The sequence below is a fragment of the Sebastes umbrosus genome, chromosome 1 (assembly GCF_015220745.1).
Source record: "Sebastes umbrosus isolate fSebUmb1 chromosome 1, fSebUmb1.pri, whole genome shotgun sequence".
In the NCBI taxonomy this organism is placed as follows: domain Eukaryota; kingdom Metazoa; phylum Chordata; class Actinopteri; order Perciformes; family Sebastidae; genus Sebastes; species Sebastes umbrosus.
In genome coordinates, this window is record NC_051269.1 from 16055369 (window position 1) to 16196327 (window position 140959).

Consider the following 140959-nt stretch of genomic DNA (forward strand, 5'->3'; position numbering starts at 1 on the left):
TATTAGTCAGACCAATAAACCCACCAAGGTACCTCAGACATGGTAGGTACCGTGGAACTTCAGCGGGTACCATGGTAGGTAGTATAGTGCTATGTGTACAATGGTAAATTTTCTTATGGGGAACGTCTCTTAAACGACTGCAGTGAAAGACAGACTCTGTCAGAAGTTTAAGGTAATTCAGGCCCCTTGTTAGTGTCATGGCCTTGTTTCCCAGTGTGCCTTGTGTTGTCCCTTGTGTTCCAACCCTGGCTTTCCTCCTATATTCTTTGCAGATCATTGTCTTAGTTATCATTGTAGTTCATGCTTCAGGCCTCGGTAGTTTCTTAACTGATTTTTCCTCCGTGTCTGAGGATTTACTGCCTGCCTGCAAACAGCACTCACCAGGGCATCAATTACCAAGTCTTTGTCACAGCCATCGGCCTTTGATACCGCCGCACAAGGCACCCCTTAGCTACTACAATGTACTACACTGTAAACCAATCCGCGGCAACAATAAATGCTCCGAGAAAGTGCGGCAGGAGTGTGGTGACGTAGTTCAAAGAGCGAAAAGACACACCGGTTGGGCAGAAGGGGAGGTGGACGGGCCCAACAAACACAAGCCTTTCATCCAGGAGACCGCTGTGCATTAAATTTCCCTTTCATGTTAACGATCAGCTGTTCATTGTTGTCCCGTGTTCAAAACTTTCTGTTTCATTTTCATTGTACAAATGTAGTAGTTTTAAGCCCAACCATGTAGTTCTTTCCTAAACCTAGTTTGTAGGTATAGTGGTTTTGTTGCCTAATCCTAAAGTGACACCAAGGGCAACTATAGTGGTTTTGATGCAGTACGGCAGTACGTGACGAGTTGGGATGAGAACGTGTTGGTGTGTGCGTCTCTTTCTGTCCTGTCATCAACCTGGGCTAAGGCTACGCCTGCCATCAAACAGCTTGTCACCTCTACCTGCTCCCTGCTCGGCACACACCTGTCAGCAATCTACTCATCTCAATTCCACAGTATTTTAATCCTGGCTTTCCTCCCAGTCCTTGCCACATCGTTGTCTCAGTCACCATGGTATTTCATGCTTCAGGCCTCAGTGGTTTCTGTGTTTTCCGTGAGTTCATTCCCATGTTGTTGTTGAAGCCTATGATTAACAGCTTTTTCCCCCGTGTCCCAGGATCATCTGCCTGCCACTCACCAGTTTATCCTCCACCATCATCACCCCTCTGCCTCAGCCAGCCAAGACCATGTCACTCCCACCTCTCTTACTTGAGGTTTCACAATAAAATTCTCTACAACTTCACCAACCTCTTGTCATTGTCCTGCGTTTGGGTCAACCACACTATCTGATCACAACAGTTAGCTTACTAAATCTGATTTGAATAACAACAGAGCATGCACACTGTCAGAAGCTCACAACTAAAATTAGAGTTTGTTGAATAAGCCAAATTCGAACTCCCTTAAGTCTACAAGGCAAAAAAGTTATAGTTCCTACTTGTCACTGAATTGGTAAGATAGTTTAAAAATGCAGGCACACACGCACAACTGGCATATTTGCTCACTCTCTACACACACACATGCCCTTTAATCCGCTGCACGCAGCCTTGACATTGTCGCACGAGGACACCGTGACTTCTGCCTCGGAACATAAGTGTGGGAGTTCACTTGGAGCTGGTTTTTCTGTTGACATTTAGACTTGCTTTATAGCTTTATTGCGCAAATCATGTTCAAGTGGTATGGCACGCATCTGTTTATAATGAAAGGTATCTACATACCTTTTATACAGCTCCTACAGCTCACTGGGTGGGAGGCATTTTTGGACAATGAATATTGACTTGAAGTCACGAGAGGGATTGTTGCTTTATTTCTCTAGCTGGTGTCTCCATATTACTGAGTAAAATGTAATACTTCATAACATCTTGTAAAGACCAAACTTAAAGAAATGTGAGAACTTTGGTTTTAGCCTGCAAGCGGCTAAATGGACAATTTTAGGATTTTGAGCCGCTGGCTGTGTGGCTCTATGGAAGACAATATGAGTTTGGTCCAGACTGAAATATTACAACTATTGGATGGATTGCGATGAAATTTTATACAGACAATCATTGTTCCTAGAGGATGAATCCTAATGACTTCCCTGAATGTTCCTTTAGCGCCAACACAAGTTTGACATTTGTGGTTTCGAGGGAAAAATCTCCTCAATTATTAGATTGGTTTTCATGAAATTTGGTACTTAAACTTTATTTCTATCGTCACATATACATACATGGAATTTGACCTCTGCATTGCACCCATCCGAAGCATTTAGGAGCAGTGGGCTGCTGTTAAGTGCCCCGGGGAGCAACTCGGGATTCAAGGACACTTTAGCATAAAATGAAAATACTTAAGTAAAGAAAAAGTACTTAAAAACTGTCCTTAAGTACAGACCTTGATATTCCCCTATAAGGCATTATGCCATAGTTGACTAAATCATTTATAGACAATTGCAAAACTGATGAGTAAGCCTTTGACTCAGGACAGGATTTCATTCAGTCTTCAGTAAATAATATATAATTATGGCACACCTTCGGCTTTTAAACAAACCTAAACATTAGTACAGTAACACTGTAACCTCTACACGCACATCCTGTATTTCTTGTGCATGTGCTGCGGAGAGGAGCTCAGCGTCTTACAGACGTATCCAGCAGTGCGTCACGCCATTAGTAATATCACACTAATGAGTGAGTCACAGCGCTTCATTACAACACAGAATACTCCATATTTCCGGTAGTCATCAATATAACCTGCACACTGCTTTGCAGAAAAAGACGCTCGGTAGTGCCACACTTGAACAACTCTTGTTTTAACAAAAAAAATTCGCAGCTGCCATTTTTTAAATGTCATTATTTTTCTTTTTATTAATTGTGTGTAAAAGAAGTTTCATAACAGACAACAGCATTTCAGCCTGTTTTTTTGTTGTGTGGCAGCTGTATTTGGTGATATATGGAAATTAAAATTAGACAATAGTGCAATCACCCAAAATATTAGCAGAAAACAATCATACAAGGAAGATACAGATATTGCTATTTAAAGTAGATTTTGTCTAATACTGTCACAATGGTATGTAAATATACTGGTCTGTCTCTTTAGCTGGAGATTTGGTGTGAGCTGACCCACGAGACATACATATGTCAATGTATCAAACGTTAACAAATAAACAAAACATAATTAAAAAAAGGCAACAATTATCAATCATATTTGGAGTATTAATAATTACAAAAAATTATAATGCAATTTATGTATTGTATAGAACTGGTCCGTACTGAAAACAAGTAAAACCCCTAAGCAGCAGTCCTTGGCTTATTATAAACAAGAAAGTCTGATATGTCATGCCACACATTGCTGTCATGGTAGAGGTAGTTCATTGAGGACTGCAGTGAGGGCTGGAGGGTGTGAGGGTAATATTCAAACAGCCACAAGACAACACCCCACACCAGCGTGGCGAAGAGTGGGAAAGGGTCGTGTTTAGGCGGGGGGATGAATCCTTTCTCCACAGCCAGCCGAGACAGGGCGAACAGAATCCTGGACAGCAGGTACATGTTGATCTACAGAAGAGCAAACCGTTTTAACGGATTGAACACATTTACTCGAGCAATTACAGTCTTGAGTTTGTGATGATCTGCTTGTTGTTGTATGAACAGGATCAAAGAAAGAGCAAATGTGACAACATGGGATTTTTGGACTACAGAGCGTATCATACCTGGCTATTGATGTTGTTGTTATCTCCAAACACTAACCATCCTCCAACGCAGGCGGCCAGGAATGAGTGAGATTGCAAACTCTTTCCCTGACACTTCTCCTGCAGGGCTTGCAGTCCTTTGTATGTAAACACAAAGCACGCCAGGTTGCGGGAGTGGGTGTATGTGGCCTTCAAAATGGCTCTGAGCTTGTCCTTCAAACTATCAGGGAGAAGAAAGACATGTTTAAACTTAAAGGGGAACTACGCCCATTTTCAAAATTCATACATGTTATTCCTATGGACTAAGACAGTCCAAAAATATATTAGTAAACATGAACAAGTCTCTCCCAAATCAAAAAGCTAGAGCGTTAAAACTCAAACTTGTGATGTCATCAAGTCTGAAGCTGCTCCACTGACTTGGGAGAGATGTTCTAGATGACACTCAGAGCACCCAGGGGAATGATCTGAGTATATGGGGACATTTTCTGTTTCACAACTGACAACACTACAATAGAATAAAGCTCATTTGGGTATAAAAAAGAAAACAAACATTGTGCAGGTCTACAAAATCAGTCTCCCATTCATTGTCTATGGAGCAGCTCCAGACTTGATACCCTATGACATCACAAGTGTGAGACTTACTTCTTAGGTTTCTGGCTTTGAGAGAGAGCATCTCATGTTCACTAATACTGATTGAACCGATTAATTTAGGTGGTGTTCCCCTTTAAAGGGACTATTTGTAACTTTTTAAGCGTATAAATGTAGCGGGTCGCCACACATGCGCGTTCGCATATGCGCGCTCGCGTGTGGCTGGAGCCTCGTCTCCGCTGCATGCTCTCCTTCACTCAGAATGCGCGCGCGTCCTCGCTGTCTCGCTCCACCTCTAGACGTGAACGTGCGCTCACTCCACACTGCAGAAGAGTTTAGCTCTGAGAATATCTAGTGAATGCACAGGGGACGTTTGTGCAGAAATAACTGCTGCAGTTCCTCCAGACCAACAGAGGTTTTCCGTGTCTTGTGAAGTGACGGAGCTCTTCAGAGAGTTACGTTGTCTTCTCGTTACCGACTGGGTGCCGGTGTCTCCTCTGCTCTCTCCGGCTGCGGGCGGAGAGAGCAGGGAGACACGCTGCAGAGCCCCGCTGCCTCAGCCTGCACTTAGGCAGGAAAAGCCAACACTAGGATCAGATCTAAATCATGTTCATGGAGAGACCTTTGTCTGGTCAGCTAACATTACTGCCAAGCAGGTGAAATATAGAGTGATATTGTGGTTTTAGCTGACGTGTGTCGCCTCACTGTTTTGAGCGATGCTCGTTCAGGTATATTGAGAGCGAGCAAGCGTGAGCCCGACGCTGACTTTCGTTGATTTCATGGCCACAGGTGTCGCTGTTAAAGCTGCAGTGCGTAGAAATCCGGAAAACGCAAAATCCTGCATCCCCTCGAGCTGCTCTCTCCTCTCTCTCCTCTCTCCGCTCTCCCCTCTCTGTCCGAAGCCCCTCCCCCCACACGAGAACGGGCATATGCACGCGCTTCATACGTGCTCGCTACATCTGAGGAGGCTACCGCAGCGAGCTACACATTACCTTCTAACGACATCAACAGTTTGGACTGTCTTTTTGAAAGTCTGTCTTTCTTTTTTTGGGTTGCTTTGAGGTGTAGGCAGTTGCTGCCAATGCTGGAATAGCAAGCTTTTCAGTAGGTTGTTCCGCCATTGACCGAGGCTTTCACTATCTGCAGAGACCAGACGTGAACGCGCATCTCCTTTTGTGGAACAGCCAATAGGAACGCTCTCTCTCTGAAACGCCCTGTGATTGGTCAAAGTCTGCCGTCACGGGCAAGATTTTCTAAAGCCTGTAAACAGAGCCATGAGGAGGTGCAGAGGTGTAGTTTTCTCTCAGATCACTTGAATTACAATATGCTGAAAGGTTATTATGGACATTTTTGCCAAATTATGCCAAAATATTGTTGCCTACTGCCACTTTAAAAAGCATTTCTGAAAGTTACAAATAGTCCCTTTAAGAGACGTGCATTGCACACTAATAACAAGAAGTTACTGTTTCTTATAGAAATGCATTACAGCTCAAATCCTTACCTGCCACTCCTGAACAGAAAGGTCATCACCAGAGCATGTGGTGCTCTGATTTTGGCTCCATAGCTGAGGACAAAAGAAACACACCATGATGTCAGAGCTGTGTGGAAACACAACTAGCTACAAAACAAGGTGAAACATCCTCAGGGCTTTTAGTAAAGTCAATAACATCTATCTGTTAAGTTGCCACAGTGGCAGCAGGCAGCTAGCCACCACCTGTCATACACAGCTGATGAGAGCTTTAGCACCAGAGAGCAGACTGTGGTGAGTTAGCTCAGCCTGCTGGCTACTTCACTGTCTCTTCACTCACACTGCTCCGTTTCTGAATCCTTTCAACACCGCCAACGCCGCTTTGTACTTCTCCTGCTGCAGCAGATTGTTGACAGTGTACAGAAGAGTTTGTATCAGATCAGGACCTGCCATGACTTTCACCTGGAGGAGCCGACCGGACACTAAATCAGGTTGCACACACACGTTCCAGTACGATGTGTCACAGCGAAAACCCGCCGTAGTGCAGCATTACAACATAGGTTCCTATGTAGTGGACTAGTCTTGATGGAACTAGTGCGTTGTTTGTGTTTTTGTGAATGAACAAACATAATCTTCCTGAACTTTATTTGTTGCAAAGATTATTTGTAAGATTGTCAACTTTGTCAAACTCTAAGAAGGCCTCTGCTCCTCTGTTCAGGAAACTGATCATTCTTTCAGTTTATGACATAAATATCCATCAGATATGTGTTTATATGTATAAATATATGTTCTTCTTTACCATCATCGTTTAGCAACAAACAATACATCTGTGCAATATTAATACACTTAATGTGAAATACATGTGTCTGTGCAATATATCCTTGATGCAATATACACCTCAAGTACAACTACCTTTGTTTACATTTTATTCATCACATCTACCCTACCTATTTTACAAGTGCAATTACCTCTGTTTACATTACATCTATTTTTTATATTTTATACTTCTAGTGTAACACTTCTCTTTATATTTATTTATTACATCTCCTTTACCTGTTTTATTTGTTTTATAACTGGGTGTGTTTTTACCTGTTATATGTTTTATCTGCCACGTTAAGTCTTGTCATGTATTTGTTTTAAAGCACTGACCAGAAGTGGCAACTGTGAATCTCGTTGTATTTAATACGATGACATTAAAGCTTTCTATTCTATTGTATTCTATAACTTCTTTAAATCTAATTCTCAAATTCATTCACATAATACTAGACAGGTTAATCATCTTCACCTGCCTTTTTACAAAACAAAACATGGCCAGTAGTCCCTCAGATATCGTGGTGTACAAATATGGAACACCAAAATACACGTTATCAGGAGCTCGTTCTCCTTAGAACATTTTAAAAAGAAATTATCATCACATTTAATTCATGATGTCTAATTATCTTTTGATATGTTTAGATATATTTTCTTTTTTTTCTTCTGTACTGTTTTTTGTATGTATTTCATTGTTTTTATTGGATTGTTTTCCACTGTTTGGTTATGGTTTTTCTGCACATTTTGTGTACTTCTTGTTGTTGTTTAACTTTTGTTGTATTTTTAAAATTATGTTAGTTTAGATCTTTCTTCCTTTTTTGTTGTTGTTTTTTTCTCCTGGGGTTGGGGGGAGGTCCTTTGTATAAGCCTGTAAGGCTTCTTGACCTCTCCTGACACATTTTTTATTTGTTTTTTTCATTGACTGGATTTTGTGCAGTTTTATATATGTGCAAATAAATAAATGTTTGAATGTATATAATGTGTATATTGTTATTATTATTTAAAAGCGCTCCTTCATTCTCTGTGTGAACGTATTGAATAATGTAGGCTGCTTTGCAGTGGTGGAAGAAGTATTCAGACCCTTTAAAAGTAAAAGTATACCACACTCTGTAAATACTACAAGTAAAAGTCCTGCATTCAAAACTTAACTTAAGTACAAGTCTATGATCATATAAATTACTTAAAGTATGACAAGTAAAATAACTCATCATGCAGTAAAAATGTTCCCTGTCAGTGTTTTACTGATGGTTTTGGATTAATATCACTGCTGCATTGATGTGTATGTTGAATATTGCTACTGTGGATGTTTAAGGTTGTGCTAATTTCAACTCCTTTATATACTGTTGGCTAGTTTAATCTACAGCAATGCATTATATTCTGTAATATTATCATATGTTTGTAGCGTCACTGTCCTGTGAGAACCACTTATCTCTAAAAAAAAATCTAATTTTCATCAGCTCAGAAAAACAGCCCTGTTTTCAGCTTTGTGACAATGCATTTTCCAGCTGATCCAAGTTTTTTAATAGCTTATTTAGGTTGAGAAGTAGGAACATTTTCTCAACACATAAAGGAAAAGTAACTAAACTCACAGACAAATGGGCGAGTGGAGTAAAAAGTACAATATTTGCCTCTGAGATGTAGCGGAGTAGAAGTAAAGCTGCGTCAAATGGAAATACTCAAGTAAAGTACAAGTATCTCGAACATGTACAGTACTCGGTTAAATGTAGTTCCACCAGTGCTGTTGCGTCACTGTATTTTCTGTGACTGCAGTAAAGCTACATACCAGACCCGGTGAGTAACTTTGGTATTCGCATTAGTCATTTGTATATTACATAAGGTGAGAGTGAGGTTTAGGAATTTTAAAATGAGAGCCACAGAGGCCATAATTAGATGAGGAAAGCTAGTCCACACCCAGGCTCATTGCAACACATTAACACATCAAAACAGTACTTTGTGCTTTCTTCTTTTTCATAGGAGAAAGCATTAGTGACTACAATAACCATTAATACCACAAAGTTAAAGTAATGCATTCAAAATGTTATTGTATTATTTTATAATAAACTTACAATATCAAAAGTAAAAACACTTATGCCCCTTTCAGAGTGTTAGGTTATTGTACTCTTAGATTATTACTACTGTTGGATTAATGTGTAAGCAGCATTCTAATGTTGTGGATGCTCAAGGAAATGTAGCTACTAAGAGGTGCATAGTACTATTTTCATTTGGGGACGTGTATGTATTTTTCAAATTTTAAAAGGACAATATGAAAAACAATTGTTGCCTTATTTTTATTTAAAAGAAATACACTAACAAAAGTACTGAATTGTGTGTAGGGTATTGTAAACAAAGGTGAAAACTGTTGCTGTGATAATAATCAACACGTCACAAGTGTCCTGAAGGAGCCCAGTGTTTAAATCACTTTATTACTGTTTTTTTTTTCTCTCTCTCAATCAATCCAGTCCATAGTTACAGGAAACCCATCCTCCAAATAAATAGTTTTCAACCATCGACTTCCACTTATCAAAAAGGTTAGAGCTTCAAAAAACAGTGATTACACTATCAACATGATTTACAATGCAATCAGTACAACTAAAACACTATTTTGCATATTTCTATACATTTAACTGCTCCATGATCTGGAACATAGCAGTGATTAAACAGTGAAGTGGTTAATTCAACCAGTTTGGAGTGTCAAGGTGCTAAATTATTAGTTGTAATCTGTTAAAATATTCAACAGTAAACGTTTTAATCACAAACCTTTTTTTTTTTTTTTTTGTTAAAATCAAGGTATGTTTTTTTTGTTGTTTTTTTTTACAAATAATCTCTTGTCTGCACACCAGCGGGTCCACACAGAGTTTTTTTTGTAGGTGTATGTGTGTGTATTACTGCCAGTAACGGGAAAAATGTGAGATAATGTGAAACATCTGACACAATAAAGTATAAAGTGAGCAGTAACTGGTGTTGACTGAGGGTCAATACACCTGTCAGTTCAGTGAGGGAGAGCTGAGGCCTTTTTTATGTAATACCAGCATATTCATGAGCAAAACATCCTTTTACATTTTATTGGGAACTTGAAATGAATTTGCTGAAACTGAATTTGTAGTCAAGAGTTTTCAAATGATCTGAGATACACATTGAAATTAAACCACAGAATTTACACCACGCTGCCTGCATACACTCTACACAGCTTGGACAGTTACAAGTTGTTAAAAAATATCACTTTACAGATTGAAAATTTGTTTTTTAAGATTGAAGTAGCGGAGCTATGTTTTCTGTACCTCACAGTGTTACCCACTAATATTATAAAGGACACAAGTGACACAACTGATGTGAGATGTGTAATCATTTAGGGGGTGTTAAGAACTGATTACACCTGGTTAAGTCAAGTTTTACAAAAAAATATTAAATAAAATCCTTTGGTAGATTCATTCCATAGTCATTTTCTTAAAGTGATACTCTACCCAGTACTAAAAAGAAACTAAGTTTGACATTAGCGGAGCTATTTTTTGGAAAAGACATGAAATACACTAATATACTACTGTACAAATCTGAATACCTAAAACCCTATAAAACTAGGGCCACTTATATCACATTTATTCAAATCTTAATTATCAACTTATACCTGCAACCCAAAGGGGTCCACTGCTTGGGTGAACTAAATGTATTAAGATATTAAACACGTTTTCTACTTTGTCAGCATATTTACATAAACTGCATTAGTCACTTAACACATTAGACAGTTAGGAGTCAGTATCTTCATTATTGATCTAGGATAATACTTAATTCTGGACGTCTAACAGAGAATTGGCTACCTTTCAGTGGGAAAAAGTAATTATTCAACAAATCGTTGTTCTCTATTACTTGATACATCCTAAAGCTCCCACTTCATTAGTAGCAGCTCATAATTACCAAGAAAAGGCTTCACTCTTTTCAGTCTCCCTGACTGGTAAAGGAAATGACAATTCATGGTCAAACAGGCTGATATTCTATACAGGACAGATCATTTGGGGAAGGCAAAGTTATCAAATCAAATCACAACCAAACCAGTTTCACCACTTGCAAATATGCAAATGTTCTCTATTTCATATTGAGAATTTAAATCAACAGTAAAGGCTGAAACTTACCAAAGTGTTATAAAACGATCAAACAAATCACTGTTTGGCTCTATTATTGGCAAAATTGTTTTTTCTACAAAACTATTGCACATAAAAATACAACCTCTCTTAAGAACAATCACAACCGTCTTCCTGCTCTCATAACTATGTGCAAACTAGTTCAAAGTTTCAACTCAACGTTATAAAGTTAAAGAAATCAACCTGTCAAAATAAATGAAATTAGCGTTACAATTAGCATTTATCAAAGTTATTAAAGAAACTGCGTGTGTGTGCTACGGGAGTCAGTCCAGTCAGTCAGCTGTTCAAAAAAAAAAATAAAATCATCCATCCATTCAAATACAGAAAAGTTGAGTCTGAAAGACCCAAAACCATATATGTGCCTTTGATGTTACTTTCAGATATGAATCTTTTTATTTTCAGTCAAAATGCACAAATATGGTTCTTTCCTCTAAAATGATTAATTCTAGTGCATAGACCCAACAATCTGGCTCTTAACAAGTTACAACTGCACAGATTCACAGATGTACGTGTAGAAACTGCACTTGCGCAACGTACGGCGAGTGCTGACATGACGGGGTGAGAAAGGCGTCTCTTCTGCCTCCATCGTCTGATAGTGGGCCGACCGGGGCTAGGTGAGATCAGGGTGGAACTGATCATGTAGGTGGGAAGTGAAACAGAGGGAGGAGAGGAGGATTCACAGGTCCTCTTGTGTGGGATAGATGAATTTGTGACGAAAGCCGCTTAGAAACTGTTACTGCGTAAGATAATGAGATAGAAAATGAAGATTTGTACGTCCATCTACCAGTTTAAAAGCAGCTCCTGGCTGCGAGGAGAATCTGAGAATCCATTTCTCTCGTCTGAAATGGATATGGCTCCTCCATCCCATCATACAGCTCCTGCGCTTGTTGCATTACTCCTGCCCGAATCCTTCTGTCTCCTCTATGGCGAACATGAGCTTCTCCTTCAGCTGCTCGTAGCTCTTGTAAGGAGGGAGGTCCAGACGATTAAAGCTACACGGAGAAAAAGAGAAATATGAGTGTTATTCATGAAATTCTGACTTCAGTGGTGAGGAAATATTTCACTGCTGAACTTATTTCAAATGACGCAGCATAAGAGCATCTGCTAAATAAACACTGTGTAAACTGTATTACTCAATGTACAACAACAATGCATTCCCACACAGTACTATATACACCTTCAAATGCCAAACAATAAAAGAAAGGCTGGTGACTGGATGAATCAGAATTGACTAAGAGGGTTTGGTCGTAAAGGTTTAATCCTGCATCAGTTTGGATATCTGGTCACATGCCTGAAATCTGAGGAATTCTATGAATGCAGAATGACCGGCCACTTACCATGTGTGGCTTCGTGGAAGCCAGTTCTCTTTGCCCACTTTCTCGATGCAGAACTTTTGAGCGCCGTTGCTTCCTGTATTGATCAATAACAAGCATAAAGACAGTTAAATCAAGAAGTCAATTCTGATGTGATGTACAGTGTGTGAGTGTGTATGTGTCTATTTTGCGTACCCATCAGGTCAGCGAAGCCGCCCACAGGAAGGCGACAGGTTCCTGTGACAAACTGCAGCAGCCTCATCCTCTTCTCATTGTCCATCTCCTTCACAAACTGTCAACACATCATTCTGTTTTAACAACACTGAGCAAATCCACTATGACAAACTATTTTTTTTTTTAAATCATATATAATTCTCCTAAATTCCCAAGTTTTTCTTTGCTTTATTAAGAGTTTGGAAATTCTTTGGACCCAGTAAAGACTCACAGTCTCTGAAGTGACAGCAAAAAGTGATCCAATCCCAAAAAGGTTTGGGATTTGGTTATGAGTTCAAAGAAAAATGTTATCTTAAAACAACATCAAACTGCAGTTTTGTGCAGTATTAAGCTACTGTAGTCAAAGTAGAGCAAAGTGAGAAAGGGAGAATGAGTAATGGTGTTTTGATCTTTCAGTTTGACTGAACAGTACCGTCTGAGTGTGCAACTGTGTGTACCAACCTGCCAGAACCAGAGGATCTGTTTGCTGCTCCGGGCGTAATGCCTGTAAATTGTGCTTCTCTGCCAGTCCACCAGGTCGATCTCCTGCATCCCGCACAGCATCACCTACAGGCAAAAAGGAACGCAAGATCTTTATTGTGAGGTCCAACAGAATCAAAAACTTTTTGAAGGACCAACAACCAAATATCAAACTTTCCTGCTCTGGTAAACGTTGTAGAGAATATGCCTAGTTTCTTTCATTACCTCTAATTCCTTAGCATCAAAGTATTGAAGGTATTGCTGGGGCAAAACTTCATTGAAGCCCTCAAAGAATGCTTGAGTCTGCTCCTCCACACCTCTGGACAGCCTCCACTCTGCCACCAACCTGCGTACAGAAATATGAAGATAAACATAACAAAATCAAATATAATGAAGAAATTAAGATTCACTGTTGCTTAAAAATGAGAAAGATACCTTCTCTAAGTGTTGTGATCAAATAAAAAGTGTAATACCTCCTTTCAAATTTGAAGTAGTAATGTACATTTACTCTCCTTTAAATGCTGCCATTCTACTGATGTGCTTATACAAAGCACTTAGTTTATTAATGACCATTACCTCTCCATTACACATTATAGGAAAATGGGAATACATTGTCAGAGTTTCACTGTAGGAAATATCAATGTGTTATACTGTTGCAGGTCAGCCTGGATGAAGCTATCAGTGTTATATGTAACGTATAATAGATATCAAATATAATATAGATATATTGATAGATATATAGACAGACATCTATCTCTATCTATCCATATCTATATCTATCTATTTGGGCTGTACAATTTTGAAAAAATATCTAACTGTGATTATTTTGACTGATATTGCAATTGCGATATGATTTGTGATCATTTTTACATCATTATTCTCATTAACAATCATATTAAAATGGTTATGGTTTGATTTTTTGCAGGGATCTGTACTAAACAAAGATGTTTTTAAGTCTGTAGAATATGATGTGTAGGCCCGGACATCTATGCAGCACGACAATATTTATTTTAAAATGGTATTTTAACACACATTTCGCCTCTAACAAATATTGCAATTTTAACAAATACTGCATTTGAAAATTGCAATAGGCCATATTGCAATTTCGATAAAATTTCGATTAATTGTGCTGCCCTACCATCTATAGATCGATAGAAAAGGGAATGTAAATGCGATAGTTGAAGAAAGACGGTGGATGAGAAGCAGCGGAGGCATCTGTACCTGATGTATTCCTCCTTATTTTCCTCCGTTACTTGGACGTTCCCTCCGTCTGCTTTCAGCTCGTGGGTGGTGACCTCCCCCAGGATCTCCTTGTCAACGGAGAAAAACATCTCCAGTCCACACTCCTCTATGTTATTATCCCTGCAGGCCAGAGAGTCATTATCATTATTAACAGTAACAAAAACATCTTCCAGTACCTCCAAATACATTAAAATGTTACATCTCATTGTTTAAAAAAAAGTATAAAAATGACTATTCGCCGTTTTACAGTACATGTGGGATTATGTGCCAGACTATTTCCTGCCTGACACCAGTAATTTCTTGGAGCTTGTTACCTAGGCGCTGGTCCAGGCTAAGGAATAGACTGGCACATATCCCAGGTATCCATTTTTAATCTAACTCCTGGCAAGAAAGCAAATACATGCATTTCCCAAAATGTATAACCTTTCCTTTAAAACACAAGCTCTACTAATCGCAAAAATAAACGTGGCACAAGTACAAGTGTTACAGGGGCCCAGATGATATTGGTATAAACCCAAATATGTTGGAATTGTGGTAACTGGGAAACAAATTGATCTTATTTGTAAAGAATATGGTGCTTACATTATTATCATTCATTATATATTCAACAATGAGTGTCTTTAATATGAAAACAGTTTAGGGTTCACTACAGTGTGCATGTTTACATGACATCAACATGCTAGCCTGTCCATCCGCTCATGCAAATCCTCCCTACTATCACCATATTCTCTACATGTCCATCAGCTACCTCTCGTATCCCCAGACCTACTTGATCCAGATGAGTGAGTTGTAAAACTCTGGATCGATTGACTCCAGGTCTTTGAGAGCCAGAGGTTTGTTCAGAATACGCTTGTAGAAGGGCAGAGAGAAACCGGTGTCGATGAATTTGCCGTGGAACAGGGCCTAGAGGGGAACAATGCAGGACAGGTGTACATGTATTTAAAAACAACAGCCAGATATAACACAGAATGCAATTCAGTTTAAATACTGATGGCATACTAAGTGATTGTGTAGACAAATGTACCATGGCGATAAAGCGTCCTATGAACTTGAAGTACTTGAGGTGATCAGGGTTGATGTATGAGGCAGGGTTGATCTGCAAACAGTAGTTGTCCTTGCCAGCATACTCGAACAAACAGTACATGGGGTTCAGTACTTCATGAGACAGCAAGAAGAACCATTCCCTGGAAATGAAAACCACAGAGGACAAATAAAAGACGTAAGTGGAAGTGGTCAAACTGGTTGAGGTGGTGTGCAAAATCTTGTGCATCAGGACTAAAATGAGATGTATTGTACATTAGAACAGGTTTTATGAGGTACGGGTGGCGTCATAAAAAGCCATAAAAATGAGAACAAAACTTGCCTTAGGAGTCACACAGATTGTACAAAACAAGAATTCAGTTGACAGTACCTGGCCACACCTCCGTAATCCAAGCCTTCCTCTCCAGGGAAAATGATCCACAGCCTCCGCCTCAGATCTTGCGGGTGAAAGCTCATGATCTTTGAATACAGACAAGGAATTACAAACACCTCAAACATTAACAGGACAAGACTGTTAAACAGAGAACTGAAGAACAGTATATTAAAATGACTACCTGTTGAAATGAATCCTCAAACAAGGTTTTCCGGGAGACGTTAATCTTAATGTGCTGAGGCATCGACAATTGCTGAGAAGTAAAAAAAAAAAAAATTAAAAAAAAGAACTAAACAAATGCTTTAATTTTAGACAATTTGAATTCTTTAACACCAGTGAACATTAACTTTTATCCTCTCATATCATTCATGTACTAGAGACACGAGTGCTCACAAAGGAGCAGCATGAAGATAAAGAGAGATACAACAATCATAGGAGATAACAAGGCACCTGTCGTGCAGCACATACCTGACACCAGAACCTGAAGTATTGCACTTTGGCTTTGAAGTCCCTGACATAGGTTATCTGGGGCCCATTCTCACTGTGGAAAAGAGCAAAATAACCATTTTCAATGTTCATTAACCAAGAACATTTAGTTCATGTGTGCACATGTTGTGTGTGTGTCACTGTTCATTCACATCCATGACTTGACAAATTGATGACGGTGTGATGATCATCTGATGTGATATCACTGATTTAAATGTATGTAAACCTTTTTTTATATCAACATTAAATCGAATTACTCTGTGTATGTAATATGAAAGGCGTTGCTTTTAGGGACAATTATGGTCCGTCGCAATGAAATTAATCTGAATCTTCAGGCTAAAGCTCCTGGACAGGTATTCAACTTGAGCACGTTAACGCCAAAATTTAAACAAGAGCTTACAGTGAGGATTTCCCCGTGCGAGGGTCAATGTAGGTTGTGGTTCGCCTGTTGTGGTCTACAAAGTAGGGAATACCATCCACAGTGAACCTCATCTCCCAACCCTCTGGCAGGGGCTTGTCATTCAGCAGCCTGAACAAATACACAAGAATATAGAAATCAAATACATCAAATGTTAAAAAGATAAATAGCTACACACAACATTTACATTGCCGGTGAAATTGGAGAAATCAAATTACAAAAGAAAATATGCACTGATAACCAAAAACCGGAGCATACATTATTTCTAACCACATAAAAACAGTACAATAGATGCTACGTTTGTGCATTCCTCAAAATATTAAATGGTTGTCATGAAGCAGAATTTCTAAACATTGACGTTTTCTTCATATAAACAGGATCACGTGATATTTGACTGCTATTTAGATATATCTCTTCAGATTGACATTAATATTAAATATATTTATTAAAATAATTCAAGAGCTTGGAAATATTATAATTTCACTCAATGAAAGTCTATTTCTCCTTTAGAAAACAGAACACAGAAGTATGCCATACTCAATATATAAATATAAACAAAAAAACAAACGCACATGTCCTTAATATATAAAAAGCAGAGCGTCCTCCATACTGCTTCACAGTCTTTAACTAGTGACACTAAACAGTGTTTAGTTAGATGCTCTTTCCTTTGTGGACAAATAACTTCCTCATTAGATTATTAAGAATTCACAATTTAGAACAATTATCCCTTACAAAAACAATCATGTTTGAATCCAATCAATATATTTGATTTTTTTTTAAGTTATGTTAAACTTTCTGCATTCTATATTTCTACACCTCCAGGATTGTTTGCATGTGTTTGTCCTGTCATTATCCACCTGCTGGTAACTCGTTACAGGTTATGACAGCTCTGTAGCTCTACTACGTCCTGCAGCACATACAAGTCATTTCCTATTTTAAGATGGTAATAATTCCATTTATTCCTAAACCTAAAAAGAAGGACCACATAAGTGTCACTCCATTCTCCATACTTCACTCCCTAATGTCACAGTTAGCACTGAGTTCTGTGTTTCAGAAATACTGGAGCTGAGCGAGTTGCTGAGACATTAGCGCCTCTTACAGACAACAACACAAAACTACAGCTAAGTTTCGGCAGACTTATTTATAGTCAGCATAATAAACTGTATGACACTATCAGGATACGCATTACATAACACACACAGGCACACACTCACCCTTGGGTCCTGGGATCCTCCCACTGCGTCGCCCGAGTCGGGTGATGAACAAAATACACTCTGCCGTTGGTGTCTGTTCTCTTCTCTGAAATAAAAAAAACATGTTTACTTATATATATATATATATATATATATATATATATATATATATATATATTTAATTAAGTATCAATTCATTGCCATGCATTTCTACTAACATCACAGTCCTGTGTTTTTCTATCATTTCAGTAATTACAGCTAAAACAAATGCTCAGTGATATTTACCCCAACCATGTGGCAGAGGTCCCAGCGGGTCAAACTCTTTGTTGGCTGTCGCTGCCAACTGGTCTTGGAGCTGAGCCAGAGAGAGAATGGGACACAGGTTGATAAAGTCTAAAAGAAACTTAAAAACTGCCTTTGTCACAGCCTGTTAAAGCAAACAGAACTGTAGTATAGTTTAAATGTGTCATGAAGCAAGTGTAATTGATCTCATAGCATTCTTATCTCAGTTCCCACTGGGGGTTAACATTTTAACGTTCCAACTGAAATCAAATTAATTCCAGATATAAAGTCCTTTGCAATAAAGGTTAAGTGCTGGCTAAAAGCAAACCAGAACTGTATCCATTTTTTAGAAAATTGTACTGTAAATTACCACGATGTATTGGTGTGTTGTGGTATGTGTATTGCGTGATGTGTAATTTATTGTATTTCCATAGTTGTAGTGTTTTGTGGTCTTATGATAAAGAAAGCTGTATAATTTAACTATACTGTGCATGTAAAAGCCCAACTGGGGACAAGAGTTGAAAATTATCAATAGCTATAATCTCTCAGGATAGCAGTTTCATGCCCTGTATTGGAACGATGTTAAACTGCATCGTCCATATCAAATAAAATAAAAATAAAATCCAATTAGATCTACCATGTGAGCGTGTAGGAAAACTACAATTTGCAGCAATGCTGTAATAATAATAATAATAATAATAATAATAATAATAATTATAATAGGTGTGGTGTTTGTAATGCACGCGCAGCCTATAAAATAAATGATTCATTGTCTGTTTACGTTGGATAGCGAGCCAAAAATGTTACGAACCAAAACTTTCCAGTGTTTTACACCAGAAATAATGTGTTCTGCTTATTGTTACTTCACTTTGATGTTTGAGCTTCACTGTGCAGAATGATGTATTTGCAGAGTTTATCACTGAAATGCTCTCAGTTTAACATGTACAAACATAATTTTGTGAACATGAAATGAACAATATTTGCATATTTATCAACACTGGATCTTTCTTATGGGCGTAGATGTAATTATAAGACATTTTAACAAGGTAAGTGAACTTCCAGACACAAATTATCATCCAAAGCAGGGTATTTTTTATGGGTCATAAATCATGTCAGGATGGGATCTTTAAGTAAATCACAACCAATAAATGTTCAAACTGTGCTTCATGTGCAGTGAATGTAACAAATCCATTAACTAATCCAGTGACTGCTCTCACCCCGTAAATGAACCTCTGGTTAAACTGCTGCATGGCTCCCTGCAGCTGGCTGCGCTGGTGCTGCCACTCTTCGTAATTACGCACTGACTCCTGCGTGGGGCGTTGCCACGTGGTAGTTCGGGTTATGTGGTCGACGTAGTACACCCTACCCATCGGGTCCACCCTGCGCTCCCATCTACAGGAAAGGGAAAGTAAAAAAGAAAGCAGTGCTGAGTTGACAATGTCAGCAAAGTGGCAGATGTGTCCAAGGGCTCCACCTGACATCCATATGAATACAAGACACTAATTGTTTTAACTACATCACTGACATTAAATCTAAAAACATAATGGGAACAAAAAAAGAATGCAGCTCTACAGTAACGGTAAAAGTGGTTATAAAATATTGAAGGGAATGATTGATTTGCAGCCTTTAATTGTACAAACAAAATAAATATATATATATATATATAATATACATCTGTACTAATCGGAGATCATTTTTATGGTTTGCGGCTGCACATTCCAACAGAGCGGAGCAAGAACCATGTTAGTATTTGTAGGAGCTATTTATTTGTTGTTAGTTGTTGTTCTATTAATAATAAGTAGTAGTATTGTTTGATTGATTATTCTAGATGTTTGCTTTGTTTAGATTCGCTTTTTAATAATTTCCTTATTTATTTTTTTGCGTAATTAGTATTTTGTTTTGTTTTGTTTTGTTTGCCAAGTGGGTAACACTGTGCATATGTGGTTATATATGTAGGCAGGCAGGTATAAGACCAGCATGCACCTGGATGGGCCTGTGGGTTTTTACTTTATGTAGTGGCCATTTGTCAGAAAAATCCAAATCAATCACCATGGGTATGTGGTACACACAGAACGAGAGGCAAATAAATCATAAGTAGCACAGAGACTTTGCATAGACAATGGATTCTTTTGCCTGTGTATAACACTTACCCATGGTGCATCAGTGGCCATTTGATTTAAATTTGATTTGACAAATGGCCACTACAGTATTCATAGTATAAAAGATGAATCAAGTGTGTTAGTACCCTGAAGGCAGAGGATCAGGCCTTTCCCAGGTTGTCCTTTTCTCAATGTGATCCACGAAATACACCCGTCCATTCTGGTCCGCCCTTTGCTCCCACCTGCAGAGAAGATACAAAAACAAGTGAGCAAAGACAAAGCACAGGAAACAGGATTCAGATGGGGGTCAACTGCAGAGCAAACTGATTGATTATATCACTGAAACACTACAATTCTTTAAAATATCTCAAACTTTGCTACGTAATACAATAACAACACACATAATGTTAACAGTGGCTACAGTGAAGACTTGCTCTTTTACCCGGGAGGTAAGGGGCCGTTGCTCATGGGTGTGATTCTGGGAGTTGTTGTGGCCAAAGCTGCTGAGGCTGAGGTCCCTGGTTTGGGGCCACTTGCTGTCTGAGAACCTGCTGCTGCTGTTGCTGTTGCTGTTGCTGTTGCTGCTGCTGTTGCTGCTGCTGTTGTTGCTGCTGCTGTTGCTGCTGCTGCCCCTGCGCCTGAGTCATCCTGTTGATTTGAACACCCACTAGCAGACGCCTGAGAGGAGCCATCGGAAGGTGGACCTTCACTCAGCTCACTAGGAGAGGAGCTGCTAGAAGAGGCTGGGGACAGGAGTGGGAGGATGGTAGAGAAGAAAGTAAGAGGTGTATTTACTTTGATTGCAGTCATTAAACACAGAGCACACACTATTTCGGTACATGAAAGGAAATTGACGGTATGTGAGAATGTGAAATGACTGGTATTCCAAATTGTAATAGCCGAGTAATGTAGCTAATGTTATATTGTAATATCTTGTGATTTTCCTACTTGGTGAGGGGGCTGGTCGGCGAGGCGTAGGAGGAGGAGGGCGGGCTGGTCTGGGAGGACGCGAGGCGTTTGAGCCCCCTGGAGATAGGGAAGGAGAACCCTGACCATTGACGGCGTGACCATTAGGTACGATAACCCACTCCTCTGAGTCACTGGAGGGAGATGTGTCTCTGCTTGACCTGGGGATCAAGAAATTTTCTTGAGTTATTCTTAAAGTATAATTAATAAGAGATATGCTTTTGTTTTTACCAAATTCCTAACCTAAGATTTGCACACAAAAAAAAGCATGTATAGGCCTATAAATAAAAGTTTACTGAACCTGTTGCCGGTGTCTCCATTTTGTTTTGCGTTTCCGTTTGGAAGAGTGGCTGGAAAAACAGAGAACAAGATGACAAGTGACATTTATATAAAAATAACTTGGGATTTTAATGTTGGGCTGGGTGATACTTCTTTCTTCGTCTTTCAGTGGATTCATATCTTGATGAAATCATATCGAGATATCGCGATGCATGATTACGTCGTCTAAATTGATAATAACAAGCACATTTTTTATTCATTTTGCACTTAAGTCCTTAATTAAATGAGAAAATACTCAGCACTTTTCATTTGTCAAGCATTTCATACAGGAGTATACAAAAATAGGTTTTACCATGTGGTTATTTCATATAGACAAAACATGCTATATCGTGATATATATATCGTTATGGAGATATGAGATGAACTTTATCGTAATAGAAGATTTTGGCCATATCGCCCAGCTCTATTTTACTGCAACAGTTGGTTATTTATGAATTAAGACCAATACATGTATGAAGAGGGACATTTTACAATTGAAAAATAAAGTTAAGTATGTAAAGTCCAATTACTTAAAAAATATTTTTGGTATTTCTGCACTACAGTGTCACATACAGTACGCTGATCTCTATATATTTGTGACAAGCTAAGTTGGCTAATGTATCAGTTAGCTTCTACAAACATCTGATCAGGAACCAAAATATATAATATATTATAAATATATAAAAAATAAATTGAAGCCCTTCCTAATTCACACTGATGACGGACAAACTACGAAGAGAAAGGAAGGGAGAATCTGTTAATAAGAACTAAATTATTAGAATTCTGCCCATCTATGTATAGATATCAATTTGTTCCTGTGGTCAGCCTCGTATAGTGGATTTCTTCCTGTGTGTGGCTCCTTACCATGTTCCCTCTCTGCTGTGGCGAAGGTCTCTGGGTCTACCTGCATGCCATCCAGACAGACTGACAGGTCACCTATAACATCCCGAGGGTCTCTGTCAGAGCACAGCTGCAGTGTCTGCACCACTTCACATACTGCGGGGGGGGGTGGGGGGGGACACAGAATATAGTGTTAAACAGGTGCTGATAAATTTGCAAGACTGACATCACACCTCATCACAACCAAATGAAAACAGACGGTAATAAAGATGCATTGAGGTAGTAGTAGTTACCACTGAATCTATGTACTTTTCCCAATGAAAAATCTGAGATTAAAATTAAGAGACATTTTCCTTAGGAGGGCCCCCCTCACTGGTATTTGGTTACCGTTTTCAGCCCTGCTGGTGAGAGGACAGGGCTCTAAAGATGGCAGTCACTCTGTCAGCTCAAACCACTTTAATCACAACAAGCTGCATGGCCTCAAGGGGCTACTAGCGAGGGTTTTAGAATCATGTATAACTATTGGCAAATGAAAAGCAAGCAGCTATAAAGAATATGGACCATACTTTTAAGTCACATGCTGTGCGCATGCCGCTGTATTAGGCTGTAAACACACTCAAAGCGAGCAGGCGGTCACAAGCTTAGGTCAGGCCTGTATCACAGGGAAAAGGGAAACTAGTGAGAGTACTGTGTGCATGAGGGTTGTTAAGCTTATCAAAGCCCAATAAAACGTTCTCATAACAAACACAGGCAGATATGCACTCTTACACAAAGTGTGCAGTGTCTACAGTGTGTGCAGACTCTGCCAAATATAATATGCTGCTGATAGACACAGACATAATGAATACTGAAAGTGAGATTACAAGGGATACAGCATTTTATTATCCTGAAATAAAGAAGCCATGTGGTGGGAGTTTTGTCCTGAATATATCATAATATTCTGTGGGAATCAACTCCAAGAGCCTAGAAATATTAGCTCCAATTAGACATTAAATTGCTCTTTTTGTAGCTCCATACTCGGCTCCTGGACAACACATATTTCCAGTATAGTATAACAGTATAAATGAGCAAAACTCTACAAAATAGCCTTGTACTATAACAACATTTATAGCACAAAGTTGTTTGTTTGATTTTAAGGCCCAATCCAAATGTCCCACCTAAGGCCTTAAGCCCTGAACCCTCAGGGACTTAACTGACGTCACCTGGTAAATGGTTGAGTGTGAGAGACTGCAAAGGAATTGGTATAAATATGAATGGGACAGCACTTTGCATATCACGTCACCTTGACGACATCAATTGTGAGGTTTTTATTTAACTTTTTTACTGCAAGATTTGAATATCTTCAAGGCGTTTGCCTTAGGAGAGGAAAGGTAATGAAATACTCAAATAATCAAATAATCAATTTACTCATTTTTGTCAAAACAGCATCATTAAGCAAAATTAAAATAAATAGTAAACCAGGTGTGTAATATAGTCTAACGCCTGCATTGCAGTGATTTCATGTGTTTTTTATGTACCATCTTAAATCCTTAATGTTAATGTTTCTGTGTAAATTTAATATACCAGGCTGAACACCCATGTGCCGTCCTCTATGTTTACCTTTTTCTCTTTAACCCCACTGGGCGTCCCCTGTTCAACGTCAAAAGCTATGAATTGTGGGTAATTCCCTCAGGCAAAGTCCGCAGAAATGTGGATTTATGGAAAGTGTGCAAAAAGTGCGTCTCAAAGTCGGTGAGTCGGTGAGTGTAGACATTGAGATCGGGCCAAAGAAAACACAAGATTACCACTTAGGGGAAAGAAAGTAGTGTGAACTCACGTTTCAGGTCGTTAGCCTTAAGGGTCTCACTGATCTCCAGGTTGGCCATTCCCAACAGGATGTCTGCTTTCAGTGTCTGGTGGCTCCAAACGCGAAAGATCAACTTGCTGACTGGAGTCACAATTCTGTAGATAAGTGAGAAAATGACGAGAAACAAGTCAACACCAGAGAAAAAGATGAAGGATGACTTGCACTAATGCTGAAAGGATTCATAGCTGACTATGAATGGCTGTGAAGAAGTGAATCAATGTCAATTTTGGTATTCAATTTTTTTTCTTAAGTTGGGGGGAGGTCCACTGTATAAAGCTATGGCTTCTTAACACATCTGTTTTATTTCAGATATATATCCTAACAAAGGCTGGTAAACACCTCAATGTGAGGTTTGATTGCTTTTCTATGTTTGACATCTCTACAGGGTTTGGTAAGACCAAAAAGCAAGAAATCACCTCTGGGATTTAGGGTGGTATAAATAGACACATTTTAAGATTTGATGCAATCTATGATTTGGAGATACTGTGTTCTAACTATTTATGCTGCAGAGCTTTACTAATAAAATGCCCTTGAGGTGGGTTATTAGTTTTTAGTTGGCACAGCAACCATGTACAGCAGTAGGTGTTGGGCACATGGACTTTGTGAACTCATTCAGATACATCAGATATCCATTCAGAATATACCCTCCAAGTATTTAGTTCACCCTTATTGACACAATTCCCAACTCAGTAACCTTACACCAAAAACAATATAGACATCAAACGTAGACTCTACACTTACAACATGCAACTAAAATATAGATGTTAATAACACCCACAGTGTTGTACAGTATGTAGACTAAATTTAGTTTCAAATGAATAACATTTATATTACCAACTCGAACATCCTCCATTAAATAACCAGCTATTTGTTAAACTGATTCCTCTCCAATGACAACCAAACAGTCATACTCACACTGTGACAGCCTGCTTCCATTTGGGGCTGTGTGTGTTGTTGCACTTCTCAGTCCTCTTTGACTGGCCGTCCACGGTTACCTCAACATACGGGCTGGGACCAAACCAGTTCTTTTTGTTTTCCTTCAGCTTGGCTGAAAGCACTAGATAGGAGAAAACACCATAGTGAAATTGAAGGTAATATAACTTTCACTAGATTTGATTTTTCACTACAGGAAGTGAACGACCCATAGGCTGAAGCTTCCTATAGCCAAAATCAAACAACACTGAACACTACAACTTCATCAATTTGTCAAATTTGTGTCTAATTTTTGTTGATTAGATAACTGATAACTGACCTGTGACTTGTAATTGGGCCTTCATGGTTCATCCATAACACTGCAGCCTGGTTTGGCTACACCGAAAGGACCTGCAACAACTGCAACCAGTGACATCAGATGTAAACAAACATGGGACACTCTGTGCAGGTAACCTACTTAACAGGGTGATTAGGCTATTAGGTTGCTACAGTACAGTCAGTGGAAAATAGAGCCTGGCTTTACACACAATAGCGAGTATGGGTTGATGAGGCTATCTAACTAAAACAAAGGGGTATGTATGACTGGTTTAGGCATCTAGAGACATTATAATAGCATGTTTTTAGTAATGCCAAATCAAAGATATAACCTTTAAGTCAGAACTAAACATGCAGAAGCAGTGTTCAGTTTGTATGCACCAAATATTTGGAACAAGCTCCCAGAAATCTGCAGGACCAGCTCCAACTCTGAGTTCTTTTAAATCAAAGCTGAAAACTTTCCTGTTTGCTGCTGACTTTTAAACCAGATAATGATCATATATACTGAACTAGAGCTTTTACCTTTGTGTGTTATATTCTATTTTAGCTTCTATCCTAGCTTTTATTTTGAGCTTGTTTTTATTTTCTAATCTTTAATGTTTTTATAACTGTTTTAATTGTGTCTTAATGTTCTTTTGCACTTTGTCGCAATGTGTATGTAAAGCACTTTGAATTGCCCTGCTGCTGAAATGTGCTATATTTTGATAACTTTTGGATCTCCATAATAAAAGCAAAGCTAAACATTTCAGGTGAATTTGCCTTATAGTATGAATTTTAACTGTACACATTTAAGATCATTTTTATGTGTTCAGACATACAAGCTGCACTAACATGCATGTTACCCAGTGACTTGATTAGCTTAGCTATTTCTAGAAACCACCGTGTAACTTCCATAATAGAAAAAAAATCCCACCCTTAATTTAGCAAAATGAAGTCTCACTAAACCCTCCCTTTGCTAATCTTTGACAATATCCTGTTGTCAGGACATGAAGTTAGTTAACTAGACAGTTGGGATTTGTTAAAATGTAACAGAAAGATGTTGAGTATATCAAACAGTAGCATAAAGTTGTCGACGTGCTCCCTGCTATCTGCAACATGAAGTAACTGTGGGCTGATGAGGCTATCTCACTAAAACAAAAGGGGTATGAATGACTGGTTCAGGTATCTAGAGACATTATAATAGCATGTTTTTAGTGATGCCAAATCAAAGATATAACCTTTGATAACTTTTGGATCTCCACAATAAAAGCAAAGCTAAACATTTCAGGTGAATAGTATGCATTTTAACTAAACTGTGCACACATTTAAGATCATCAAACTGCACTAAAATGCATGTTACCCAGTGACTTGGTTAGCTTAGCTATTTCTAGAAACCATCGTGTAGCTCATCCCATCCTTTAACTTAAGCTAAATTAAGTCTCACTAAACCTCCCTGGCTAATCTGTGACAATATCCTTTTGTCAGGAAAAGAAGTGAGTTTACTAGACAGTTGGGGTTTGATAAAAGGAAACAGAAAGGTGTTGAGTAGATCAGACAGGAGCACAAAGTTGTCAGAGGCCAGTACAGCTGTAGCTTAGTAGCTTTATCAGGTTAGCAGGCTAGCCAGCAGATGTGTTGTCAAGACAACCTGAAACACCAGCCGTTTGAAAGGTAACTAAACATGTAGTATTGTCTATAATGTGTATGTCATTTAGTGAATACGTGAGAGAGAGGGAGAGTTTCCACCTCCTGGGGTAACTTTAGTTCGCCTCCGTGCTGAGCACCGAGGAGGCTTCAGTTAGCTAGCCGTGTGTTGACTGACGCTAGTGGTGCTAACACCAGCCGGCTCCTACAGCTGCTTCAGATGGGTTCAGTCGAGGATATCTCTCTCTCTTCAGTGACAGACTGACGCTAAGATGACTATACCTGAGAGAAGCAGATGAAGGGCCCAGCAGACTTGAGTCTCAGCTAAGCCTGGGTTGTTGTTGACAGGTAGCAGCAGCCTGCCATCAGCGCAGCCTGCTGTTTCCACTAGCCAGGACAAGAGCAGTGTTTCCGGTTCCAGGTTTTCACAATAAAATAGCTAAATAACCTCCGGAAGAAAAAATAAATTAGTGGTGTTAAAACGATTTTGCGTTAACGCGTTATTATCTCATTAATTTTGACAGCCCTAATACATATATGTATTTTATTAAACATTCTTGTTTTAATAATTCTACTTCATCATTTAGTTATAATAATAATAATAATAATAATAATAATAATAATAATAATAATAATAACAACAACACCTATTATTATTATTATCATTATTATTATTATTATTATTATTATTATTATTATTATTATTATTATTATTAGTGGTAGTAGTAGTAACAGTGTTATTAACATTATTGTTAACATTCTTGTTTTAATATTTCTACTTCACAATTTAGTTATAATAATAATAATAATAATAATAATAATAATAACAACAACAATTGTTATTATAATAATAATAATAATGATAATAACAACAACAATTATTATTGTTGTTATTATTATTATTATTATTATTATTGTTGTTGTTAATATTATTATTATTATTATTATTATTATTATTGTTGTTGTTAATATTATTATTATTATTATTATTATTATTATTATTGTTGTTGTTAATATTATTACTATTATTATTATTATTATTGTTGTTGTTAATATTATTATTATTATTATTATTATTGTTGTTGTTAATATTATTACTAGTGGTAGTAGTAGTAGTAACAGCGTTATTTTTAATTATTGGCACTTTTATTTTGAAGGCTGAAACGCCATGACGTCAAAACTGGTATTGACGTCACCATAAAACTAATTTTCCTAATTAAATGATAAAATAAAGAGCTATTACATGCGTTTAAATTCTGTTACCATTCAATATACTAGCTGTTCTGATTCCTACACTGTCTGTTGCGTTATTTTAATAACTGAAACATAATAACAACATTACATTTTAATGTGATAGATGGCGACATGAGAGATAACACGACATTTGTTGGGCACGCCCACTGCTGCGCATGAGCTTGGTCTCATGACAGCGGCTATATGCTAACGTTAGTCAGCTGATCGATTCTCCATCGTCCCAGTTTATAAAACACATGTTGTTCAACCAACGTTAGTTCAAAGAAAGACCTCCATCGAGTTGTGAAGATGTTGTCTCGTCTGCTGAAGGAGCACCAGGCGAAGCAGAGCGAGAGGAAGGAGCAGCAGGGTGAGAGACTGGCTAGCTAGTGGGTTAGCTACAAGATGCTAAAAACAAAGCTGATGTTGAGTGTGTGAGAAGTAACGTTATCAGGTCCTCCAGAGTACTGACTGGTTTACTTGTTCATGTGTTTTACCTGCACAGAGAGACGCAGGCGTGAAGCTATTTCTGCAGCCACCTGTCTGACAGAAGCCCTGGTGGATCACCTCAATGTTGGGTATGAACAGTCTGCTCCTATACCCCCCTGCTGTATCTGTCTTTATTAACTAAAGTCTGCTCCTATACCCCCCTGCTGTATCTGTCTTTATTTACTAAAGTCTGCTCCTATACCCCCCTGCTGTATCTGTCTTTATTTACTAAAGTCTGCTCCTATACCCCCCTGCTGTATCTGTCTTTATTTACTAAAGTCTGCTCCTATACCCCCCTGCTGTATCTGTCTTTATTTACTTAAGTCTGCTCCTATACCCCCCTGCTGTATCTGGTTTTATTTACTAAAGTCTGCTCCTATACCCCCCTGCTGTATCTGTCTTTATTTACTTAAGTCTGCTCCTATACCCCCCTGCTGTATCTGTCTTTATTTACTTAAGTCTGCTCCTATACCCCCCTGCTGTATCTGTCTTTATTTACTAAAGTCTGCTCCTATACCCCCCTGCTGTATCTGGTTTTATTTACTTAAGTCTGCTCCTATACCCCCCTGCTGTATCTGGTTTTATTTACTTAAGTCTGCTCCTATACCCCCCTGCTGTATCTGGTTTTATTTACTAAAGTCTGCTCCTATACCCCCCTGCTGTATCTGGTTTTATTTACTAAAGTCTGCTCCTATACCCCCCTGCTGTATCTGTCTTTATTTACTAAAGTCTGCTCCTATACCCCCCTGCTGTATCTGGTTTTATTTACTTAAGTCTGCTCCTATACCCCCCTGCTGTATCTGGTTTTATTTACTAAAGTCTGCTCCTATACCCCCCTGCTGTATCTGGTTTTATTTACTTAAGTCTGCTCCTATACCCCCCTGCTGTATCTGTCTTTATTTACTAAAGTCTGCTCCTATACCCCCCTGCTGTATCTGGTTTTATTTACTTAAGTCTGCTCCTATACCCCCCTGTACTGACATCCTGTTATATTTCATAGTTGTAGAGTAATGGTAGTGGTGGTGGTTGTTGAGGATTTGGGATGTGATGACATCCTGACACCTTCATAACTGGAGTTACCCTGCACTATACTCATTTTTAACAGTCTCTTCTGCACTATATTCACTTTTTTTAATAGTCCTGTATCACAGCTTTTACCCTGCACTATATTCAGTTTTAACAGTTTTCTTATGTATAATAAATATACAGTATATTGATACATAATGCTACACTGAACAAAAATATCAACGCAACACTTTTGTTTTTGCTCCCATTTTTCACAAGCTGAAATAAAAGACTTTTTCTATCCACACAAAACACTTATTTCTCTCCAATTTTGGTCACAATTTTTTTAAAATCCATGTTAGTGAGCACTTCTCCTTTACCAAGATATTCCAACCACTTGACAGGTGTGGTATATCAAGATGCTGATTAAACAGCATGAGTATTACACAGGTGTGCCTTGGGCTGATCACAATAAAGACGTTGTCCTCAGCAGGGTCGTGACCTGACTGCAGTCTGTCGTCGTTACTGACTTTAGTTGGCAAATGCTCACCATCAATGGCGTCTGGCACTTTGGAGAAGTGTTCTCTTCATGGATGAATCCCATGTGGCCAAAATATGCATATCTGTAGCCCTAGTCTTTTTTTTTTTGTTTTGTTTTTTAAGCTAAAACTGCACATTTTGTGGTCTTTCATGGTGACCAGCCCAAGGCACACCTGAGGAATAATCCTTCTGTTTAATCAGCATCTTGATATCCCACATCTGTCACGTGCATGGATTATCTTGGCAAAGGAGAAGTGCTGACTAACATGAATTTTAACAAAGTTGTGACCAAAATTTGAGAGAAATAAGTCTTTTGTGTGCATTGAAAGTCTTATTTAAAATCGTGAAAAATGTTTCTGTTCAGTATATATTTTCATGTGTTAATGATACTGTAGCACCTTCTTATTGTCTCCTGTTTTACCTTAGAGTTGCCCAGGCGTACATAAACCAGCGTAAGCTCGACCACGAGGTGAAGACTCTCCAAGTGCAGGCGAGCCAGTTCTCCAAACAGACTGCTCAGTGGATCAGCATGGTGGAGGGTTTCAATCAGGCCCTAAAGGTTTGTAAGATACACTGTGTGTGCAAGAAATAAATCCATAAACAAGGCTTTTTCTGTCATGTCATCTGCTTTTATACAATAACAACTTTGTTTAACCTTTTACATTTTATAATCCTAAAGCTGTCAGATGAATAAGTGCCCTTACCTTTTATTGCTATTTGCGAAATGTTGGATTCTGTAAAGGATATGAGGTCCTGAATATATGATATACCTAATGGCAGCACTTGCAGACAGTATAACATTTAATTTAGTTGAATGTTGATGTGTTATGAGTTGCTTCAACACTGTGTGACCATCTTACATTATACTAATGAGTACTCATTTTTAATATCAGAAGTGCTGCTTAATGCAGATTTAATCACATCTATTGTCTTGTTGCAAACAGCGACTCATCAAAACTTACAATTGCTCTGTCAGATTTACTAAAAGCAGATTAGTTTCATTGACACAGGTCCTAGATCTGAGCGGATTTGACAGGTGGTAAAAGCAATTCATGAATGAGTTTCCACTCCCTCTGCAGTTATCCAGCTTATATCATCCTCTCAGGGGAGACGGGGCGAAAGGGTGCCTGGAAATGTTTAAAGCTTGCCTTTCGCTGGTCCTGATAATAGGTTAGACTGGTAGATGTACTCATAAGTGATACTAATTCTGTTTTTTGAACAGGAAATTGGGGATGTGGAGAACTGGGCCCGCAGTATTGAGATGGACATGAGGACCATCGCCACAGCTCTGGAGTACGTACACAAGGGTCAACTTCAGTCTGCTTCCTCATAGGCTTCACGGTGGGACGTTTACAGCTGAAACTAAACACACTGGAACGAAACAGGAATCCAGTTGACTCCTCAAAGATGCAAGCAGCGGTGACTTTGCTCGGCTGCCTGCCCCTCTGAGTGGACTAATGCTGATGGTTACGTTGTTCAGAGAAATGTTGAAAGTCTGAAATAGGTCTAACATCTATTTAGTAGTGACTTCAATTAAACATTTTGGCGATCGGTTATTGAATACTTTGCCAGTAAAAGCAAGTATATGTCATGAAGGTGTCGCATGTATAAACTTGTTATAGGTTTAAGAGGCCACAGACAAAATTGTCTTCTTTTCAGCACCTGATACCTAAACTATGTATGTCTGTGTTTATGTTTTATATGTCTATGCACAGTGATGACTTCACTGTTTTGGCAAACAAATTAACTTTAGCTTTTGTAACCATTTAGTGATGTAACATTATTTTTAATAAAGCTAAACAATGCATTAAACTGATGTTTTTTTTCATATGAAACAAGGCTAAATAGGTTTAATCTACCACTACAGTGTGTGTATATATGTGTGTATATATATATATATACAGTGTATATGTATATATATATATACATACACATACATATATATGTATATACATATACATAAGGCTTCACAACAGCTGTTATACAGAAATTAAGCAGGACAAGGAGACATTAGCATGAAGATCCTCATTTGAAAAAGGGAAGTTTGAGCAGGCCGCTCAATAAGGATCCTCTAGTGAGGATGTTCATACACACAATCGGTGTCAGCAGTGGTCAGGAAAAGATTAAATGTTAACTAAACAAGTGTAAAAGAACTGAGAGTTCAGGCTGGGTGATGTACACTTGAATAAGGATTGTCAGACAAATGTGTGTGTTATAGTTGTAAAGGACTTCTAGGCCAAGGATTGGAGTTTGGCTGATGGTTTAGTTATGACCGTTACAAAAGCAAAAGGCAGAAGGAAGTTATAACCTTAGACGTTCAAGGTTTTTAAAGTTTGGGTACAAAGTTTTTGAACTACTAGCCTACTACTGGTACTGGTATACCACTAAATACAATAACTGGATAAATATTTGCCTGGCTAGGGTGATTGGACAATTCATGGAATGTGTGACGTGAAGGGATGTTGTGCCATGACACACGTTGCTGTTGAGTTTGCTCATGTAATTACAGGCATGTTTGGTAACCAATTTCACCAATTCACTGCGTACTATCAGGACAGAAAATCAGTGTCAAGAACCAGCTGGTAACACACGTGATCCTTCAGTTTGCTCTTCAGATGGCATAGAAATATGACTTTTTTCTGTTAAAAAAAATAAGTCTTGTTTCACGCTCTTAGTCTCATTATAAAAATATAGATTTATCTAAACCAACATTTTGCAGAAATGTCCATAGAGCAAGTTTAAAGTTAAAGTTGTTTTTTTTATGAAGGGGGCAATTGTGAAGCAAGTCATGTTCATACTAAATACTTTCCCTTGACTTAATACATTGATAAGCCGCAATACAATATACTTTACAAATGTCGCTTTACCGCCAACATATCTGCAGTACTAACCAACCGGTCTCCAAACATGCATCAGTTACAGAGTATACTACATATATTGTTTAAGCTTTAAAGCTGATATATAACAGGTCAGTGAACTGACAGAGCCAATGAGGTTAAACACATGTTTTTGAGCGTGCACAAGGCTTTCACATGTGGGATTATTATAAGTTTTGCTGATATCCAGGTTCACATTGTGTACAGAAAGTTCTGGTGTATTCTGTAATTCCCACCACTCTTACGGTTACGGATTGGGGATTACCAATTGCGGACTTGCCTTAAGGGATAAACCAGAGGGATAAAGCCTTTCTCTGACCAGCCTCTCTGAGTTAAGACAGAAGAATAACCTGAAAGGGAAAGGGAAGAGGACGGATAACTTGTGGACATCCATCACTTCTCAAAAAGAGGAAAAGGTATGATAATATATATCTATCTCTTGCCAATGAATTACAAAGTACTTCCTCTTCTTCATGTTCCGATTTTTTTTTTCTACTGATTAAGCTCTGTAATATTGTTAATGATCACAATTTCCTGTTGCGAATGCATTACAGTATAATTAAATCCATGAAATAATTAGTTTTAATGTTTATAACGAAAGCTTACAGCAAACAGTAATTGAGGTTTTAAGTTTGAGTAGTTTTACCTGATCAAATTATATTGATTTATATTCTGGTACATTTCTCCTTTAATTTAATTTGCTTAACCTGAGATGTAATTTTACAGGATCAATTATATTTTAATTAATGCTCTCATGCCAACATAAAGAGTATGGGTACTGTATCTTTATTTAAGTCTGATTTAATTTCTGTCTTAATTATGATATCATGGATAACACAACCCATAGAAGTATCTTTTTCTCACTAATATGCCGGAAAACTAATTGGTTTTCTGCAATGAGCAGCTTAAGCAGCTCCGTCACGGGCATTACATTTATGCTTCAAAAACAAAGCACCTCTTCCTCCTCGGGTCCCCCTCCTTCACAAATGCCTTTCTTTCTTCCATAAGAGTATTAGCCAAAGATTTCTCATGTGCCCAAAGCAGTTCTGTATTACGAGCACCTCTTCTAAGGCCCTCAGTGAACAAACTCATTGTATCCTGTAGCTATCAAAAAGGTTCAATAAACCCTAAAATATTATGAAATAGAGTAGGGATTTGGTTATAAGTCTGTGTATTTCTACTTTCCATTCCTGAAAAATCAGATTTGGCAGTTTGCCATGTCAATACCTCCTAACATTTGCTCAACATGTTTTTTGTTTTAGCAAGCACTAAGTCCTCCGGGTGACCAAGAACCCAGCTCTAATCCTGGAAGCAGCATGGATACGCAGTTTGTCTACGACATTTTAGGGTAAGAATTACCAATGCTACACTACGTTTTAGGGCAGTAATTTGGCAGCCGTAGCCTCCCCTTCGAATCTCTAAGCTTACGCATCCAGAAAATCTTCTCAAAGTCAAATCCCTCCAAACTTGTCTCTGTTCTCTTTCAGGGAAAATGCCTGGTCATACATCAGTGCTACCTTCGTGGTGGTGTGGATTATCGTGTGGCTGTACAGAGACAGCCTGGAGATCGAGGACATCACTGACAAGTATGTCTTTGTGACCGGCTGCGACTCTGGGTTTGGGAACCTGCTGTGCAAGAAGCTCGATCGTAAAGGTTTCCGCGTGCTGGCCGGCTGTCTCACAGAAAAGGGAGCTGATGACCTGAAGAGATCGGCGGGGCCTTATTTGAAAACTGTCACGCTGGATGTCACCAGTCAGGACAGCATCCAGAGAGCCATGGAGTGGACCAAGAAGGAGGTTGGCGATAAGGGTGAGAAATGATGCTGCATTATGACCGAGTTAAATTTTACAAGGCAAATTTGTAACACATTTCCTTTTTCTCGTAGGACTTTGGGGTATCGTGAACAACGCCGGACGCTCGTTACCCATGGGTCCTTCAGAGTGGATGAAATTGGAGGATTACCACTGCACACTGAAAGTCAACATGAACGGAGTGATTGCCATGACGATGACCTTCCTGCCCCTCATCAAAAAGGCTCGAGGCCGTATTGTAAACGTAGCGTCGGTGCTGGGCAGGGTGGCTGCCAACGGTGGCGGATACTGCATCTCCAAGTTTGCAGTGGAGTCTTTCTCTGACTGCCTCAGGTAAAGACTTACCTCATTACATAAGAGCGTACTGTACAGTAACAACCTGCTTTATTAAACACAAAGTATTTAGTGGAGCCAGTTAGCCTTTAATGTTATTGACTGAGAGAAGCAGAAACTCCCCCAAATCCTCAATAATCCTCTTATTCTCTCACTTTTTGAAAGATCTATGTTCTAATTATAGGAACAAATAGTCATTCAAGTTATAATCTTCACATCGTCTTTGCCCCATGAGGGAGATTTGGTTTGCAGACAGGGTTTTATATTTAAGATATTCTGTTATATAAAAGACAAACAACTGTTACTGAGCAATGGAACACATTCCATCTAAGATATTGCAGTAATAGAAAAAACAAACTGCCTTAGTATGTGCCAAGCAGACAAGTATTGGCTTATGAGACCAGACAGGATTACTGCATTTATTTACTATATTGTGTTTTTATTTCTTCCACGACTAAGCCCATTTATAATATAAAAGGTTCATGCAAAAGGTCGCAGGCGGTGTCACAAACTTGTTTCAAGCTCGGCTGTTTATTATATAATATTATGAACTGTCATGTACGATGCTATTCTACGTGACGTTTCTGTTTTTAGGAGAGATATAAACTACTTTGGAATCAACGTGTGCATCATTGAACCCGGGTTTTTCAAGACCGCGGTTACGAGCCTGGACCCCCTCGAGAGGGAGCTGCACCGCCTGTGGGACCAGCTCAGCCCTGAAGTACAAGCCAGCTATGGAGACAAGTACCTGGATAAATGTAAGTAAGCTGCTAATCGTTACTCATAATGCAAACCAAGAGTAAGCACCACTTCACTGGTTTATTTTGAAATGTGACACAAACTTTCTTTATCTGTATCTGTTTTTATGCTTCTGATTTTGATCACAATCAAAAGACCCATTTTAATATCTCATTCCGATACTGGAAGTTATGGTGTTTTTAAAATTATAGTATGAACTTTAAATCTGCGGGTGGTAACTTTGAGCAAATATGATAAAAAGGAAGGAAAACAACCAATCAGAGCCGAGCAGTCTCTGGGCAGCGCTGATCAAATATGAATCAAGATTCTGTTACTGTAATGCCTCAAATGTTTTCAGAAACATATTTTTAGTGTACTGTAAAATGAGAAAGTGTGCTCCGGCCGGTGGGCGGTGCTTGGTTTTGGCTCAACTGATCTCAACATGTTGGCTGGGTCACAAACTTTCTCATTTTACAGCTAAACAATACACAACAAGATGTTTCAGAAAACATTTGAGGCGAGAAATAGGCATTACAGTAACAGAATATTTAATCATATTCAGATATAATCAGCGCTGCCTGGTTTGACCGTTTGATCGAAGTTTGCGAGTTTTGCGAGCAGTGATTGACAGCTGCATTAGAGACTCTTCGGCTCTGATTGGTTGTTTTTGTTCTGGCGTGGTGAAATCTTGCAAATGACATTAGGTTGCACAGATTTTCTCAGATTTCACAGATTATCTGTCTCATGCACTACTGTCAGGAGGATATAGTGACAGTTTAATAAAAATAACTTACTATCATATTTGCTCAAAATTACCGACTGCAGCTTTAAAGTCAAAATGAAATGTGATTGTCATAAATTTGTCCCCCATTTAGCAAGGAATGTCAAAATATGAAAAGCATTCTTATTTGTCTGTATGTATATATAAATGTCATATTGAATTTATTTCCTGCTATGCTGCAGGGAACATAAACATTTCAATCAAACATACATTTTAGTAAAGAAAAATGCACTTAAGTTAAATCATTATTTATGCACAAACTTGATCTTTTCACTCATTCTCATTTTCAGACATCAAGGTGCAGCGTTTGATCATGAACGCCATCTGCGACACAGACCTCACCAAGGTGACCAGCTGCATGGAGCACGCTCTGACGGCTGCCTACCCACGCACCAGATACAGCCCTGGCTGGGATGCCAAGCTTATCTGGATCCCCCTCTCTTACATGCCTTCCTGTGTAGTTGACATTGGACTGAAGCTGGTGCTGCCTCGCCCGTTAAAGAGCGTGTAACTCATGATGACTTTAAAGAAATGTCTTCAAAGTTATCAGCCGTTTTATGTCACATCGTGTCATTTTGATGCAGTGATGAGGTTGGCTTAAAGAAAAAAAATATTTTGCCTTTTAAAATACCCATATTCCTTATCTACATTGGCCAAGGAATGATCCAATGTTGCTGTTATTATATTTATATGTGCATCATCTTCCATGTAAAACATTTTTTTTTCTTTTTTTGAGACATTTAGAAATTATGAAAGAAAATAATTAAACTGTATTGTATAATGGACTGTTGACTGTTATTGCTTTGTTTGTTTGTTAACACTATGGTTTGCCTTTTGACACTGTTAATTACGTTTAAAATCAGAAACATTAGAGCAAGCAAAGCTTTACCAGCATTAGGATCAGTCTTCCTGCTTATAATTAATATCGATTTATACTCTGCAACATTTAACTTGTACCAGGCGGTGCTAAAAAGTCACAGATGGTTGTGTAAAAACACTAAAAGTTGTGTACTGTATATAAATATCACAGTCTTCATCCCACACTGATATTATATAAGAATTTAAATCACCTTTGTAATAACTAGATTTTTCGGGTTAATACATTATTTGTGTAGTTTTAATATATTTAGTGAGATCTTCAAAAATAACCTGTTGCACATTTTTGTTTAGTCATATTTAATTTACTTTTATTTGTCTTGATAACATGTGTTGTTGCAGACGGTTCAGTGAAGCTATCAGTTCAGTTAGTTATTATCAGTTAAGCCACTTGACAGAATGTACTGAACCGTTCAGCTGCTGATGATCATCATAATAAACTGAGGTGGCTTGTTGGCTGACCATGTGTAGTTACACAACAGCTCAAAGGCTTTACTTAAATGTCCCTCAATCGGCTAGTTAGTCACAGGTGTGAGGTTATGTTGTGATTCCATCATAGCTAAAGAAGGCTACTGCTTACTACTCTGATATTGTTGGTCTGTTTCATTCATAACACTGAATTATGTGGTTTAAAGGTCCCATATTATGCTCATTTTCAGATTCAAACTTGTATTTTGTGTTTCTACTAGAACATGTTTACATGCTGTAAAGTTAAAAAAAGCCTTTATTTTCCTCATACTGTCTGCCTGAATATGCCTGTATTTACTCTCTGTCTGAAAAGCTCTGTTTTAGCGCATTTCGATGGAATTGCAACAGAATTGCGTTGCTAGGCAACAGCTTGGGTCCATGTGTACTTCCTGTCAGCTGATGACATTCACATACACTGCAACCAGGAATAAACTGTGACACATTTAGAATGTTTACGTTTAAAATTGTGTCAAGGGTCTAAATATTATATATTCGTGACATCACAAATGGGCAGAAATCCTGACAGCTTGTTTCAAATGCAGAGTTTCTGAATACGGGCTGTGTGTATTTCCCTGTGGATTGAGTGTTTCGATACTTTCACAGTATTTCTTTAGGACTTAAGCCTGCTTTATAATAGGAAAAAAAAAACATGAAAATCTCACTTTTTTATAATATGGGTCCTTTAAAAAAAAAAAAAAAGTTAAATTGATCTTGGTATCCTGACACCCACAGTCCGCATGGCAGACCTCTGCTCTCCAAAATACACTTCCAGCCCCTGATTGGCTACTATGGCCACATGGGGTGTTGTGTTTGTAATGTATCATTCAGACCGCCTGCTGCTTTCAAGTGGCCCTCGGAAAAAAAAGGTTCTCTTTTAACATTATGGCGCATGTTTGGTGATTAATAACGAATGTTTCTTGTAGCCAAAGTTGTATTTATTTAAGTTAAGTTTTTAGTCGTACGTTTTTTAAATATTGCAGAGCTAATTTATGTCTATTGAAGTGCATACATGTGTTAAATATCAGGCATATATTTGATTATTTTAACCAGTGGTGGAAGAGATACTCTTTCTACTACAATATAGAAATACTCTACATTACACCAAAAGGCATGCATTTTAAATTTGAGTTAAAACTAATATTTCTTATTTTTTAAATTTAATCTACCAACGGTGAAAGTACTCATTCTGGCTCATTTCTGAAGAATAGGCTATATTATATTATTGAATTATAGTTATTGACCCAATAATGTGTGCATAACTTTAATGTTGCAGCTGGTAAAGGTGGAGCTTAGTTTTTTCTATATATACTGCCAGATAGCTTGTGAATTTTACCAAGGGATGATGATAATAATTATAATAATAATAATCTACTTTATTTGTCTCCTTAGGAAAATTCGTAAATTAAGTAAATAAAATAGTTTTCTATAATAATACATAATTTATTTGTTGATAACATTTTGTATTATTAATCTAAATCTGGAAAGTAACTAGTAATTAAAAGTATTAAATAAATGTAGTGGAGTAAACAGTACAATAATTTGCAATGTTGCCTATAGTGGAGAAGGAGTAGCATATAAAAGAAAATTGAAATACTCAAGTACAATTAGGCCTATCTCAAAAAGGTACCTTAAAGGTCCCATATTATAAAAAAAGTGAGATTTTCATGTTTTTTTTTTATTATAAAGCAGGCTTAAGTCCTATATAAATACTGTGAAAGTATCGAAACGCTCAATATACGGAGAAATACACACAGCCTGTATTCAGAAACTCTGCGTTTGAACAAGCCGTGAGGATTTCTGTCCATTTGTGATGTCACAAATATACAATATTTAGACCATTACACGGTTTTAAACATAAACATTCTAAATGTGTCCCGGTTTTATTTCCTGGTTGCAGTGTATGTTAATGTCATCAGCTGACAGGGAGTACACATGGACCCAAGCTGTTGCCTAGCAACGCAATTCTGTTGCAATTCCGTTGAAATGTACTAAAACGGAGCGTTTCAGACAGAGGGTAAATACAGGCACATTCAGACAGACAGTATGAGGAAAATAACGTTTTATTTTTACATTACAGCATGTAAACATGTTCTAGTACAAACACAAAATACAAGTATGAACCTGAAAATGAGCACGATATGGGACCTTTAAGTAGCCAACAGCACTTATTGAGTAAATGTTAGTTACTTTCCACCACTGATTTTAACAATACAAGAAAAAAAGTTCATGAGTTGAAAAGGCAAGATTCCCGACGACACTTGAAAGCAGCCAAACTTCAGCCTGTCATATGAAAGTCAGTGACCTCGCAGGAACTGCTTGGGAACAGCTCTAGTAATAACCCACCTACTACCAATCTACTGTAATCTGTCCAGCCATGCACTGTCTGAGAGCGCTGCGTCCGTCCAGCGCGCTCCAGCTGATCGTCAAACACACAGACGCGGTGAGGAAGGTCTTCATCCTCCAGCAGCAGCCGGCAGCAGCATGTTGTTGTCTGAGCACCAGATCAACAACCACGTCCCAGAGACCACCGCCGACACACTTGGACCACTTCCACATCAAAATGTGAGTGTCTCTGTGAGATAAACAGCTCAGTGTCAACACTTCAGTGTCCTGCTGGGGGTGGACCTCTCACACAGTTGTAACATGAGCTCTACCTGATGGGCCTGATGTTATATTTGTTTTAAGAGGCATTTAAAAATATAGAAATAGTTATTATAGGATACTGTATATTAACAGTGACTAGGTGGTCATATCAGGCCAAGTGTAGTTATCAGCATGTGTCTTTTTGTATTTATTAATTCTATTCTTTTTTTAAATTATTATTATTATTATTGTTATTATTATTATTATTATTATTATTATTATTATTATTATTATTATTTCTTTTCTTAATTTTATTTCAATTTTGAATGTTGAAGTTGTTTTCTCTAGTGTACTTAATGAGTTTGTCTATAAGCGCATCTACTTACAAATTGGTTTATAAACTATTGTAATTACGAACTTGAAATTGCATATATGAAAACAACCTTGAAAAAAGGGAATAAATAAATTATAAAATAAAAAAAAGAAGAAGTTATCAGCATGTGTAAGCTATAAATTAGGGAATCAGCTCTTTGATGTGAGTTTAAGTATAAAGTGAGTCTGTAATGTATCTTAAGGTCACATAATAGTGACATTAGCCGTTTACTTGCCGGTCATTGTGCATTTGTTAATGACCCAGCTAGGTAACAGTTGGTTTAACTAAATTAATTAATATTTTTTAGAAGAAATCATTAACTCAGCTATGTCAATGATGTTCGCTTTCCTCTTTTTTATTTTTAACTTCATCAGGAATGTTCCTTCAAAGTCCCCCAGCTCCTCAGGAGTGGAAGACCTGCTGTTCTACACCATCACACAGGGAAAAGAGCAAGTCCCCATTTCATACTTTACCTCAGTAAGTAGCCAAATAAACACCCACCCACCAAACCCCAGAAACCAAGCATCCATCCATCTTATCATTATTGTGTTTTCATCTTGTTGTTTGCAGGCCCTGAAGAAAACGGGCCTCCACCCATCAGACCCTCGTCTAAAGGACTGCATGGAGAAGCTTCGACAGGCAGTGAAGGACTCTGTTGGTGAGGTGATGATGGACAGAGACCTTTTCCACAGGTGAGACAACTGGTTAGGACTCGATCATATAACTCACGACAACAGCAGTAAACTTAGTACATAGATGCAGATTTACCGTTTTTCTCAATTGCTTTGGCTCATTTCTTATAAAAACTGTAAGTGTAATTGTCACAACTGTTTCATGGGACATCACAACTCTTATGTCTGCAAAAGGTAACTCACTCAAAACACTTCATTCATGCTTCAAAACCATGGCAGTTAATCCTGGAAATGTTTTCTTATATACAAGTCTCTGTTTTGCTTCCTGTACTAAACCAGAATGTCAGTTTTGTCCAGCTGAATGCTGTTGTTTATCCCACTGAGCTGTTTAGAGCAGGTAAACGTTTACTGGGAGAAGTCAATACTGTACAGCACTGTACTGTAGTACACAGAAAATATGCACATTGTATGTATACAGTACATGTTTGTGTGTAACAACAATATGTCACATGTACTGTAAACAGAACATTTACCTTTGAGCTTTCATGTAAAGTCATATACAGTGAACTGAAACTTTCCCACAAAATGACATCCATAGCAAAGAAAACCCTGCGGTAGTTCAGTAAAAAACAAAACAAATTGTACCTCCTTACAGTACGTAACACCATGTCATAGATATTTATGAAATATGCAAGTATGTCTGACAGATTTGATTTTGAAAAATAATTAATAACATTAATAATTATGGCCCTGATCCATTTAGGTGGGTCCTGGTATTGTGCATGCTGGCTCACTGGAATGGCTGTGACACTAAATATAGAATGGGACCATAATTCTGTGTTTATCCTCACACACTGCTAAAGCTTCTCACTTTTTTCCTTTTTTTCTGGGAGTGTTGCTCTTCTTAAGCCTCCCAAAATGGACTTGTGTCTCATCGCCGACTGTCTCCTGGTGTTATGTTTTCCATTCACTACCCGGTGCAGGCATTTAGACAAACTATTTTTAGTCTGACCTTCCCAAAACAATCCATTCTAATGAAGCAGTTGTTGAATGTGACCTGCTACAGGATCATCTCTCTGCTTCTGTCTTTCTTCCTACGTCTCCAACATGTACATCACGTTACTCATTATAAGTGATTATTGACAAATTTAAGAACAATGTGGAGGAAGTCAGAACTACAGGAGGTTGACACAACACCATGAACACATTTATATTTAATTTAATTAATGCATTTATGAATGTTAAATGTGCTGTTGAGACTGACTGAAAGGTCTTGATTCTTGGTAGTTTTTAAGGGTGTGTGTGTTTGTGGTGGGCTTTAATTAAAATACTACTAATACTGCAGAGTGGTACCCCCAACCCCATCCTTCATGTACAGTGTATATGAGGGGTGGGAAATATGTTGTATAATATAATACAAGGTCAATACAGAAATTGCTTAAGATATTTGTGTTTTGCATACAGTATTAAATCATTTCACCAGAATGATGTCATGGAAATCCAATATTTCAGATAATGTGTTAACAGTGATTTTATTTTACCTGCAATCAATGGAATATATCATGTAACCTTAATCCCTGACCATTATTCATTTTATTTAATTTTATTATTTAATTTAAAAAACCTATGTGGTGGCAGGTGACCTGACATTTTTTTTTTTTTAGTTATTTTTTTGGGGGCATTTTCCATTTTTATGACAGGACAGTGGATAGAGTCTTGAAAGGGGGGAGAGAGAGAGTGGATGCGGAAAGGGCCACAGGCCAGATTCGAACCTGAGCCGCCGCGGTCAGGACCCAGCCTTAATACATGTACGCCCGCTCTACCAACTGAGCTAACCCAGGCGCCCGGTGACCTGACATTTTTACCTGCCACAGCCAACATTTACCCATTTGGCATGTGGCAGGTGCTAATTTCATCCCCTGATCTCCAGTATTTACAAAAAAGATGGTAATTTCTAACAAAAAACTCTGTTGTCTCTGCTTATTAATATAAAGCTAGCCCAAACAAGTCAGTAAACTTTCATTTAAACTTCAGTAAAAGCTTACATGTGTGCATATAGACAGTCAGACATTGGACTACATGTGGAGAAATATTCCTTTAACTCGATTAGCCAAAACCTGGAGGTGTGAAAGTCAGTTGTTGCGTAGTTGGTGTGTGTCAGGACATGTCAGCTTCATTAACTGTCATGTTGATCAGAGCAAAGGCCTGTCGCTGAGACTGATAGCTGACAGCTGCTGCTCTCACATCAGCGAATGCACACACACACACACACACACACACACACCATGTACTATGTTACAGTATTATAAATAGAAAGTATTTAATTTTCAGTATGTGCTCCTGAGTGCCTCTGCATTATGTTGTTTTGTTTCTGTCAGGTGTGTTGGTGGGAACATTGTCCTGCTGATCCAGGCCTTCAGAAAGAAATTTATCATCCCAGAGTTTGACGTGTTTGCACAAAAAATTGATGACATCTACAACACAGTGGAAAACCAGGGTGATGGGAAGGTAAGCATGTGTTGTTTGTTCGCTCCGTATTGTATAGAAATGGAAAATCAATTTTATAATTTCTAGGTTCTTGTGAAGTTTTAAGCCTTGCACACATGTGGTTACATACCGTACTGTAAATGGTATTGTTTTTCTTTAAATTCATACCACCTTCTTAATATCTGCATGCATCACAATTAATACTGAAGATGTTTGGAATATATTGTATACAAAATAATTTCCTATTAACGCCTCCTCTGCTGCAGTGCTTTTAGTTGTGACACTTTGTTCCAAATCTTAAACTGTGTGATGTAACTGTTATTGTGTTTGTCTTCATGTTTTCTGGCTTTAGGTGGCAGACTACATCCCCCAACTCGCCAAGTTCAGCCCAGATCTGTGGGGTGTGTCTTTGTGTACAGTGGATGGCCAGAGGTACGAATTACAGATTTGTACTTGACAAAAACAGTCTCACCGAAAGGTCCATTTAGTAGCTTTTGTTCAGCTTTCGATTCTATCGCAAGATCTTCCTCGATAGAGTTTTCCCTGTCGTGATTGAATTCTAGAAATTATATTTTTCTGAGCGTTATAAAGACGTCTCATCCTCGTTGGCTTAAAAGATGAGATGATTTAATTTGACTGATGCTGAGGAAGACCGTGTGATGTGATCGCAAGCTCCAGAACAACTACTGAATGGACCTTGCGGTGAGTTTGTTATATATTATTATTGTTTCCAAGATTAAAGGGCCAGTGTTTAACATTTCGGGGGATCTATTAGCAGAAATGGAATATAAAATTCATAATTATGTTTTCATTAGCGTATAATCACCTGAAACTAAGATTCATTGTGTTGTTGTTATCTTAGAATGAGCCCTTCATATCTACATAGGGAGTGGGGGCCTCTTCACGAAGTCCGCCATGTTGCTCCGCCATGTTTCTACAGTAGCCCAGAACGGACAAACCAAACACTGGCTCTAGAGAGAGCCTTTCATGTTTTTACATTACCTGAAGGCCACCGTAGTTCTCCGACACGCTTGTTAAACTGCTGTAACATGAGCCGCAGAGTTTAAAACTGTGGTACTGCCAGCCGCGTCTGAGTAGTGTTATTATGGTAAGGATGGCCTCTGAGCGAACGGCGTAACCGCGGTTTTGTACTCGGCCGCTTGGGAAGGGAGGAGTGAGCGGAGGGGTACTCAGTTGGTTGCAATCTGCAACCACACCACTAGATGTCGCCAAATCGTACACACTGTACCTTTAAGAACGAACTTTCAATCTCAACAGATTTGTAATTTCAATTAAATAACAAACAAACAAACAAATTTATATTTCCTCTGTGAGACTGTTTTTTTGATATTGACGCAATTTGTTATAATTTTTTTAAATTTTCAATCATTACAGTTTTTACGCTTCAGTCTGTTAAACCTAAGTTTGCAACAGAGTCAGAAACGGAGGATAAATCTGGATGAGAAAGTTATAAGTAGTGCTCGCCCTCTTCCTCATTGAAATGCCCTTGAGCAACACACCGAATAATCAAACTGCCCCGAAGTTTCGTAGTGCATCTTCCAGGTGTGAGTCTGTTTTCTGTTCAGTGAGACTTTAAACACTGCGTCTCCTTCTTCCAGGCACTCAGTAGGCGACACCAAGCTGCCGTTCTGCCTGCAGTCCTGTGTGAAGCCGCTGCAGTACGCCATCGCCGTCCACGAGGCGGGAACAGAGGGGGTTCACCGTTACGTCGGCATGGAGCCCAGCGGATTCAAGTTCAACATGCTGTCGCTTGATGACGAAGGTGTGTGAGTCCTGGTAGATTGTATATCATTACCTCTTTGACTCTCAGTGAATAATAAACTTCATTATGATACATTTTTTGTTTTAGTGTAGAACTCCTGATTAACACTGTCTTATCTCGTTGTCCTTTCTCCCAGATAAGCCCCACAACCCCATGGTGAACGCTGGAGCCATAGTGATCAGCTCTCTTATCAAGGTATGATATGGACTTGGACAGATGGACATGGACGGTGTGTGATAGTTGAGTCAGCATATAACAGTAAATCCCTCTCCATTTAGTAACAGAACATTTTAAAAACTGTTACTTGTAATTAGAGTCACACAAGTGTTACATTTTGGTACCATTTCCATTTTTATATTTACAAAACGACAGGAGTCCCACTGGACATGAAGTTTGTGGGATATCAACAAAGTTTGCTGTACTCCACACATGAAAGTCAGCAAAAATCACCGATTATAAAAAAGTCACATAATTTTAACACACTAAAATGCTTTGCTGATTAATGTACAGTATACACATTTATTACACGGCTGTGTCGAATACTCGATTCTGATTGGTCAATCATGGCAATCTGAGGTCTGTAATTTCTCTATAACACACCGTTGCTATGTATAGCAGACTGTTGCTATGGGCGCAGCTCTGATGTCGGACTATGGCGGACCGTTTTGTGTCAAATTATTGATTTCTTCAGTAAGTAGCTGTGTAATAAGCATGATAATGTACAGCTAGCGGGTCATTGTTGTGATGAGGACGATGAGAGACCCCTCTGTATCGCGTCGGGGTGCAGCATCGACCTGTCGGGGATTCTTTCACAACAATGACCGGCTGTACATTATCCCTTACTTATTGCATAAATGGCAGTGGGTTATAGAGTGCTGCAGGGATGACGTATTTTTGTAGGCCAACCAGGAAGTTAGCATCGCCCTGGGTTCCTTCCACAAAAAGCCAATGGGATTTTTCCATTGGGTTTTGGATTATTGCAGAAATAAGCTCTGTGGCAAACAAACATTTATGATGCTTATATGTTTTGTTCAGCAAAATAATCTCCACAAAGAAACACCCCATTGATGATTTTTGAAGTGTGAATGCAATCGCCAGAAGTAAAAAGATAACGTTAGGCTATAAACTAACTACACCACGGTCGCATGAGTGGCATGAGTGTGAGTATAAACAACGAGGCTGTAAAGGAGGACGAGTCGGCGTGATGACGATTAGTGGTCTCATTTAGCCACTTTTAGCAACCGCCTTTTTTAAGACACGTAAGAGCTTCAAAATTCACGAGTGGGATTTTATATCGTAGAACAAAACGTTAAAATCTCTGAAGCTTGTGTTAACCACAGACCTTATTTCAGGCATCTAACTGAAAACCCATTAAAAAAAAAAATATTTTGACTTTGAGACGAGGGAACCGGAAGTGCTAAAATGCTAACTCATTTCCGGGTTTTAGGACTCATTCCTGCAGCACTCTACTGTCATAATTTTTTACTTTTATTGCCACATTTCTCATTACATTAGAATGTAATCTAATTCTGGAAAAATGCTCATCTTATTTTTGTTTTATAGAAAAATCAGGGCCTTTTTTTACATAATGAACGAGTCCCACCGCACCATTTGGCCCTTTAATGTGCAGTATGTTCTAGTTCAGAGCCTGCAGTCTGTTGATGTGATGATGAGTTTCATTACAAAGCTTCGGGGAAATGTCATAAAGCAGGAGTAACAAGTTAGCAATGTAAATAATGTAAATATCAATGCCTCTTATCAACTGAATATGACTGCTTTTCTTAGGCATATTCAAAGCTTGTCTTGCAGATTCAAGTTGTCTGTAATCGTGTTTTGTGAAATATTCCTGAACTCTCCCTGAGCTCTGGATTATGACCGCTGCCTATCTTTCCTCTTGTACTGTGCCAGCTGATAATAGGGCACTAAATTATGCAATCAGAGATACATTCATGTATTGTTTCACACTGTGGTGTTATGAGACAGTCAAGTTCAGTGTTAATGAATGTGGCAGTTAACACGAGCAAATGACTCTCGCTCTGTTTCAGCCTCGCTCCAATAAGGCAGAGAAGTTTGACTATGTGAGTAATGCATCTCTTCTCTGTTAACACCATGAATATGAAACTGATTATGTCAGTGGTCAGAGATGATGTAAATGTTGTCTTTATTCATCTAGGTTATGGAGTTTGTGAAAAAGATGGCAGGCCAGGAGTATGTGGGATTCAGCAACGCCATGTGAGTGTACTGTCCAGATGTTTGAAGTTATAATATATCTGCGTTCGGCACACCTAAGTTCAAAGACAGTGTTGTTGGGCAAATTGCCTGTCCACTGCTCTATTGCATTATTGATGTTTCAGTATTGACCCCTTCTGCCTCTCCGTCTCAGGTTCCAATCAGAAAAAGAAACAGGCGACAGAAATTTTGCCATCGGATACTACATGAAGGAGAAGAAGGTCAGTGACAGAAGGCTGAAATATAGATGGATTAGAGATGCTTTTTATTTCCTGTTGTATCTGTTTGCTTCTATGTACAACTGACATGTTTCTTTAAAGAGACAAATTATACTGTATTTTCATTACAGATTAATGTTCCAATCATTTTCTTGATTAATTGACTTATCACTATGAAACATCGGAAACTGTGAACATTTTACTTTTAAAGTGTAGACATTTTAAATCTCTTTACATTGATATAAAAACCAGCAAGTCCTCTCACTGACTACATTCACATGTACCAAATATTACATTTTTTTGCCGTAACTCCGAAAAAGATAATATTCCTACCAAGCTGTTTACGTGGCTAATGAACATTAATATTCCACTAATATATCCGTTTACATGCAGCTGTTCATATTCAGATTAACATAAAATGTCCCTATGGTGTACGTCATGCTGACCTACCTACAACCCGTTTAGCTAAACCAGTCAGCTGGCTACCTAATTGTCTTTTTCCCTATTCTTACCATCATCATCATCATCATCTGGTCCATTTGAGGAACTCTGGGCATCCTCATCACCGTAGCCGGTGAATCCCACGTCAACGCCATTCTTGGCTGTGTTTGCCAGGGGTCGATGCTCTAACATGTTGTTTATCACGTCAAAATATGGAAAAGTGGAACAGCATGAGCCGCTTGTGCCATTTTGCTTCTTTGAGTCAAAAATATATTTTTTCCACCGGTGGCGGACTTGTTCAACCCCAGCCTTCCTCTTTCATTCCTTCAACCATCTTCTTGAAAAGGTCGATGTTGTGATATTTGCACATATCCAAAAACCTGTTGATATCCACAATGTTTAAGAGTAGCTGTGTTTCTCCTTCTTTTCTTTTGGGTATGCATCTCTGCAAACTGTCGGCTAGTTGCTTTGTGTAAAACGCACAGAGCTGACTGTAACCAGACAAGAGGCCGTGTGTCACAAACTGCCGTAAAAACCTCAACTGAGACGCATATTCTGAATGTGTTGTATACATGTCCATAGAATGCTCCTAAAACCTGAATAATATCGGCATATCCCACATGTCTCAATCTGAAAATGCTCCATTCGGAATTGACTCAATTCAGAATATCCAAACGTAAAAATGACCTGTATCAAAATCTGAATATTGTCATATTCGGAATAATAATGGAATATTAATGTTTATGTAAACGTAGTCAATGAAAAAGCTGAAACCAGAGAATGTTTGGCTCTGACTAATCGATTGATTGTTTCAGGTCTACATATGAAGGGTTTTCACAATGGAACGGATTAGTTAATATTTTGAAGACCTAGATATCATTGTTGTCCGGTAAAAACACATTTTCAAAATATAACTTTTTTAGGATGTAAGAAAAGCATGCTTGACCACTATATAATGTTTTTTCATATTTTTTTTTTTTTTTAAAGGGTATCGTGAGCTCAATATTCCTACAATTATCTCTAGCCACTGAATGCAATTACTTTTTTTTTTTTTTTTTAGGTTCCTCATTACAAAAAAATTACCCTCCATCCATTTTTGCTACTGTCGTCAATTTGCTTGACCAATGATCTTTGAGGTCAACTGAAATTCATTCTCAATGGCCTCTCATACATCTCCCACTCCCCTCTGTGTCACCATGTCAGAGGGGTTATTCATGACCTTTTGCCCCTATTTGAGGAGCGAGACTATGAGAGAGCTTTATGACCGGACCAAGATATTCTTGATTTTCTGGTTGAGAAATCATCCTCTATCTGAACAGTGCTAGGCCAGCATACTTCATATAATCACGATGATCATATTTCATTCACCAGTGTTTTCCTCCGGGAGCGGATATGATCGATGCCCTGGACTTCTACTTCCAGGTAAACTGCTCCGCCATGAGTGGACCTTTTCATGAAGATGCATTAAATCTATAATCTGTAGCTTTGATATTGATGAAAATAGATTCAGTAGTTTCTCCTCTTTTGGTTTTTAGCTCTGCTCCATCGAGGTGACCTGCGAATCTGGAAGTGTCTTGGCCGCCACTCTGGCCAACGGAGGGATCTGCCCAATCACAGGCGAGCGTGTCCTGAGTGCCGAGGCAGTGCGAAACACTTTGAGTCTCATGCACTCGTGTGGCATGTATGACTTCTCTGGCCAGATGGCTTTTCATGTGAGTAACAGTATGTAGGACATAAAAGAGATAAATGAATGTTAAGCGTGATCAACTCGCCTGCGCTGTGGAAGGAAATGCTCGTTCATGTGTTGGCCTAAAACAGATCCCACATCTCTCATCTCCCAGGTGGGTGTGCCGGCCAAATCCGGGGTGTCCGGCGCCATACTGCTGGTGATCCCTAACGTCATGGGAGTGATGTGTTGGTCCCCTCCTCTGGACAGAGTTGGAAACAGCGTCCGGGGAATACACTTCTGTCAGGTTATAGACCAAGATGTTGCAGTTTGTCTTTGTGCCTTTGCATCTGGACTGTTTCAGGAGAAGATGCTTAAATAAGGCCATAGAAATAGAAAAGGAGTAGAATGGACATTCCCATTCAAATCAACGTAGTATGGTTAGAGTGGCAGACATTTTTTTGTGTACTGTTGCCATTGCAACCATTGTAGCAGGCTAATTTATGTATAAACTAAACTGACTCATGGCAAGTCGCGGACTCACTGAGGTGAGGTTTTGTAGTAACGACTAAAACGAGCAGTTCTCTGTTGTTACCATAACAACAATCGCCATTTTCTTTTGTACTAGTCAAATGACCACGGAAAACAGTTCAATGTACGTTCTACTCCTATTGTATTTCTATGATACGGCCACTATGTGCAGAATGTTTATGGGATTATAGCATGAAATCACTCTAATGACATATGTTTTTGGTGTCACTGTCTGCCGCAGTTCATATATATACAGTATATACACAATCCAATGGACCATCCCCTTACACATAGTGACTTTTAATGCTGAGGAAAGCAGTGATACCTTGCTTAGTTAGAGAAATCACTTAAAAGTTTGTTTTACCAAAACCAGAAACCTAACAGTTTAGGCTCAAACAATCAATATCATCAAACCGTAACTCTATAGCTGCTTTACAGAGAACAAATCGTGGAAGGTGCTGACAATGATTACTAGAGCAGAGTTATTTTGTCGTTCATAAGTGATGACATAAAATCCATCTCCTGTGTTGTAGCAGCTTCAGCTTTTACATCCCAGTGACTTCATAGGTTTGAACTATCTGTCAAACCTTTGTTCGCCTTGTTCTGATGAAGAGCTTGTTTTGTTTGCATTGTAGTTTCCTTTGTTTTAAAGCATAAAAAGAATATATACGTCTTCCAGTGTTTTCCTCCTCTAACAATTATACCGTATATCTTGTCACCCTCAGGAGCTCGTTTCGCTCTTCAATTTCCACAATTATGACAACTTGAGGCACTTTGTGAAGAAGCAGGACCCTCGCAGACCGGAGGGAGACGACAGGGTTTGTTGCTTTGCTTTGGTATGTTTAATGTGTTTTGAGCCTCTGTGTTAATTATGTTATTTTCCTGTATTTGCAGAACAAGTCTGTTTTTAATTTGATGTTCGCCGCCTACAGTGGAGATGTGTCTGCTCTGAGAAGGTAATTCACCAGCAAACCTCTCTTGTACAACAGGTGGCCTCCATAATCTAAGGCGTGGGTACTGGAAAACATTCAGATGGAAAACGTCGTGTAAAATATCTCATAAACATAAAGTTTGTCTGCATAACTGAAATTAATCATACTGATAATTGCATGTTGATTAACTCAAATTTAAGTACAATGCTAAAATAGGTATGTGTTCTATATTTATATTACTATGTGGAAAAAATTACATTTTCATTTCATTTTTTTTATTTTATGTATCAAAAAAAGTATTAGTGAACTGTACTTTGATTTATTTCCTTCAGGTTTGCTCTCTCATCCATGGACATGGACCTGAAAGATTATGATTCCCGAACAGCGCTACATATCTCTGCAGCAGAGGGTGAGCTCAACATCATCTGTTCATCTCTCCTCCTGTTATTCAGTGAATGAGCGACACTAGATCAGCTCCACAGGCAAATATAAAGCAGTCGGGCAGCAAATCTGTTTGACCACTGGGCAAAAATAAGACATCCTCAGCTCTTAAAGGTCTGCACTAAAAAAAACAGAAAAAATATGAACTCTAATAAAACAAGAATGAAACATAAATAAAACACTAAATGAATACATATCTGGCTTAGCCCTAGTGTATGTATGTACACCAGAGGCAGGATAAAACTCTAACTTGGTATACCAACATATTACAATAAGCAAAACAAACTAGAATACATGAACTGGTAAATAAAGCTCAATTAAAGGCCGGAATAAAAAGGTAAAATACAATAAATATTTAGCCAGATAAATAAATAAAGCTCAGTTAAAAGCCAGACTAAAAAAGTAACTCATTCTGCCTGATTAGACCTCTGCTCAGCACTACAGTATGTGGGTGTGTACATCTCTCTGATCCTCCTTTTAGTTGTGTTGCACCTGTTAAGGCAGGAGAAGTTTCACCTTTATCCTTCTTATTGGTTCATGTATTAGTGGGTCTGCACCTTTATCCCGTATAGGCGGAGTCTGCACACCATTTAAAAGGCGTCTCAGCTGGACGCCCCGCTCAATTCAGCCTGCAAAAGAGGCGTGCTTGCCAACCTTGACCACATGACTGATACAAACACAGCAGGGTATTTGGGTATGTTGCGATTACAGTTTTATCCCTAAATAGCGGAGTAAAATACATTACGTTATTACAAATGAATGAGCGAACGCCATAGAGCAGAGCAGAGCAGCCAGCAGGGGATTGCTGGTATCATTTTGTCTCTGTGGCATCGTTATCTCTTCAACGATTAATGAGACAATAAACCTTGATCACTCTAAGAGATCCATGCTTTGTTTAAGGTGACGCCTCCTCCCGTCGGCAAATGTTTTCCCCTCCATTTAAGAGGAATGCTCCTCCCTCGTCATCACTTTTCGCTGGATTGTGCCCCGGCTGTATGAAAAGGAGCGCAACTAGTGTTTCAGCACAGCTCCACACAACTTCAACCTGAGCAGAGATCTAATTAGCCAGAGTGAAAACACCTGTGTGGGTGTTCAGGGCCTTTACCTTAGTCTGTACTCTGTGTCATTAAAAGCTGAGCTGGTAAAAACATTAAACCTGGCACACTTACTTTGGTTGGAGAGACTGAACTGTCTCTGTGATGGGACAGGTGGACAGCAAAAAAGATGAGGTGAGACAACTTAACGACATGCCCCGACATGCTCGCTTTGGTTCTAATGGTACGTGTCCAAGGTTTTTGGATGTGAGGCGAGGCTTCCCAGCAATGGACACTTGATGGGCTGCCACTAGGCACCTCATTGGACGAATGCTTTCAGTCGTGAGCTGTTGCTCCAAACTTTCAAACCGGACCCAATTTGGCGGCTCTTCAGGAAACGTTTTCATATTTTACGAAAATAGTTCACTGAAATATGTTTCTGAAAACATTTTAGGCAAGAAATAAGCCATGCAGATGCTGAATCTGTCTTTATTTTAGATCGACATCGGTTAGTTTATAAGGTCCTCGAGAGTTTCCAAGGCGATGAGTCGCGCCGTAAAGTGCATAAAGTAACCTAGACCTCAACTTTATGCAAATGAGGAGCGGCTAACGTGACGGTCAGTCTCTCGAAATGCAACACCACGCTACCAGAATGCATTGCACGGCTGTTTACATAGACAACAAATGGGAAGCGCGGAAAGGACGGATCCTGTGGACATGTACCGTAAGAGGACAGCATGTAGAAAGTTACTGATTTCAGCTTTAAAATACTTCATTTCTAATGAGGATTAGTTGACATAGCAACCCAAGAGCACCTTTATCGCACACCCACAAACTTCAGTTAAACTTAGTTGAGAGAATAATTGTGTTTTACTGGCATTGTATGTTCACAGCTTTAATTAGTGCTAAATTAGTTTCCCCTTAATTTGATTAACTATAGAGATACAGTTCTTTTGGCTCACATTATACAAAACCATTAATGAATCAGCTACAGGGCACCATATGGTCGATTATTTATCTTGTGTTGCGCTCGAAGTTTATTCACAGCGCAGATTTAATGCTTCGCTGCAGTGTGTTCAACAGTAACATTTTTCAGAAAGAGCCTTGTAAGCAGAGTCATTTGTTTACGAGATAAAAAAAAATGGGAGTAATAACAGTTTTCTTCCAAATGAAAGAGGCAGAGCTTTGCACTAAATCTGATTCTGAGTTGGATTGCGACTGGAGGGAATAGTCATACATCTTTTTTCCGCATGTACTTTGTATTTTTAGCAGCTTTGTTTTCTCCACCCACAATCTGTCATGCTATCAGACAAATTTGTAAATCGTGAATATCTTGCTAGTTTGGGGCGGTATAATTTAAAGGGAATGTTACTCTTGCATTGGTTTTTGACACTAAAGTGAAAACGGTGGTTTTGAGTTATCAGAAAAAGATTGTCTCTATTGCTGTGATTCTCCCAGATGGGAAGCTATAAACATCATCTTTTTTGTTTACTCTCAGGTCATATAGATGTGGTGAAGTTCCTCACTGAAATCTGCAAAGTTGATCCATTTGTAGAAGACAGGTGAGAACGACATCTTTAACTTCTGTCTTTTTGTCCTCTAGCTGTGAATTCCTTCACTGCTCCATATGTTTGGCCTTTTATCACAATCAAATAGTTTAACTTCTAGTCTGTTTTATGTTGTTTTCAGATAGAATAGATATATACCCATATTTAGATGCTTCTTCACTCCAGAGAATATGGTTTCTAATCTTAGTGGGACTACCTTGTGTAAAAAAACGTTTGAACAAATACCTCTCAGAGCAAGACAAAACCGTATAGTGTAGGTACTTAAAGGGATGGTTCAGGTGTTTTGAAGTGGGGTTGTATGAGGTACTTATCCATAGTAGGAGTATGACAGTCGGCAGGCCCCCAGCATTGAGAAACAGACAGGAGCAAAGCAATGTACTGCTGTGGACGGGGGCAACAGCAAAACATATTTTAGCCACCTAAAAGAAAGGCTCACCTTAAAAAATCTATATCCGTTTAAGCGTACGCTATATTTAGAACATTTTCATCGCTTTATCTTGCCGTCAGACAGCCCTTTCCAACGGGGAACTGAAAGTGAAACTTATCTATACTCTCTTCAAAGCCACCAGACTCTGTTGACAACAACAGTTTTTTTTCAGTTCAGTTCCCCGTCGGAAAATATTCCAAATATAGCAATTTTTATTTTTTTTTAATACGTTATGCTGATACCCCCATCCACAGCAGTACATTGCTTTGCTCCCATGCCGGTACTGCCGGCGTGCCGACCGTCATCTACTGTAGGTAATACACTGACTATGGATAAGTACCTCATACAACCTCACTTCAAAGCACCCAAACTGTCCTGTGAAAGTAACTTAAAGGATAATTCCGTTATATTTCAACCTGGCGTATTTCCCGTAAATGTGGCTCTTTGTGACAGTTGTCCAGCGGTAGTCGATGAAAACTGCACGCTGTGTATCTTGTCATTTTAGTCTTGCAATTAGGAAACTTTTGTCTCATTTGGTACTACTTCTCTTGTACAAACACACTCTAAATGGACAACCTCACACATAAAAAATGTAATGTGCAAGTTGACCCGAATGTAGATCCCATAATGGCAGGACTTTCCTTTCATAACAAATGAACCCCATAGTGTGAACTTGAATCATCTTTACCACATATTGTTACTTGGATACTTAGATGTCAACTACTGAAAATTCTCCTCTGTGAGTCCTCTCTTCATTTTTACTTTCTTCACTCATTGCCGTGCAGGTGGGGGAACCTACCCGTCGACGACGCCATGCAGTTCGGACACAACGAGGTGGTGAAGGTGCTGAAGGACTATCAGCAGGTCTGCAGGCAGCAGGAAACGCAGCACACCGAGACTGAGCACTCCACGAAGCTGGACACCATCGAGGGCATGGTGTGACGTATTTGAATAGTCCCCACGCTGTAACATGTCAGGGCATTTGTGCAATCTGTCAAGTTTTTAAATATGAAGGTCCTTTTGTAGCACTTTAAATGAGTTCCAAACAAAGACCAGAATACGACTGTATAAACATGAATTAACTATGCAAACAGCGGTTGGGGAAAAGATAAGATTCAATGCAAACAACAGGCCGAGAAAAAATAATAACACAACAAGCCAATAGAATACAACATTAGTGGGTTTGTGTAAACAATAGCATATGCTGCGAACAGACTGAGCCTAATTTCAAATCAGTACTGCTGGAACACAATGTTGATGTGATGGTAAGATTATTAGAGTTATATGTAGCAGGCGGTCTCAGTATTATTGAAGAGGGATTTGATCAACTCAAAAAAATGGATAATTATAAATGCAAATGCTTCCCATTACTTACAACGATACATTTTTACTGTTATCTATTTTTATTATTCTATCGTGCCTTGTTGAAACATTTAAATATGTAAAACTATCTGACATGTTTGAATGTAAAATCTCAAATTTCTTGTAAAAGTCAAGATAAGGAATGTACGTGAGCCCAAAAAGTTTAATGTAAGATATATTGTATATATTATGTTCTTCAGTTGTAAATAAGTGCACTGGATTTCTAATAATACATAATTATAGACATTGTCATAACATTTTAACTCTGCATAAAACAAGAAATTCCAAAGAGCCGTTTATGTGAAATACTTTGACATTGAAGACATCCATTAAACATGTTTTATTTATCTGCCACCCGTGGTTTCATTTTTGTTTTGATTAGATTTTATTAGGGCAGTCAATGCCTCATGCAGTCAGTAATTTGTTGTTAAATATGAAGCAGCAGTTACAAAATCAGCTGAATGTAGGAACACATGATGTAAAAGCAGTGGGAGAGGTGTGGTGTTGTCAGGAGGTGGTCGCTACTCAAATGCCTTTATTAGAGTGTGTTTTGGATAATTATTATCTTTTCTAGGAAACAGATGGACATTCAGCTGTGACTATAAAGGATAAAACTAATGTACGCTGAGTCACGGCCAGCTCATTTTAGCAGACTTTCTCTCGTGTTTATTTATAGATGTAGAGTTAATCAGTGTTGACAGACTGTCCCTTCACTGTGGTTCATGCAGCTGATATAGGCTGTGATGCAGGCAAGCACAGCGGTTGCAGCCGCAGTCCATGTGTGCTTCACTTTTCCCAGCTTGCACCAGATGGCACTGTGCCCCCATCAGAGGAAGTTTCTGTAAAGCCACAGCATCGGTGGTGTACTGAACAGAGTGGATCAGAAAAAGAGAACATGATGGAGCAGAAAAGAGCTGATATAAGACTGACCTGACATCCAGAGAGACTGCTGCCACCTGAACACATCATGGTGGTCCTGACAGATCTGACAAGATGAAGAAGAAACCGCTCTCAACTTCACACATTGTGTTTATATCAGTTGAAAAGGCCTGTATTGAACTGAGTTAGGAGCAGTATGGCACAAAATCTCTACCCATTTTCACCAGTTACACACTGGTGCTCTCTGTTTTCAATATAATTGTTAATTAGAAATCACCATCTTGTGAAAGCTTGGGATCCAGTACTCTTCCTGGACAAAATAGATTGGGCCTCTTTATCACCATGACATTCAGGTGTAAGATTGTGGATGATCTGATCTGGTTGGCATTACGGAAGTTCAATGAAACCAGAACAACAAAAGATTTGGAATGAAATTGAACTCCACAAACTTTTTTACCAAATTTTCAAGCTGAGGAGTAAGAAAAAATAAACCAAACTCTGAGAGAGTAGGAATTAAAGGTGCTCTATACGATATCCAGAGCATTAATATGGCATCAAACAACTATTTGCTATGTAAACATATAGAGGAGTAATGTCTACCTGAGTAGAGAATGAAGTCACTCTCCCTCTGTGTGTGTTGTAATCTGAGCTACTCTGTGCTTTGTTGACATAGCCGGGCCGGCCGAGCCTTTTAGTGCATGTGGGCGTGCCCCACTGGCATTTGGGGTCAGCGCCATTGTTGTTGGAGGTGCATACACAGAAGGCGGAGGTGCATGATATCAGCTGATTAGACTGTTGTCAGGCTATTAAATAGGCGTTATCAATTGCTATAAGCCCCAGAGATGTGGGTCAATAGGGGCCTACTAGTAGATTTTATCATCTATTTACATGATAGATCACAGAGAGAAGGTATAAAAGAACAAGACAGCGGCCTCTAGCAACCATAGTTATGATGACAGGAGCAGAAGCGGAAGTCAGGCGCTGTAGTTGTCTGTGTTCGTAGTTATTTGAACCCAAAACACGCTGTTTTCCCCTAAACTTAAGTGTTTGAAACTTCAGTGTTTAACACTGAAGTTTCAAACACTTATTTCTCTTTTCTTGTCCCTTACAAATAACAAATAAATAAATAAATGTCTTGACAATTATTGGATGAATTGCCATGACATTTTGTACTCATTTATGTCCGCCCCAGGCTGAATTGTAATAACTTTAATGATGATCTTTTTATAATTGAGTTGCTGATGTTTCATGCTGGCAATGAAATTGTTTAACCATTTTGACAAGAAGAATTTACAAAAACGCTTTGTTTTCCGACAGAATTGAAGACCTCCAATTACTTGCCAATTATCCTCCAAAACGGCATGTAATCAACTGGCAAATTTCCCAACACACAGCCCAAATCGTATTAGTGTTTTGTCTGCTAGTTCTTATTAATTCCCCACTCTGACAGTAGTGATGATTTATTTGGCTAACTGGAGGTGTGTGCAGTGTTTAGCGGAGGTTGTTGTGTTCGAGATGTGGTCAGTTGGCAGGGAGCCCAGCTGTAGCAGGAGTTAAGGGTGGCTTCAGTGGAGAACACCATGAGTCAAACAGGAAAGACCAAAACTTCATGAAACAGTGTGAGAGTATTAGCCAGAATTTGTATTCAAACTACCCCTGACAGTGTGTTAAATTGAGAGGTGAACATTTTTCATCACAAGAATATGATTAATCAAGCAGAAAACATAATGGATGGGTTGAAATTAGTTGCTTCTCATTAAAGTCGGGAACATAACCTCCTCACAGAGATATTACAGATATATTGACCTTTTGATTTAGTTCCATCAGCCGAGAAAGTGGTAAAAAAAAAAGTTGTTGGCCATTAAATTTTGTCCTGATTAACTCATGTAATAATCAGTAATTAGTTTTGCAGTCTTGACTGGATATCTCAAAGGGATGCACTGAGATTATTCAATATATAAAGAGCCATTGTGTTGTTCTGTTAGAGCTTCCTTCAATATATACATTATATTCAGTATATAAATACCTTTTTTAGCACATAATAAACTAGAATGGCACTCAGAGAGCGCAGACCTCCGCCCCCCTCTCCGTGCAGCTTGCGCCATCATCCACATGTATTTTTGTTTATGTTGAGATCAGCTGTACGTAGCGGAGCATCATAAAACACTTGATTCAGAAACACAATAACAGAAACGAAATAAAACTCACCCAAACCGTCGTCGTTACTCTTTCCAACAATCACCAATTGTGCTTTGGTCGAACTCAACTGTAATTTCACCGCGTTTAACGTGAAAAAACGCTGAATCTACAGTAATCCTGTCCCTCCCTCCCCCCGCTGTCTCTGAAGGAAGACGGCGGGGTCATGCATCATCAACGCGTCATCAGCTACACTGCGCATGTATTATACCCTGTGGTTTTAATGCTCAGGCTGATCGGAATTATTAAAAGTATTCCTGAATCCTGATCATGATCTGGATTGCCACCAAAATCTAACGGATTGTTCATTGTGCCACACCCCAACCCTCTAAAAAATGTCATTCAAATCCATCGCGGACTTTTGGAGTAATCCTCCTAACGGACAAACCAACAAACCTCCTTCCTAGGCCTTCGGCTTTGGCGGATGTAACAATTAGCCTTGAAAATATTGTCTCCAAAATATAGCGTGATGCTATACTACACACACTGAGAAGTAAGTGAACACATCTACTCAAGTACTTTAAGTAAAGTTTTAAGGTACTATACTTAAACTATACTTGAGTTTAGTTAGTATTTCCTGATACATTATACTTTTACTCCATGACAAAACAGCCACCTGTCTTACCCTGTATGTGGGCTCTACCACTTAACATTATTATAACAATTGATTTCCATATAATTACATACCAAACCTCTTTATTCTGCTTTGATTTTATCTGTAATTACCCAATAGTAATTCCAGGTAATTCTAATACTACAACTTGTCATAATATTGATTTTACTGATTTTCCTTTACTGTTATTTCCTGGCAATTTCTTCACATTACTACGTTATTACCGGCCTGTAAATTAAAGGGTTACTGGTTACTGCTACAGGTTTATAAAATACCCCAACACCCAACCCAAACCAGCTAAAACATGAAAATGCTTCTTACATGTTAATATGTCAATAATGATAATAATCCAGTAATATGAAATAAACTTTTTCCTTTGGACACATGAGACGTTGACGTTTCCCTCCAAGTATAAAACAAGTCTGAATGTTCCTCTCACTCGTTACACATGCAGTTGGTGTTCCACTTAAATTAGCTTAAATTTACACCAGATGTCTGAGTAATAGCAGGATAATATGACAGGCATTTGCTGTATATGTAAAGCCATCATCACCACCATATGGCCACACTGCTGCAGAGACACAGCAGCATTTTTTTCACACACAATATGGCAACTGTGTACGACCTGACCAGAAACATGGGGAGAAATATTCATACAACATATGCTATGTGTGGCTGTGGGTGATCCACAATTTGATCCTTCCCAAAAGTTTTGGGTCAGATATGGATTTATTTTTGACTTTCATAACCACAGAGATGGAGGACTATCCCTAACCCTGTGTGTAATGTTGTTTTGTGATTGAATTTCAAATGAATCACGGATGTGTCATTGGAAACACCGGCACGTAGTGGACAGATTGTGGTTTTTAGGTTTTTGACAAAGAGCCTATATTATCTCAGAAAGCTAAAATAGTCTAATAAGTTGAATAAAAATGCATATATATAATATTTTATTGCATAAGGTCTTATGTGTGAGTAAGAAATATTTAGCTTCTCTTCACGTTTTTGTTTTTCATCTGATATCCAGCTCATCCTTTCTGACAGCTGTTTCCTCCCTCTGTGCCTGCTGCAGGTTGATATATTTCATAACTTCAGATTGACTTAAAATCATTTTTAAAAGAGCCATGGGGATTTTTTCTAGTTTTTGATTTGGAGATGATTTGACGAACCGTTTCACACATTGAAAGGTATATTTATTTTGTTATGAATAAGGCATCCATCTGAGAGGCGGCATGATATTCTGAATGTGTGTTTCTGTGAGTTTCCTGCAGGGACTCTGTAGAGGGATGAACTCAACCACCCATGACCCTTTAACAGGAATATGCACATAATAAAGCACACTCATAAGGACAGACTGCATAAGAGATAACATGTGAATGTGAATTTTTCTACCCATATGACCCTCTAAGGAGACAATTATGTGTGTATATTTGCATTAAGTAAGCATGTCTGAAATATTAATGTCACATAGAGATGATATTATTATATTATAATTATGCTTATGTTGCAGTGAGAAGCCTTTGTATTTTGACAGTTGATGTTATACTTTGTTTCAAGCCTTTTCCATGTTGTATATACTTAAAGCTGCAGTGGGTATAAATGGAGCAAATATGATTAAAAAAAGTTATGTTTATAAAACGGTCACTAAATCCTGATAGTAGCGCATGAAACAGGTAATCTGAAATAATCATGTGCCTCTGTGTCTTCCGGTGTCCTCCGGTGCTTCTAATGGCATCTGCAAGATTTCACAGACCGTAGGAAAACAACCGAGCTGGAGTCTGCCGTCTCTGAGCAGCTGTCAATCACTCGCAAACGGTCAAACTAGGCAGCGCTGATCAAATATGAATCAATATTCTGTTACTGTTTTACTAACTTTCTAAATAAAATATAAATTTTTCCTCTCAAATGTTTTCAGAAACATCTTGTAGTGTACTGTTTAGCTGTAAAATGAGAAAGTTTATGACCCAGCAGCCATGTTGAGATCAGTTGAGGAAATACCAAGCACCGCCCACCAGCCGGAGCACACTTCCTCAACAGTCAACCGGAACACTCGCTCTGAAATGACCTGTGATTGGCCAAAGTCTCCCGTCACAGGCTAGATGTTTTAAAGCCTGAAAACAGAGCCATGAGGAGGTGCAGAAGTCTAGTCATCTCTCAGAGCACTTCACATATTATGGATTTTTTGCCCAATGATGCCAAAACAACTCTACTGCCTACTGCAGGTTTAATTGTCGGAAAGGTAATGTGCTTTTCTTAACTGTTTTATAACTTCATTTCAGTTCATTTTTAAGTGGGAATTCATCACAGTCTAATCACATCTTTCTGTTTACCCTTCACAATAAAAAAGTGTTTTACAGAACGTCCAACGCTTCACTGAAAGCACCATTTAATGATCCCTATTTATGACTGTTTTAGTTTTTAAATTAATTTAGTATCCAAAGGTCATCTCACACATTAACACTGCTGTCTGAATAGATCTACTGTACCTAAATTACACTTGTATGTGTTTATAAATCTTAAGATGACCACTGCCCGTTGTCTTCCACACTGAATAAAACACACTGAAGCAAGTGAATCACACAAGGACGTTTTATTCTAATGGAGATGAATCCAGAGAGTGCTCTCGTCTCCATGGAGATCGCTCTTCTTCTTCTTAACCCATGATCTGGCAAAGCAAGGACAAATGAATCATTATGTGATTATCCTCAATGAGCCCATCAAGATGATGCACAAATGGACATGTATTTGTATGGATGAATGACTGTATGAGAAAGATTATGAAATCCTCCAGTTACTGCATGTACTGGGATTTATAAGTACACTACTGATCATGCAGAACCTACATTGAATTTCATGGGGGTTTTTTTAACATTTAATATTCTTTGATTGATATGGGTTAGTGTTTAATACTGACGCCGTTCATCCAGCTGATGTAGGCAGAGACACGGGTGAAGACGGTGGGCTTCTTGTTGGCGTTGCAGCCAGAGGAAGAAACAAAGCTGGTCACACCGTGGACGACCCACTTGCCGTTGACACTGCAGTTCAGGGGGCCACCGGAGTCACCCTGGATTCACAGAAAACACAAACCTCAGAGCCAAAAATTCATAATCTTTTAGCAGCGCTGGGAGCAAATACCCCATTTTATAATGCACATAACTCATTGCTGCTCGCTTCTCATATCCCCCTCTGATCTCTGACAGCCTCGAGCAAGTTTGTGCAGAACATGAAGTTGCAAGACTTTGACACTTTGTGCAGCTTAAGCACTAGCCTGGATCATTGTAACTGACTCATGCCCATGCTGATGCAGCAAGTAGTCCCACGTGTGTCCTCCAAAATATCTTCCTTGACAGGAAGGGGTCAGGTCTCAGCTCAGCGGGGGACGGTCAATTTCACTTTGTCACGGAGGAGTGGGACTCAATTCTGACAAGTTCTTTTCAGTGTTTCCCCCAGTCTGCTCATACCCAAACATCCTTCCTGTTGTCCTAAGCGCACCGTGGTTTGGGACACAACTGGAGAAACTGGGTTCAAAATCTGAGCTGGGAAGAATCAGCCCTGCTGAAATAGGCACCCTTTATAAAGGGTTTATATGTTGTAACTAATGGCTTTAAAATTGTTTCATAAGTTAGTTTCTAATGCTTTATAGATCAGTTATAAGCCATTGGATTGCCAGCGTGAGACAAATGCTTAGGTCAGTGTTTGTCCTTTCCATTTTGCAATAATGCAGTTATAAATGTTAGTTAGCCATTGAAAAATGCTATAAGTTGATAATAAATGGATCTTGGACCAGATCCTCTTTCCACAAGGTCATACAGTCCAGTCAGTCAACCTGGCAACCCCAAAGTATTCTTCTTATTAAAGGCTTAAAACTAATTTATAAAGCTTTGGAAAAATCCATTAGTAATAACTTTCCCTTTATAAAGGTAGAAAGTGGTACCCTGAAATAGCTGTCAAGCCCCAGGTATGCTGTCCCCATGTTTGTGCCTTACTGGGATCAATTAAAGGGGCACTCTACCAATTTTACACATCAGAGTCTGTTCTTGGGAAGTGCTAGGATGTATATAAAAAAGCTGTATAAAGCCTTTTGTGTCTCCAGAGGGAGCTGCGTGAAGTCCGACCTAAACCTGAGTCAGCGTCGATTGGAGCTGAAGACTACAAGTTTGGAAAATGACAAAAAATTAGGCTAGCGAAAGGAAAAAGAACGCGTGAAATAAAAAAGACAATAATTTTTAGAAATGTCCATCATGAGTTTGACAATATTATGTATGAAGGTGCAGTACCAGCAGGGGGCAACAAAACCAATGACTTAGGTTTAGGTGACAAAACCACTTAGTTAGGTTTAGGAAAAACGTCATGGTTGGGCTTAAAATAAGTTCATAAACTAAATATAATACGAACGGAAACAACGTAACATCAGTACGGAAAGCATGTCAAAACGTCATTAAAAAACGAGTCACAGACGTCACTAATGTAACTTCCAAAACAAAACACCGGTCTCCTGGTTGAGAGTCCTGTGTTTGTTGGACCCATCCACCTCCCCTCCCGCCCGCCAACATAATTCTCACTTTTATATTCTACGTCACTAACTCTGAGCATACCATATTTACGTGGATGCATTTACATTGTAGTCAGTACAGACTACATGCCGTACAAATGACACGCCAAGAGCAAGAACAGCGTTCTTATTAGAGCTTTTGCCTTGCACATTATTGTGTCATTCATACGCCTTTTCCTGCTGATATAGGAGTGAAATGTAAAATAAAAAAGAAATACTAAATGTGAGGGCATACACAGTCCTGTCTAAGACCGCATAGGCTTACCTGGCAACCAGACTCCCTGCCACCACCACCGCAGACCATGGAGTCCTTCACAGTGCTACCCCACCATCCGTAGCTGGAGCAGGTCTTGTGGTCAACAACGGGCAGGTAGGCCTGCTTCAGCTGGGCAGACAGCTGACCTCCAGCTGACAAGATACACATCATACAACTGTGATAAAGCCTATGCATAGATCATACATACACTGCTATCTCTTTGGACTGTGATGCTATTTACATTTTCTTACTGTATGCAAATACTGAACTGGGGTTTATCGTGCAAATGTGTAATCATGTCAGACTCACTCTGGGTGCGACCCCATCCGGTGATGTAACAGGGGTTGTTGTTGGGCAGGACCTGACCGGAGGGGGGCAGGGCGCCGAGCTGGACGTAGTTGTTGAGAGAAGCATCAGAGGACAGACGCAGGAGAGCGATGTCCCACCTGAGGGTCAGACCAACATGTCCTCAAGTCAGTAAGAAATACATATTGTCCCAGCATTTATAGAAGACTCCTTGTAATGGTTTTGTTTAAGATAATTGTTGTCTTTCAGTGTGAGTTATGTTTAGGGCTGCAACTAACAATTATTTTCATTATCGATTAAGATGAAGATTATTTTCTCGATTATTAATTGCTTGGTAAATCACAGTTTCCTAAAGCCCAAGGGGATGTCTTTGATTCACTTACATTTTCTGTCCTTCTGACAGACGAAAATATATTAATTCACAATGTCTTAAAACAGAGAAAAGCAGCAAATCTCCACATCTGGGAAGCTGCAGAGAATGTTTGTCAGTTTTGCTTGAAAAATTAAAAGTGAAATGTGTTATCAAAATAGTTGCAGATTAATTTTCTGTTTCATCTCTAGTTATGTATATGATTGGGTGTGTTTTCACAATAAAGTTTGTAAATATTTATGATATAATACAATATTTATAAATGTATTTATAATAATTCAAAATGTAATATCCACATAATGTGGTTGTTACATCAAACGTTATATGGCAAAAAAAGCCATTTGACATTTTTTGGTTGCTGTTATATGTTTACAAATAACTATATGCATTCTGTTTTTATAACATGTGATGTACATATATCAGTATGTGCTATTTTCGTATGCAGAAGTGGGTCAAAACGTGAGCAGTAGCCACTAACCCTCCAGCAACGTTGTTGGAGTTCCAGTTGGGGTGGACGTAGACACGGCTCACGCTCATGTACTGCTCTCTGCCCTCGTGGGAGTTGATGTTGTGATCTCCAAGAACGACACGCCAAGTCCTGGACCTGTGGACGTACAAAAAAATATATGTTTTCATCAACGTCACCGACTAATTTCGACCTTAAACATCTTGGCAATGCACTTAAGGAAATGAAACAAAATCCATTTATGTAAATGTTCGGCTCTGTCAGAACACATATCCTGCTGCTTAAGTCATTTCTCTATTAGTTTTAGGCTCAGCAGCTACTCTGTGATGCATAAAACTCCCACCTGTCCACACAGTGAGCAGCGGTCATGACCCATCCTCTCCTGATCAGGGTTCCTCCACAGGTGTGGTGGAAGTTGCTGCCAGATTTGTACTGAAGAGAGATCTGACGAAAAGACAACAGAGAACATTACGACCGCAAGAAACTGAACCGTTCACATTAATGCAGAATGGTTCTTGGCAGCGTTCCCGACACTGAAAAATGCTTATAGGCATTACAAGCAAACGCACCTGGTGAACTTTGTGGATGTGTGTATGCAGAACATATGCTGTGCTGACCTATTTCACATCTGAAAGGTCACTACAGCAGTGATAAACACATTTACTCAAATACTGCTTACTGTATGAACAATTTTGAACCACTTGTACTTTACTTTGTATTTCTAATTTATGCTACATTAAACTTCTACTCCAACACGTTTTCTAGGGAAATATTGTACTTTTTATTATTACTACATTTATTTAACAGATGTAGTTACTATTTACTATGATTTTAACATACAAAACACATGACCGACTTAATGATTGTGATGCATTATTATAGATTAAAGGCCTATTAGCAGGATATATTAGCAGAAATGGAATATAATATTCATAACTCTGTTTTCATTAGTGTATAATCACCTGAAACTAAGAATCGTTGCATTTTCGTTAGCTTAGAATGAGTCCTTCATATCTACATAGGGAGCAGGTCCTCTTCATGGAGTCCTCCATGTTGCATCACCATGTTTCAACAGTAGCACAGAACCACCGTAGTTCTCTGACACGCTTGTGAAACTGCGGTAACGTGAGCCGCAGAGTGCAAAACCGTGGTATCGCCAGCCGCCGTCTGACTTCCGTTGCTCCTAAAGTAGTGTTATTATGGTAAGGATGGCATCTGAGCGAGGCGAACGGCGTTACCACAGTTTTGCAATCGGAGGATAACATTACCGCAGTCTTGGAAAGGGAGAAGTGAGCGAAGGGGTATACAACCCACCACTAGATGCCTCCAAATCCTACACACTGTACCTTTAACTTGTTGCACAAGATAATAACTTGTGTGAATAAGATTAAAAAATATATATCTTCTTCCAGGACCTGAAAGGGGCCGTTCTGCATAATGAGTTCTTGTACTCAATGCAGGACTTTTACTTGTAACAGAGTATTTTCACATTGTGGTATTGCTACTTTTTTTAATGTCTGAGCACCTCTTCCACTTGTAGAGTCAAACAAAGCATACAGTACCTGCCAGGGCCAGGAGTTGGGACTGGCCACCTCGCCTCCAACAACTCTCTCCTCAACACTGTCATCCTCCAGGTACCTGGGCTCGGGGGTCAGCTCGGCCAGCACTGAGCAACGCAGAAACACGGGAGGCATTACCGTCAGACATGAAGTGTGTTCAGAATGTCAAAGGAGAAGAAGAATCAGACGGTTCTTACCGAGGGCTGCGAGGGAGGTAAACACAAGAAACTTGAACATGTTTGCAGTCTCCTGAAACTTTCTGCACTGGAGACTTCTGCCCACTACTTTTATACCCCCAGGTCTCTTCTGCTGATAGTGCATGTGTGTTCAATACCAGCACATGTGTCTGTCTCACAGTTATCACTACAGTGGGGACAGAGGAATTCATATAGCTGACTCAGCGACTGCATCCATTTTTTCCACTTGTATGGGCCACTGTCGGGTATGAGATTGTAGTATACTGTAGGTTTCAGGTCTGTCAATTGATTAAAACATTTAATCGTGATTAATCGCAAATTAATCGCACATTTTTTTATCTGCTCAAAATGTACCTTAAAGGGAGATTTGTCAAGTATTTAATACTCTTATCAACATGGGAGAGGGCAAATATGATTGCTTTATAAAAATATATGTATATATTTATTATTGGAAATCAATTAACAACACAAAACAATGACAGATGTTGTCCAGAAACCCTCACAGGTACTGCATTTAGTATAAAAAATGTGCTCAAATCATAACATGGCAACCTCAAGCCCAACAGGCAACAACAGCTGTCAGTGTGTCAGTGTGCTGACTTGACTATGACTTGCCCCAAACTGCATGTGATTATCATAAAGTGTGCATGTCTGTAAAGGGGAGACTCGTGGGTACCCATAGAACCCATTTTCATTCACATATCTGGAGGTCAGAGGTCAAGGGAACCCTTTGAAAATGGCCATGACAGTTTTTCCTCGCCAAAATTTAGTGTAAATAGCGTTACTTAGTGTTCTTCCCGATAAGCTGGCATGACATGGTTGGTACCAATAGATTCCTTAGATTTACTAGTTTCATATGATACCAGTATCTTCACTGTAGCTTTAAAATTGAGCTACAACCTCCGAAAGATCTATTGCGTTAAGAAATAAGTGGCGTTAAAACAAATTTGTATTAACGTGTTATTATCTCGTTAACTTTTGACAGCCCTGGTAGGTTTCTTTCAGTTTTTCACTGCTTAACCTTCATATCTTATATCTAGTAAAGCCAGTTTTGACTGTGAAGTACTGTGTATATCATTATCTGCTCACATCGAGCTTTGAGGACCCTTAACTTTTGCCCAAGATAGAGAGGAGGCTTGACACAGCACACACGCAGACATTTTCTGTAAGTGCGCCCCTGCTATTAAAATCAATCTTCAGATGCATTTCATCTTGCAGTCAGTGTGACTCCCTCTCTCTGTGGTTTTCTGGAAAGCCAACTGGAGGCGATCCACTAGAATTGCTCAGAGAAAAAATAATTTTATACACAAAGATGTTGTCCTCCTGTACTCCAAGATAAATTATCCCCACAGTCTCTGAGTGTGATTAAGCATTTCAGTTGCATAGACCATATTTAATTGACTGAAAGTGTGTTTCAAAATTCATGTTTGAGTAGAATGTGCATTTTTACACTAGAGTGGCTGGAAACATAAGCCACCTCAGGCTAATAGATTCTAACAGTATGAAAGGGTAAGTAGGTTCGGGTAAGATGTGCTATTTACTTAGCTACTGCAGTTAGTAACATACAGAACTCGGGAGAGGCCATAGAGAGGAAATGAATATATATCGAGGCCATGATTTACTGATTTGCTAATTTGTGTGTACAAGATATTAAATTTCCTCAATTTAATATAATCGATCGCACGTTTTGATTAATGTGTGGGCATGAATTAAATAATTAAAAAAAGATTGGCAGTGCACAAGGCCAAGTCATTTATTCCAGCCGCCAGCTGCTTAAGGCACTCGTCCTTGGTTTTAGACAGATAGAAGACTCTTTAATTAAAGCTACTACAAGGAACTTGAAACAAAGGATTATTCTATTCAGGCTGAATGTCTGATTTTACATATGATTGCTTGGTTTCTCCCAATAAATCATGAAAAATAGCCTATTTTGGTAAAAATATCATTCTATTAATAATACAGAATTATTTTTTTTTAAATACCTCATGTGCTTTCAATCAGTCTCCGTAGTGTGCATGATGAATAAATCACCAGTCTAAATGTGTTCCTTAATTTAAGAGTGATCACACAACATCATCATCATATTATTGTACCCCAGCTAAATTATTGCATTTGTTAAATGTTTGACTTGTTTATCAGCAGGGACAAAAGCATGTTGCAGATTTAAGTTTATCTCCAAAGAACAGCTGACTGTGCTGTTGTGGTTGCTTACCTGTTAAAGGTGCATTGTAATGTCTGACTATATGCTCCGAACAAATAGGGAGCTGCATTTCACGTCTACTACTGGGTCCAAAGTATATAATCTAAATTCACAGTCATCATTTATTAAAAAAAAAAGAAATTAAAAAAAGCCAACTACTAACTAACCAAAATTCAACCAAACTCCTGAAACTCTGAGAGCAAAATAACACTGCTATCCTATAATCTTCACATGTGGCGTTGTCCTCTAGTTTACGTTATAGCTTGCTTTGCTCAGTTTTAGAAAGACTAGTAGCAAGAATACAGACACTACTCTCTAACCGTGGTCTGTACGGTTCGTGTATGTTTTTAGCCAGTGTAAACCCCGGCGCAGGGAATCACAGCAGGCTGGTTTCACAGCAGGCTAGAGGCCAGCGGCCGCTGAGTCTAACCTGTGTAACGGCAGCAACAGAATGTTTGCTGATCCAGCAGGGAGTCGGGCGGTTCAAGATCAGACACCCAGTGTGATAAAAAGAGGAGTGACCATTTAGTAAGAAGAGTATATAGTGTGAGATTTCTTTATTTCAACTTTAAAGAGTCTTGCAAAGAACATCCATCCACTGCAGCAATCCTACAGTATAGTAATAAAAGTATAGCTGCACTGTTAAGAATGTCCCAGTAAAATAACAGTAAAGAACTGGCAGCAGGGTTGCCTTTATGTTACTGTAAAATTAATATTATTATACCGTCGCTGAAATTTACAGCTTTGTACTGTTAATGAAAAATACAGTTTGAACTGTTTTTTTTTGTATTAATTTCACAGTATTTTACAGTTAATTTACTGTTTAAAGATACATTATATAGCTGTTTTTCATCTTTCTTTTACATTATCTTACTGATTTGTTTTAATGCACTATTTAGGTTGTATTTTTTACATACATTTTAATAAACATTATTTTTTGCCTAGATGAATAGACTTAGCAGGTTACAGACATAGGAATAGTCAAACTAAATACAATTAAAGGCACTTGTTAGGAAAAAGGCTTTAATAGACTTGTTGGCACTTTTCCCAAAATGTCTGTCTATAGCTGGCTACAAGCACAGAATGCAAACCACAACAACATGTGAGTGAAGAACAATAAAGATAATTCACTGATTTTACAATCATGTACAATGTACAAGCCTCACATGAGCAGATCAGGTCCCAGAATTAAACAAACACTGCATGAAACTGTTACTGATGATACTTTAGACAGCTGATCAGCAGTAAAGTGATGTTTTTTAAGAATGCATCATAGTTCAGTTAAAAAACGGCCTATGAGCGTAATTTAACAGGTTTTCTTTTGTATTAACAGTAAAGCACTGTTTTTAGCAATAACAGGTTAATACTGTTGAAATCCTGCTGTAAATTAACAGCAATTGTTTACAGTGTGGAAGGTTGTAACTAATACGTATAGTGACACGTTAATGACGGTTGCCAAAACCTCCCCGTAGGCGCTGCTTTAAACTTATTTATGGAAGATATCAAGTTGTTTCAAGGTCATAATTAAGCATTCAATTACATAACGGAAAACCTGTTGAAAAGATATGAGACACACCGGGTACAATGAGTTCAGTCAGTCAGTCAGTCTATCTGTCTGAGCTATCTCCCTTCTGCTAGCACAGCTGCAGCATGTGTGCAGTTCCCACTATAGGCAGACTTATCTTTGCATATACTGTACTGCATGTCCTCTATTAGTGCCTCCATGCTCATTGCAGCGTTTTCTTCAAAAATGTCGCAAAACCACCCGAGATGCAAACCTTCTGTTTATTAAACATCAATCAGGCCGATGTTATCTGACTAATTTCTGATGGGAGCAAAGAGAAAACAAAAGAAAAATAAATAATACAAAAGGACAGGCCGGCCAAAACACTGCAAAATAAATGTCAGCATTTACTCGGGATGGCTGGCTGTCGGGACACAGAATCAGATCAAATTTGCATTATGTCAAAATACAAAAGTGTATCTTTGTGTCCCTGGAAGTGTCTTCTCGTCTGTGTATTTGTCCCTTTTCTGTCACAGAGTTAACTTGCTGACAATGCTCACTCACATGCTGCACTGAATGGGAAAATGGTGAATGTGAAGTTTGAGGAGGTCTGATAAGAAAGCAGCTTGTTAGGTGTTAATCTGAATGTCAGGGTGGTGTATGAGACACCATGTATAGTATCATAATGTGAAATGTCTTAGCCAGAGAAATACTAAGAGATGACTCCAAAAGCAGTCAACGCTAAGAAATGTAGGACACCAGGCAGTTAAAATAGTTTAAAGACACAAATATTGATTTTGAACAAGTTTATTTTGATCTGGAAATTTGGTTGCAGACGGAGAACAAGCTCACTTCTGCAGTAATTTCTGTTAGATCCATTTCAAGGATTGTCCATGACCTGGAAGAAGAACATGACACACATTCAGTAACTTCATCAACTGCACATTCATTTCAAATGATTTGACTTGATGAACTACAGTATTTTATTAAAAGTTAAATTGAATTCATAACAAGTGAGTCTTTATATTGTCTGTTTTTTTTACTGACCGAGTTCATCCACGTGATGAAGGCGGAGACGCGGGTGAAGACAGTGGGCTTCTGGGACGCGTTGCATCCCATACCTGACACAAAGCTGGCTACCCCGTGGACATAATAGCTGTTGTTAACTCTGCAGCTAAGAGGGCCACCAAAGTCACCCTAGGATGAAACAAAGAGAAGTTAAATGTACACAGATACATAGCCACAAATATAGTTTTTGTATTTATATATACTGTCTATGGTTGTTACAAGCTTCGGCAGATTTGCTAGGCTGTTGCTGAACAACAGAAGAGGATTGTTTGTATTATTATTCAGCATCATAAGTGTGCTTGGTTTGATTGGGTTTGAGAAATCAGTTCTTCACTCTATTTATAGTGTAAAGGACCCAAATGCACACAGTGTGGTTTCACGTGTAAGTGTATGTTTGTAACGTATTGGATATATATCGCTTTTATTTTTTGAGATTTCCTGTGAACACGGAAGTGCTTTTATTTTGAAAAGACATAAGAAACAGGTGAACGGAAATTGATAGAAAACGGTTAAACAGTGCAGTAACGTTAACCACATGGAGATAAACGGGTTATATGGATGAACGGGGAGAGTATAACAGAGGTTAAGCTCCAGTCGAAAGAGCAACAAGATATCAACTGCATTTATTTGTGTGGTTTTGTGGTTGGTCGATGAAGTAAATGGAAACAGAATAAACTGCATTAGACCATCAGTCCAGGCTGTTATTAATTCGACTACATGTAGTATTTTCAGACTCACGTTGCATCCTGACTGAGCGCCTCCTCCAGCACAAATCATGGTGGTCTTGACGGTGCTGCCCCACCAGCCGGAGCTGGTGCAGGTCTGGTGGTCGACAACAGGAAGGTAGGCCTGCCTCATTCTGTTTGACATACTCCCACCAGCTGCAGGTACACACAACATATAGAGATAAACATTGATGACTGCATACTTTACAGTCAGAATCAGGAGTGTGAGGAGTTATGGAGTCTGACTCACTGGAGGTGCGTCCGTATCCAGTGATGTAACAGGGGTGGTTATGGGGCAGGATCTCGCCATAAGGAGGCAGATAGGCCGGACGCACGTAAGAGGTCACTGATGCCGCAGACGATAGCCGCAGCAAGGCGATGTCATTACTAAAGGTCAAAGAATGGAACTGTTTGATATTCTTCTACTGTAATTGTATCATCTAATCACAACACAAGAAGACCGTTGCTATGTATAACAGACCGTTGCTATGGGCGCAGTTCTGATGTCGGACTCTGGTGGACCGTTTTTGTGTCAATTTATTGATTTCTTAAGTAAGTAGCCGTGTAATAAGTGGGATAATGTACAGCTAGCAGGTCATTGTTGTGAAAGAAACCCCTTCGCCCTGTCGGGGTTTCTTTCACAACAATGACTGGCTTGCTTTTGTTTTGCTTACGTAAAACACTGTAAAAGTAAGGCTAAACCTGTGCGAAGCTAAGATGTTAAAGGGGACATATCATGCTCCTTTTCAGGTTCATACTTGTATTTTGGGTTTCTACTAGAACATGTTTACATGCTTTAATGTTAAAAAAAAACACATTATGTTTCTCATACTGTCTGTCTGAAACGCTCCATTTAAGCATCTGTCTCTTTAAACCCACCTCCCAAAAAAACCCAGTTTGCTCTGATTGGTTTGAGAGATAAATATAGTCCACCTTTGCAAAGGTAGTTCTCAAGATGTGGGCGATATATTCTATTGAGCCTGTATGTGACATCAGAAGGGGAGCCAAATCTGAATGGCTTGTTGAATGAATCACATGTTTTGTGATCTAGGCAGCCCGCAAAACAACTGACTACGTCGTCTTATTTCACAGTTTGTGAGTTGGTAGGCGCTCCAGATGCCCAAATGTGTGTGAACAAGCACTGAAAAAGAGAGTTTTTCATTATATGTCCCCCTTTAAAGAAATGTTTACACAAAATGTTTACTGTATGTCGTCTGTGAGAATAAGACAGATATTAGAGTGCAATAACAGATGGACCCACCCAGAGGAGATGCTGTCATTGTTCCATTCAGGATGGATATAAACACTGTGGACATCCCTTACTTGCTCAGTGTTATGGCCCGAGTGCAGGATAAGATCACCGAGGACCACACGAATGGAGCTGGAACTGTTTCAGCTTGGGTTAGTTTATTTGTTTCCACAGTAAAACATTATAAGAGAGGTGAGAAGCAAAGACAAGGAAGGAAGGAAGCAGAAAACACATATTTGTGCAGGTGGTGTGAAACAAGACAAAACCAGAATCCAAAAAAAAACTATGTGTGGACATATAAAATGTACTGTGCCGTAAATCAGATTAGAATAATAGAAGGTTTATCTGCTACCTGTACACACAGTGAGCAGCGGTCATGACCCATCCTGTCCTGATCAGTGTTCCTCCACAGAAATGGTGATAGGAACCGGCCGAATAATACTGGAGAGAGACCTGGAGCAGCATTAACAAAATATTACTTCTCCAAACCTTAAAAACATTAAAGGAAAGTTCTTTTATTCTTACAGTATCTTTACGCTGCCCTGTATTATAATGAAGCGGCTGATAAATGAGTGTGGATTTGTAAATTAAAAACATTGCACATGAAAAAAAAACAGACAATTTAAAGACTCACTTGTTATATGAATTTTTATCATGCATTTACAGAAGCATAACCACATTTTTGCTTATTAGTAGTTAGGAAATATCTTAGAAATATATTATCACCTTTTTAGGAAAGTACTTTTAGAGTAATAATAGAGAATGTGAATCGTGGAGCATTCTGGAGCTGCACTGCCTTTTTTTAAGGCTAGAGTACGTAGCTACGGTAGCTTTCACCGGTCTGTTCATCTGTCATTTGTCATTCATCATCATCATCAGCAGCAGTGGGGGAAAGTTATCTAAGTACATTTACTTAAATACTTTACTTAAGTACAAGTTTGAGGTACTTTATACTTCTCCACTACATCTCAGACACAAATATTGTAGCTACTTTTTACTCCACCACATTTATTTTACAGCTTTAGTTACTAGTTACTTTGCAGATTTTGATTATCAATACAAAATATAAATCAACTAATAGATTATGATATACTATTATGGATTAAGCTACCCAGCAGTATATAAAGTAATTACCATTAAAGTAATTTATTATCTATACCATCTTAAACCTTAAAGTGATGAACACATTAATGCATCAATTATTTTAATCCAATAATATAATACACATCATTCTGAAATGAGCTATTCTGCATAATGAGTTCTTTTACTTTTGGTACTTTAAGAATATTTTGATGCTAATACTTTTGTACTTTTACTTGAGTAAGATTTTGAATGCAGGGCTTTTACTTGTAACAAAGTATTTTTACTCTGTGGTATTGCTACTTTTACTTAACCCTCCTGTTACCTTCAAATTTACTATCTTTTATCCTTGGGGTCAATTTGACCCCAGCAATTTAAACCTCCAGAAAATGATTATAATTGAAATTGTTACCCAAGTTTATGTGTCAGGTACTTTATGTTTGTTTGTTGACTACCTAAATAGCCCTTTAAATAAAATCAATATCTTCACGGGAACCATATTTTGCCGCCCCCAAAGCGTGGGGAAATATCAAAGTTCTCGCGAGAATGATGTTTCCCCTCCCCCATGTCGTGTGAACTATCAGTGGTTCTCGCACTACTACAGTTATGGTTATGTTAGGTTAGGGCTCTAAAGCTTTTTGAAGATTATAAAGTTGCATGTTATAGTGACCTCAATATCATCCAAAACAAATGTGTGTAAAATGTTGATATTTCTTATATGTTTTATACAGCTAAAACAGCCTGGGGTCAAATTGACCCCAAAGAACACCGATGCGTACAGCATGTGTACAGGACATTGAAAACATATCATAATTTTAATTTTATGTTTACCCAGTTGTCCCCATTAAATTAGGAAAAGTCATTAAATATGAAGCAAAAAAAATGATGTCAATCATTTATTTAGAGACGTTAAACATTGAATGGGGTCAAATTGACCCCAAAGATAATAGGAGGGTTAAGTAAAAGATGTGAGTACTTCTTCCACCATCAGTAATGTATAAAGTATGTGTGAAAGACAAATGCCCATGTAAAGAGAAGCTGAGAGGGGCAAATTATATATTACAAAACTGAAGTAAGTTAATGATTTTGATCCTTACGAAGTAGGAGGACCTTGACAACTTGCCACCCATTACAGTCACTGATGTGTTTTGGCGTTAGGGCCTACTACACCTGTCAGCAATTTAAAAAATGTAAAACTTTGGAGGCTCATGTCCAATTTACAAACAGGTTGGTACCTTCATATCTACAAGCCATATGACAACTACACAATCATGTGGACAAAGATTAGATAGCTAATGTTTTGACGTATGTTACGTCAGCTAATACTGCATAAATAATCTACCGGTATCTTGCAAAATGAAACCCATAACATTAGCCTACCTTTGTATCTGACTGTATACTATATATATTCTAGATTTCGTATTTTGAATCTTATTCACTGTGTAGTGTTTTGCTTTAGTTCAGCCGTTCAGCAGGATGGCACTCTTACCCTTTACCCTCCAAAAATGTCCGACTTGTTGTTGATGATGTCAAATTCCTATTCCCTATTGAATATTTTGGGGAAAACATTTATTCGTTCTGTTGCCAAGAGTTAGATATTATATCTTTTATTTGTATGCTGAATATGAGGCGAGCAGCTAGTTAGCTTAGCTTAACATACAGACTGGAAACAGCCAGCATGGTTCTATGTGAAAATAACAAAATCCAGGATAAGAAAACGATAAGATGGCAGTTTTTCTTTCCCGCTCTGAAAGCTGTTTTTAGTCTTTGTGCTAAGCTAAACTAACCAGCTGCTGGCTGTAGCTTCATAATGGACAGAAAGAGTCACATCAATTTTGTCTTCTAACTCTCAGCAATAAAGCGTGTATATAAAAGAGTATTTCCCAAAAATGTATTACAAATTATTCTCCCGGAGATAACATAAGAAAGGCTGTTGTCGGAATTAGAGCAAGAGTTGACCTGTAGGCTGACCTTTCAAAAACATCTGGTACATGCAGAATCGCCCATTTTCAAACCTCCCAAGTATTTTGGTTTCATCTTCTACCTGTGCTGTAGGGCAAAGAGAGGCTTTTGCACGTACACAATATTTTCTTTACATGTTCTGTCTGGCTTTGTGATACTGTACCTGCCAAGGCCAGGAGGAGGAATAACGCACCTCCTCACCTCCCACAACTCTTCCTGCGATGCTGCTGTAGCTGGACTGAAGCTCCAACTCAGCCAGCACTGAGGGAGGCACGGAGGAAACTCATCAAAACACAATTTAAACATGGTTTCCTCTTCTGTTAATTCTACTTGTTTCCTAGTTTTTTAAGAGAGAAAGATTACATTTTTCAGCAGTATATTATTTATAGCACAGCCTTGATAGTTCTTACCTGTGGCTGTGAGAGTGGTGAACAGCAGAAACACGAGCATGTCTGCAGCGTCTCCACATGTCTAAATGCACGTCTCCTTCTTTTATACCCTGAGCTGACCTTCGTTTGATGTGCAGCCTCCGCTGAGCTTGGCAGCGGTCAGAAAGGCACCTGTGGTCCGTCTCAGACTTTATCAAAGTTTGTGATAGCGTGTGACGGCGTGTTGCCACATCACAGTGGATTAACTGGAACAAAAAAAAGTGTTTCTAAGGACCTACAGTGCTGACTATTTACTTAAACAGTCTGTGGCAACACTTTAATTTGAATTTGTATGTTTAGGTGTTCTTTATACATGTTTGGTTGCAGGGTAGGATAGTTTGACAACGAAAGTAATGTGACCTTCACAGTGACACACATGACTGTGGTTGCGTAAATAAATAAATGCGAAATGAGTCATCACTCAAAGTTTAATTAAGTTTATTTTTTGTTGAATGAGACAGAAGGAAGCACAGTAGATGAAAGCATGTGCGTGCTCTGTCTTCATGTGCCGCAACATGGTCTGTTTACATCATGATCTGGAAAAGAGGAGAAGCAGATAATGATTAGACATCAAATGCAACTGAAACCCATATCTATACAAGCATTCCTACACTGATGAGAGGTTATTTTTTTAGCTTATTGTATTAGATATGATAGATATACATATCCCGAATACTGACAGAGTCCATCCAGTCGATATAGGCGGAGACACGGGTGAAGACGGTGGGCTTCTTGGGCGCGTTGCATCCCATACTAGACACAAAGCTGGCAATACCGTGGACGTAGTATTTTTCATTAACAAGGCAGTTCAGAGGGCCACCAGAGTCACCCTGAGAGGAAAGAGATTAAAGAGAGCATCTTCAGTCTTGTGGACATTCAGTGGTGGATATGAAATATAAATAACACCATAGTTAGTTACTTTATTGAAGGGTTGAAGCAGCAGTGGGAAGAAATGGAGCAAATATTATAAAAAAAAAAAAGTAATTTTTACAAAACAGTCTCAATATCCTGACAATAGTACATGAGACAGGTAATCTGAAAAAGAAATCATGTTCCTCTGTGTCCTCCGGTGCTCCTAATGGCCTAATGGCATCTGCAAAATTTCACAAACCGGAGGAAAACAACCAATCAGTGCTGAGCTGAAGCCTTGCCGTCTCTGAGCAGCTATCAATTACTCGGAAACTCTGATCAAACGGTCAAACTAGGCAGCGCATGCCTATTTCTCTCCTCAAATGTTTTAGAAACATTTTATAGTGTACTGTTTAGCTGTAAAATGAGAAAGTTTGTGATCAGACAGCCATGAGATCTGGTGAGGAAATACCAAGCACCGCCCACCAGCCGGAGTACAGCCAATGGGAACGCTTAATAGGAACGCTCTCTCTCTGAAATGACCTGTGATTGGCCAAAGTCTCCTCAGAACACTTGAAATACAATATGCTAAAAGGTTATTATGGGATTTTTGCCAAATGATGCCAAAAATATTCTGCCTTCTGAAGCTTTAAATTGTGCAGGATTTCTTTCTCTTCTTAAAAAAGTCCTCTATAATAAGATGTTATATAATTTGAGCTACTGAGTGTACAACCTTTGCAAATATTGTTTTTCACTTAGGAGGAGACTCACATTGCATCCAGCCTCGGCACCACCACCGCCGCACACCAAGGTGGTTGCGATTTGGCTGCCCCACCAGTCAGGTCTGCTGCAGGTCTTGTAGTCGACCAGAGGAAGGTAGGCCTGCTTCAGCTGGGCGGACAGGCTGCCATCGGCTGGACAAGGTGAAATTGGAAAGGTAAGATGCATTGAACTTTAAAGACAAACACTGAAAACTGATGGGATCGTTTGATGAACTCACTGGAAGTGCGTCCCCATCCGGTGATGTAGCAGAGGTTGTTGTGGGGCAGAATCTGTCCTCTTTGAGGCAGAGAGCCCAGCTGGACGTAGGAGTTCAGGGTGGCCAAGGAAGACAAACGCAGCAGGGCAATGTCGAACCTGAGGTGGAGATCCATGGATCAAACAGGAGGAGGCAAAATAACTTTGTAAAGATGCTACACTGCTGAGGAGGACATTTTGTCGGTGGGTTTGACCACCACTTCTTACCAGCTTAGAACTTACAGGTTTGACCAAAGATATTTGAGAGATGGATATTTTAACTTACTTGAACTGAACTGAAAACTTTTTTTTTAAATAACAGATAAAATCAACAAAAACATGCGAGTAGAAGAAAATACAATTCTCACCCACTACCCAGTCTGGTGGGGTCCCATCTGGGATGAATGAAAACATTGTTGACAGTCATGGTCTGCTCTCTGCCACTGTCGCTGTAGAGGTCATGTTCACCGAGAATGACGCGCCACGTCCTAGGGCTGTAATATTTTTAAAAAAAAAGAAGCAAACCAAAACACAATACTGTTAATCAATTCTCGTTGTGACTCAAATGACTAATTGCAAATCAGCATGAAATCTTATTACAGTAAACTAAAAAGTAAAGGTCACAATATGCCATTAAATGACTCCTGGTTTTGTTCAATTTTTTTCGATTCCTTTGTTTGGAGACTCTGCTTTCTTTCTTTCTAATAAAATAAATGAATATTGTAGTATGTGACAGTTATAAATGAGGCTGTGAGATGTGTCTTTGTGCTGGTGACATTTTTCTGTGATAAGAGCAGGTTATGGATATTCAAGTCAAAGTAATCACAAAAATGTGCACAAATGCACCTCAAACTCATACAGCCAAAGAATACAGAGTGTATGCGTGAGTTAATCATTTGGTTACCTGTCCACACAGTGAGCAGCAGTCATAACCCAGCCTCTCTCGATCAGGGTTCCTCCGCATGTGTGGTAGTACCTGCTGCCAGATTTGTACTGGAGAGAGATCTAAGGAGAAGAAGTTATGTCAGTGTCAAAACATTAATAAGTGTGATTTGTGAATCTGATATGGTGGCTCTGTATTGGTAGATTACCTGCCAGGGCCAGGAGTTGGGTTTGGCCACCTCACCTCCCACGACTCTTTCAATGCTGTCCTCCAGGTACCTGGGCTGGGGCTCCAGCTCAGCCAGCACTAGTTAAAAACATAAAAAACAAAGAGCACGAGTTATACATGGTTTCCCACAATAATACAGTTTGCTTTCCACCTCCAGAAACAGGAAATGAGGGCAACGAGAGTGCGAGTGCTGGTAGAGCAGATTATGTGGAGCTCCTGCTTGTTGACTAAACTAAAAATGAGTGACTGACTGGATGACGGAGAGAGTGACTGACTGATCGAGCAAGAGAGCGATCGAGACAGAAGGAGATCAATAATGAATGGTTATACAGCGCAGTCGGTGTGTGCTGTCATTTTCTCACCCAGGGCTGTGAGACTTGTCAACACCAGAAGTCTAAGCATGTCTGCAGTGCGTCACAAGGTTTCTGCAAAGGAGCGAGGGCTTCTCTCCTTCTTTTATATCTCGACTCGACCTTCAGTCGGCCGGGAAAAGTGTGGCGGTTCTTTCCCCTGTGACAAAAGCCAGGTATGCAGCTGTGGTTTGTCTCACACGCTGTTTATCAAGGTCGGTTACCACACACGTCCTGAATTGACCCGTAGAGAAGAACGACACGTAGCCTATATCACTGGAGGACATTAGTCATAGTGATTCAAAGGATTTAGAAGGGTATTTATGTGTTTATCGTGTTTGATAAAGTCCACCACACCTTTTTTGACACTGTTTATGGGGGGAAAAACATATTTTTGTCAGAAATATGTCCTGAAGGGGAGAAGTGTAATGATGACTGGCTGACCTTATGGCTCCGTCAACCATCTGATATGAAGTCAAACCTTTTTATTCTCATCCAAAGTTCCCAATATGGTCTTTCAGCAAAAAAAAATAAGTTTATTACATGTACGTGTTTTAGTCAGTTGAAGACTTAATAAAATAAGTCGGTCAAACTGAAAAATTAACAACATTGTCTTTACTTAAAAATATATTAATTTAGAATAAATTATAAGTTAGTGTAACTTATATCTAGTGAGTTAACACACTCCAGGTCGGACGTGGTTAGGGATAGGACAAAGAGGTCATGTGACGGTTCGAACTAGCCAATCAGAGCACAGTAGGGCGGGAGTAGGCGGGCGACTCTCGGAGAGCTGCTCCTTGCTGCCAGACCGCATTTATCAAGCAGGGGGAGCAACAGGAGTCTAACCTGAATATCAGTCAAGTTACTTGGTAAGTAATTCATTTTGCTTTGTTTCATTCACAACATGCTTACTGCATCAGCACACACTGTAGATAGTCGTTTTCATGCTGCACTAAAGGGAAGAACAAAGTCCTGTTAGCTAACGTTAGCCAACAGTGTCTTCAAAGTCGTCTTTTATTAGCACATTTTAGCACATGTGAACTTGTACATTGTTAGTTAAATAGGTACAAGGATGGTTACAAGGATGTGTTTGCGTTTGTTCTAATTTAAAGTTGGCACTGGGTTGATAAAGGTTTGGTCAGCAGCTCAATGGGTGGGTTGTTTGACATTTTACTCTGTATACTTCCGTTTAAAATCTATTTTGGTTAATTGAGCTGCAGCTAAAAATGCAGTAATGTTCCACGTTGTGAAACGCCAAATAAGCAGGACTTGACATTAGCACAATTCAGCGGTGGCTAACGTCAAGAGAGTCACTGTTACTATGGGTTACAGTGGCGGCTGGTAGAAATGTTTCTGGGTAGGGCTGTGCCACATCCAATCAATTTCAGCAAACATCCCAGTATGATTTAATGCAAAAAAAAAGTGAAGGAATCAAAAACACATTACTACTTTGCAGTTAAATAATTAACAATTATTTTATTCCAACAGGAAGATTAAATAATGCTTTGAAAAACACAACAGTATAAAATGTACTCAGTGGTGGAATGTAACTTCTATTTAAGTACTTTTATACAATTTTGAGGTTCTTCTACTTGACTTGAGTATTTCCATGTTCTGTTACTTTCTACATCTACTCCACTACATCTCAGAGGGAAATATTAGACTTTTTACTCCACAACATTTATCTAACAACTTTAGTTACTTTACAGATTCAGATTGTTAATACAAAATATAATCACATTACAATCAAATTACACATTACAATACAGTTACACATATTACAGGGTGCATTCCATATTTAAAACACAAATATTGACAATTTATATAATTATTATTATTATTATTAGTAGTAGTAATGCTTTTTTGTGTGTGACTCAGTTAGGGCGGCGCCCTAGCACCCTCTATTGACCGGTCGCCACTGATGGGTAACCATATTATCAAACCCTCATACCGTGTACCGCATGTTCACCATAGGAGTTTTCATCAGGATGATTAACTTGGCGCACCTGTGACGCATTTGAGCAAGGAGTGGGATCAGAAAGAAGGCAGTTAGTAGTAAGACCTACTAGCCACTTTGGCAGGCGGCATATTAAAGCTACAATATTACCGCATGCAGAATACACGGTATGTAGATTGATGCACCTATGCGCGGGGCTTTGTTTCCTGACTTCTGGTGACTTTAAAACAATGAAAATAACAAAATAATAAGTACACTGCAACAGTATTTTTATGTTAAATCTCAGAAAAGAAGATTGAATAATTCGCTCCTCTGGCATAAACTTTGTGTGTGAATATCTAGCATCATCTTTTGATCTAGCATTCATCAGTTATAATTATTTTTTTTGCCCCTGCTGTCCCTTTTTTAGCATTATACATGCTGTACAGTGCCAGAAAAAGGTTAAAAAAAAAGTAAATTTGACATAAATTGGGAGAAATATGAATTGTGACCCAGAGAGGAAACCAGGAGAGGGCGATACAAAACGGGAGTCGCCCTGGCACAGAGCGATTGGGCCAGCCCAGTGTCAGTTAAGGAAAAGAAATGGGCCAACTTACCTGTTTTATGGGCCAAAAAAAGAAGAAGCCAACGTCGGCCTAAAAGGACGTCGGCCCACCGGGAAAACGCCCGGTATGCCAGATGGCCAGTCCAGCCCTGCCTATGAGCTGTCACCCGTTGGCAGCATGTGCTGAGGTTAACACAACAAGCGGATCAGCGTGCGAGAGAACTGGTCGGTGTGTCGGTGTTGCTTTGGGAAAGTGTTCAGTGTTCTACAGTGTACAGAAGTGTTGAGTGTTGAAAGAGGAGATCCTGTTTTGTTCATAGTCCCAATGAGTGAAAGCAAAATGTAAAACCTCAGAAAGAAAGAGGATAAGCATAGGCCTATTTCTCAACATGTTTAACTATTAAATGTATATACAGTAGCTTATTTAATTTTTATATGGATTGAATCACACTTTTAAATGTTATTTTTAGGTTCTGAAAAAAATTACATATATATTACAAAATGTTGATTTGAACATAAAGGAAGTTATTCTTAAAAACATTGTTATTCTGATCTGGTAAAAAATTGTGAGAGACTAGTAGAGGACGCAACTGAGTTAGTGTTAAACCCTGCAATCCTCATCTCTTTGATCCACCAGTTTACCCTGATGGAGTGACAGGTCATAAAACATTTAGTAATGGCTGTATGAAAGGAAATAACTGTTTTGTGTTTTCTCTAGATTCTGCAGGGCCTGGACTACCTTCACACTTAGTCAGTGTAAAATCATCCAAGCCTGAGAACATCCTGCTGCGTCTGGAGGAGCAGTCCCACAAAGTACCTGCAGGGGAGAGCAGCACCTCCTCTGCACCGAGGGGGGAAAGGCCAGGTCCACAGGTACGTTTTTTTTTCTTTCTATTGTTACAGATGCTGGAGATTATGTAAGAGTGAAGCCTCAAAGCTGACAGTTTACAGGTTGGGTTCATTGTGAAATGTTTAAATGCATGGTATACTGAACACCTTAGAACAGGGGTCTTCAACATTTTTCAGGCCAAGGACCCCCAAACTGATGGAGAGATGGAGCAGGGACCCTCTACTATATATATTGTATACAATTGTGTTTTATATTAAACTAAATGTACCTTTTAATTGTGAATTCAATACTAAGTTATTCAAATAATACACAGGTTCATATATTCATGTTTTTATTTTAAACATGTGCAAGGTACAGTGAGTAGGGTGGCCATGCCACTGCCATTTATAAACATACCTTGTTAACTGATACCAATGCCAATATCAACAATGTCTGTCAATTGCATGATATTACTTCTGCCTCCATTTGTCTGTTCGCTACAATATGTTGGATTCATGTTAATGTGTATTTAAAGACATTTAAATTTGTGGGGGGAGGGAATTGGGGGGGTGGGAGGGATACAAAAAAAAATTGTCAAACAAAAAATTAATATAAAATAATAATAATGAATAATACAAATAAAAAAAAATAATAAGGAGAAAATTTCGCGAACCCCTGCAGTACCTCCGCGGACCCCCTAGGGGTCGCAGACCCCCTGTTGAAGACCTCTGCCTTAGAAGCCATGAGCTTGAAAACACAAGAAGTGTTAAAGTTATTGAGCCACGCGAGTTGTCTGACATCTTCCCAATGGCAGCATATGCTGTTGCAGGGAAGCGTGTGGTGACCCAGAAGCACTACATTTATTTACCCTAGAGGGCAAAGTAGTCATTACAGTTTGTCATGTGTTTGACTTGACTTTGACTTGCAGTATGACTTGTATGCAAGCGTCTACATCAACAAATTGTGCCTTTTTATTTGTGCCTTATTTTAAACAGATAAACGAAGAATTCAGAAGGATCACCACTGTTAACCTGGAAACAACGTTCATGGCAAAACTGGACCGGTACTCCCCCAAAGTAATGAGCTTGGCCTCGTCAACGGGGGGGGGGGCTGCAAAAATGAAGATCCAGCGGATAAGGAACATGCTGCTAGAGGTATGTATGAATGTTGTTTGGTGACGAAAGCTGCCACCATATACGTCACCTGCCACCAGAGCAACCAATAGCAAAATTCAATTGCAAGAGCTGGGTTTCAACCAGTATAGGGCAGTAACTATGCATATTTATAACACAATATGTAGAATTCAAATACTTTGCACTAAAATGTCAAGATTTGGACCTGAATCCATCAACAGCACTACTAAATACACACACACATTGGTTTTAAGCTGAAAAAAGTGGTTTGAGGTTTTAATTACTCTTTAAATTTGCCAAATAGTAAAAAATACAATTCCAAATGAATACTTATCTTGCTCAGTGTCTCCTAGATGTGTTAATAAACTGTTTTCTAACACAGATTAAAGAAATCATCTATTTTTTATTTTGACTTTTGTAATGCATAATTGAAATACAAACTAATTGAGTTACAAAGGCCTCATAAACCTCACCCTTCAGTCTTCTTTCCCAGTGATGTAATCATTAAAAACACATCCTTATGGAGGAGCAGTTTTAAGATTTTTTTTTTCTCCTTCACAGGATGATTCAGTGGAAAAGAGGAGAGAGGTCGCTATCCGTTGTCTGGTGGTGTGTCTCCGAGAAAAGGAGGAGGATCTCTTCAAAGAACACTTGGTATGTAAATCAGATGCTTAAGCTCTGACACACTGTACTTTGTGTTACACTCAAACACATTGCAGTGATGCTGGTTTTGAGTGGGTCCCCAATAAAATTTGTGTTTTCAAGGTTTTAATTTAATTTTTTTTAAATTATGGTTACATTCATGTATGTTGAAAATGTATCTGAAAAAAAATCCCAAACCTTAAAAAGTAATTTACAACACCATAGACAGTATATGTATCTTTATATAAGTTTATATACTGCTTTTACATATGATGACTTGTTGAATGTTTGATGAATGAATGTTTATTTTGATCTACTTATTCCAGGATGGTGAAGTGCAGGATACTGATGAAGTGATGAAGATGTCATCACCAGGGGTGCCATAATGACTGATCCAGCCAGTGCAAGGATAGTGATCGAGGGAACAGAAGTCCTGGAAAACCTGGATGTGCCAAGAGCCTGTGCCTTGTTGATGGGGCTGATATACGCGCTCAACCTCAGCTACCCAAAACAACTGATGAAAACTTTTGAGGTATTTCAAAAGATACTTCTCGAACTAGATGGACTGAAAGCCAACCCAAAATTAATGTCGCTAAAAAATAAACTGCTGTCCTAAAAATGTCAAAAAGCAGACAGCTGTCATCAAATTTAGCAGGAAATTGTAAGTTATGTATGTAAACTTTTGTTAACATACAGCTTGCCTACATCAGCATATCACGTTCAAGGTCCAAACTGCCTCTGTAATTTGTAAGAATGTTTATTATATAAGGGATAATGTACAGCGAGCCGGTCATTGCTGTGAAAGAATCCCTGACAGGGCGATGCTGCACCCCGACGTGAAGCACCCTGAAGGGGATTCTTTCACAACAGTGACCCGCTAGCTGTACATTATCCCGCTTATTACACAGCTACTTGCTGAAGAAATCAATATTTTAACACAAACTGTCTGCTATACATAGCAACGGTCTGCTATAAAGAAATTACAGACCCCAGAACGCGTATTCAGAATCGAGTATTCAACACAGCCGTGTAATAAAGACATGTTAGGACCCCCGAAAAAACAAGTGTTCTCATAGTTGATTTGTACTGGGATGATTGAGGAAATGTGTTTGTACTTATTTCCTGTGCAGTGATTACATCATCATTGTCTACAGTGGCAGTTTGTTTGAAAGACATTATGTGGACACTGGATATTCACGCTGGATATTTGTTGACGCTAAGTTGCCAGTTTATTGGGTCTACATAGCTAAAAGTAATGCAGTTCTAGTGTGGTGCTGATTACACTTTATGAACATTTTGGAGGATGTTTGTGATGTTGAACTAATATTGTGTTATACTGAGGTGTTTCTTATAATCAGTCTACCCTCACTGAGATAAATGGCATGGACACAACATTAGAATCAGGAGGATTTATTGGAGGACTGCTGTGATAAACTGCATTAGTTTAAGCCAGGTGTATCCAATAAACTGGTAATTGAGTGTATGTTGTTTAATTCAGTTCTGATGTTTGTGTTATTTCTATTTTTGAAGTACAAAGTTGTGAGTGAAGAGCTGCTGGATACATTTCATGATATCGTTAGACCGATTGTTTCCTGGTGAAAGTTTTGGTTACTGTCCTGATCTCATTAGAAATGAGGAACATTGGACATGGTTTTGTGCACACACCATGGTATAAAAAATGTTCATTGTTAAAAAGAAGCTAGTTGGACAAAGTGTTTAAAATGTCTAAAATAAACTGTTTGATCATAAAAGCTGGAACTGAAATCTGTTATTTATTTTGACTTCAGTGAAATGATTTACTAATACTCAAAAAAATTAAGGTAACAATTTGCATGGATGTTTTTGAGTATGATGGAGTTCAAATAAGAGTAGCTTAAATAAAGTAATTTGACAATTTAATATCAACACAATGTTTGGATTAATATTAAGTTGGTTAAACTTAATTAAGCCTTTAGAGGTCTAAGCAAATCAAGTTGGTTGAACTTAATTAAGCCTTTAGAGGTCAAAGCAAATCAAGTTTGTTGAACTTAATCAATTGGGTTAGTCAGACTACAAGAGACTCAGGATTTACTCAATAATGCCATAGTTGGAACTACTTAAAAAGATCCATGCCATTTGTTACCTTCATTTTTTTAAGTTGAGCCCGTGGATTTTTTTTTAGAGTGTACTTATTTTCCAAGTTTTTTAAGAGAGAACGATTGCATTTTTCAGCAGTATATTATTTATAGCACAGCCTTGATAGTTCTTACCTGTGGCTGTGAGAGTGGTGAACAGCAGAAACACGAGCGTGTCTGCAGCGTCTCCACATGTCTAAATGCACGTCTCCTTCTTTTATACCCTGAGCTGACCTTCGTTTGATGTGCAGCCTCCGCTGAGCTTGGCAGCGGTCAGAAAGGCACCTTTAGTCCGTCTCAGACTTTATCACAGTTTGTGTTAGCGTGTGACGGCGTGTTGCCACATCACAGTGGATTAACTAGAATAAAGAAAGTGTTTCTAAGGACCTACAGTGCTGACTATTTACTTTCACAGTCTGTGGCAACACTTTAATTTGAATTTGTATGCTTAGGTGTTCTTTATACATGTTTTGTTGCAGGGTAGGATAGTTTGACAACGAAAGTAATGTAACCTTCAAAGTGACACACATGACTGTGGTTGCGTAAATGTTCTGATGTGTTTAATTAATTTTATTTTTTGTAGAATGAGACAGAAGGAAGCACAGTAGATGAAAACATGGTCGAATGCGTGCTCTGTCTTCATGTGCCGCAACACGGATGACTCGTCTGTTTATATCATGACCTGGAAAAGAGGAGAAGCAGATAATGATTAAACATCAAATGCAACTAAAACCCATATCTAAACAAGCATTCCTACACTGATGAGGAGTTATTTTTAGCTTATTCTATTATATATGATAGATATACATATCCCAAATACTGACAGAGTTCATCCAGCGGATGTAGGCGGAGACACGGGTGAAGATGGTGGGCTGTTTGTGCGCGTTGCATCCCTTATCAGACACAAAGCTGGTAATACCGTGGACGTAGTATTTTCCATTAACAATGCAGTTCAGAGGGCCGCCAGAGTCACCCTGAGAGGAAAGAGATTAAAGAGAGCATCTTCAGTCTTGTGGACATTCAGTGGTGGATATAAAATATAAATAACACCATAGTTACTTTATTGAAGGGTTAAAGCAGCAGTGGGAAGAAATGGAGCAAATATTATAAAAAAAAAGTTATTTTTATAAAACGATCACTACTGATCTACTACTGACAATAGTGTATGAAACAGGTAATCTGAAAATAAAATCATGTTCCTCTGTGAAAATTTCACAGACTGGAGGAAAACAACCAATCAGAGCTCAGTCTAGTTTTCTCTCAGAACACTTGAATTAAAATATGCTGAAAGATTATTATGAGATTTTTGCCCAATGATGCCAAAAATATTCTGCCTTCTGAAGCTTTAAATTGTGCAGGATTTCTTTCTCCTCTATAGTCCTCTATAATAAGACGTTATATATTTTGAATTACTGAGTGTACAACCTTTGCAAATTTCTTTTTTCACTTAGGGGGAGACTCACAATGCATCCGCCATCGTAACGACCACCGGCACACACCATGGTGGTTTTGACGAAGCTGTTCCACCAGTCAGGTCTGTTGCAGGTCTTGTGATCGACCAGAGGAAGGTAGGCCTGCTTCAGCCAGTCGGACAGGCTGCCACCGGCTGGACAAGGTGAAATTGGAAAGGTAAGATGCATTGAGCTTTACAGACAAACACTGAAAACTGACGGGATCGTGTGTTGAACTCACTGGAAGTGTGTCCCCATCCGGTGATGATGCAGAGGTTGTTGTGGGGCAGAATCTGTCCTCTTTGAGGCAGAGAGCCCAGCTGGACGTAGGAGTCCAGGGTGGCCTCGGAAGACAAACGCAGCAGGGCAATGTCGAACCTGAGGTGGAGATCCATGGATCAAACAGGAGGCAAAATAACTTTGTAAAGATGCCACACTGCTGAGGAGGACATTTTGTCGGTGGGTTTGACCACCACTTCTTACCAGCTTAGAACTTACAGGTTTGACCAAAGATATTTGAGAGATGGACATTTTAACTTACTTGAACTGAACTGAAAACTTTTTTTTAAATAACAGATAAAATCAACAAAAACATGCGAGTAGAAGAAAATACAATTCTCACCCATTACCCACACTGTTGAGGTCCCATTTGGGATGGATGTAAACGGCGCTGACAGTCATGGTCTGCTCTCTGCCACTGTCGTTGTAGAGGTCATGTTCACCGAGAATGACGCGCCACGTCATATTGCTGTAATATATTTTTTTTTTCAAAAGAAGCAAACTGAAACACAATACTGTTAATCAATTCTAGTTGTGACTCAAATGACTAATTGCAAATCAGCATGAAATCTTATTACAGTAAACTAAAAAGTAAAGGTCACAATATGCCATTAAATGACTCCTGGTTTTGTTTATTGTTTTGATTCCTTTGTTTGGAGACTTTCCTTTCTTTCTTTCTTTCTAATAAAATAAATGAATCCCGATGGTATGTGACAGTTATAAATGAGGCTGTGAGATGTGTCTTTGTGCTGGTGACATTTTTCTGTGATAAGAGCAGGTTATGGATATTCAAGTCAAAGTAATCACAAAAATGTGCACAAATGCACCTCAAACTCATACAGCCAAAGAATACAGAGTGTATGCGTGAGTTAATCATTAGGTTACCTGTCCACACAGTGAGCAGCAGTCATAACCCAGCCTCTCTCGATCAGGGTTCCTCCGCATACGTGGTTGAAGTTGCTGCCATCTTTGACCTGAAGAGAGACCTAAGGAGAAGAAGTTATGTCAGTGTCAAAACATTAATAAGTGTGATTTGTGAATCTGATATGGTGGCTCTGTATTGGTAGATTACCTGCCAGGGCCAGGAGTTGGGTTTGGCCACCTCACCTCCCACGACTCTTTCAGTAATGTCCTCCAGGTACCTGGGCTGGGGCTCCAGTTCAGCCAGCACTAGTTAAAAACATAAAAAAACAGAGAGAACGAGTTATACATGGTTTCCAACAATAATACAGTTTGCTTTCCACCTCCAGAAACAGGAAATGAGGGCAACGAGAGTGCGAGTGCTGGTAGAGCAGATTATGTGGAGCTCCTGCGTGTTGACTAAACTAAAAATGAGTGACTGACTGGATGACGGAGAGAGTGACTGACTGATCGAGCAAGAGAGCGATCGAGACAGAAGGAGATCAATAATGAATGGTTATACAGCGCAATCGGTGTGTGCTGTCATTTTCTCACCCAGGGCTGCGAGACCTGTCAACACCAGAAGTCTAAGCATGTCTGCAGTGCGTCACAAGGTTTCTGCAAAGGAGCGAGGGCTTCTCTCCTTCTTTTATATCTCGACTCGACCTTCAGTCGGGCTGGAAAAGTGTGGCGGTTCTTTCCCCTGTGACAAAAGCCAGGTATGCAGCTGTGGTTTGTCTCACACGCTGTTTATCAAGGTCGGTTACCACACACGTCCTGAATTGACCTGTAGAGAAGAATGACACATAAACTGACACATAAACTGAGGACATGCATCAGAGTGATTAAAAGGATTTAGAAGGGTATTTATGTGTTTATCGTGTTTGATAAAGTCCACAACATCTTTTTTTGACACTGTTTATGGGGGGAAAAAACATATTTTTGTCAGCAATGTGTCCTGAAGGGGAGAAGTGTAATGATGACTGGCTGCACCTGCGCATGTGCTCACACAGTCTCTCTGCAGGGCGCCCTGGCATTCTCACAGCGCTCAGCAACAGTCAATGCCTCGTCCAGGTCAGTGGCACCCTGCTCCAGGCACTTGGCTCTCAACACCGGGTCCAGCCGAAACTTCTCCTCCCTCTGCGCGACTAGTCTGGGAACGCCTGCGCCACCAGCCGGCTCACGTCAGCGGCGTACACCTCCAAACTCTCTCCTGGGGAGCGCGCACGAGCAGAGAGGCTGGCTCTGAAGCGGTCCATGAATTGTCTCTGTCCAAACGCTGCTCCGAGCTTCTCTTTAACAGCAGCAGCGTCCGACGTCGCGCCGACAGTCACCTCCAACTGTCTGACCCAGCCGAGGAAACTCTGGCTAAAGGAGCGGGCAGGTCGGCTCGAACTTCCCTGCCAGGCAAACTTGGCCAGCTTTATTTTATTCTCCTGCCACACAACAGCAGACCCGTAGCAGAAGCTCCCCCCACTCGTCTTCCTGCCCTACGGCAACAGAAAAGGACCAAACATGTTCTTCGCCAAAATACAGTTTTAACCCATGAACAAGGGTAGGAGAGTCTGTTACACCAATATGGTCTTTCAGCAAAAAAAAATTAAGTTTGTTACATGTACGTGTTTTAGTCAGTTGAAGACTTAATAAAATGAGTCGGTCTGAAAAATTAACAACATTGTCTTTACTTAAAAATATATTAATTTAGAATAAATAATAAGTTAGTGTAACTTATATCTAGTGCAGGGGTGCACACACTTTTTCAGCATGCGAGCTACTTATAAAATGACAAAGTCAAAATGATCTACCTACTATAAAAATGCAAAACATATATTTATTTATAAATATATTGAGTATTCTTTATATGTACAATATATGTTGGTGTACCTTGCATAACTGCATGAACCCATATTGTACAATATAACTCTGTACATTTTTTGTCATTACCTTACTCTGATGACTTGCACTGAATGGAATCAGCCAGGGAGTAGCTGCTGATAGCCAGCCTCAAGCACACTTCCAAATGATCATCAGTCAAGGTGGAACTGTATTTGGACTTAATAATCTTCATGTGGGAAAAGGCTGACTCGCATAAATAAGTGGAGCCGAATAATGCAGTGAAGGAGGTAGCACATTTCCTCATGTTGAGGTACTTTTCCTCTGTGAGGAAGTTCCAGAACTGTCCATGAGCCCTGGACTTAAGCTGAATGTCAGCTTGTAGTGTCAAAATCTCATCCTCCACTCCAGATGAGTTCAGGTGAAACAGTGTTGCAATTTGTTGGCTGAAGTCTATTTAAAAAAAAAAAAAAAAAAATATTTTTTTTTTTTTTTTTTAATGCCATGCATCTACCCACACTACCTTTGCGATCGACCGGTAGATCGCGATCGACGTATTGGGCACCCCTGATCTAGTGAGTTAACACACTCCAGGTCGGACGTGGTTAGGGATAGGACAAAGAGGTCATGTGACGGTTCGAACTAGCCAATCAGAGCACAGTAGGGCGGGGCTAGGCGGGCGACTCTCGGAGAGCTGCTCCTTGCTGCCAGACCGCATTTATCAAGCAGGGGGAGCAACAGGAGTCTAACCTGAATATCAGTCAAGTTACTTGGTAAGTAATTCATTTTGCTTTGTTTCATTCACAACATGCTTACTGCATCAGCACACACTGTAGGTAGTCGTTTTCATGCTGCACTAAAGGGAAGAACAAAGTCCTGTTAGCTAACGTTAGCCAACAGTGTCTTGTGAACTTGTACATTGCTAGTTGTAACACTGCAAAGGTAAATGGATGTGTTTACTTTTGTTGGCACTGGGTTGATAAAGGTTTGGTCAGCAGCTCAATGGGTGGGTTGTTTGACATTTTACTCTGTATACTTCCGTTTAAAATCTATTTTGGTTAATTGAGCTGCAGCTAAAAATGCAGTACATTAGCACAATTCAGCGGTCAAGAGAGTCACTGTTACTATGGGTTACCATATTTTCAAACCCTCATACCGGGACACGTACGTGTACCGCACGTTCACGAGCATGCACCACAGGAGTTTTCATCAGGATGATTAACTTGGTGCACCTGTGAGGCATTTGAGCACGGAGTGGGATCAGAAAGAAGGCAGTAAGTAGTAAGACTTACTAGTAGTGGCGAGCTGAAGCTTCATGAAGCATTGAAGCTTTCCAGCAAATTGGTTCGTTAAAGGGTTCATTTCTCGAGGCTTCATGTGCACACGAAACGACCTGGTGGTCAAAGAGTGTAAAACAGGCAGATATGATCTTAACCATGTGATCTGTGATATACTGTACTTTGTGCCAGTGAAGGCTGTTGGGTATGATTATACACAATGAAAAAAATATATATTACCATGTAATCCATTTATATCTATATAATATAAACTGGAAAAACAAAGTTCGGAAACTTGTGTTTGGTCGATTATTTCTCTGTTGTTACAATGCTAATTGGCATTGTATTTCACATTGTTGGAAAGCCTGTTTATCTACCTTCGCAATGATGTCCAACTTGTAAGGATCATGCATTTGTGGGATGAGCAGCACAGCTGATTATGTGGGTAGCGCCCAAGAAAAATTTGCCAAAATACTCCGTCAATGGTAAACAGTGTATTCTCCTGTTGGTATTGACTCTTGTTGTGAGTTGTTTGGTGGATTGGATGATTGAACTCTCCATCAGTAACAAGGAACAAACAAGACATATTGGCTATTTTACACTTTATTCATTTAATACACCGTCAGGAGCCTCAGTAGCGGTGGAAGATCCATACGCAGCCACAACAGCCTGGCTCCTCCTCCTCATGCTGGTCACCAACCTGGTCACACGTTGCTGTGGGATGGCGTTCCATTCCTCAACCAGGATTCGTTGCAGGTCAGCCAACGAGGTTGTGTTGGTCACTCTAACACGTACAGCACGCCCAAGCTGATCCTACAAGTGTTGAATTGGGTCGAGGTCTGGACTCTTGGCAGGCCGTTCCATTCTCTCTACTCCCACATTGTGGAGGTAGTCTGTGATAACCCTGGCTCTGTGGGGGCGAGCGTTGTCATCTTGGAGGATGAAGTTAGGTGCCAGATTGTGGAGATATGGGATCGCCACTGGTTGCAGAATCTCATCCCGATATCTCACTGCATTGAGATGACCTTCAATGATGACAAGCCTTGTTTTGCCAGTGAGGGAGATGCCGCCCCACACCATGACACTGCCCCCACCAAAAGCTGTTACTCCATTGGTGCAACAATCAGCATAGCGTTCTCCACGTCGTCTCCATACTTTGACCCTGCCATCCAACTTTGGCAGACAGAACCTGGACTCATCACTGAACATGACATTCCCCCACATGTTCAGGTTCCATTGTCTGTGTTGTCGATACCAGCGCAAATGGGCCAATACCAATAGGAGAATACACTGTTTACCATTGACGGGGCATTTTGGCAAATTTTTCTTGGGCCCTACCCACATAATCAGCTGTGCTGCTCATCCCACAAATGCATGATCCTTACAAGTTGGACATCATTCTGAAGGTAAATAAACAGGCTTTCCAACGATGTAAAATACAATGCCAATTAGCATTGTAACAACAGAGAAATAATCCACCAAACACAAGTTTCTGAACTTTGTTTTTCCAGTATATAATCTAATGTATTTTCTAGGAAGTATATTATGAGTATGTAACATACATGTATAATAAACTATAATTGTTTTGTGAGCAATGCATCTTATGTGTGTAAACCAATCCTTTGGCCAATAATTGTATTGTAGTGTAATATAATATAATAATGCCAGGAGGAGTAATGTTAGTGTTCTGTGTCACTTCTGGAAAATGGCTTTGGTTCAACCAGTGAAGATCTGAACCACTTCCTGAACCAGTCAGCGGTATGGTTGGGCAGCGAGGCTTTGGACGTCATCAATAACGTAATTGGTCTAAAACGATGCAAGCCTCGATACGCGCATCGCGGAAAAGTTCCTGGATTACTTGACACGCGCTCCGAAGCCTCAGCACAGCACGTAACATCCCTAGTTAGCAGCATGTGCTGAGGTTAACACAACAAGCGGATTAGCGTGCGAGATAACTGGATGGTGTGTTGGCGTTGCTTTGGGAAAGTGTTCAGTGTTCTACAGTGTACAGAAGTGTTTGAAATGTGAGTGTTGAAAGAGGAGATCCTGTTTTGTTCATAGTCCCAATGAATGAAAGGAAAATGTAAAACCTCAGAAAGAAAGAGGATAAGCATAGGCCTATTTCTCAACATGTTTAACTATTAAATGTATATACAGTAGTTTATTTAATTTATGGATTGAATCACACTTTTAAATGTTATTTTTAGGTTCTGAAAAAAATAAAATAATATATATTACAAAATGTTGATTTGAACATAAAGGAAGTTATTCTTAAAAACATTGTTATTCTGATTTGGTAAAATGTGTGAGAGACTAGTAGAGGACGCAACTGAGTTAGTGTTAAACCCTGCAATCCTCATCTCTTTGATCCACCAGTTTACCCTGATGGAGTGACAGGTCATAAAACATTTAGTAATGGCTGTATGAAAGGAAATAACTGTTTTGTGTTTTCTCTAGATTCTGCAGGGCCTGGACTACCTTCACACTTAGTCAGTGTAAAATCATCCAAGCCTGAGAACATCCTGCTGCGTCTGGAGGAGCAGTCCCACAAAGTACCTGCAGGGGAGAGCAGCACCTCCTCTGCACCGAGGGGGGAAAGGCCAGGTCCACAGGTACGTTTTTTTTTCTTTCTATTGTTACAGATGCTGGAGATTATGTAAGAGTGAAGTCTCAAAGCTGACAGTTTACAGGTTGGGTTAATTGTGAAATGTTAAAATGCATGGTATACTGAACACCTTAGAAGCCATGAGCTTGAAAACACAAGAAGTGTTAAAGTTATTGAGCCAAGCGAGTTGTCTGACATCTTCCCAATGGCAGCATATGCTGTTGCAGGGAAGCGTGTGGTGACCCAGAAGCACTACATTTATTTACCCTAGAGGGCAAAGTAGTCATTACAGTTTGTCATGTGTTTGACTTGACTTTGACTTGCAGTATGACTTGTATGCAAGCGTCTACATCAACAAACTATGCCTTTTTATTTGTGCCTTATTTTAAACAGATAAACGAAGAATTCAGAAGGATCACCACTGTTAACCTGGAAACAACGTTCATGGCAAAACTGGACCGGTACTCCCCCAAAGTAATGACCTTGGCCTCGTCAACAGGGGGGGGGGCTGCAAAAATGAAGATCCAGCGGATAAGGAACATGCTGCTAGAGGTATGTATGAATGTTGTTTGGTGACGAAAGCTGCCACCATATATGTCACCTGCCACCAGAGCAACCAATAGCAAAATTCAATTGCAATAGCTGGGTTTCAACCAGTATAGGGCAGTAACTATGCATATTTATAACACAATATGTAGAATTCAAATACTTTGCACTAAAATGTCAAGATTTGGACCTGAATCCATCAACAGCACTACTAAATACACACACACATTGGTTTTAAGCTGAAAAAAGTGGTTTGAGGTTTTAATTACTCTTTAAATTTGCCAAATAGTAAAAAATACAATTTCAAATGAATACTAATCTTGCTCAGTGTCTCCTAGATGTGTTAATAAGCTGTTTTCTAACACAGATTAAAGAAATCATCTATTTTGTATTTTTACTTTTGTAATGCATAATTGAAATACAAACTAATTGAGTTACAAAGGCCTCATAAACCTCACCCTTCAGTCTTCTTTCCCAGTGATGTAATCATTAAAAACACATCCTTATGGAGGAGCAGTTTTAAGATTTTTTTTTTTCTCCTTCACAGGATGATTCAGTGGAAAAGAGGAGAGAGGTCGCTAGCCGTTGGCTGGTGGTGTGTCTCCGAGAAAAGGAGGAGGATCTCTTCAAAGAACACTTGGTAGGTAAATCAGATGCTTAAGCTCTGACACACTGTACTCTGTGTTACACTCAAACTACTTTTTTTAAATTATGGTTATATTCATGTATGTTGAAAATGTATCTGAAAATTAACAGAAAAAAAATCCCAAACCTGAAAACGTAATTTACAACACCATAGACAGTATATGCATCTTTATATACAGTTTATATACTGTTTTTACATGTGATGACTTGTTGAATGTTTGAAGAATGAATGTTTATTCTGATCTACTTATTGCAGGATGGTGAAGTGCAGGATACTGATGAAGTGATGAAGATTGTCATCACCAGGGGGGCCATAATGACTGATCCAGCCAGTGCAAGGATAGTGATTGAGGGAACAGAAGTCCAGGAAAACCTGGATGTGCCAAGAGCCTGTGCCTTGTTGATGGGGCTGATATACGCGCTCAACCTCAGCTACCCAAAACAACTGATGAAAACTTTTGAGGTATTTCAAAAGATACTTCTCGAACTAGATAGACTGAAAGCCAGCCCAAAATTAATGTCGCTAAAATATAAACTGCTGTCCTAAAAATGTCAAAAAGCAGACAGCAGTCATCAAATTTAGCAGGAAATTGTAAGTTATGTATTTAAACTTTTGTTAACATACAGCTTGCCTACATCAGCATATCACGTTCAAGGTCCAAACTGCCTCTGTAATTTGTAAGAATGTTTATTATATAAGGGATAATGTACAGCGAGCCGGTCATTGCTGTGAAAGAATCCCTGACAGGGCGATGCTGCACCCCGACGTGAAGCACCCTGAAGGGGATTCTTTCACAACAGTGACCCGCTAGCTGTACATTATCCCGCTTATTACACAGCTACTTGCTGAAGAAATCAATATTTTAACACAAACTGTCTGCTATACATAGCAACGGTCTGCTATAAAGAAATTACAGACCCCAGAACGCGTATTCAGAATTGAGTATTCAACACAGCCGTGTAATAAAGACATGTTAGGACCCCCAAAAAAACAAGTGTTCTCATAGTTGATTTGTACTGGGATGATTGGGGAAATATGTTTGCACTTATTTCCTGTGCAGTGATTACATCATCATTGTCTACAGTGGCAGTTTGTTTGAAAGACATTATGTGGACACTGGATATTCACGCTGGATATTTGTTGACGCTAAGTTGCCAGTTTATTGGATCTACATAGCTAAAAGTAATGCAGTTCTAGTGTGGTGCTGATTACACTTTATGATCATTTTGGAGGATGTTTGTGATGTTGAACTAATATTGTGTTATACTGAGGTGTTTCTTATAATCAGTCTACCCTCACTGAGATAAATGGCATGGACACAACATTAGAATCAGGAGGATTTATTGGAGGACTGCTGTGATAAACTGCATTAGTTTAAGCCAGGTGTATCCAATAAACTGGTAATTGAGTGTATGTTGTTTAATTCAGTTCTGATGTTTGTGTTATTTCTATTTTTGAAGTACAAAGTTGTGAGTGAAGAGCTGCTGGATACATTTCATGATATCGTTAGACCGATTGTTTCCTGGTGAAAGTTTTGGTTACTGTCCTGATCTCATTAGAAATGAGGAACATTGGACATGGTTTTGTGCACACACCATGGTATAAAAAATGTTCATTGTTAAAAAGAAGCTAGTTGGACAAAGTGTTTAAAATGTCTAAAATAAACTGTTTGATCATAAAAGCTGGAACTGAAATCTGTTATTTATTTTGACTTCAGTGAAATGATTTACTAATACTCAAATAAATTAAGGTAACAATTTGCATGGATGTTTTTGAGTATGATGGAGTTCAAATAAGAGTAGCTTAAATAAAGTAATTTGACAATTTAATATCAACACAATGTTTGGATTAATATTAAGTTGGTTAAACTTAATTAAGCCTTTAGAGGTCAAAGCAAATCAAGTTGGTTGAACTTAATTAAGCCTTTAGAGGTCAAAGCAAATCAAGTTGGTTAAACTTAATTAAGCCTTTAGAGGTCAAAGCAAATCAAGTTGGTTGAACTTAATCAATTGGGTTAGTCAGACTACAAGAGACTCAGGATTTACTCAATAATGCCATAGTTGGAACTACTTAAAAAGATCCATGCCATTTGTTACCTTCATTTTTTTAAGTTGAGCCCGTGGATTTTTTTTTAGAGTGTACTTATTTTCCAAGTTTTTTAAGAGAGAACGATTGCATTTTTCAGCAGTATAGTATTTATAGCACAGCCTTGATAGTTCTTACCTGTGGCTGAGAGTGGTGAACAGCAGAAACACGAGCGTGTCTGCAGCGTCTCCACATGTCTAAATGCACGTCTCCTTCTTTTATACCCTGAGCTGACCTTCGTTTGATGTGCAGCCTCCGCTGAGCTTGGCAGCGGTCAGAAAGGCACCTGTAGTCCGTCTCAGACTTTATCACAGTTCGTGTTAGCGTGTGACGGCGTGTTGCCACATCACAGTGGATTAACTGGAATAAAGAAAGTGTCTCTAAGGACCTACAGTGCTGACTATTTACTTTCACAGTCTGTGGCAACACTTTAATTTGAATTTGTATGTTTAGGTGTTCTTTATACATGTTTGGTTGCAGGGTAGGATAGTTTGACAACGAAAGTAATGTAACCTTCAAAGTGACACAAATGACTGTGGTTGGTTAAATGTTCTGATGCGTTTAATTTCGTTTATTTTTTGTAGAATGAGACAGAAGGAATCACAGTAGATGAAAACATGGTCGAATGCGTGCTCTATCTTCATGTGCCGCAACACGGATGACTCGTCTGTTTATATCATGACCTGGAAAAGAGGAGAAGCAGATAATGATTACACATCAAATGCAACTAAAACCCATATCTAAACAAGCATTCCTACACTGATGAGTTATTTTTAGCTTATTCTATTATATATGATAGATATACATATCCCAATACTGACAGAGTTTATCCAGTCGATGTAGGCGGAGACACGGGTGAAGACGGTGGGCTGTTTGTGCGCGTTGCATCCCTTATCAGACACAAAGCTGGTAATACCGTGGACGTAGTATTTTCCATTAACAAGGCAGTTCAGAGGGCCGCCAGAGTCACCCTGAGAGGAAAGAGATTAAAGAGAGCATCTTCAGTCTTGTGGACTTTCAGTGGTGGATATAAAATATAAACAACACCATAGTTACTTTTTTGAAGGGTTAAAGCAGCAGTGGGAAGAAATGGAGCAATACGATTTAAAAAAAAGTTATTTTTTATAAAACAATCACTATATCCTGACAATAGTGCATGAAACAGGTAATCTGAAAAAAATCATGTTCCTCTGTGAAAATTTCACAGACTGGAGGAAAACAACCAATCAGTGCTGAGCTGAAGCCTTGCCGTCTCTGAGCAGCTGTCAATCACTCGGAAACAATGATCAAACGGTCAAACTAGGCAGCGCATGCCTATTTCTCTCCTCAAATGTTTTTAGAAACATTTTATAGTGTATTGTTTAGCTGTAAAATGAGAAAGTTTGTGACTCGGCAGCCATGTTGAGATCAGTTGAGGAAATACCAAGCACCGCCCACCAGCTTGAGTACAGCCAATAGGAACGCTCTCTCTCTGAAATGACCTGTGATTGGCCAAAATCTCCTCAGAACACCTGAATTACAATATGCTGTAAGATTATTATGAGATTTTTGCCCAATGATGCCAAAAATATTCTGCCCCTGAAGCTTTAAATTGTGCAGGATTTCTTTCTCCTCTATAGTCCTCTATAATAAGACGTTATATATTTTGATTTACTGAGTGTATAACCTTTGCAAATTTCTTTTCTCACTTAGGGGGAGACTCACATTGCATCCGCCCTCGTAACCACCACCGCCGCACACCATGGTGGTTTTGACGGAGCTGCCCCACCAGTCATGTCTGCTGCAGATCTTGTAGTCGACCAGAGGAAGGTAGGCCTCCATCAGCTCTGAGGACAGGCTGCCATCGGCTGGACAAGGTGAAATTGGAAAGGTAAGATGCATTTAGTTTTACAGACAAACACTGAAAACTGACGGGATCGTTTGATGAACTCACTGGAAGTGCGTCCCCATCCGGTGATGTAGCAGAGGTTGTTGTGGGGCAGAATCTGTCCGGTGGTAGGCAGAGAGCCCAGCTGGACGTAGGAGTCCAGGGTGGCAGGGGAAGACAAACGCAGCAGGGCAATGTCGAACCTGAGGTGGAGATCCATGGATCAAACAGGAGGCAAAAATAACTTTGTAAAGATGCCACACTGCTGAGGAGGAAATTTTGTCGGTGGGTTTGACCACCACTTCTTACCAGCTTAGAACTTACAGGTTTGACCAAAGATATTTGAGAGATGGACATTTTAACTTACTTAAATGAAAATCTTTTGAAAATAACAGATAAAATCAACAAAAACATGCAAATAGAGGAAAATACAATTCTTACCCATTACTAGGTCTGTTGGAGTCCCATCCTCTATGGGTGAAAACTTCGCTGACAGTTATTATTTGCTCATTGTAACTGTCGCTGTAGAAGTCATGTTCACCGAGAAAGACGAGCCACGTCCTAGGGCTGTAATATTTAAAAAAAAAAAAAAGAAGCAAACCGAAACACAATACTGTTAATCAATTCTAGTTGTGACTCAAATGACTAATTGCAAATCAGCATGGATTCTTATTACAGTAAACTAAAAAGTAAAGGTCACAATATGCCATTAAATGACTCCTGGTTTTGTTTATTTTTTCTTTTATTCCTTTGTTTGGAGACTTTCCTTTCTTTCTTTCTAATAAAATAAACGAATCTTGTAGTATGTGACAGTTATAAATGAGGCTGTGAGATGTGTCCTCGTGCTGGTGACATTTTTCTGTGATAAGAGCAGGTTATGGATATTCAAGTCTAAGTAATCACAAAAATGTGCACAAATGCACCTCAAACTCATACAGCCAAAGAATACAGAGTGTATGCGTGAGTTAATCATTAGGTTACCTGTCCACACAGTGAGCAGCAGTCATAACCCAGCCTTCCTTGATCAGGGTTCCTCCGCAATGGTGGATGTACCTGCTGCCAGATTCGTACTGAAGAGAGACCTAAGGAGAAGAAGTTATGTCAGTGTCAAAACATTAATAAGTGTGATTTGTGAATCTGATATGGTGGCTCTGTATTGGTAGATTACCTGCCAGGGCCAGGAGTTGGGTCTGGCCATGGCACCTCCCACGACTCTTTCAGTAATGTCCTCCAGGTACCTGGGCTGGGGCTCCAGTTCAGCCAGCACTAGTTAAAAACATAAAAAAACAGAGAGAATGAGTTATACATGGTTTCCAACAATAATACAGTTTGCTTTCCACCTTCAGAAACAGGAAATGAGGGCAACGAGAGTGCGAGAGCTGATTATGTGGAGCTCCTGCCTGTTGACTAAACTAAAAATGAGTGACTGACTGGATGACGGAGAGAGTGACTGACTGATCGAACAAGAGAGCGATCGAGACAGAAGGAGATCAATAATGAATGGTTATACAGCGCAGTCGGTGTGTGCTGTCATTTTCTCACCCAGGGCTGTGAGACTTGTCAACACCAGAAGTCTAAGCATGTCTGCAGTGCGTCACAAGGTTTCTGCAAAGGAGCGAGGGCTTCTCTCCTTCTTTTATATCTCGACTCGACCTTCAGTCGGGCCGGAAAAAGTGTGGCGGTTCTTTCCCCTTTGACAAAAGCCAGGTATGCAGCTGTGGTTTGTCTCACACGCTGTTTATCAAGGTCGGTTACCACACACGTCCTGAATTGACCCGTAGAGAAGAACGACACGTAGCCTATATCACTGGAGGACATTAGTCATAGTGATTCAAAGGATTTAGAAGGGTATTTATGTGTTTATCGTGTTTGATAAAGTCCACCACACCTTTTTTGACACTGTTTATGGGGGGAAAAACATATTTTTGTCAGAAATGTGTCCTGAAGGGGAGAAGTGTAATGATGACTGGCTGACCTTATGGCTCCGTCAACCATCTGATATGAAGTCAAACCTTTTTATTCTCATCCAAAGTTCCCAATATGGTCTTTCAGCAAAAAAAAAATAAGTTTATTACATGTACGTGTTTTAGTCAGTTGAAGACTTAATAAAATAAGTCGGTCAAACTGAAAAATTAACAACATTGTCTTTACTTAAAAATATATTAATTTAGAATAAATTATAAGTTAGTGTAACTTATATCTAGTGAGTTAACACACTCCAGGTCGGACGTGGTTAGGGATAGGACAAAGAGGTCATGTGACGGTTCGAACTAGCCAATCAGAGCACAGTAGGGCGGGAGTAGGCGGGCGACTCTCGGAGAGCTGCTCCTGCTTGATTTTTGGCTGCCAGACCGCATTTATCAAGCAGGGGGAGCAACAGGAGTTTTACCTGAATATCAGTCAAGTTACTTGGTAAGTAATTCATTTTGCTTTGTTTCATTCACAACATGCTTACTGCATCAGCACACACTGTAGGTAGTCGTTTTCATGCTGCACTAAAGGGAAGAACAAAGTCCTGTTAGCTAACGTTAGCCAACAGTGTCTTCAAAGTCGTCTTTTATTAGCACATTTTAGCACATGTGAACTTGTACATTGTTAGTTAAATAGGTACAAGGATGGTTACAAGGATGTGTTTGCGTTTGTTCTAATCTAAAGTTGGCACTGGGTTGATAAAGGTTTGGTCAGCAGCTCCATGGGTGGGTTGTTTGACATTTTACTCTGTATACTTCGGTTTAAAATCTATTTTGGTTAATTGAGCTGCAGCTAAAAATGCAGTAATGTTCCACGTTGTGGAAACGCCAAATAAGCAGGACTTGACATTAGCACAATTCAGCGGTGGCTAACGTCAAGAGAGTCACTGTTACTATGGGTTACAGTGGCGGCTGGTAGAAATGTTTCTGGGTAGGGCTGTGCCACATTTAATCAATTTCAGCAAACATCCCAGTATGATTTAATGCAAAAAAAAAAAGTGAAGGAATCAAAAACACATTACTACTTTGCAGTTAAATAATTAACAATTATTTTATTCCAACAGGAAGATTAAATAATGCTTTGAAAAACACAACAGTATAAAATGTACTCAGTGGTGGAATGTAACTTCTATTTAAGTACTTTTATACAATTTTGAGGTACTTCTACTTGACTGGAGTATTTCCATGTTCTGTTACTTTCTACATCTACTCCACTACATCTCAGAGGGAAATATTAGACTTTTTACTCCATTACATTTATCTAACAACTTTAGTTACTTTACAGATTCAGATTATTAATACAAAATATAATCACATTACAATCAAATTACACATTACAATACAATTACACATATTACAGGGTGCATTCCATATTTAAAACACAAATATTGACAATTTATATAATTATTATTATTATTATTATTATTAGTAATGTTTTTGTGTTTGACTCAGTTAGGGCGGCGCCCTAGCGCCCTCTATTGACCGGTCGCCACTGGTGGGTAACCATATTATCAAACCCTCATACCGGGACACGTAAGTGTACCGCATGTTCACCATAGGAGTTTTCATCAGGATGATTAACTTGGCGCACCTGTGACGCATTTGAGCAAGGAGTGGGATCAGAAAGAAGGCAGTTAGTAGTAAGACCTACTAGCCACTTTGGCAGGCGGCATATTAAAGCTACAATATTATTCACACTTAGTCAGTGTAAAATCATCATAGCCTGAGAACATCCTGCTGCGTCTGGAGGAGCAGTCCCACAAAGTACCTGCAGGGGAGAGCAGCATCTCCTCTGCACTGAGGGGGAAAAGGCCATGTCCACAGGTACGTTTTTTTTTTTTTTTCTATTGTTACAGATGCTGGAGATTATGTAAGAGTGAAGCCTCAAAGCTGACAGTTTACAGGTTGGGTTCATTGTGAAATGTTTAAATGCAAAACTGGACCAGTACTCCCCAAAATCATGACCTTGGCCTCGTCAACAGGGGAGGGGGCTGCAAAAATGAAGATCCAGCGGATAAGGAACATGCTGCTAGAGGTATGTATGAATGTTGTTTGGTGACGAAAGCTGCCACCATATACGTCACCTGCCACCAGAGCAACCAATAGCAAAATTCAATTGCAATAGCTGGGTTTCAACCAGTATAGGACAGTAACTATGCATATTTATAACACAATATGTAGAATTCAAATACTTTGCACTAACATGTCAAGATTTGGACCTGAATCCATCAACAGCACTACTAAATACACACACACACACACATTGGTTTTAAGCTGAAAAAAGTGGTTTGAGGTTTTAATTACTCTTTAAATTTGCCAAATAGTAAAAAATACAATTTCAAATGAATACTTATCTTGCTCAGTGTCTCCTAGATGTGTTAATAAACTGTTTTCTAACACAGATTAAAGAAATCATCTATTTTGTATTTTTACTTTTGTAATGCATAATTGAAATACAAACTAATTGAGTTACAAAGGCCTCATAAACCTCACCCTTCAGTCTTCTTTCCCAGTGATGTAATCATTAAAAACACATCCTTATGGAGGAGCAGTTTTAAGATTTTTTTTTTCTCCTTCACAGGATGATTCAGTGGAAAAGAGGAGAGAGGTCGCTAGCCGTTGTCTGGTGGTGTGTCTCCGAGAAAAGGAGGAGGATCTCTTCAAAGAACACTTGGTAGGTAAATCAGATGCTTAAGCTCTGACACACTGTACTCTGTGTTACACTCAAACTACTTTTTTTAAATTATGGTTATATTCATGTATGTTGAAAATGTATCTGAAAATTAACAGAAAAAAAATCCCAAACCTGAAAACGTAATTTACAACACCATAGACAGTATATGTATCTTTATATACAGTTTATATACTGTTTTTACATGTGATGACTTGTTGAATGTTTGAAGAATGAATGTTTATTCTGATCTACTTATTCCAGGATGGTGAAGTGCAGGATACTGATGAAGTGATGAAGATTGTCGTCACCAGGGGGGCCATAATGACTGATCCAGCCAGTGCAAGGATAGTGATTGAGGGAACAGAAGTCCTGGAAAACCTGGATGTGCCAAGAGCCTGTGCCTTGTTGATGGGGCTGATATACGCGCTCAACCTCAGCTACCCAAAACAACTGATGAAAACTTTTGAGGTATTTCAAAAGATACTTCTCGAACTAGATGGACTGAAAGCCAGCCCAAAATTAATGTCGCTAAAATATAAACTGCTGTCCTAAAAATGTCAAAAAGCAGACAACAGTCATCAAATTTAGCAGGAAATTGTAAGTTATGTATTTAAACTTTTGTTAACATACAGCTTGCCTACATCAGCATATCACGCTCAAGGTCCAAACTGCCTCTGTAATTTGTAAGAATGTTTATTATATAAGGGATAATGTACAGCGAGCCGGTCATTGCTGTGAAAGAATCCCTGACAGGGCGATGCTGCACCCCGACGTGAAGCACCCTGAAGGGGATTCTTTCACAACAGTGACCCGCTAGCTGTACATTATCCCGCTTATTACACAGCTACTTGCTGAAGAAATCAATATTTTAACACAAACTGTCTGCTATACATAGCAACGGTCTGCTATAAAGAAATTACAGACCCCAGAACGCGTATTCAGAATCGAGTATTCAACACAGCCATGTAATAAAGACATGTTAGGACCCCCAAAAAACAAGTGTTCTCATAGTTGATTTGTACTGGGATGATTGGGGAAATATGTTTGCACTTATTTTCTGTGCAGTGATTACATCATCATTGTCTACAGTGGCAGTTTGTTTGAAAGACATTATGTGGACACTGGATATTCACGCTGGATATTTGTTGACGCTAAGTTGCCAGTTTATTGGATCTACATAGCTAAAAGTAATGCAGTTCTAGTGTGGTGCTGATTACACTTTATGAACATTTTGGAGGATGTTTGTGATGTTGAACTAATATTGTGTTATACTGAGGTGTTTCTTATAATCAGTCTACCCTCACTGAGATAAATGGCATGGACACATTAGAATCAGGAGGATTTATTGGAGGACTGCTGTGATAAACTGCATTAGTTTAAGCCAGGTGTATCCAATAAACTGGTAATTGAGTGTATGTTGTTTAAATTCAGTTCTGATGTTTGTGTTATTTCTATTTTTGAAGTACAAAGTTGTGAGTGAAGAGCTGCTGGATACATTTCATGATATCGTTAGACCGATTGTTTCCTGGTGAAAGTTTTGGTTACTGTCCTGATCTCATTAGAAATGAGGAACATTGGACATGGTTTTGTGCACACACCATGGTATAAAAAATGTTCATTGTTAAAAAGAAGCTAGTTGGACACAGTGTTTAAAATGTCTAAAATAAACTGTTTGATCATAAAAGCTGGAACTGAAATCTGTTATTTATTTTGACTTCAGTGAAATGATTTACTAATACTCAAATAAATTAAGGTAACAATTTGCATGGATGTTTTTGAGTATGATGGAGTTCAAATAAGAGTAGCTTAAATAAAGTAATTTGACAATTTAATATCAACACAATGTTTGGATTAATATTAAGTTGGTTAAACTTAATTAAGCCTTTAGAGGTCAAAGCAAATCAAGTTGGTTGAACTTAATTAAGCCTTTAGAGGTCAAAGCAAATCAAGTTGGTTGAACTTAATCAATTGGGTTAGTCAGACTACAAGAGACTCAGGATTTACTCAATAATGCCATAGTTGGAACTACTTAAAAAGATCCATGCCATTTGTTACCTTCATTTTTTTAAGTTGAGCCCGTGGATTTTTTTTTAGAGTGTACTTATTTTCCAAGTTTTTTAAGAGAGAACGATTGCATTTTTCAGCAGTATAGTATTTATAGCACAGCCTTGATAGTTCTTACCTGTGGCTGTGAGAGTGGTGAACAGCAGAAACACGAGCGTGTCTGCAGCGTCTCCACATGTCTAAATGCACGTCTCCTTCTTTTATACCCTGAGCTGACCTTCGTTTGATGTGCAGCCTCCGCTGAGCTTGGCAGCGGTCAGAAAGGCACCTGTAGTCCGTCTCAGACTTTATCACAGTTCGTGTTAGCGTGTGACGGCGTGTTGCCACATCACAGTGGATTAACTAGAATAAAGAAAGTGTTTCTAAGGACCTACAGTGCTGACTATTTACTTTCACAGTCTGTGGCAACACTTTAATTTGAATTTGTATGTTTAGGTGTTCTTTATACATGTTTTGTTGCAGGGTAGGATAGTTTGACAATGAAAGTAATGTAACCTTCAAAGTGACACACATGACTGTGGTTGGTTAAATGTTCTGATGCGTTTAATTTCGTTTATTTTTTGTAGAATGAGACAGAAGGAAGCACAGTAGATGAAAACATGGTCCAATGCGTGCTCTGTCTTCATGTGCCGCAACACGGATGACTCGTCTGTTTATATCATGACCTGGAAAAGAGGAGAAGCAGATAATGATTACACATAAAATGCAACTAAAACCCATATCTAAACAAGCATTCCTACACTGATGAGTTATTTTTAGCTTATTCTATTATATATGATAGATATACATATCCCAATACTGACAGAGTTTATCCAGTCGATGTAGGCGGAGACACGGGTGAAGACGGTGGGCTGTTTGTGCGCGTTGCATCCCTTATCAGACACAAAGCTGGCAATACCGTGGACGTAGTAGTTTCCATAAAAATGGCAGTTCAGAGGGCCGCCAGAGTCACCCTGAGAGGAAAGAGATTAAAGAGAGCATCTTCAGTCTTGTGGACTTTCAGTGGTGGATATAAAATATAAACAACACCATAGTTAGTTACTTTTTTGAAGGGTTAAAGCAGCAGTGGGAAGAAATGGAGCAATATGATTTAAAAAAAAGTTATTTTTTATAAAACGATCACTATATCCTGACAATAGTGCATGAAACAGGTAATCTGAAAAAAATCATGTTCCTCTGTGAAAATTTCACAGACTGGAGGAAAACAACCAATCAGTGCTGAGCTGAAGCCTTGCCGTCTCTGAGCAGCTGTCAATCACTCGGAAACAATGATCAAACGGTCAAACTAGGCAGCGCATGCCTATTTCTCTCCTCAAATGTTTTTAGAAACATTTTGTAGTGTATTGTTTAGCTGTAAAATGAGAAAGTTTGTGACTCGGCAGCCATGTTGAGATCAGTTGAGGAAATACCAAGCACCGCCCACCAGCTTGAGTACAGCCAATAGGAACGCTCTCTCTCTGAAATGACCTGTGATTGGCCAAAATCTCCTCAGAACACCTGAATTACAATATGCTGAAAGATTATTATGAGATTTTTGCCCAATGATGCCAAAAATATTCTGCCTTCTGAAGCTTTAAATTGTGCAGGATTTCTTTCTCCTCTACAGTCCTCTATAATAAGACGTTATATATTTTGATTTACTGAGTGTATAACCTTTGCAAATTTCTTTTTTCACTTAGGGGGAGACTCACATTGCATCCGCCCTTGTAACCACCACCGCCGCACACCATGGTGGTTTTGACGGAGCTGCCCCACCAGTCATGTCTGCTGCAGATCTTGTAGTCGACCAGAGGAAGGTTGGCCTCCATCAGCTGGTCGGACAGGCTGCCATCGGCTGGACAAGGTGAAATTGGAAAGGTAAGATGCATTTAGTTTTACAGACAAACACTGAAAACTGACGGGATCGTGTGATGAACTCACTGGAAGTGCGTCCCCATCCGGTGATGATGCAGTGGGTGTTGTGGGGCAGAATCTGTCCGGTGGGAGGCAGAGAGCCCAGCTGGACGTAGGAGTTCAGGGTGGCAGGGAAAGACAAACGCAGCAGGGCAATGTCGAACCTGAGGTGGAGATCCATGGATCAAACAGGAGGCAAAAATAACTTTGTAAAGATGCCACACTGCTGAGGAGGACATTTTGTCGGTGGGTTTGACCACCACTTCTTACCAGCTTAGAACTTACAGGTTTGACCAAAGATATTTGAGAGATGGATATTTTAACTTACTTAAATGAAAATCTTTTGAAAATAACAGATAAAATCAACAAAAACATGCAAATAGAGGAAAATACAATTCTTACCCATTACTAGGTCTGTTGGAGTCCCATCCTCTATGGGTGAAAACTTCGCTGACAGTTATTAATTGCTCATTGTAACTGTCGCTGTAGAGGTCATGTTCACCGAGAACGACGAGCCACGTCCTAGGGCTGTAATATTTAAAAAAAAAAAAGAAGCAAACCGAAACACAATACTGTTAATCAATTCTAGTTGTGACTCAAATGACTAATTGCAAATCAGCATGGATTCTTATTACAGTAAACAAAAAACTAAAGGTCACAATATGCCATTAAATGACTCCTGGTTTTGTTTATTTTTTCTTTTATTCCTTTGTTTGGAGACTTTCCTTTCTTTCTTTCTAATAAAATAAACGAATCTTGTGGTATGTGACAGTTATAAATGAGGCTGTGAGATGTGTCCTCGTGCTGGTGACATTTTTCTGTGATAAGAGCAGGTTATGGATATTCAAGTCTAAGTAATCACAAAAATGTGCACAAATGCACCTCAAACTCATACAGCCAAAGAATACAGAGTGTATGCGTGAGTTAATCATTAGGTTACCTGTCCACACAGTGAGCAGCAGTCATAACCCAGCCTTCCTTGATCAGGGTTCCTCCGCAATGGTGGATGTACCTGCTGCCAGATTCGTACTGAAGAGAGACCTAAGGAGAAGAAGTTATGTCAGTGTCAAAACATTAATAAGTGTGATTTGTGAATCTGATATGGTGGCTCTGTATTGGTAGATTACCTGCCAGGGCCAGGAGTTGGGTTTGGCCACCTCACCTCCCACGACTCTTTCAGTAATGTCCTCCAGGTACCTGGGCTGGGGCTCCAGTTCAGCCAGCACTAGTTAAAAACATAAAAAAACAGAGAGAACGAGTTATACATGGTTTCCAACAATAATACAGTTTGCTTTCCACCTTCAGAAACAGGAAATGAGGGCAGCAAGAGTGCTGGTAGAGCAGATTATGTGGAGCTCCTGCTTGTTGACTAAACTAAAAATGAGTTGACTGACTGGATGACGGAGAGAGTGACTGACTGATCGAGCAAGAGAGCGATCGAGACAGAAGGAGATCAATAATGAATGGTTATACAGCGCAGTTGGTGTGTGCTGTCATTTTCTCACCCAGGGCTGCGAGACCTGTCAACACCAGAAGTCTAAGCATGTCTGCAGTGCGTCACAAGGTTTCTGCAAAGGAGCGAGGGCTTCTCTCCTTCTTTTATATCTCGACTCGACCTTCAGTCGGGCCGGAAAAGTGTGGCGGTTCTTTCCCCTGTGACAAAAGCCAGGTATGCAGCTGTGGTTTGTCTCACACGCTGTTTATCAAGGTCGGTTACCACACACGTCCTGAATTGACCCGTAGAGAAGAACGACACGTAGCCTATATCACTGGAGGACATTAGTCATAGTGATTCAAAGGATTTAGAAGGGTATTTATGTGTTTATCGTGTTTGATAAAGTCCACAACATCTTTTTTTGACACTGTTTATGGGGGGAAAAACATATTTTTGTCAGCAATGTGTCCTGAAGGGGAGAAGTGTAATGATGACTGGCTGACCTTATGGCTCCGTCAACCATCTGATATGAAGTCAAACATGGATTTGTACCTTTTTATTCTCATCCAAAGTTCCCAATATGGTCTTTCAGTGTATTTCAAATACAATATACAAAATACAAAAAGTTTATTTTTGTTGTTACTCTCCAATATGAACCTTAAAATGAAGTGTCTGATGTAATAGAGTGCAAGTTCTTGAGAATATTTACATCACAAAATAATCTGGGGCCCATTTTGAACCAGCGTGAATTGTGAAGTAAGCAAGAGATGTGCCGTCTTTTGTCCCAAGTGGCTCTCTGAGAGGAAGTAAAGAAAAAGAAGACAACGATACATGCTAATTTACAGTACAAGCAATTTGTAATGGCATACAATAAAGGTATTATACTGAAATGTTGTTAATTGACACATTTTTCTTGCATCATTCAGTAACTTCAGCTGAATAACTGTAGATGTTTTTGTCTGTTACTGTAGCGTTTTTTTCAAGCCTAAAAAAACAACAACTAAATATTTAAAAAACAAAAGAAAAAATCAAAATCGAATCATGATGATTGAACACATCATGGAAACTAGATTGTGAATATATCCTACAATATTCCTAAAACCAAATATTATGTATGTTTGTTTTAGTAAATATTTAGTCACAGTTCGTGACATTCAAGTAAATAAAGGAGGTGGGAGTGGTGGGACTCAGTTTCAGTCTAGATTAGGTTAGGTAGGTTATATTCAGTTCCTGCATATTGACTGGAAGACCATTACTGATAACTTATTACTAAATGTAAAATATAAAAGATACAAAATCAGTGCAACTGTTTATGCAGCTGATTATAATTTCTTCTTACAGTTATATAATTAAACTTTAAGATGTTTTCAGTTGTTATTTTATTTATAACATGAGTTTGGGATTTGGGACAGAAGTCAAATTCTATAATATTTTGACTGTACATACAGTACATACCGTAGGAAAATGACAAACACGACAGTGTCACAGCCCGACACTAGATGGGGCTGAAGACTAACACATAGACTCTCTACTTGGTCACATACAGTGGGGTTATAAAGGCATTTCTCCTGTATTTCACAGGAGACGGACAGATGACATGTAGCTCTGGGATTTCAACGCCCACATCTTCATACAAGTCCATTGTAAATACAGATTTTGGTGTAATGCTAAACTGAGATCAAATCCATTTGAAAGTCAAAATCTACATTCCCAAAAGGAAAGATTTAAATCCAGTGTGAGAACTGAGTTGAAGAAGATTTCTCTCCTCTACTTCGCTCTGACCTCTTTGACATTGAACAGTTATATCGTAGATGGATTTATGCACAGTTAAGTCTCGAGGTAAAATATGTATATTAATACTTTTTAAAAGCCATTTACTAGTTCTTAACTGGTCACGCTGATATTTCCAACAATGGGTTTGTGGACAATGGGAAGGCCTCTAATGTGTCCGTCTTTTATAAAACAGTCCTTAATTAGACAGAAAGTCATTAAAACTGTATGGATTTGGGATTATTGCCTTATCAGGCTATTAAAGAGATAGCCACGCTGACTGGTAATTGAGCTGGCCCCATTGCACGGAGGGAAAAGGTCCTAATGCTGCAACACTTCCTGATCAACAGGGGCTCCACAATTTAGCTTCTTTCTCATAGAGCGTCTCTTCGTCCCCTCCGAAACTCCTCGTGTACCCCTCCGCCACCCCAACCTCTCCTTGCAGAGGCATAAATCAAATGGGGGAGATCAAAGACAGGAAGTGCTGGGGATGTGTTAATTAAAGATGTTTGCTCTTGATACAGCTTCCCCTCGTTAATGAATAGTCGATTTGGTTCCCATAAAGATGTCTCACACACACAGGCAGGAAATTGAGGTTCGCAAAAAAAAAAAAAAAAAAATTAATGGGATGCACTGATTGGCTCTGCGATAGAAAGTCGGGCAGGGTTATCACAGAGTAACTGTTGATTATGCCAATGTGACACTATTTGAGAAGCTCAAACTGTTGCCAGAGTGAAGCTAAAAGATTTAAACCCCATGAAGATTAGAAACTACCATTGCTGTTAGTACACAGTCAATTCATTCCAGCATTATCAGTGATGCTGTGTGGCAAGTGAGTGCGCCTTTTAAAGCAGTATTAATTGATTTCTTTCGGCCATTTGGGGGCAGCAGAACAAACTGTAAACACAACTCACATCTGCACAGACATTTATTAAATATATCTTTAAGCAGCAAACTTTTTGATTTGTAGAATGCTATTTCTAAAGACTTTTAAACAGTGACCTTAGAGTTCAAGAAAATGTGAATTTTCATGAAGCCAGCTGTTTCTCATGAGGCCTCTACATTGTTATTTTAGTCAGTTACAAAGCGATCCGTTCTTTCTTTCTTCATGGGCCATGATTGCACAAGAGTCCTAGATTTTCTAAGAAAACAACACTTATCCTGAAACATAAAACTTTATATCCACAGACCTCTCTTTGCCTTCATGAGCATTTGTGGGTCATTCCACCGAATCAGTGCCTTTTCTGTCCCCATGGCATTACATGCATAAATATGCATGAAAAGTATCTGTATATTACATTATATTGTAAATTGCAATTAGTGCAAAGTGTCCTGCACTTTGCACTAATTGCAATTTGAAAACGCAGCATGTAAAACCTTAATAAAAACTACCTAGAACACTGAAAAAATAAGATTTTAGCCTGTCACCACTCTCTAACACTACACTTTACCTGGAAATATAATGATTAGAATCCTTCAGACATTTAATTTTTTTGGTATTATTGTGTGACTCTATTTTCAATTTAGACACAAATACATTTTCTCGTCGCAAATTCATAATAAGTTTGGTTAAAATACACATTTTAGTTGTGTCCCCAGGTTCTCACTCAGTCCTATTACCCTAACACATTCCCCCCTCTAGAAATGTGGGACATTACACAAGTCATATGATCAACAGGAAACACCATCATTTGAGTCTCTCTGTGGGCCATGGGAAGACAAAAAGCAAGTTCTCTGACTTGATTTTTTAAAATTTTTGATCAGTATGACTGAGGATGTCAATCTCAACATACAGTCCTGTTACCTAAATTATTTTTAAAGGTCCCATATTGTGCTCATTTTCAGGTTCATACTTGTATTTTGTGTTTCTACTAGAACATGTTTACATGCTGTATTGTTAACAAAAACAACTTAATTTTCCTCATACTGTCGGCTTGAATATACCTGTATTTACCCTATTTCTGAAACTCTCCATTTTTGCGCATTTTGATGGAATTGCAACAGAATTGCGTTGCTAGGCAACAGCTTGGGTCCATGTGTACTTCCTGTCAGCTGATGACATTCACATACACTGCAACCAGGAAATAAACTGGGACACATTTAGAATTTTTACGTTTAAAACTGTGTAAAGGGTCTAAATATTGTATATTTGTGACATCACGAATGGGCAGAAATCCTGACGGCTTGTTTCGAATGCAGAGTTTCTGAATACGGGCTGTGTGTATTTCCCTGTGGATTGAGTGTTTCGATACTTTCACGGTATTTATATAGGACTTAAGCCTGCTTTATGATAAAAAAATGAGAAAATCTCACTTTTTTATAATATGGGACCTTTAAGAGTTTTGGTAAACCTTTTGGGGGGGGGGGGGTAATTGTTCTCATGCTATTAGCATTAATGCCACGTGACTACATTTCATTTATTTGCTAAATGCTGTGCTAAAAACTCAGTCCTGTTACTTTGTTAACCATCTTCCATTTAAAAAATCCATGTAAAGAATAAATAAAATAGCCTGAGATTGACCATTACACATTTTGAATAGCTAAACATCATTAGATAAAGTGCTGATGATGATGAAGTTTAATTTTGAAAAGTTACAACATGCTGTTCACCAAACAAAACCACACAGACAGAATGTCTACAGAATATATTAAACATGAGGTTAGGTAATCCAGCCTTCAATAATTTCATCAGAGAAAGAGGACAAGAACTAAAGGGTAATCATTTGGATGTTAAAATGAGGGCAAGAATCTTACTGAAATACGCTTCTCTTTGTCAGTAAAATATTTTGTTTCTATGTAATGTGCGGGAAGTTTCAGAGCTAAATTACTGAACACCATGGCACTAATCTACACACAGTCTACAGGGACCGACAGTGTATTAGCACTTTTTCCCTGCTGGCCGAGGAAATGTGTGAGTTTGCATCAACGTTGTTGTGTGTCCTGCTGGGTGACAGCAGTGAAACTGATCCACTGGGCTGTTTGCAACCTTTAATTGCAATTATACCCCAGTGAAAACAATCAATACATCCTCCCACTATACCCCCCATCCTCTCTCGTTTTCCTCTCTCTCATTTGCCTCCTCACTAGTTCACCTTCCCTCTCGTGTTTCCGTCCTAACTCTTTTTTTTCAGCCTGCCTCTCTCTACACTGTAAACAATTGCTGTTAATTTACAGCAGGATTTCAACAGTATTAACCTGTTATTGCTAAAAACAGTGCTTTACTGTTAATACAAAAGAAAACCTGTTAAATTACGCTCATAGGCCGTTTTTTAACTGAACTATAATGCATTCTTAAAAAACAGCACTTTACTGCTGATCAACTGTCTAAAGTATCATCAGTAACAGTTTCATGCAGTGTTTGTTTAATTCTGGGACCTGATCTGCTCATGTGAGGCTTGTACATTGTACATGATTGTAAAATCAGTGAATTAGCTTTATTGTTCTTCACTCACATGTTGTTATGGTTTGCATTCTGTGCTTGTAGCCAGCTATAGACAGACATTTTTGGAAAAGTGTCAACAAGTCTATTATAGCCTTTTTCCTAACAAGTGCCTTTAATTGTATTTAGTGTGACTATTCCTATGTCTGTAACCTGCTAAGTCTATTCATCTAGGCAAAAAATTGTTTATTAAAATGTATGTAAAAAAAATACAACCTAAATAGTGCATTAAAACAAATCAGTAAGATAATGCAAAAGAAAGGTGAAAAACATCTATATAATGTATCTTTAAACAGTAAATTAACTGTAAAATAATGTGAAATTAATAAAAAAAAAAACAGTTCAAACTGTATTTTTCATTAACAGTACAAAGCTGTAAATGTCAGCGACAGTATAATAATGTTAATTTTACAGTAACATAAATGCAACCCTGCTGCCAGTTCTTTACTGTTATTTTACTGGGAAATTCTTAACAGTGTATATATATATCTGGCAAAAAGGTGCCATATAGGGGTGCTGTGGTTTATGGGGGGTTGGGACGACTTGGTGCAGCAGCACGTTAGATGATCTGCTGTGGCTACGAGTGCCTGATTGATCCTGCGGAGTACTGTTCATCCATCTCCGTCCTCCTGCGGCTGCTGCTGCTCTCACCTCTAGCTGCTCGCCTGTTCCCTCTCCCCCTCGTTCCCCCCCCCTCTGCCCTGGTATCAGCTGCCGCCGTGCTACCGGGTCTTGGCCTTCGGTCGCAGCAGTGATAAGGTCTACTGGAGTGGAAAAGGAGGCAGCCGCTCCAAGCTTCCCCTCACTGAGTGATAGAGGGAAGAGGAAAGTGATTAAAAACTCACATACCATGTTGCTTCGTCCTTGCCACACTGTGTGGATCACTTTAGGATCAGATACTCACACTTAAACTGGAAGTGCTCATTAAAAATTCTCAATTGAAATAAAAACAGGAATAAATCTCCCAACCTAACAAGAAACAAACAGATGAAATTAGCCTAACTGTGTATGAAATATTTAGAAAGTGATAAAAAAAGCAGCATGTACGGTGGTATCAGTGTTAAACAGACATCTAATTAAAACAACCAGATACTGTACAGTAGTGAGGGGAGCTTGTGCAGCTGTTTTGTAAAGCATGTTTTTATAGCGTTTGCACATTCATACCTGTCAGTGGCTGTCAACATAATTATTCCCCAGGGGAAATAAAATAACTATATGTCAATTAGCACAGTTTAACAGAGAGAGCGTCAGTCAGTGTGAATAAGTGTGCTGTGATAACAGCAACTTTTTAATTTGAAGCCTAATGTGTCACCGCGCGTATTGTTGAATTATTTCACACGGCTAACGAGTTTTTTCCTCACAATATAATAAACCGTCAAAGGTAACGTGTGAGTCAGATATGTTACAGTGGAGGAATTAATGTGGTGAAATTGGGCTGTTTGATGTCTGAGGATGATGCGAGTTCAACAACGCAGTTCTGACGTTTAACAAACCTCTGATTTCCAAATCTATTGTGTATTCTGTCAATCACTTTTTTACCGCTGACAATTGGAAGTACAGAGAGACAGAGAGAGCAATCTCAGAGCTTCACTGGTCTGTGCAATATTACTTTCATGCATGACTACTGTCTAGACTATGAGTGGAAGTTAGAGAGGAGACAATTAACTTGGATCTCTAATAATTTTGAATAGTCAAAGGAAATGAAGTTGGAGTGGTGAGTGTATTGATGGCCACAATGTTTATTCTTGCTCCTGTATATGATGCACATACTCGGAAGACATAATCACTAGGGGTGGGAATCACCAGAGACCCCACGATACGATATCATCATAATACTTAAATCATGATACGATTTTATTGCTGTGACAGTGATATATTGCGATTTATTACCTTTTTTCATCTGCAAATTATGCAGTTTGTCTACATCTGTTTAATCTAATAAGATACAATTTCCACTCTGTTCATCTTGAGTTTTCATTCACATATCTTGAGGTCAGAGGTCAAGGGAGCCCTTTGACAATGGCCATGGCAGTTTTTCCTCGCCAAAATTTAGTGCAAATTTGCAGCGTTATTTAGCGTTTTTCTTAAAAAGCTAACATGGTATTGTTGGTAACAATGGATTCCTTAGGTTTTTTAGTTTCACATGATACCAGTATCTCTGGGTTGGAGTGGTTAATAGTTTATATAATAAGAGATCGATAGTTGACGTCCGTGTATCGATACAATATTGCCACGCAATACTACGCTGTATCGATTATTATCCCCCACCCCTAATGATCACTCCCTTCATGATTAAAACTAATGTGTTATTATCAGACCTTTGTATGTAAAAGTATTTTTTTTTATTAAGAGTTTGCTATTTTACAGTACAAATGAAAACAGTTGATACGATATGACCCATTGGCCCATCCTCCCTCCCCCTTCCCCATGCACCCGCCCAAACCAACACATGGTATGCTCACACACATACCCACAAAACAAACACTGACATACAGCTCAGGGGGTAACAGCTCAAGTTTGAACCAACATCTCATTTGCATGTTGACCATACTATTTGTTGGACGGGATTGTCAAGAGTTCAAGTTAGTTGCGCACTATGTGCATTGGAAAAAAAAAATCCTGAACCTGTATACTTTATACTTTTGTATTTGAATGATTTTGATAAAGCTAGGTGCTGCGAGGCAGTGTTAAACTTATTGCAAGTCAGTTGATAATGCCTTAACCTACGGTGAACTGTGCATAACCTTGTAGGTGCAGGATGCAAAAGGTTTTTCTTCTCCTGCTTTCCTTGACTGGCACACTCAGATATTTCGACTGGTTTCCCTGAAAACAGGTGCTAAACCACTCTTAAGAGCAGTGGAGAGCTTTACTCAGCTCTTGCCTCTGTATTTCATTCTGTCCTACAGGGCTAACAATATGAGTTAAAGCTATTGATTGGGGCCCATGTGGCCGGCCAGCTGCTTGGTAAATCATAAAAAGGGAATTTCAAAATGTCTATATCAAGAATATTCCCTGTGTCTCTCTCAGATTGGCTTTGAAGCAAAAAAAAGCAGCAATTTCCCATTTTTGGCATTTTAATACTGGACTTGAAAATCCTGTATTTCAATATTCATCCACAATAAGTATCCCTATAAGCACTCTTAGTGGTCAGCTATAAAAAGTAACTGCTGGTGATTTAATTTTCAATTATCTCTTCAATGAAAACTAATTCCTTTCACGTCACATTATAGACTAGGTGCCCATTTTGCAAAGCCCATATCTCATACATGCAGTGGCACAATACAATTTACTTTTGCCTTCCTCTCAAGTACAGCAGAATACCGTGCAGCAGACCACCAATGAAATAAGAGACAGAGACAAAGGGGGGTCGTGGTGGGGATGGGTAGATTGGAGCCGGCATGTGAATATTTACTTAGTTGTTAATGAAAAGAAGTCATTAGGATTAATTCCTCCTTAAGGCTAATTTAAATGTTCTTTTGCGCTCCTCATGAGATGGACGTCTATGTGCGAGGGACTGAGGTTGAGCTGTCCCATAATGGGTCTTCAGCTGTGGACAATAGCCAATCACTCAGAACTGTGTTGCAGTAAATGAGCTCGCAAGTCATCACCAAACACGCAATTAGAAGCGATTCTGATCAGCGTTTTTTGCTCATGAAAAATATAAAGAAGTCGTGCAATCATTAGCTCACCTTCTAAAATATCAAATGTGTAAAATGTAGCTGTGTTGCTCTAGACGTCAGTAGTGAAAGAGGATCTGCCTGCAAGCCAAAATACTCGCAACACAGCGCATTAGCTGAAACATTTCACTGGTTTTGCCTTGGCGCCTCGATTTGTTAAAATGTCAACACGGTAAGTGTAAAATAAGTGTAAAGGTCTTGCATTACCAGCTCTCCAAATATCTCATGGCACTCATCACGGATCGAGCCCGAGGCTGTAAGTGCACAAAGTTTGTGGATGACGATTCAAAAAACTTTTCTTCCAGTGGCAGAGAATCAATCTTGGGGCGAACAGACCTGATGCTGTATTGAACGGGAGACACAGATGAATAACCCATGTTCAGACACAATCAACCACTCTAAGAGGGGTACAAATAGCAGTGGTGGGATGACACTACCTCCTCGCCCACAAATTGCATTTCACCACGTCCTTCATCTGTGGCTTGAGATATAATGGTTAGGCCTTTTAGCAACAACTCTAAATTACTGCTTTAGACTTAGTCACCGAACAGGCACATGTCAAACTTGAGAATCAAAGCAAGAATGGCCATTTTCTACCAAAGTAACTATTGCTCTAACATTTTCTGCAGGGAATTCCCTCCAGAGCCTTACTGGACAATTGTCTGCTATAGACTTTATATAAGAAGTAGACGTAGTCACCATGAGGTCACCCATTGGTTTGTGGACTACCGGCCTGTTCTCATTCCCAGGGCGTCAAATACCAACTCTTTGTCACAGCCGTCGGCGTTAGATGCTTAAGACACTCTTTAGCATTGGTATGACACGCATCAGGCTTTCCATTAACTACAATGTAAACCCATGCCGTCAATATTAAACGCTCAGGGAAAGTACGCCGGGAGTGTGGTGACGTAGCTTTCAGAGCGAAAAGACACACATCAGAGGGGCGGAAGGGGAAGTGAATGGGCCCAACAAACACAAGGCTTTCATCCAGGAGACCGCTGTTCACGTACCATGCGTCACGTTACAATCAGCTGTTTGTTCATGTCCCCTGTGCACAAGATTTACTGTACAAATGTAGCAGTTTTAAGCCCAATCATGTGTGTTTACTGCGACCAAAAGAGTGACACCACAGGGTCTGACAAAGCATCAGTATATGACGTGTTGGGATGAGAACACATTGGGATTACGGTTTTGAAGCCTCGAGTTCAGCATTTTGGCCGTCGCCATCTTGATTTTTGGCTATCACCATCTTGTTTACTTTGCAACCAGATGTGACACAACCGAACGCTGAATAAGACATTTTTAGGCGACCAAAAATGTTACAATCAACTTTAATGAACTGATATCACACTGTGAAAGGGTTAAAGTTGTAAGACGAAAACACGGACAACTCCCAGACCGGACAACGCCGTGGTAGCAACCTGTCAATCACAAGGTAGCCACGCCCTAAAGCATCCCCTGCTTTATGGTCTGTTTGACTCTAAATGGAACCATTATTTACTAAATGAACATCATGCTGTATTGAAGAAGACTTGAAACTAGCGATTGAGACCATAAACTCATGTTTACAATGTTTACTGAGGTAATAAATCAAGTGAGAAGTAGGCTCATTTTCTCATAGACTTCTAAACAATCAGACTTGTTTTTGCAACCAGAGGAGTCGCCCCCTGCTGGCTATATGACAGAATGCAAGTTTAAGGCCCACTGTTGTCTACATGAAAAATAGATGCATGGAGGATTATAAAAACTAAACTTAGCTTGGCATGGTTTACTCTTGGATTCGCTATTCGGAATATAATAACAGTTTACGGGGCCAGGGGAGTTGAGAAGCATTACCCTTCCAAAGTTGCACGTGCCAAAGTACAACATCACTTGAAGGAGAAGGCATTTTGGTGAACTGCATCACAATCAGCTGAGGTGCAACCGGGGGTATCGAGGCTTTCTGTTGATGGATTCCCCTGATGTCGATAAAGGCGTCCTTGACTGATAATGATCATTGCCCACTAGGGTAGTATGCATTTTGTCTCGGCTGGAACCTGCAGATACTCATTATTAGATCTAACGACCATCTGTCTATGAAGACCTTGTCTGTCACCTTCTGATGATGTCATCCTCTGGACCAGCGCCAAGACAACAGTTGCTTGGAGGCTGGTTGTAGGTGCGGGCTGGAGACCGACTCAAATCCTCAGGGTCAAGAGCCTCTTGCTCCCTCTGTGTCCTGCTCGGCCAATGATAACTAGAGAGACTTGTCAATGGGACCCCTGAGTGTATTCATATTCCCTGCCAGATCCCACTGAGTTGGTTGGCACACTGCGTAGCCTTGGCCAAAGTAAAAGCCAATCTGCATGGAGCGAGCTGAAAGCAAAGGAGGACACAAGAGAGAGGGGAGGAGAGATTGGATAATCTTCCCATGTGTGTAAACCTACTCTCACCACTAGTGTAATCCAAATGAAATATTAAAGGAGACTCAACCTCACAAAGTGTTATGGAGACGAACCTCTTGTTGCCTTTGTGCTAACATGAACCAGCTTTCTATACGAGTGCTCTATTATTCTCCTGTACATAGTATATACATAATATGCTGATATCTGTATCTGAAACGGTTTGCATTATTTAACAGTCAGCTAATATGTACTGATAAAAAAGTAATGACTTCAAATGTATTGTCATTATTGTTAGCACCGCACATATGTTTACAGTGATAACGTGACAGATTTAAAACTCAATACTTGAAGTCATTTTATAAACAATTGATCTGTAATTCCAGCAGGTTTTGAGCAAGAAAATCTGACTTTTCAAACTGAATGACAGAAAAGCAACACAGATTAGCAATTAACAAGCAAAAATGGCTTATGTCAAGAGTTATTTCTCTGTAGTGGCAGTACACCCAACTCATGAGCCCGCCAATACCTGTGTGCTTTATTCAGAGCTTAACAAAATATTTAGGGTTGACAAACAGCAATGGTAACCGCGATAAACAGCATGGCGATGACTACATGCTGACATCCCACAGACACACACACACACCCCAGAGAGCCTCTAATAGTAAAAGAGCTGATAGCCCAACTACATCACAGGTACCCACACAGTGGCTCAAAGGACCACAAATTAGCTCTTAGTGACTGTCAAGGCTCCACCAGACTCCCAATCTATCCAGTGGAGAAACAATAGTGGAGTCTGACAATAGCTTCTCATGGCTGGTTAGCTCTGACTACCAGCTGTACCTCGCGGTCCATGCTACACTGAGTGGCGGTCGGTCAGTCAGTCTCCCCCTTGTTCCCTGTCCCCTGCGTCCCCTCCTACAGTCGTTGCTCCCTCACTCCTCTGTTGCATTTTTTAAAATATACTTGGAGGGAGAGTTCAAGTAGAGGCGGTTTTAGGACGTCTTGAAGCCTCCACTTTGGCGTTTTGGCCGTCGCCATCTTTGTATTTGGCTCTCACCATCTTGTTTTGTTGCACAAGACACAAGAGGGTGGAGCTAAGTACAACTGAACGCTGAATAAGACATTTTTAGGCGACCAAAAATGTTACAATTTACTTTCATGAACTGAAAAAACACTGTGAAACAGTTAAAGTTGTAAGACGAAAACACAAACAACTCCCAGACCGGACAATGCCGCGGTAGCGATCTGTCAATCACAAGGTAGCCACGCCCTAAAGCATCCCCTGATTTATGGTCCATTTGACTCTAAATGGGACCATAATTTACTAAATGAACATCATGATGTATTGAAGAAGACTTGAAACTAGCGATTAAACTCATGTTTACAATGTTTACTGAGGTAAAAAATCAAGTGAGAAGTAGGCTTTTGCAACCAGAGGAGTCGTCCCCTGCAGGCTATTAGAAAGAATGCAAGCATTGGCTTCACTTTTCAGACCTGGAGGTTGCCCACTGCTTTTACCATGATTATTGGAGTGTAAACTTTCCCAAATCCACTAAAGAGTGGGACAGAGCTGCTTTAGTTACCGTAAACTCTAGCATCTTGGCTCCCACACAGTGGGTGTTCTTTTTTTTTTTTATTTAACTTGTAATGATTAATCCATTTCTTACATTTTTTGTTTTTGGAAAGGTAAGCAAAATGTACATAGTTACTGTTGCTAAGCTATGATTGGACAATCATTGCTCGGGAGATGAGTTTAGCGAGTAGTGTTTGTGGCGGCCTTCAGAGTACGCACTCTTTTTTTCTGCTGCTCTCATACTTCAGGCTAAAATCAGCTCATCTTTTCAGAGAGGTGATGCGCTCGTCAGCATGTGCAGCAGAGACTGTTGACGTCTACGAGAGCAGAAATGGAGGAGAAAAATAAATTACCACAGCAAAAACGATTTTTATGGGAGCACAGAGAAGGGGAACTTCTAATGTCTATGCTTTTTATATTCATATGTCCGTGTGGATGTGTACACAAAGGGCTAGCTGTCATTAATGCATTTTGTTCCCTCTTGTTCCCAGTGCCTCTCAGTACTTTTCTGTTTAGTGAACACATCCCTCTTCCCTCCTAACACTTTTCTCTTGCCTCTAAAGGCCCAATCAGTATTTTTCTTTCTTTTTTTTCCTCAACTAAAAATAATTGAAGAAACAGACCTGTATTACTCCTGTTTTTACAATAACTACTGATTCCACTCATTGCAACACTAATAACTTTGATTTATTTGAAGTCTATAATTGTATTAAAAGACCATGTAATCAGTTTGGTAGTGGTGGCAGGTTCCAGTTATGTATTTAAAATATCTATGGCAGGACTCCCTATAACATTTTGTTCATCTATTGCGCCTTTAATCAAGCAAATAATGCACCATAGAAATAAAACGTCAGACTTAATGCATACTACCTGATGACTGTACTGCAAAGATACTCCTACTGAAGCACCAAGATAAATACTATACTTGAACAGTGGTTGTATTTTTACCCTACCTTTTACTTGATAATGTCTTAGTAAAATTAAGTAATTCTTAATTCAGGAAACAGAAGTGCTGCCAATAAATCTGACTTTCCTTTTCAACTTTTGAGCTTTCACAATGTCTTTTGTAAAAATAAAGAGCCACTTTCATGGTGCGAATGGGTGGAAATATATTCTGAAGCTGGCCTGGACAGCAGGAAAATCTCGGCAGAGCTGAACCAAAGAGCCGCCTGCAAAGAAAGCTGCACTGAAAAATGACTTTGTCAGAGAGGCCTATTCACCCAGGTACCTCTGAGGAGCGTTACGCTATCATATTATTAAAAATAATGTAAACGGATAGAAGTATCCTCTTAGTAAGCTACTCCAGCATAATTGTGGCACTAACAAACAACCACGATAAGGGCTAAATTTGAGCAAGCGTACATCCCAGCACCTGCTATCAAAATGTACCTCGGTAATTTAATATCTGCTGTAATTTCAAACCCATGTGTGCCGCACAATGTCTACCCAGAATTCACGTCACCCTGCTGGAATAGAGCGTGGCTCATCTTCCCAGCACTGCTGATCAATATAAGATGCCGGCTTTATAGATGACTGCCACATTGTCACAGTCAATACTATGGCAAATGGCAATTATGGACGCATTATGAACAATTTCATGGGTGAGCTCCCCTCGCCTCTTGGCAATACGGTCTCTATGACAGATTTGGCAGTGGCAGTCTTGCGACACATCTGCCTTATTGCCTGTGTTTGGCTCACTCGCTCACTCTGACATATTTGGATGTTCCATTCAGTCAACTACAGAGAATTGGTCAGGAGAGAAAATAGATTTGTTCAGGGATTTGTCTGAGCCTGTGAACAACTGTGAGCATGCGTGCACTCATGTATAAACACGCGTCAATGTGGATGTGTGGTATGCGCATGTGTGTATACAACATGCATGCAGGCAGTACGGTATATATGTGCAAATATGTGTGTATACACAAGAATGCATATGTGTGTTTGAGTGTTTGAAGGAAATGTACAACTGTGCTGAGTTTCTGTGTACAGTACAATATGATTGTACGGTATGGTATGTAATGAACTTGAACAAGTAACACTTGTGAACTTTCAGAACTGTCTTTGTTTTCTATTACATAACATATTTTTTTAAATTGATAGCGAATATCTAATGATTCAGGTACATATCTAACGCAAACATAATGCGTTACCCATCTTTTTCTTGTAGGTTCTTTTTGTCTTTTAGTTGCAATTCTTGTGAACATTAAGTTCTTTCAGGAAGTACTAAAGTGCTCTGTTTTGGAAACCTTTATTGAACTAGAATATGTTTGTGCCCTAATGGTAGGCTTCCACTTCAAGCTAGTCAAGTGCCTCTATCTGTTTGTTCAGCTCAAGAACTGCACCGGTGTGCTGTAACTTTTTCCATTTTCATTCCTGTCCCTTAATGGTTCTCTATACGATATCCAGAGCAGTAATATAGCAGCAACAACTATTTGCTATGTAAAAATAAAGATGTAACAGTAATGTACCTGAGCAGAGAATGAACTGAATGAACTCTCTCTTTGTGTGTGTTGTAATCTGAGCTTCTCTGTGCTTTGTTGACATAGCCGGGCCGGCCGTGCGAGCCTTTTGGTGCATGTTGCATGTGAGCGCTGTAGTTTTCACTGTTAGCGCTTTTAGCACCGTTAGCTGCTGGCTCAGCCCTCGCCATGTTGCAATGTACTCAATCTCGCACTCAGCACCTTTAAGAATCTGTCACTACACTAACTCAATGTTTACCGTTTTCAATTTACCCCAAGACAGTGCATTATGTTGATGAGCAGCGACAGTAGATGTATACAAACTTCCCAAGTTCCACTTGAAAATTACACATGAACTCACTCCAAAGCCATGTTTCAGACATCTTCACCAAAAAAATGTAATCTAATTTTAATCCTGGTCCTAGCCATTAGCACTAAACACAACACGCTTTGAACTGAAGGATGTTTCTACTTTGAGAAATGACTCTAAATAAAAATAAATAATTAAATAAAGTCACAGAATGCTAGTGTAAATGCAGAAACATCTGTGTTGACTGAATACTAAAAATTGTAAATCTCTTTCATAACAATTATCTGACAAATTCAGGAGACATCTGTGAGTACAAAAATATGTTTCAATGTTTTGTAATATGCAAAACATGTTTGTGAATCTTATTTTTAGCCTATTTGTGTATGTTTGGTGAAATGTTTCTGTTTTGTTAATCATTTGTTTTAAATGTTGTGTTTTACACTTAGAGGCCAGCACACATTACCCTTGTAACGTTATTTTTCCAACTTGATAATCGGCATTCTTCTAGCCAAGCTGACTTACCCCGAGAAATCAGATAAACTAACTCACTTTATGTCTCTGTAAATAATAAAGTAAAGTCAACATTTTGATCTATAAAATAAATAAATTAAAATGTTATCATGTTTTTTTTTTATCAGATAATATTTTAGCTTAGGTGACCACAAGAGGAGTAAGTAAACAGACTGGTGACAACTTAAACCTGCAGTAGGCAGAATATTTTTGGCATCATTGTGCAAAAATTCCTATTTTAACCTTTCAGCATATTGTAATTCAAGTGCAAGTATTTTTAGGCTTTAAAATATTCTAGCCCGTGACGGGAGACTTTGACCAATCACAGGTCATTTCAAAGAGAGAGCGTTCCTATTGGCTGTTCATTCAACGGAGGTAGCTGTCGATCACTCGCAAACTCCGATCAAACGGTCAAACTAGGCAGCGCTGATGAACTATGAATCAATATTCTGTTACTGTAATGCCTATTTCTCGCCTGATGTCATAGCAATCAAGTAGTTGATACCAATACCAGTGAATTTACACGATTCTCGATACCTATTCGATACCATGATTAAAAAAAACAATAAATCCCATGTAATTCAATACGCACTCCTTTTATTAAAACATTTGAACATTAAAAAAAAACAGAGGCATGTAGCCTTTAAGTAATAAATAAAAAGAACGTCTATTAACATTGCAAAACAGAACAGTGGCATGAAGCCTTCATTTAAAACAAACAATATTGTCTGGATGTCTGTCTTTGAGGTGCTTTGCTAAAGTGTTTCCTCCTTTGGAAAGAAAAGTATGACGGAACCATCACTGCACCGCATACTGTTTTTTGCGAATCTATTATCACTCCTTATAAATCCGCCTCAAACGCCAAGTACTTCCATACCCGACTCTTGCTATTTGTTTTCTCAACGAGTTGAGGCGGAGGTAGCGCTGCAGCAGCTGCCATCTTTCACGTCTCGTGTTGTTGTTTTTTGTCCGAGCTGTTACGGCGTCCTTCTTCTTCGTTCATTTCACGGCAGATGAGATCACTTGTAAGCTTGACCCCATTAGATCTGGAAGAATCACATCTCCAGTACCTCCGCTCCGATACCAAATGACCATTACAGGTTCGTTCGGTACCTTTGGTACCGAAGAAAACGAGTACCGTCACATTTTTGGAATTTTGGAACTGAGTTGGTACCAAAGTATCGGTTCTCGTGACATCCCTACTTGCCTCAAATGTTTTCAGAAACATCTTGTAGTGTACTGTTTAGCTGTAAAATGAGAAAGTTTGCTCCGGATGGTGGGCGGTGCTTGGTATTTCCTCAACTGATCTCAACATGGTTGCCGGGTCACAAACTTTCATCATTTTACAGCTAAACAATACACTTTAAAAATCTCCCATAAATGATAAAATAAAAAAAAATAATAACTTCCACCCATAGAAAGTAGCTAGTTTGTAATGGTCTAAGCTGATGTTAGCTCAGCATACTGCCAGAGAAACACAGTGGTGAGGAAGGTAATGACTCATTTTGTAGTCATACTGGATGGTCATTGGCTCAGTACACTAACATTTCCTCTGCTTTTGGGTTAAATAAACACATGCATTGCTGAAGTGACACCGATGTTGGACCTCGTCACCCGGGTGTAAATAACACGCTGTCCTATCCTCGCGCTCTCTCTCTCCTGTTTGGAGCAAATTGAATTGATCCAGAACAAACCTCTGATCAGGTGCTCTCTCTCCTCAAGTCATAACGCTGAGGTATTTGTTTTTTTAGCCCAGGCAACATTATTTTTCCCCCTCTTATTCAAGGATAAACCAGCTGGAAACCGGAGTAATAATCATCCCTGCATTGTTGTGGAGGAGTGAATGTATTGAAGCAGCGAGCAGAGCAGAGAGAGCAGCACCGAGGAGGAGGCAGCTCAGCTCCAGCTCCTCTGTCTCTGTCTCTGTGATGCAGCTGTTTGTGCTGGCTGTGAGAGAAAAAACACCCATCAGGAGACCGCTTTTACACCGCTAACGGGAGACAAAACCAGCCTGCTATTTGTTATTCTGCACGTGTGTTGGGATTGCATATATATATACACGAAGAAGAGCTTGGATTGGAAAGCCATGTAGCTCAGCGAATAAAACCGACGCTTTGATTTTTCTCATTCATTTTTTTTCTCTCCACTGTTTTTCCTCGCCGAGGTGATTTCTTCCTCCTCAACCGTGATCTGTGTTTTTTTTTATTTTTTTGCAGACCTTTTGGCTGTTTGTTTTTGGACGTGGAAGCCACACACATATTTAACTCGGTGATATTACACAGAGAAGTGTACAGAAGAGGAGGAGAGAGGAGAGGAAGAGGAGAGCGTTGGCATCTCTCCATCCATGCGCGCTGCTATTTATTATGGAGCTGTGATGCTTCTCTACTTTCTCCAAGTGTTTTCATGTGGCCTGGGTGTGTTTTGAGGTGAAACATGCTCTGAACATCGGGGGGTATTCAGTGACGCAACATCTCACCCAGACTGCATGAGAAACACATGCGTATAGAAGGGCGTGAACTTGCAGAACCTCCTTCACCATCAACAACAAAGCATCTGCTTATCCATAAAAAGCCACTTTGCATACCCTCCTTCATTCATTCATCTATCTGAAGTCATCCATCATAATGGATCTGAAAGCGGACTCGGAGGACATGGACTACAAGCAGCCGGCTCCCATCGAAGTTTTCGCCAGCAGGTCCACGCTGCACGGCATCTCGCACATGTTCACCTATGAGCGGATGTGCATCAAGCGCAGCCTGTGGATCTTGTTCTTCCTGAGCTCCGTGGGCGTGCTGGTGCTGGTGTGCGTGGACCGCGTGCAGTTCTACTTCCAGTACCCGCACGTCACCAAGCTGGACGAGGTGGCGGCTCCGATGATGGTGTTTCCATCCGTCACCTTCTGCAACCTCAACTCCTTCCGCTTCAGCAGGGTGACGCGCAACGACCTGTACCACGCTGGAGAGCTGCTGGCCTTGCTCAACGGCAGGTGAGTCAGTGTGGCAGGTGACCTCATGTGCTTTACCTGTGTGCTTTTGATCTCTGCACTGAACAAACAATAAATCTGTGCAATATGAATACACTGAATGTGAAATACATTTGTCTGTGCAATATATCCTTGATGCAATATACACCTCAAGTACAACTACGATACAACTTTATTGTAAGTTTGCACTGAAATTCATTTTGCATCCATAGGCAGCTCAGTTTGAGAAAAAGTACACATACAATAGACATAGCAGCACATTAATTATTATTTAGCAACAACAAACTACCTTTGTTTACATATATGTATTTATTACATCTACCCTACCTGTTTTACAAGTGCAATTACCTCTGTTTACATTACATCTGTTTTATATTTTATACTTCTAGTGTACACTTCTGTTTATATTTATTTATTACATCTACTTTACCTGTTTTATTTGCTTTATACCTGTGTGTGTTTTACCTGTTATATGTTTTATCTGCCTTGTTTAGTCTTGTCATGTATTTGTTTTAAAGCACTGACCAGAAGTGGCAACTGTGAATCTCGTTGTATTTAATACAATGACAATTAAGCTTTCTATTCTATTCTATGTATAGCCTACTTTACCTGTTGGTATACTTGATGTCAGAGGCAAGAAGCTTTTTTCCTGATGGGTGATTCTATAATTAGGGGTACATTTCATGTCAACCAAAAAGTGCAGAAATCAGTGTCATATAAAACATGAACAAGGTACTACACATTTGATAACACATTTGTTTGAATGTTTTTGAGTCTATCCTCAGGAAGGATGAATATTTTCATTTTTTATTTCCTGCCATTCAGCACCTCACCTGTAGCAGTCTGTTTCTTCTAAAGGTTAAAACAAACCTCAGCACACAGACTCTCAAACAAGACACACTGGCTGCTTGGACGATAAGGTTTTTGCCTCAGGGGAAACTATTAGGATTTAGAGTTTTGATTCAGGATTTGATTGTGTCAGCTGCACAACATGAGATAACTGTCCCAAGATGGAAACATTTGGCTGAAATACAGAAATACCGATACTGATAACTGGTCTCACTCTGACCCAAATAGCTGGATCGGGTATCGGTGGGTCAACGGGGCCGATCTGGTATCGGATACCATTATTTTGATAAATAACAATTCAGTACATTCATATCTATATGTATTTATTAGCTGCATTTTGCCTTACAAAGTTAGGAAAGCAATATTTAAGTCAAGCCTGATGTTGCCTTACACATAAAAGACTGACCCCCAGTTACTTTCACACAGTGAGGCCTACAGCTTGTTAATTAAACAGCGGTGTCGGATCGGTACTCGGTATCGGCCGATAACCGAAGCCCAGGTATCGCTATCGGTATCGGGACTGAAAAAGTCGGATCGGTTCATCCTTAGGCTGAAACAGTACATTTTTTAAGTTGGGTACATTCTGCTGCAGTTATCAGGAAACTGAACTGTTCTTTGCTTCAATAAAATTAATCGAGGATCATTAAATCACTAAATCCTTGAACCCACTGACTAAATACCTCAACTCCCTCTTTAGATATTCTGTAAAGGGAAATAGTGCTGATGCTTTACCTTCACACGGAAGTGCAAAGCAGTGTTTTAACACCTGGCTGTCTCTCTGGTTGTCGCTGTTAGGCCACCGGTAGATGTACAAACAACATGGACAAAGGCATGAAATACCTTTTAAGGCTCTGAGTGACAATGAACTTGAACTGACCTTAGCATGAGGTAATTGAGAAAAAAAAGGTGTTTTCTAAAAAGCGGGGGAAAAGGCTCAGCATTCTAGTTGGTTATTTAATAATGTAGGGACATTACAGATCACATGTCAGCTGAAATCCACACTGCACATAAAGCTGCTGTATTTATGAAACTGTATGCAACAACATGAAATACAGTATACTCCTAACATCAATCTGTTGAGATATGTTGATACAGTATTTGATAAGAACAAACGAGAAGGAACACATTTTTGTCACAGATCATGTGAATCCCCCCCCAGGTGACAGATAACGGATGGGCTGTTTCTAAGTGGTTAATATAAAATGATGAATGAGTAAATGCCGCTGGCTGGTGCAATTCCTTGCCTCATCATTTTACAATCCATGTGATGTGAATATCTCAATATTGGATAAGTAGACAGGTAGATTTCTAAATCCCCTGCTGACAAAGTGTGGAGAGACGTGTATGTGAGTGTGATTCACAACTACCTTCCCCTCCTTTTACACTTGTTGCTTTCCGCTGTGCTTTGATCATTTAGTCTTTTGGCAGCCATGACAAGCTCACCGTCGACTGTTGAAACTTTTGACTTTAAATTTCTTCACTTTTTCTTTTCTGTACCACCCAGCTTATTCTGATCACGTTTACCGGTACAATACAGATACACCGTCCTTGACTCAGGTATTCACAGCTGCGGCAGTTCAATTCACACGAGCACGGACAAGGGGGTTACTGCAAAAGTAAAAGATCTACTGCATACGAGCTACGTCTAAATACCATCTTGAACACATTAGTCAGTGTATTTTTAGCCTATTGATCCACGCAGCTCTGCAGCCAAAGGCACAGTTGGAAAGTACCACCGTGGTACATGCTAGAATGACATAAATCCAATTCCCTGTTTTCATACTGAATATCGCTCCTCCGTGACCTCTATATATGCATCCATATTACAGGTTAAAAGCAATAGATTCCGTTGCTCGGGTGCTGCAGTTCTAGTGCTTTGTGTGGTATAGATTTCCTCCAGTGTGCCTATACATGCTACGTGGATTTGTTTCTCTGTGTTTGTACAGTCAGCTGTAATGGCACTGAAATATCAACATAGGCTTACACCTCTGTTATTCATCGCTGCAGGTTCAGCCAGATTTGCTGTAAGAAGTGATCTGAAGAAATAAGGGCAAAAACACTGCATGAACAAGAGAGAGGAAAGGAAACAGGCAAATTAAAGCGGTGGCATTTGCTCCAAGTGACTTTGGAGCGAGATGACTTTAGATGGAGAGGGGGGACCGCAAGCAGAGGCAATTAACTTGTGTCTCGTAAGCTGGGTGATGAACAAGTCTTTATCCTCGTGTAATTAGTGCTGTTTGTTAAGCTACAGAGTTGTCCCGCTGATTAACGCTCTCACATCTCTCTCGTTGGCCTTGGGGGAGACGTCCCCTTACTTTTTTGGTCCACTCAGAGATCGGTACTTTATGTGATGTTTTCTTAAAAGATGACAAGGGAAGCTTTGTTAGCACGTCAGACAGTCCCGCAGAGGTAGAAAAAGTACGGTGTGATAAGGACTTGGGGAGGAAAAAAGAAAGGAATTGGGAACAACTTGACTCTAACTTGTCAATAAAAAGTTCTTAGGGTTTCCTGTGGACACCGCTTTTAAATTAAACATTGATTGGGTGGAAAACATGTCAGTGGTAAGCTTCTTAATATCCGGTGACAAGCTGTGTGCTTTTTTTTTTTGAAAATGGCAGAGGAAAAACAAAGTGTCCTGCAGCTGTGAGTCGGTGTCCATCTCTGTCTCAGGAGGAAGCAGCAAGACAATATCTACCAATGCAGTGATGCCAGACTGTCCTACATGAAGTTTATAGCTGAGCTACTAACTTCACCTTAACTCCACTCCAGCAGATTCTCTACCAAAAAAAAAAAAAAAATCACTTTCTCTTTGTGTTCTTGCAGGTTGAAGTCACACTCAGCAGTGCAGAACATTACTAGTAAATTGCTTTGTTTTATTTTTATTATGTCGCAAGGGCAATTATATGATAATTAACAAAAGAAAGGTCATTTGGGATAAAGGTGTTGTCTATGTGGTGCATGCTGCCAAAAAATGTCGGATCAGCTCATGAAAGTCAGAGAAGCGAGTCTTCCGCTTACACAGTTCTCGAGCTTTAGCATGTTTCCTGAGCTTGCAAACATGCTCTGAACGCTCGATAACTTTGGCCGCGTTATCTGTCTCAGCAAGACCACAGGCACCTAATCAGGATTTTACTGGTGTAAAAAAAAATGCTTATGAGAGGACATGGGGAGGCCAGGTCATCATACTGAAAATACAAAACCAAAGAGTTGTTTTCTAAAGCGGACTATTTCAAATGTGGGTTCATTTGCATTTATATTGTGATTGTTTATCAGAGAGGAGATTATCACTGGGGAGACATAAGCAGGCAATTTAGTGTGGGGGGTCAAGGTTTTTAAGAGATAATGTGATCCACCATCGCAAGGCATTGCATGTCATTACTGTACGCTTCCTCTTTGTGTGATTGCTTATCAATAAAACAGAGATTTGTTTGGGTTCGCTTGACCTCTCGGTGGCTCTAATTTGCATCTCTGTGATCTCGTCTAAAGTGGCATAATAGCTGTGTCACAGGTGCGCTGTCATTAAGATGTGATTATCAAAACTCCGCTACCAGGGATCATTGCAAGTTATTCATTTTCAAGGACACCACACAAACAATACAATCCTCTGTAGTGTATGAGTTCAATTAGTGCTAATTGGATAATTACCTGAGATTATATCAAGATGTGTTCATTGTTGTGTCACACAGCCTGTGGTATTAACACCAACGTAATACAATGGTAGTATGGACTGCTATGGACGATGATTTTTTTCATTAATGTTTTTGTTAACTGAGGATGTGAATTGCTGAGTTTTGTGACTGTCAAAGTTCACTCTGAAAATCAGTGGTTGCTAGTATTTACTCACTCCTCTGAGCGACGTGGCAAAGTGATGCAGATGCTCCTTCATTCGCTTTAGTCACCGCAAGAAAATTAAAGTGCTTGTGGCCCATAATCCAATTTAGTCACCCCCGCCCCTACGCAGCAAGTTTGCTGTGATTGCTTTAGGGAGCAGTGGCAGGGCTATATTAAAAATCTACCCATATTATTGTGATTGTATGCGCTTCAACTAAAGCCTCCTGACTCGGGGATCTGAGCACAGCGTCTTGAGTGCTCTCCTGGCAGCTTTGTGTTGCTTATAAGACAGAGGCTCAGGATACAATTCAATTAAGTTCAGAATATACCACAACAGGCTGTATCTTCTTATTAGAACAAACCATGACGACGTAGTGATGTAGTCCCAGCGTGGGACAGAGCACTGGACTATAGCTTTGGGCTGCTTTTTTATCAAAGATGCAACTTTTTAGTCATTAACTGGCCTGTGTGATTTGACCTGCCATTTTCAGCGCCCCAGATGATGAATTGTATCCAAACATTACCATTCCTGTCACTGGGATTATCTAGTGAATCAATTGTACTTAACTCGCTGTTGCAATTACTATTGCATCTTTTGATATATCTAGCTGACTTTCATATCATCTAAATACATCATGCTCATTTTCAGGTTCATACTTGTATTCTGGGTTTCTACTAGAACACATTTACATGCTTTAATGTTCAAACACATTATTGTTCTCATACCGCCTGTCTTAATATACCTGTACCCACAGTCTGAAAAGCTCTGTTTTTAGCGCCTGTCTCTTGAAGCCCCTTTCCCGAAAAAGCTCTTGTTTGTCAGCTCTTATTGGTCAGCGTTTTCCGGTCTTCCGCATCTGTGCTATCGCCGTCTTCACAGCGTCACTTCATCCGGGGACTCACTGTGTGTGTCAGCTACACAGAGTTTAGCGGCACTTCTACCGGTGACTGTATAGTTGTGACATCAGTCTTACGGAAATTCTGATGGCTTGTTTAAAAGGTTTCTGAATACGGGCTGAATGCATTTCTCCATGAATTGAGTATATTGATACTTTCACAGTATTTATATAGCAGCTAGACCTGCTTTATAATAAAGAAAGACATGGAAATCTAATTTTCTACAATTTGGGATCTTTAAATAAAAGGTTACAGTAAAGGTTACTGTTACTGTAAATTATAGCCAAGTTGTGACTCATTTTTCTACACAGCCTTAAAGCTGCAGTTGATCACTGAGCAAATATGATAAAAAGTTATTTTTATAAAACTGTCACTATATACTGACAGTATTCCATGAGATAGATAACTTGTGAAAAAAACAATGTTCCTCTGCCCCCCCCCCTCGTGCTCCTAATGACATTTGCAAGTTTTTACTGCGCCCAAATCTAAACCAATCCCAGCCGAGCTGGAGCCAAGCAGTCTCTGGTCAGCTGGCAAACTCCTATCAAACTGTCAAACTAGGCAGCGCTGATCAAATATGAATCAAGATTCTGTTACTGTAATGCCTGTTTCTGGCCTCAAATGTTGATGACCAGGCCGCCCTGTTGAGACAAAACGAGGCACCACCCACCGGCCAGAGCAAACTTTCTCATTTTACAGCTAAACAGTACACTACAAGATGTTTCCGAAAACATTTGAGGCCAGAAATAGGCATAAAGGTAATAGAATCTTGATTCGTATTTGCTCAGCGCTGCCTAGTTTGACCGTTTGATCGTAGTTCACGAGTGATTGACAGCTGCTCAGAGACGGCAGACTCCAGCTCGGCTCTGATTGGTTGTTTTCCTCCAGTCTGTGAATTCTTGCAGATGCTATTAGGAGCACCAGAGGACACCTGAGGACACAGACTCACATGAATTTTTTCTCATGCAGGATATAGTAATTTGTTTCATAAAAATAAGTTTTTATAAAAATTACTTTAATCATATTTGTTCCAATTCTACCCACTGCAGCTTAATTAAATGTTCCCCAAGATGAAACACTTAATGCATTGTGTATTCCTGAAGCATAGGTAATTCATGATAAAGTCTGTTTTCATGTGTTAATGAAGGATGTATAGTTGAGCTCTATTCAGAGCTTCTGTCACTCCACCTAAAACCCACACATCTCTCTCTGTAATCTTTAAAAACTATTTAATTAAAACTGTTCACACATTCACACTATACTATTGAAATTAATTTTCAACCCTACATTATCGTTTCAACAGCTTGATGTATTATTATAGTAAGGAGAGCAACTATAATGAATAAGCTTTCTTGAGTTTATCGTCTATTTCATCTTTGAGCAAAGTGGTCTTGTCTTTAAATGTCTTTTAATCTTCTGATATTGTTTTTATTAGAAAGAGAAATTAAAAGGAGACAGCTGTCACTCCTAATGAAAAATACAACACTGTGAAAAACATCAGCCAGAGATGATTTGAAGAGTTTGCTTTGAATTTGTGGAGACAGTTAGAGGCAGATATGTTAAAACACTGCACGGTAATACTGATATTTTACTCACTGTAAACTGTAATATGATGATATACTGTAATATACTGTATATAATTTACTGTAAGAGTGTGATAGTGACGGTTGTTAAATCTTTGTATTGGAGGAGTTATTAGATAAATTGTCATAGTAATTAACTGATGAAATATCTGTCATATTCTGCAAGCATTTGGTTGGTCTTAGATGTCAAGTTACACCTGATCTTTGATGTTGCAGTGTTGAATTTGTAGACAATATTGTGTAGCATTGAATTCAACTCTTGGTCAGAGCAAAAGTCCCAATCTTCTCTGTCACAGCAGTGTTAACTCCATTCAACATGAAGCATGACGGCTTCCCATCTCTCTCGAGTGTTATGATGAGCGCAGTGGAGAGAAACAGTCCTCTTTTCAAATTACAGCACATGCTGTCTCGCATGGTGAATATTTTTTATTTCATTCCTTTTGTAGCAGGTAAACAACACTGTGACTGCAGTGGAACATATTACATTTCTCGCAATTTGGTTGGGACACTAGTTAAAAATACATCGCCAGTTGAATATTAAGGCAGCGCTCACAAAAGAAAGAATGTAATATTTCATTTTTTATTCATGGATCAACTTAAATTATTCCCATCATCAAGGGACAAAATCGTGTTCATGAGTACTGACAAAGCTTGACCTTGTGGAATTAAAAAAAAATCCATTAAGATTTACCACCAATTATGGTTTGAAGTAGTGCCCATATCCATGAGAAATAACTCCGCTGTCAGCGTCCACGAAGTCATTCACAGATTTATTGTCGGGGGAGAAGGGTATGCCTTTGTCTCTCTCTGTCTCTCATGGTTTCCAACTCTAACTCGCCTTTCTCTAGCTTTGGCTTATTCATGTTTGCAAATGTAAATTGTAGGACTGTCCTCAACCAAAGAAATTCTTAGTCGACTAACGCTCATACGATTTTGTTGACAAATTGATTCGTTGATTTAATCCACAGATCTTTAAAACTGAATTTCTTCACAACGAATCACACAAAGCTTCACTTTTAATCTTGTGTTTACCAGAGACGTGCTCATAAGTTTATTGGAGATAAGTCCTTCAGCGTGAAAAAAGCATAAAAACAACTAATTGATGAAAGAACTCTTAGTGGACTAAGACTAAAATGACTCATTAGTTGACGAATCCACTGGTTCCTGTGGTATATTTTCAAGTCTTGCAAGTCTTGCACAAGACCGTGAGGCCCCTAATTGTAAACATATGTGTAAGAAGCATACGTGGAGACATATGGTCATACGATATGTCCAGGGGCTGAAAGATAAACATGTAGGACAAAGGAGCCATACATGGTCATACGCTCAGCTCAGATGTTGCATGACATGAACCCGATATAAGGAGGCGCGAGAGCCCCGAAGTGCAGGACTTTCAGATTTGACTTGAGACCTCCGGACGTTCTAGACGTTCGTTATGATATTTGTTGCTTGTTTGTAATAAACTCTATTATACCAGCAAGAACAGTGTCCGCGGAGCATCCTTCCTCATCACTTCAACAGCACTGTCGCAGGAAAGATACGACATTCCCAACCTGGGCATCCTGACCCCCTCTAGGGGTCGCCAAAGCTTCACAGTGGGTCGCAAGGCCTTCTTGATTTTAAGGTGTGTAAGACAACTTTTAAAAAAAATGAGGACACGGTGAAGACCTGAACACAAGCTATATTCACAGAGCCATCCCTCTGTTAAACAGCCTCATACCGCATTAGAATAGTACACAGTTAAAACAAGCTAAGAGCTAATAAAACACTGGCCAAGCGTCTTCACTGAATATGTCAAACAAGACTCGGTCAAAACCGAGTATATGGCTGGACCGACTATGGTCAGTCTGTGAATTTGTGGCTAAATTGTTACAAAAATAGTCAGTGGTCATGTGTATAATGTTAAATCCAGCGCTTCATGTCCACCAGGTCTGGTGAGGACACTAGAGGCCGCGCTGCTCTCCTCACCTGGCCGTTCAAGCAGTGACGCACCCTATCGCGGAATGCACCTGATCGGTCCCTGGTTTTCTTCTTGCCATTTCAAACAGGAAACAACATGGCGGCCTGCTCTTAAACTTTCTGTTATTCCATCCAAACAAACCACCAAAATCTACTTCTGAAAACATTTTAAGCGAGAAATAGGCGACGCCACTGCTGAATCTCGTTTCATTTTAGAAGTAGATCACCTAGTTTGACAGCTTGGTCCAAGTTTTGTGAGCCGGACGTGTCGCGCTGGACGGGCTCATTTGCGTAAAGTACTGTTCCCTGCCTTTTCACTTTGAAAGAGGAACGGCCAATGAGGAAACTCCGACACTCGGCCGACCAATCGTGTAACTTCATCACTCAGTCAGTCACTCACTCAGTGACAGACTTTTGCGTTTGTAGGGCTGGCCCTCTGCGGTCCAGCCAAAAAGAGGCCTATTAAGCTCCCCGAAAACTGCAGGAATGCTCCAACTCGTAGTTCTTTTAAATCAAAGCTTAAA

At 39.3% G+C, this 140959-nt stretch overlaps 12 protein-coding genes and 1 long non-coding RNA gene across 15 annotated transcripts in view; 5 read left to right on the forward strand and 8 right to left on the reverse strand.

The window, feature by feature from the left end:
* Window positions 1-2842: 2842 nt before the first annotated feature.
* On the reverse strand, window positions 2843-6286 carry pxmp4 (peroxisomal membrane protein 4). The gene is made up of 4 exons (XM_037765148.1): window positions 6089-6286; window positions 5782-5844; window positions 3714-3912; window positions 2843-3558 (listed from the first exon to the last, which is right to left on the reverse strand). Exons 1-4 carry the CDS (start codon window positions 6199-6201, stop codon window positions 3295-3297), a joined length of 639 nt encoding a protein of 212 aa, XP_037621076.1. The 5' UTR covers window positions 6202-6286; the 3' UTR covers window positions 2843-3294.
* Window positions 6287-8949: 2663 nt separating this feature from the next.
* On the reverse strand, window positions 8950-27105 carry itcha (itchy E3 ubiquitin protein ligase a). Its single transcript, XM_037768539.1, has 24 exons — window positions 26955-27105; window positions 25054-25133; window positions 24717-24858; window positions 23772-23896; window positions 21980-22111; window positions 21099-21147; window positions 20780-20958; window positions 20274-20574; window positions 19978-20073; window positions 18950-19124; window positions 17736-17805; window positions 17472-17556; window positions 16240-16368; window positions 15822-15894; window positions 15535-15606; window positions 15351-15439; window positions 14964-15123; window positions 14709-14842; window positions 13919-14059; window positions 12923-13043; window positions 12680-12784; window positions 12200-12296; window positions 12029-12101; window positions 8950-11683 (listed from the first exon to the last, which is right to left on the reverse strand). The coding sequence occupies exons 2-24, from the start codon at window positions 25076-25078 to the stop codon at window positions 11584-11586; spliced, it is 2673 nt and encodes an 890-aa protein (XP_037624467.1). The 5' UTR covers window positions 25079-25133; window positions 26955-27105; the 3' UTR covers window positions 8950-11583.
* Window positions 27106-28027: 922 nt separating this feature from the next.
* Window positions 28028-31751, forward strand: bloc1s1 (biogenesis of lysosomal organelles complex-1, subunit 1). The gene is made up of 4 exons (XM_037768562.1): window positions 28028-28275; window positions 28411-28483; window positions 30366-30498; window positions 31162-31751. Exons 1-4 carry the CDS (start codon window positions 28215-28217, stop codon window positions 31270-31272), a joined length of 378 nt encoding a protein of 125 aa, XP_037624490.1. The 5' UTR covers window positions 28028-28214; the 3' UTR covers window positions 31273-31751.
* Window positions 31752-33151: 1400 nt separating this feature from the next.
* rdh5 (retinol dehydrogenase 5 (11-cis/9-cis)) lies at window positions 33152-38069 on the forward strand. Its single transcript, XM_037768549.1, has 6 exons — window positions 33152-33231; window positions 34078-34163; window positions 34303-34625; window positions 34702-34960; window positions 35555-35718; window positions 36770-38069. The coding sequence occupies exons 2-6, from the start codon at window positions 34132-34134 to the stop codon at window positions 36988-36990; spliced, it is 999 nt and encodes a 332-aa protein (XP_037624477.1). The 5' UTR covers window positions 33152-33231; window positions 34078-34131; the 3' UTR covers window positions 36991-38069.
* Window positions 38070-40197: 2128 nt separating this feature from the next.
* gls2b (glutaminase 2b (liver, mitochondrial)) lies at window positions 40198-56884 on the forward strand. The gene is made up of 18 exons (XM_037779825.1): window positions 40198-40385; window positions 41154-41256; window positions 41350-41471; window positions 43790-43919; window positions 44251-44330; window positions 45518-45681; window positions 45818-45876; window positions 47727-47759; window positions 47855-47913; window positions 48065-48131; window positions 49941-49991; window positions 50105-50281; window positions 50411-50542; window positions 51492-51584; window positions 51661-51722; window positions 52031-52107; window positions 54672-54735; window positions 55954-56884. Exons 1-18 carry the CDS (start codon window positions 40198-40200, stop codon window positions 56108-56110), a joined length of 1818 nt encoding a protein of 605 aa, XP_037635753.1. The 3' UTR covers window positions 56111-56884.
* Window positions 56885-62791: 5907 nt separating this feature from the next.
* LOC119501788 (elastase-1-like) lies at window positions 62792-68064 on the reverse strand. 2 transcript variants are annotated; one of them, XM_037792523.1, is made up of 8 exons: window positions 67925-68064; window positions 67731-67834; window positions 66512-66612; window positions 66181-66306; window positions 65336-65472; window positions 65036-65178; window positions 63133-63282; window positions 62792-62883 (listed from the first exon to the last, which is right to left on the reverse strand). In XM_037792523.1, exons 1-8 carry the CDS (start codon window positions 68046-68048, stop codon window positions 62872-62874), a joined length of 897 nt encoding a protein of 298 aa, XP_037648451.1. In that variant the 5' UTR covers window positions 68049-68064; the 3' UTR covers window positions 62792-62871. The 2 variants fall into 2 exon arrangements, with proteins under 2 accessions (XP_037648451.1, XP_037648368.1); XM_037792440.1 differs by lacking the exon at window positions 62792-62883 and having other exon boundaries at window positions 63115-63282.
* Window positions 68065-72419: 4355 nt separating this feature from the next.
* LOC119492386 (elastase-1-like) lies at window positions 72420-78237 on the reverse strand. Its single transcript, XM_037776797.1, has 8 exons — window positions 78123-78237; window positions 77876-77973; window positions 75023-75123; window positions 74683-74808; window positions 73672-73808; window positions 73435-73577; window positions 72676-72825; window positions 72420-72526 (listed from the first exon to the last, which is right to left on the reverse strand). Exons 1-8 carry the CDS (start codon window positions 78160-78162, stop codon window positions 72509-72511), a joined length of 813 nt encoding a protein of 270 aa, XP_037632725.1. The 5' UTR covers window positions 78163-78237; the 3' UTR covers window positions 72420-72508.
* Window positions 78238-78563: 326 nt separating this feature from the next.
* On the reverse strand, window positions 78564-81636 carry LOC119497271 (elastase-1-like). The gene is made up of 8 exons (XM_037785273.1): window positions 81480-81636; window positions 81098-81195; window positions 80911-81011; window positions 80375-80500; window positions 79990-80126; window positions 79761-79903; window positions 78821-78970; window positions 78564-78676 (listed from the first exon to the last, which is right to left on the reverse strand). The coding sequence occupies exons 1-8, from the start codon at window positions 81517-81519 to the stop codon at window positions 78665-78667; spliced, it is 807 nt and encodes a 268-aa protein (XP_037641201.1). The 5' UTR covers window positions 81520-81636; the 3' UTR covers window positions 78564-78664.
* LOC119497293 (elastase-1-like) lies at window positions 78564-92067 on the reverse strand. The gene is made up of 8 exons (XM_037785311.1): window positions 91872-92067; window positions 91489-91586; window positions 91302-91402; window positions 90760-90885; window positions 90379-90515; window positions 90150-90292; window positions 89511-89660; window positions 78564-78676 (listed from the first exon to the last, which is right to left on the reverse strand). Exons 1-8 carry the CDS (start codon window positions 91909-91911, stop codon window positions 78665-78667), a joined length of 807 nt encoding a protein of 268 aa, XP_037641239.1. The 5' UTR covers window positions 91912-92067; the 3' UTR covers window positions 78564-78664.
* LOC119497395 lies at window positions 79790-86730 on the forward strand. 2 transcript variants are annotated; one of them, XR_005208909.1, is made up of 4 exons: window positions 79790-79926; window positions 84687-84841; window positions 85793-85951; window positions 86492-86730. It is a non-coding gene; the product is annotated as an uncharacterized LOC119497395 (long non-coding RNA). The 2 variants fall into 2 exon arrangements; XR_005208910.1 differs by lacking the exon at window positions 79790-79926 and adding an exon at window positions 82242-82336.
* An 8794-nt stretch (window positions 92068-100861) lies between the features above and the next one.
* LOC119497287 (elastase-1-like) lies at window positions 100862-103847 on the reverse strand. The gene is made up of 8 exons (XM_037785298.1): window positions 103718-103847; window positions 103344-103441; window positions 103157-103257; window positions 102617-102742; window positions 102242-102378; window positions 102013-102155; window positions 101130-101279; window positions 100862-100991 (listed from the first exon to the last, which is right to left on the reverse strand). Exons 1-8 carry the CDS (start codon window positions 103755-103757, stop codon window positions 100980-100982), a joined length of 807 nt encoding a protein of 268 aa, XP_037641226.1. The 5' UTR covers window positions 103758-103847; the 3' UTR covers window positions 100862-100979.
* Window positions 103848-109411: 5564 nt separating this feature from the next.
* On the reverse strand, window positions 109412-112576 carry LOC119497280 (elastase-1-like). The gene is made up of 8 exons (XM_037785285.1): window positions 112282-112576; window positions 111904-112001; window positions 111717-111817; window positions 111179-111304; window positions 110804-110940; window positions 110575-110717; window positions 109687-109836; window positions 109412-109548 (listed from the first exon to the last, which is right to left on the reverse strand). Exons 1-8 carry the CDS (start codon window positions 112319-112321, stop codon window positions 109537-109539), a joined length of 807 nt encoding a protein of 268 aa, XP_037641213.1. The 5' UTR covers window positions 112322-112576; the 3' UTR covers window positions 109412-109536.
* A 17370-nt stretch (window positions 112577-129946) lies between these two features.
* Window positions 129947-140959, forward strand: part of asic1b (acid-sensing (proton-gated) ion channel 1b) — a 198235-nt gene continuing 187222 nt past the window's right edge. The window contains exon 1 of the mRNA XM_037785119.1: window positions 129947-131319. Within this exon, the coding sequence (XP_037641047.1) occupies window positions 130958-131319 (362 nt within the window). The 5' untranslated portion in view covers window positions 129947-130957. The remainder of the gene's footprint in view (window positions 131320-140959) is intronic.

What these genes read in the sequence shown, in the direction of transcription:
- itcha (XM_037768539.1), bottom strand. Translation starts at nt 25,078, where the DNA reads ATGAAGGCCCAATTACAAGTCACAG. An exon ending in CCGACCAGCCCCCTCACCAA is followed by an intron (nt 20,575 to 20,779) that starts GTAGGAAAATCA and finishes TCCTGTCCCCAG; the next exon opens with CCTCTTCTAGCAGCTCCTCT. An exon ending in ACCAGAGGTTCATTTACGGG is followed by an intron (nt 17,806 to 18,949) that starts GTGAGAGCAGTC and finishes TCTCTGGCTCAG; the next exon opens with CTCCAAGACCAGTTGGCAGC.
- LOC119497271 (XM_037785273.1), bottom strand. Translation starts at nt 81,519, where the DNA reads ATGCTTAGACTTCTGGTGTTGACAAGTCTCACAGCCCTGG. An exon ending in CCCACCAGACTGGGTAGTGG is followed by an intron (nt 80,127 to 80,374) that starts GTGAGAATTGTA and finishes TCTCCACCTCAG; the next exon opens with GTTCGACATTGCCCTGCTGC. An exon ending in CGGATGGGGACGCACTTCCA is followed by an intron (nt 79,904 to 79,989) that starts GTGAGTTCATCA and finishes CACCTTGTCCAG; the next exon opens with CCGATGGCAGCCTGTCCGCC.
- LOC119497287 (XM_037785298.1), bottom strand. Translation starts at nt 103,757, where the DNA reads ATGCTTAGACTTCTGGTGTTGACAAGTCTCACAGCCCTGG. An exon ending in CCAACTCCTGGCCCTGGCAG is followed by an intron (nt 103,258 to 103,343) that starts GTAATCTACCAA and finishes TCTTCTCCTTAG; the next exon opens with GTCTCTCTTCAGTACGAATC. An exon ending in GTTACGAGGGCGGATGCAAT is followed by an intron (nt 101,280 to 102,012) that starts GTGAGTCTCCCC and finishes CTTTCCTCTCAG; the next exon opens with GGTGACTCTGGCGGCCCTCT.
- LOC119497293 (XM_037785311.1), bottom strand. Translation starts at nt 91,911, where the DNA reads ATGCTTAGACTTCTGGTGTTGACAGGTCTCGCAGCCCTGG. An exon ending in CCAACTCCTGGCCCTGGCAG is followed by an intron (nt 91,403 to 91,488) that starts GTAATCTACCAA and finishes TCTTCTCCTTAG; the next exon opens with GTCTCTCTTCAGGTCAAAGA. An exon ending in CTCAACAGTGTGGGTAATGG is followed by an intron (nt 90,516 to 90,759) that starts GTGAGAATTGTA and finishes TCTCCACCTCAG; the next exon opens with GTTCGACATTGCCCTGCTGC.
- gls2b (XM_037779825.1), top strand. Translation starts at nt 40,198, where the DNA reads ATGCACTGTCTGAGAGCGCTGCGTCCGTCCAGCGCGCTCCAGCTGATC. An exon ending in GACAGAGACCTTTTCCACAG is followed by an intron (nt 41,472 to 43,789) that starts GTGAGACAACTG and finishes TGTTTCTGTCAG; the next exon opens with GTGTGTTGGTGGGAACATTG. An exon ending in GTGGGATTCAGCAACGCCAT is followed by an intron (nt 47,914 to 48,064) that starts GTGAGTGTACTG and finishes TCTCCGTCTCAG; the next exon opens with GTTCCAATCAGAAAAAGAAA.
- pxmp4 (XM_037765148.1), bottom strand. Translation starts at nt 6,201, where the DNA reads ATGGCAGGTCCTGATCTGATACAAACTCTTCTGTACACTGTCAACAAT. An exon ending in TTTCTGTTCAGGAGTGGCAG is followed by an intron (nt 3,913 to 5,781) that starts GTAAGGATTTGA and finishes TCTCCCTGATAG; the next exon opens with TTTGAAGGACAAGCTCAGAG. An exon ending in ACAACAACATCAATAGCCAG is followed by an intron (nt 3,559 to 3,713) that starts GTATGATACGCT and finishes GCTCTTCTGTAG; the next exon opens with ATCAACATGTACCTGCTGTC.
- LOC119492386 (XM_037776797.1), bottom strand. Translation starts at nt 78,162, where the DNA reads ATGCTCGTGTTTCTGCTGTTCACCACTCTCACAGCCACAG. An exon ending in GCTGCTCACTGTGTGTACAG is followed by an intron (nt 74,809 to 75,022) that starts GTAGCAGATAAA and finishes AAGCTGAAACAG; the next exon opens with TTCCAGCTCCATTCGTGTGG. An exon ending in GCGCTCAGTCAGGATGCAAC is followed by an intron (nt 72,826 to 73,434) that starts GTGAGTCTGAAA and finishes GTTTCATCCTAG; the next exon opens with GGTGACTTTGGTGGCCCTCT.
- rdh5 (XM_037768549.1), top strand. Translation starts at nt 34,132, where the DNA reads ATGGATACGCAGTTTGTCTACGACATTTTAGG. An exon ending in GAAGGAGGTTGGCGATAAGG is followed by an intron (nt 34,626 to 34,701) that starts GTGAGAAATGAT and finishes TTTTTCTCGTAG; the next exon opens with GACTTTGGGGTATCGTGAAC. An exon ending in TCTTTCTCTGACTGCCTCAG is followed by an intron (nt 34,961 to 35,554) that starts GTAAAGACTTAC and finishes TTCTGTTTTTAG; the next exon opens with GAGAGATATAAACTACTTTG.
- LOC119501788 (XM_037792440.1), bottom strand. Translation starts at nt 68,048, where the DNA reads ATGCACTATCAGCAGAAGAGACCTGGGGGTATAAAAGTAGTGGGCAGA. An exon ending in TACCTCCCTCGCAGCCCTCG is followed by an intron (nt 67,835 to 67,924) that starts GTAAGAACCGTC and finishes TGCGTTGCTCAG; the next exon opens with TGCTGGCCGAGCTGACCCCC. An exon ending in GCTGCTCACTGTGTGGACAG is followed by an intron (nt 66,307 to 66,511) that starts GTGGGAGTTTTA and finishes GTACGTCCACAG; the next exon opens with GTCCAGGACTTGGCGTGTCG.
- LOC119497280 (XM_037785285.1), bottom strand. Translation starts at nt 112,321, where the DNA reads ATGCTTAGACTTCTGGTGTTGACAGGTCTCGCAGCCCTGG. An exon ending in CGGATGGGGACGCACTTCCA is followed by an intron (nt 110,718 to 110,803) that starts GTGAGTTCATCA and finishes CACCTTGTCCAG; the next exon opens with CCGATGGCAGCCTGTCCGAC. An exon ending in GTTACAAGGGCGGATGCAAT is followed by an intron (nt 109,837 to 110,574) that starts GTGAGTCTCCCC and finishes CTTTCCTCTCAG; the next exon opens with GGTGACTCTGGCGGCCCTCT.
- bloc1s1 (XM_037768562.1), top strand. Translation starts at nt 28,215, where the DNA reads ATGTTGTCTCGTCTGCTGAAGGAGCACCAGGCGAAGCAGAGCGAGAGG. An exon ending in CGAGAGGAAGGAGCAGCAGG is followed by an intron (nt 28,276 to 28,410) that starts GTGAGAGACTGG and finishes TTACCTGCACAG; the next exon opens with AGAGACGCAGGCGTGAAGCT. An exon ending in GTTTCAATCAGGCCCTAAAG is followed by an intron (nt 30,499 to 31,161) that starts GTTTGTAAGATA and finishes TTTTTTGAACAG; the next exon opens with GAAATTGGGGATGTGGAGAA.